The following is a 144,179-nucleotide window of genomic DNA, read 5'->3' as shown; positions in this document are numbered from 1 at the left end:
TCGTCCCTTTGAAGAAGTTTATCTATAATTATAGACCATTATCCCGTAGTAAGCATCCCAACAGCAGTTAATTATGATGGCTATGGCATTTGCTGAAGTTCAGCGAACTAGCCTCGACATCTACACACACACACACACGCGCGCGCGCGCACGCGCCCTCTGTGAAACTGACCGATTTCTTTTATTATCTCTGACCCACTGTGTACATTTGAATACTGTTCCTTACAAATGACACCAGATGACAAAAAGAAAAAGTGTTAGAGCAGCGTACTCCCATGGACAGGGCCAGCTGGATCAGATCACGCCGATTATCATCGACCTAAGGGCAGGGAAACACCACGTTTCTCACCCCAGTGACACTGTGCTGTCTCAGAGTAGCAATTACGCAGATAAATGTGGGAAACAGCGTATAGCGATATCATGAGGAACCGACATCGCCGCTTCTGTTATCTGTTATGAGAAGTGAATATAGGGCTAACAAGAATGTTGGAAATACGGGATGAGAAAAATCATATTAGGCTATCTTCTTAAAATTAGGCCCTTGGCCTTCTTAATGTATCGCATTTATCGAGTAGAAATTCGGTTGATATAGGGTACAGTTTAATACGAATATTCAAAAGAACATCACCTCAATCGTAGTCTGAAAGAAAAAACGTTCAATCCTTTAGTGTCATTTTACAACCACGTTAAGAAGCATTTCGTTTTATAACAGGCAGAAATATTTATTCTGACTGCTAATATTTTTTTTGTGATTTAATAGCGGCCTATCTTGGATGATTCATAATTTAACCTAGCTATATAAACTATCTCTCCTCTCCATCTTTTAATCAAGCACATCTCTCTCGACCTTCAAAGCACATGTCAAATTTACAGGGTTTGGATAGGCAAAATTAACATTGCAATTTCATCGAAAATAAGCAACAAATATGCACGAGTGTCGGAGCACTGAAACCTCTTAGTTTGTATTCTGAAGGGGGGAAAGGATGACCATAACCATTCTGCCAAAGGCCTCAGTTGAACTGGACAGCCAGGCTACATCTTTTTCCAAAATGCATCGTGGAACAGTAGTAAAAGTCTTTACTGACCATGTTTATCTCGTCACATGGCTGATACAAAATACTCATGATGCTGCTTGTCATTTCAAAACTCCAATATAACCTTTACATTAGGGTTCAACTGGCCCTCCACTATCTCGCCTCTCTCTCTCTCTCTCTCACTCTCTCTCTCTCTCTCTCTCTCTCTCTCGTTCCGCTCTTAGACACAGTCGTTTTTCTTCAAGCAATGCATGACGCCATCAAATGCTGCACCAGCAAAAAACTTAAATCCCCTTCATGAATAGTAAAAACAGCTCCTTCTTTATAAATAAAAATGTTATTAGTAGTAGTAGTAGTAGTAGTAGGCTAGTAACAATAATATTACATAAATATAATTTTTACTATGCAGTTAATTTAGTCGTCATTGACCTTTTTTGTTTTGGCTAAATTCCTTAAATAAATGGATTAAATGGCTGGAAGTTGCAGTGGTTAGTTGATAATTAATTGTTAGAAGTGGCTTTATATTTTAATCCTGTGCTTGTCGATTTATTTTCAGGATGCTTAAAAGGATCAAGACAATATGAACACCTTTCATGATGTAAGAGTGATATCCTATTAAAGCACAATTAAAGCTATTATCAATGAGGTCATTTCCACTCCAACTTATTTTTGCAAAACAATATTTATTATTAATGAAAAACACCGTGTAAAAAATAGCACACTCCGAATATACAGTACCAAAGAATGTACATTGTTTATTAGGCTACTGAGAAGTACACGTTGTATAAAAATGCTCGATTTTCACCATTGTGAATTTTCATTACAAAGTACAAATAATAAAATCAATTTGCCAAACTAGAAAACATCTGTGCTTTCACACAAAATATATCATTGTTGTAGACATCTGACAATTTATTTTATAGCCTGTTAAAAATGTTGTCCTGAGACGCCCTATGCAGTGATTACCACAATCACACTGACAACGAAAAGTTCGTGGGGGCGAAAATTAGATTGAACTAAAATGTTAACATAAATATATATTTATATTTCACAGCTTGAATATAGGCACGAACGTGTAAATGTTCACCATTCAGCTGTGTGAAACAAAACAGTACAAAAATAATCCTACCTTAAGGAGTGTATCGCTTTAAAAATGTGACGTTTAGTTAAAAAAAAAAAAAAAATTAACAGCCGCTAGTGCCACTCACAATCCGGTTTGCGTAGCTTTCTTGTAAAGACGTCGGTCCGTGCAAGACTCCCGGTAGTTGGTTTGGGGAGTGCTGAGACGCGAGGGTCGGCGGCAGCACCGGGACCACCGTGGAAGTCCGTGAGGCACAATGCGAGAGCGTAGGGCTTAAAGAGCTCCCGATAATGCTGTCTATGGAAAAGGGTGAGCGGTGAACCGGGGACTTGGCCGCTGTCTGTAAGGGGGAAGAAAGCCCAGGACTAAGGGGAGGATAGAAGCGGGAACGGGTGAGCTCCGTTGTGGTTGGCATGAGGGAAGGCGCGGGGATGAGAGTTCCGGTGTGAGGATGCCGGGACGGGGGCGGCTGATGCTGCTGGAAGGCGAGGAGCGCGGAATGTGCATGATAAGACTGAAGCTGCAGACCGTATCCACAACCGTAAGGGCCGTAGCCGTAGGCAGCGGCCGCGGGGAGAAAGCCTCCGTGCTCGCGGAGAAGTTCAGGTGCCTGCTGGCGCTTAAAGCGTTTCCGGCGGCGTAGAAAGCTCCCGTTATCAAACATGTCGGCGGACTCTGGGTCCAGTGTCCAGTAGTTGCCTTTACCGGGGTTCCCGGGCTCCCGTGGTATCTTGACGAAGCAGTCGTTAAGGGACAGGTTGTGCCGGATAGAGTTCTGCCAAGCTGGGAACTTTTCCCTGTAGTACGGAAATCTGTTACTGATGAAGTCACAGATCTCGCTGAGCGTCAGGCGCTTCTTGGGACTCTGGAGGATTGCCATGGTGATGAGTGCGATGTAGGAGTATGGGGGCTTCACCAGGGTGTTTTTACTTGCTGGCTTGTAGGGGTCCCGTGCAGCGGAGCCATCCACACCAGACGGCGAGCCGCTGAGCAGGATCTCGTCGTGCATCTGAGCTACCTCGTCCACGTAGGAGCGCGTATGACCGTCACCATCATCTCCCTCCCCAACCACGTCGATGTCGGTCTCCTCCGAGAGCACGGACGCATCCGACATCTCGGAGCTCAAAGTCATGGCTCTCTCGGGTCCCTGATGGGCTACGGCGGAAGAGCGCTGGGCGAGCTGAGCCTGCGTGTTACCTGCGCTCTCCAATCGAGGGAACTCATAAGACGCGCCGAGCAGATGCAGAGAGGACGTGCCAGTGTGTCACCAGTGCCATAGGGTTTTAATGGATTACTGTCGGCATGGAATCAAGAGGTTGCCCAGATCCCCACATCCACACGTTTACTCTGTCTGGGGAGACCCTCCTAAAGGCCAGACCAGGATTCCAAAGAGGGCGGACCTTCCCTTGCGCTTTATACCAGCTCGCTGATCACATGACAACAAAGCGTCACCGTTGCTGTTGAAGAGATAAAAAAAAAAAATATCAGTCTTTGAAAATAATCTAAAGAACGGTGAGGTTCTATCTTTGGCGGTCATCGCGCCGCTTAATCCACTGGTTTTGTGGGATATTCCTGGGTCTTCTTTTATAGCCTTTAATGACTCGAAGAAGTAAGAAGCTTAGCGAATTAAGCACATCGTTATGGTAGGACCCTCCCTGCTATTGTTATATATTTATCATAATAGCCTATTAGCCTATAATAGCATATTTAGGTCTGTTCAGGTGCTGAGCATGACGTTTAATGTGGACATGATGGAATTGTAGATGATTTTCAGAAATGCTTCAAAACATCCTCTCGGTTCCATGTCTGCCTCACTACGCATCGCAGTTTGCGTGACACGGGAGTGCACTAGATCATCCGCGAGCCACTGGTAATGGAAAAAAGTCAGCTGTTAACTCGCATCAGTCACGCGGATCACGAAAGAGCATTCTAGCTCGCGAAAAAGCAGGGCACATGCGCATGTGCCCTATCCCGAGAGGCCAACATTGTCATATTCATAATTAATTTTAGCAACTGGTCTGGCAAGAGTCATTTTTAAAAATGTTAAAGAAGTAGGATATTTGTAAGTAAAGGCTACTTGCATATTGGACGCTTCTGTCAGGATTTTACACATTAAGAAAAAAATAAGAAAAAGGGCCTGTGTGTATCATTTGTGACAAAGCGCATCCATAATAATATGCGTCCAACGGGAAAACAGGCCTTAATCGAAACAAGAGTTTAGTACATGACAATAATTAAAGCATTAAAAAGTCCATGAAAAGCTTATGCTGCTTGAAAATACAAAACCAAAAGTAGACTACCCTATCCTTGCACGGCTCATCATAATTAGCCTAAACATAACTAGGATTAAAAATCTTTTTGTATAAAAAAAAACAAAAAATTCAGCTGTAGTGTGTGATATTTTCCCTTTAAAGGGGAGTGTGTCTTTTTGTTTTTACACAGTGAGCCTAAAGCCGAATGTTAGTATTCTCGACAGCTGAATATTAAATAAAGACTATCAAGTGTTTGTTGTGGTTAACAAAACACTTACAAACACTGCATTAAAATATTTAAAGGCGTAATGTTTTCATTCATTTGTTTGTTTGAATAAACAATTATCAAATATAGTAGGCTATATTCACGTCATAAAATCTTAACTTAAATTTAAATTATTATTATTATTAATATTACTGTAATAACCTAATAATATTAGACCTAATAACAATCATAAAATGTTTTAGTAATAATTTAGTAGCCTAGGCCTAAAAAAAAAAAAAAATACAGTCAAGAAGCTCGCTTTAAATTTTTAAAAGAAAAAAAGGAAAAGAAAGAAAGAAAAAAATTGTATATAAAGTTGGCTACTAAAACAACTTGTGGTTAGGAGTGATGAAAACACTTGTCCAAAAGACACACACCGCTGACCCATAGAAACTCGTGTCCCCGACATAAAAAAAGGTATTTTCAAACTCCTCAAAATGAATTATCTTTTCCTTCTTTATTACAGTTTCATGTTGGTTCTGGAGGATGCAATGGGTATAAGGGGTATTTTTGTATGATTGCAAAAACATCTGGTCCGGTTTGATGGCCGTTTTATGGTAACTCATGTGGTCAGGCTTGTGTATTAACATATATTTACTTCAGCCAGCAGTTATTAAGGGCTGTGAGAGTGCCATCTCGCGGCAGTTCAGATCACACTGTATAGCCATTAACCCTTCTTTCCAGGTTTATCTCAATTTTAGCTAAGCTATTCTGTTTTGGTTCCACGGGAAAGCAAAAACTTTCAAAAATTCTGTTATTTTGGCTAACTGATGGAATCAATTGAAATTCATTTAAGGTTAATTCGTTTCATAGGCTAACTCAGTAATATTTATATTTAAATATATATTCAGTATTAAAAACATTTTCATAATCAAAACTTTAATTTAGTCGTTAATTAGTTTAACTTAATCTTCGGGCTAATTAAGTCTTTTTAAATCAGTCTTTAAATAATAGCGTTGGCCCATTTTTTACTTGCTATTTTTTGCTATTTGACTTGTGGAAAAAAGGGTAGGCTGTAGGGACCATAATCATGGTTGTAGCTATAGCTAATATATTTAATTCACACAGTTAGCTAAACGTGATTCGTGCTGCAAAATGAGGAGGAATTATTAGCCTATAGAAAATCGTCAAGTCAAAATGCAATCATAAGCTGTTTAAACTATTTAGTGAAACCAAAACGAAAGTGACTTAACTCTGATATATGCTGTTTGTTTACATCAGAAACTGATCAGAAACAATTTTGGCAGTAGAATACATTTTAACTACCAACCTTAGCTGTTTCATCGTTGCGGCACAATTTAAAAGAAGCACTCTTTAAATTCTGAAGATTGGTCAGAAAGCGCGTGCTGTGCCTGTGCGGCAAAATAAACTTTCAGCAGGACATTAGCCTATATTAATCCTAAAACTAGTAGGCCAATGCAGTTATGAACACTGGTAAAGAATAAATTGTTTAAAAAATAAATCTAGGTTAGTTCTTTAAATAGGTAGCCTATTATTTAAAAATGAACACTTGGTTGGATAGTAGGCTATTGCTATAGGCCATTTTTTGGGGGGGAAGACGGTGATGTCCTGATGATCTGGATTGTGGCTAACACGCACAATCCAGATCATCAGGACATCACAATAACTGACAGTGATGTTCCTATTGGCTGTGGCTTAATTATTCTGCGCGTGCGAGTGAATGAAATCGAGTTTTGAGAACCGGGGCGCCGTGAGACGGGTCAGGGCTTGTGTGTGTGGTTAAACCACATCTAAAGTGTTTCTAAAGTCCCGCAGGGGTGACGCTTTCCGTGCCACAGGGTAGGCTGCCCATGAAAGCACTTCCCTGCCAGGCTGCTCTGGGTGACAAGTCCCGTGAACGCACCGGTAATCAGAATTGTAACAACTAAAACATCTGCAGAGATTCACACGTGCTCTACAATTAATGTCATGCACGGCATAAAACATGTTTAATGTTATAACGTGTGCGTTTCAGAAGTGCTTGCGAGGATTTCTATATGACACAGTAGCCGTCTATACCAATCACATGCAGTCTTTCTCCTGTTGCGTGTTCTAATGTTTCGAGTCGCCTAAAAGTGGAAAATCACTGTGGAACGCTTAGTTACTTTTATAGTTCAGTATTTTCTGGAAGAAAAAAAAATATGTATATATATATATATATTTTATGGAAATTTCGATTAGTCTATACATTGGCAGGATATCAAAAATGGTGCGAGAGCTAAAAAAAAGAAGCTTTTTTTTTTTTTTTTTTAATTATTAGGCTATATTATTATTATTATTATTCTGCATTTAGTTAGGTTTCTGGCTTGTCTTCCAGCTCAGAAAGTTAACAGCTCAGCGATTCTAGCTCGTATAACCACTCGTAATTTACTCTCTGAGGATTTCTGACATGGGCAAATCCAGACTTCATAATTTCATGCAATGTGATTATTTATTCTGATATAAATTCACATTTTCATAGGCTACATTTCTTTATTCAGCTCTTTTTCATATTTTTTTTATCATTTGTTATATGCAGCAGAATACACAATTTTTCTAGGGCTACAAATTGTGTAGGCTTAATATTGTTTCATAGCTGTAAATACTCTTTAATATACGGTTTCCTAGCAGTAGCTGGTCTTACAATTTTAAATACATAGGCTAGCCTACTACTAACATTAATGGTTATAAAAATGCATATTCATTTGAGATTGTATATGGATCTGAGACAAAGTCATCATATATAACTCAACAAAGTTATTAAACATGCTGCCCACCATACTTGAGGGCAGGACTTCAATAACAAGTGTTCAAGTAAAGAACAGATTGGGACGACATCCTTTCTGGTTGATATTGTGTAATTTAAACTCACTTTTATCTTTTATCTTATAACATTACACCAATATCGCACAAAAGGGACCCGACAATGCTGGCCGATTCTATTCTTGGCCCAGAGTTGTGCAGGGCAGGCTGGTTTCTGGATCCAGCCCACTGCGTCGCATTTCAGCCCTGTCGTCACTTCCGTCTTCCTCTCTCGCTTCCATCTTGCTCTCCTCGTGTGTTTGCTGCTAGCGTGCAGGTCAGTGAGGAGCTCTAAAATACTCTATTTCCTGCACAACCACTCCTGGTTCCGAGGCTCAAGGTAAACAAGTACCTCATTAACCAAAAGCGGCTGCTGTTTTGTAAGAATCACCCGCGGAAAGATGGCTGAATTGGTTCGGGTGAGACTCGGCCCTGCCGGGGAGACCCGGGCCTGAGAGCGCGTGAAAATAGCACCGCTGCTAGCGCACTGCAAACAAACTCCACGAGTCTTCGCACGCGACAGATTGATCTAATGCGTTTTACGTTTATATTTACAAACAGAATGCTAATAGCGTTTTTATTTACGACTTTTTCTTCATCGTTTTCGTGTAATAAATTGGCTAACGTTTTTCTTTGTGGACTAGTAACATCTGTTCAATCAGAGTTTTGTGTTGAGAACTTTGAAGAGTTAAATAGCATTGTCGGTCTGGAAGTGTTATTTTGCGGTGTAACAACCACATGACTTTTGCTACTTTAGTTAAGCGGTCGCTCTTTCTCAACAGGCCTTGACAGCAAGCTTCGATCTTTTGCTCTTAACTGTCCGCTGCTCCTAAAAGAAAATAGTCGTCTTCTGATTTAAGTGTGTTTGAAAATGATTAAAGACTTAATTTGGCCGTTTTATGAATGGCTGTGCACGTGTGTGTTGAAGTTTTGTAGGCTAAAGATAAGTTTGTCTGCTGAATTTGTCATTCAGACCGCACCCCGAAACACATTCGTGTTGTAACTTCATTTTGTTCTCCACACTATCATTGACATCCTTCTGTCTTTCAGATGAAAGAAACGATAATGAACCAGGAGAAATTAGCCAAGTTGCAGGCACAAGTCCGCATCGGTGGAAAGGTAAGGGCTGATAACAAAACATACAAACATTAAAACCTTGGTAATGTATATCTAATTAATAAATATCAGGCCAAATAAGAGTGGTTCCTCACATATTGATGCCGTTTTGATAGGGCACCGCTCGCAGAAAGAAGAAGGTGGTCCACAGAACGGCTACTGCCGATGACAAAAAGCTCCAGTTCTCCCTGAAGAAATTGGGAGTAAATAACATCTCTGGCATTGAGGAGGTAAGGATTGGCTCAGCTAAATACAAGTTTACATTTACGAATAAAAAATGAAATCTTTCTATTTTGGTCTTTCAATTGTCATGCTGTTGCTTTGCAGGTCAACATGTTTACAAACCAGGGCACGGTGATCCACTTCAACAATCCCAAAGTGCAGGCCTCACTGGCAGCCAATACCTTCACCATCACAGGCCACGCCGAGACCAAGCAGCTGACAGAGATGCTGCCCTCTATCCTCAACCAGTTGGGCGCTGACAGCCTGACCAGTCTGCGCAGACTCGCAGAGGCCCTGCCTAAACAAGGTGTGTTCTGTTCTCAAAATGGGTCAGATCGCACGAGTCAGACAGAGGCAGTGTGTCATGTTTCTTTGTTTCTTTCATTTTATGCAGATAGCAGCATAGTGAACTAACTAAACCCACAAAGTAGTGTGTGTTGCCAACAGGTGTAAGCGTATTTTTGGGGGAGGGGTGTGTCATTGCTGCTGGTCTGTTCCTAGAGAGTAGGCTATACTTTAAAATAGACTTTTAGTTGGTTATTTATGTATAGACTCAAGCAGGAGTACCACAACTTTTGTCAGGTGAACCCATTTGACCTAAACATTTCTTTGAAGTACCTCTAAAGATTTTAAGCTAACATTTCAATTTAGCAGTTATTATCAGTTCTTTGATGGTTAAAGGGATAGTTCACCTAAAAGTGAAAGAACGGTCATTTACTTGCCCTCATGTCATTCCAAATCTGTAAGACACTTGTTCATCTTCGAAACAAATGAAGACATTTTAAGGAAATCTGACAGATTGACAGTTCACACAACTACAAATTTGATGCTTCAAAAAGTTCATAAAGAATTAGGCTAGTAAAACTAATCCTTATGAATTGAGTGGTTTTGTCTAAAATTCTGAAGAGACTTGATCGCTTTATGATGCATAAATTGAATTTAGGCCTTTTATTCTCTTAAACATTGATCATTAACAGAAGCTCAACAGTACTTGCTTGACGTGCGAGAACCAACCGAGAATTAAATGCGAGAATTAAGCATGCTTGAGCTTCCGTTAACCTTAACTTAAGTGTGCATTGAAGAACTTTTATATGTGAATAAAAGCCTAAATTCAATCTGTTCATCACATAAAGCAATTTGAAGCCTTAAAGTGGTAGTTTCGTAGCTGTCAATGGGGAGAAAGAAATCTCTCAGATTTCATTCAAATATCTTCATCTGTGCTTTGAAGATGAACAAAAGTCTCACGAGTTGGGAACGACATGAGGGCAAGTGATGACAGAATTTTCATTTTTGGGTGAACTATCCATTTAATGGGCAAATCGCGGTCAGGTTTTTTTTGTATTTTAATTTAAATATTTTGAATTAACTCTCAAACCCCAGTTTGGAAAACCTTGGTCTAAAGGAAGACTAAAATACATATTTATCTTGGAAATACAAAATTGGATGATTTCTCTCTCTCTCTCTCTCTCTCTCTCTCTCTCTCTCTCTCTCGTTCTAATGTATGTCTGAAGGCTTTTAATTCTGTTCATTATTAAGTAATATCTTGTTAGGGCTTATGGTTAATCTGAGCTGAAGCATCCCATATCAGATGCATGTTTAGCCATGCTATTATGGAAAGATCTATTTTGACAGTATTATAAACGATCACTGTAAATGCTCCAATCTCCAACTAACAATGTTGTTTAAAATGGTGAATGTTTGGACATTTTACATTTTTCTCCTAATTTTTTCCAGCTGGTGATGGAAAGGCACCGGTAGCTGGTGGAGAGGAAGATGATGACGAAGTTCCAGGTCAGTATGTTGCGCTGAAACTCCCCCCCCTCCCCCCTTTAACCATATCTTAAGTTGCAATGCGCATTAACCATAAGATTGTTTTTTTGTTTTTATTATTCCTTGTGTATTTTAAATGCCTCCTAGTTTGAGCTTCACAATCATTACCATATGGGTTTCTGTGCGTGTGGTAATGTAAGCAAAGCATAGTTGCTTGTGTTGTGGAAATGTCCAAAAAAGGAGGGTTTCAGCAGGTTGTCTAGGCTGTTACATTGTCAACATATACAAGTGTTTAAAATCTCCTCTATTGTTTATGAGCACTGAAAGCTCGGTTTGCTTTTCTTTTTAAAGAGGGGGGCAAACACATACGGTTGCCATTACAATTCCCCAGTTCTCCTTCCTGAGCAAACTCCAGTTAGTAACTCAAGTCTTGCACATGTACAGTATGATTACATCTCCGACACTGCAAAATTAGCTCACCCGTGCGATGACAAAAAGGGTTAACAGCTTGTGCCATTGTGCCCATTACAGAGATTCAACCTTTTCTGTCCCCTCTGAAAACAAAGTCCAGCCTTCTGTTAGTGATTCCCTTTCCGATGCCCTGGAGCAGAAAAGTTGATATTCCATTTATCAGTTTTCATCTCCTAAAAGGCAACCTGCTTTGATCCTCTGCGGTTTCATTTTTACAGCTGTGGACTTTTCAGTCTCCCAGTGCTCGTTTATGTTCTCTATGGAAATTACTTGCACACGTGGGCCCACTCAAGTGAAAGAAAAGCACAGAAATTGCTCTTTCAGATCGCGTCTATAAACACTCGGACAGCGAGTGTTCATAAAGATGAGATTTAAGGGTACGTTTACATGACAACGATGTACTAAAAATAGAAAAGTTTTTCCATTTGAATTTTTTCATAAAAACAAACAAACAAAAAATCGTTTAAAATCGCTGTATAATGCATTCCAGGCCAGTAGTTGTAAAGAAAAGCTATGCACTTATAGACTGAACGCGTAATATGCATGCGCATCATGCATTTTCACAAATTTGTGTTTTTTTGTTTTTTTTTATACAAAGACAATAACAGTTTTAAAAAATGGCCATATTCCACGAATGGCCAAAATGCAGAAGTTTTTAGTTGAAAATGGTGTTGAGTAAACAGCCCCTTTGTCATCAATCTCACATTGATTAAATGTTTCTTCATAAATCCTGTATTACCTATAAATGGTAAAGGGTTAGTTCACCCAAAAATGAAAGTTCTGTCATTAATTACTCACCCTCATGTTGTTCCAAACAAGACTTCGGTGCTAAGTTGGTACTGAAATTTTAAAAATGTGACTCTTTGAGTGGAATCAAACACCTGATTGCCCATTGTGCTCATGCGCTTATCAAATATGTCTGTGATTGGCTATAATGATCAGCGCTTCAAAAACATGTAAATATACATCAATGACGCTCTTCACCGAGCGCTTGCGCAGATGCACACGGGAGCGTTGAAAATAATTTATTTTTGGGTGAATTAACCCTTTGTAAGCCCTTTGAGTTGCCTACAGGTAGACATTATATTGTTTTAATGAATGCACATTTTTTTCTCTTTGCAGATCTTGTGGAGAATTTCGATGAGGCTTCAAAGAATGAGGCAAATTAACATCATGGGAAGGAAAGGCGTGTGAGATCTCTGGTCTCAGCGGAGACTTGTGGGACTTTTTTCCCCTATTCTTTTATAAATGTATTGCATCCCTGAATCTACTATATCTTTTTCGTGCACTGCTGTGGCCCTCATGTGTCCATGCTGAGAGTGTGAGATTGATTGAACCACACAAGTTCATGCACAGTTTTACTGGCATGTGTGTTTGCTTGTGCGGTCCAAGAGGCATCTTTGCCTCCACCTTCCCTGTTACTGAGGCTCACTCATTTGGAGCTTGTCTGAATCAACATCTGGAAATAAACATTTGCTATTGACAAAAAGATTATTAAACACTGTTGTTGCGTTTAATTGGGGATGAGGACACTCCATGCTGTTAACAAACGATTACGATTCTTTAGGGATTGGTACAAAAAAAAACATTACCAAAACTTATGTTAGAAATGCAGTGCACATTTTAAATAATAGTTGTTTTTCAGACATCAATCAGATAAATCCTTTAGTACAAGTAAAAGTTTATTTACAGTTTTGTAGAACAAAATTTGCCATAAAAAGAGGGCAATCCAAAGAGTAAACCTGAACACATTCTTTCTGGGAGCAACGGCAAAAAGTGACAGTTGAATTAGTACTTGGACATCTCTCACTGTAAACTGTTGCTGTAAATCTGTTTTGCACTCTGTTGATTCCAAATTACCTGATTTAGATTCTTCATTTTATGAACCATTCTTAATACCAGTCAAGCTTAATGTGAAACTGCTTCGTTTTCAAGTGCACGTTGCAAACCGGCAAAGATCATTTGCCTAAAACACACATCACATTGACTAAACACAAACACACATATACTGTATAATATATTAAATTCAAAAATCTATTTCTGATGTCAGCAATTGTCATGTGTTTATGGATCAGTACATTTATTTTATGTTCATTCAATGGTGGATTCAAAAATGACAGTTCACTTCATCAGTTGGCAGATATTGAACACCCGTAACACTTAAATATTCACTCCAATTTGTCTTGTACATGCCATGGTTATTCTTTGATACCTTGCAGTAGCTTCAGAAGATGAGCCTCCAAGACCTGTTGGACTGGGAAACATGAAGAATTACAATTACAATGTTTAAACAGTAAGACCAACACAAAACATGACAAGGTTAATGATCTCAGCTTCATCAGATATTCATATTTTAAGAAAGCTAAGCTTTATGGTATTATTTAACACTGATGGGAATCTTGTTAGTGTTACCATTTCTATGGCCCATCGCCACAGCCATGTCCATAGCGTTGAACCCAGAGTCCGACTCCATGGTTGGGTCAGCTCCACTCTCTGTTCAGTGATCAGAAGTCATATTCATTACATTACAGTGAACCAAACCTTTGAAGAAAACTAAACACTGGAATGCATTGGAGTGAAATGAACTGAATTCAAAGTAAGCCTTTTACCTAAGAGGATTTCCACACAGCGAACATGATTACCATGCACTGCATAGAGTAACGGAGCACCACCATTCTGAAAATGCATAAGCACTGCTTTAAGTGCAGATCATTTTTTTGCTTAAACATTGATTCTGACTTCTACACCTCATAACAAGAAGTATATTCACACCATATAACAATACTAGGAAAAACTATTTGACTATCTCACTATTTACCCCCACCCAACAAACCCGTCAAATCCATTTACATTACTGTTAAACTACCAGCATATTTAGCAAAGTATTATATTGCACTACAGTCACCGACACGATTTTCATTTACAGAACTTATATTATTAGATGTCTTCAGAAATCAACAATGTGACCACTTACCCAATCATACTCATTGACGTCAACTCCACAGTCGATAAGCATTCTGACAATATCTGTGTACCCTTTACTGCAGGCCAATGACAATGCACTCTCTCTCCCTTTGGCCAAGAGATGAGGATCTGCACCCTGAAAGCAAAGGATTGTGAGTATCTAAATATTCAGCCATTCAATTTGACTTCTGCTTTGTGTCCCAGGTGGCTCCGACCTACTGAGGCTTTTAGAAAGTATAAAGAATAACAAACTGCTTTGTGAAGGTATATTTGATCACAGTGATCAGTTAAAGATAACTTTGAAGAACTGAAGTAGTGGAAGTTACAGTATTTTGCACTCACACTCTGTAACAGGAACTCCACCACAGCAATCTGTCCATGAGCTGCTGCCCACATCAGTGGGGTGAATCCTTCCTCATCCTGCAGGTTTATCACAGACTCTAATTTAAAGAGAAAAAGGAAGATAATTGTCAGCTCCTCATTTATCACAAGTTTAGACATAATTGACCTAAAAGATAATAATTACACCACTTTTCAAGTTTGGGGTCAGTGTGTATGTATATATATATATATATATATATATATATTCATTCATTAATACATTTATTCAGCAAGGACACATTAAATTAAATAAAAGTGACAGTAAAGACATTTATAATGTTGCAAAAGCTGTCCAAATAAACGCAGTCTTGATGAGCATAATAAACTTTCAAAAACTTACAAACGTTTGAACAATATTTAAGACCAAACTGCACTGTTGCTTCACATCAAATTTACAAACTTGCCTTGTTCTATTCGACTTGCAAGGAACACCATCTCTCCTTGTGCCGCCAACTGATGTATAGACAGTGCTAGAAAAGAGGGAAAAAAGGTGAACATGAAGTTATAGTCATGGTTTTAGCTGGAGGGCCAACGTCCTGCAGAGTTTAGCTCCATCTTGTCCCAATATACCTGCCTGAAAGGTTTTAGTAATCCTTGATTGCCTCGGTTCAGGGGTGTTTATTGGGGTTGGAGCTAAACTCTGCTGGACAGTGGCATTCCTGAAGCAGGATTTGACAACACCGGAGTAGATTGACAAATATCAGTGGATAGTTTTGCCAAATGAAATGAGAAATGAGAAGACTTACAGTGAACAAGCAACGGTGTGGATGAGACCTCGTTCCCACGGTGTTTGTTGGTGAGTGTAGTGGACTGCTTAATGGGAGAGAAGTGTTTGGTGGTCGATGGCGTGTACACATGCCTAACCTGAATACCAGGTGAGGGAGATGTTTGGATATTACATTCCGCTGTAGAGAGAGAAACAGAAACACAACATCTTAAAGACTTCCCTGACAATGATATTCACCAAAAAGGTGGTGATTTTCCTCCATTCATTTGCTTTACCTTTAAATAACACAGAGGCCACCTCCAGATCAGAGTTCACCTGGTCCTGGATGTTTTTACTGTCTTCCTCGTTCAGCGACTTCACGAAGCGTGAGCATACGTTCATGTCAAAGCGATTGGGTAATATAAACTTTATCCCCATGGCGTTCTGTGAGTTGGCATCCTCCACTGAGCCAATGCTGACTGATGGCTCGACCTTGATGCCCGTCACCTCTGGTAATGGGCACAAACCTTCCATCTCCTCCGATGCCATTGTCCACACAGGATCTGTTATATTCCACAGAAGCTACAGATGATCTTGAGCTTGTTCCATAAATAGAATCAAACCCTTATGGTTGGGGGATGATGTCTGCCTCCCATACAGAATAAAGCTTTTGTACCTGGGATATTTAGATAGAGATATGGAAATATGTGAACGATCAACTGCCAGTCGTATGGCAACATTGTAAACGTAACCGCAAAGGCTAACGTTACCGTGTTGGTGACATTAGTGCCACAGTTTGAGTTCATAACAGCAATACTATAAACCCACAACTGACGAATCATCAAGGTTATTATGATGGTATTATAATAACAGATTTCATTGTGGAATTTTAGCCGTGCACGTTTGATCCTGGACAAAAATACATAATACATGCCCGACAAATGAGCGTGCTAAATGTCAGTGTGAACAAAACAAGGTTAGCAACCAGCTAACTACCTTCGCATAAACACTCTGTTAATCAGTAAAGAGGTATTGTTTACTGTACAAATACCTCTTAATTCCAGATTGTACATTCTATCAGTTAAAATACAGACGGGATACGAGAGAGCACACCGGGTTACGTTAGTTCATTGTGCAGCATAGCTTGATTTCTAATGCAGGATTAACGGGCTACGGCTGCTGTCGGATTATTTCAGCAATAAATACAACGAATGTACACGTGTATGGAACATTTTATCGCAAAAGTAAACCTTAGTTTATATTACATAATGTAATCATAAATACCTACCGAGTTTATTAATATCGTGTGTTTCGAAATGACGGGTTGTTCTTGAGGTTGATTGTAAATAAAGTTTTTTCAAAAGCTGAGAGGGTGGAGTCAGGCTGAATCCGAAATCGCTATTCCATACGTTAGTCCACTAATAATGTTCACTTGAAGGAGTGAATGGATAGGAGTCAGTGAATTGTACACTTTCAATGTTGAATGAGTGCACTCAGTAATGGTTTCGGACACCACTGGAGGCGATTTCGGATTCAGCCAGTGTGTTCATCGACATGTTGAAATGCAGAGAATAATACATTGTAATTACATTGTACCTTACCCATGGTCCCATGGTAACCATGTTTGCCAAGTTTCCTCAAATTATTTACAATATTTCATTTTCATTTCATTTCATTTCACCCCTATCTTAGCCTAATAGTATGACCTAGGACTACCTAATATTATACCTAATACTAACACTGTCAGTTTGACAAGTCAGAAAAGAGCTGTGATTATGTCATCAATATAATACACTCCTACATTTTTGATCTCACAGAAGTTGCATGTGACATACGTGAGCAACACTTTACCAACCAATAATCAAGATTAGTTTTACCTTGCAATCATTGTATTGTAAATTAGCCTACAATTATTTGACTTGCATAACCCAAAGTAGCCGTTATAATATAATCTATAGGTAAAATACATTTGAAAAGTAGTATGAAAAAAAAGTTTCCAATGTGACCTTCGTAGAAAGTTTAGGAAACACCTACTGCAGTTACTGTAACAAAATTGTCCAACTTCCAAAACATAAAGCTTATTCACTGTTATGACAAGAATAGGCTCTATAAATTACTTATTTTCTGCTTATACAGATATTTTATTTATTTGTTTGTTTGAATTAAATGAATGTGCTAACATATAGTAATGTGTTTGTTTGGAGTCAAGCAAAGCTTGCATGACATCTTCGGTGATGTTTTTGAGTATGTGTCCTCATGAGCTCTTTTCATTTGTTTATTACAATCTATTTGTGTAATTTTGGAATTAGTGGTCACTGCATGTAATCCTCTATCAAAGCCATTCTCAGAACCGAGTGGAGCGATGCCTAAATATTTATGTAAAATCTGGTCCAAACAACTGAGTGAAAAGGAAAGTAGACTAGAGTCTGGCCCACTGCAAACCACTGAATATCCATAATAACATTTCCATTCTCTGCCTGGGTACAGTTGAAATGTTCAGTGCAATCTGAACAGGCAGCTGCATTTCTCACTGTAGTATAAGGGATGTCACTGCTTGATGGAAGTTGTGATTGGAAAACGTTTATTTTTTGTGAGATGCATGTTTTATTTATTCAGAAATGCTTTGCAGTGTTTTTATTATTTGTCATGCATCAAGAAAACAAATGAACTCCATTGTTTTATCCTCACCATCCAGTGCTTTTGAAGTTTTTCATGATTTCCTATTCCGCTATTGACTGACTCTGCAATCGTGCATTTTCAAGGCTGTAGTTTTTCCGTCTGGTTGCACAATGCCAACCTGATTAGATGGGATATACTCAAACCTGTCAAAGTTCTGCTTTAGCAGCAGGCCCCATTCACTTTTGTGTTCTCACTTGCTCTCTAGTGCCCTGATAGACCCCTCTATGGCTAACCCTAAATCTTTAGCCATACACGGCAACTGAAAATGCTTTTTAAGTCTAATAATCATAGTTCTTCGTCAAAGTACTTTGCAGAAAGTAAATTATTGAATAAAATGCTCTTTCTATTTTTCTGTCTTTTATCATCCTAGATCTAATGTTTAATGTTTCTGTGCATAATTGGAGAATTGAATTGTAAACCATGGCAGAACACTTTGGGTCACATTTTGAAAGAGCAGCGCCCCTCTTTGGTAGTGCTTACCCAGATCCCATACCATTAAAAATAACTGTAACAACTGTGGAAGTGTTCGTGTTGTTGCTAGGCCGATTATTTTTTTATTTTTTTTTTACATTGTAATGGACTTTCTTAGCCAAAGCTTTAAGATAATGTAACACTTTCACTGGCTCTCCTTGAACTTTGAGCTCTCTTTGAGCTTTTCTGGGATTGCTGATCTGAGGGATCTTAATTCAGCAGCTTGCGGTTCTTGCTTGACTTTGACCCCTCGTGTTTCATGGCTTTAACTCTGTTTGTTTTGAGTTGACTGTGAGACTAATTCACACACATGCCTCCAAAGCTCCAAAGTGGAGATTTCCTAACTCCGTGATTAGGGACTTTTCGGGATGAGGCAGCATTTTAAGCTCTTGTTTAGGACTTAGCCAGTTTATGCTCCACTAATCTTTTTTTTTTTTGGCACTAGAAGGCCTGCTTCTGTCAAAACTAAGTTTCATCCCAATTCTTATACTGAATCATAATTTTAATGTTACAAATGATAATCATATAGGCCCTTTTCAGTTACTGAACCACACTCTTGCAAACCTTGTTGTTTTACCACCTTGAAAAAGACAAGGGCAAGTGCAGAGAGGATGCACTTGCCCCATGAAAATAAAAAAGCATAATTATACACATTTGACCTGTTTCTGTAATTACCAAGAACAAAATAATAATGCTGATTGAGCCAATGGATTACAAATTCTTCGGTATTAATGACTTTGGACAAATACGAAAGGGTGAATTTGCATTGTTTGAGTTACAGTACTTAACAGAATAATCAGAACTCTGTTTTGTGTGCTAGGTAGAATTAAAAGTGATTTGAATAAATGGATTAATCCAAGTAAAAAAAAAAAACACAATTGTATAATCTGTTCCAACACAAACACACATAATGCAGTATTTCTTGTAAACCTATGCTGAACTTTTGAGGAGATTAACAGCTAAAAGGTTTGGCTATATATGCACTGACAAAATAAATGGAGTGTGGTTTGAAAATATGCAAAGACTTTGCAGGTGAGCTGCCCATTAAGTGTCATGACCAGGAACAAAAAGCATACTAAAAAATATGAATATCCTGTTGTTTCTGGTGTCTTGCCTATATTTTTTCATCTTGTCATCTTTTGTTTCAATGCATAAATCATTATATATCAGCATATGGAAAAGGCTTTAAGACAAAAATTACATCTTGATAGTAACACCATGCAAATTTAGATTTATTTTTTTATGTGTCACAAAAATTAAAATTTGGTTTTATTTTTTATCTATCAGAGTTTTTACTTTAATAAGAAAAAAATCTTTGGTTTGGTAAATCATAATTTTGACATAAAAAGTCAAAATTATGAGGTAAACAATCATAATTATGGTGTAAAAGCTCAAATTCTGACATTAATAAAATCATTATTACGAGATAAAATAGTTGAAATTATGACATGAGGCAAAAGTATGAGATAAAGTTTTGCTGAGCGTGAAACAGTTAAAGACGGAATGGCTTTCCCTGTGGAAACGCAAGGTGTAAGTCATAAAATGAGATGGATTACACAGCAATACTGGCCCTATTTATTTCAATTGTTTTTGTTGTTGTTTTTACATTTGGTACAACAAAAATGGCATCATATGCTAAAATTACTGTATAAATGAATCAAATAATAATACAAAAATAATGTTAGCAAATGTTTGATATGTGAAAGTGTTACATATTCAAAAAGCAAAAGTGATTTCCTCAAATGACATTTCATGTGTCATCATAATAGAAAATGATCTCTTATTATCATTGATCCAGGGATTTCTTCTTTTTGCAATTCTCCAGTGACCTCAAGTGGAGTTCGGTATAGTTGAAAAGTTTCAAGGAGGTTTTGTGAAATGTAGCTTTGTAAATGTGCTCCCTGCTGTGCCGATGGAGGGCTCCGGCCAGCGAGAGCCAAAGATCGTTACCTGACTGGGCCACCGGGAGTGCAGTTTTGGTTACATGGAATGAGGGGGATCTTGTGTTATTCCCAGACATGCTGTTTTTGCTTTGGAAACACAGAAAACTTTCAAACACACATCTATAGTAAACAACACCCAAAATTGTATTTTAGCATATACAATATAATGTTAAGAAAAAGGTCTGGCTGTGCACTTGCCAGATTGGTCTGATTATTATCATTTTTTTGTTTTTTTACCATAGTAAATTGTCATTTTGTCTTGTATATTGTCAATTGTAAATAAGAACTGATTGACTCACACACCGTTTGTTGGCCAGCTCCCTTCGTCTCGGTGTATTCTGGGATGTGAGAGTGTGTTACACTGTAAAAAATGATATGATCAATAATTTATGACAACATATTACTTTAACTCATCTAAATAAGCTAAAGGTTATGCAAAAGTTATACAAGATTCAACTCATATAAAGTCAGTTCAACACAAATATCCAAAAATGTTTTTTATATATATATATATATTTTTATATACAGTGTAGAGGGGCTGATGGGAGATTGGGGATCCGTCATTCAGGGCTGATGGTGTGACTAAACCCGGAGCCAAAGGAGGCAGCAGTGGGAGAGTTGCCTGATGAATAGGCTGATAACGTGAGACCCTACTGGACACCCTTGCATGTTCTTCCGGTCAATAGGATTTCTCCTTTATTCAGAATTCGTGCTAAAGCTTTTGAGGCCAATCTTTTCTCGGGTCCCCTGCTGTTCTTCACAGCAAGGATGTGGACCATGACGTAATCTCACCTCTCTCATAGAGTGAGGGAGTCAAACAGAAAGACATTGTGACGGAGGGGGGCATGGGTTGTTGATGTTTTTGTTTGTTTGTTTGTTTGTTTGTTTGGTGTCGTTTGTGCATTTGCTAATGAGAGAGATCAGAGGGTTAAAGGCACTTTTTGGGTCACGGCCCAGCTTCAGTCCACAGGAAGGATGGGGGTTAGCTCTGTGGGAGATTTCTTCCCTTCTACCTCATGCAGTGACTGTCCGGTTACATTAATTTTGACTATTAATATCCATGTGAGCCCAAAATCGTATCGCAAATCAGAGTACGGTTCTTGGAAACTGTTTTTTTTTTTTTTTTTCGTTTTTGAAAGAAGTCTCTTATGCTTACCAAGGCTGTATTTACAGTAAAAACAGTAATATTATGAAATATTACAATTTAAAATGTATTTTTTTATTTTAATACATTTTAAAATGTAATTTTTCGTATGATGCAAAGCAGAATTTTCAACTTCATTACTCCAGTCTTCAGTGTCACATGATCCTTCAGAAATCATTCTGATGATTTGATGCTGAAGAATTTTTTTTTTTTTTATCAATTTTTTATTAATTGCTGCTTAACATTTTTGTGGAAACAATACCATTCAAACATTAGTGGTAAGATTAAAAAAGAGGAAAATAATCAATTTATTAATTAAAGATGCATTAAATCAAAAGTGACAGTTATTTCTATTTAATAAATATGAATAAATAGATGTAATAAATGTTAATAAATGTTTTTCGTTTAATTTTCTATTCATCAAAGAATCCTGAAAAAAGTATCACCATTTCCACAAAAATAAAGCAGCACAACTGTTTTCACCATTGATAATTGTAATGTTTCTTGAGCATCAGCATTAGAATGTTTTCTGAAGGATCATGTGACACTGAAGACTGGAGTAATGATGCAGAAAATTCAGCTTTGCATCACAGGAATAAATTACATTTTAAAATTCAAATATAAAACAGGTATTTTAAATTTTAATATTTCACAATCCTGTTTTTACTGTATTTTTGACCAAATAAATGCAGCATGGTGTACATAATCCTGTATTTGCAGCATGGTGTACATAAGAGGTCCTTGTATTTGAATGATTTTTGCATGATTGTATGTACAGTGCTATGCATAAGTTTAGACACCCATGCTAAAGTTGACTAAAAAGAGGAATAAAAAATCATCTTTTTGAAATTGAACTTAATGCCTTAATTTAAAAAATGAGGAAAAATCCAACCTTTAAGGACATCAATTTTCTTTGTGAATGAATAATGTATCGTAAATAAATAAATGTTCTTCCTTAAAATACAGGGTGCATAAGTTTGGACACCCCTATGTTAAATTCCCATAGAGGCAGGCAGATTTTTATTTTTAAAGGCCAGTTACTTCATGGATCCAGGATACTATGCATCCTGATAAAGTTCCCTTGGCCTTTGGAATTAAAATAGCCCCACATCATCACATAGCCTTCACCATACCAAGAGATTGGCATGGTTTTATTTCAGTTAGCCTAATAGCTAGTTTGATTTGCATTGAGAGATGATCTTATGGAAAGTACTCCATGCCAATCTCTAGGTATGGTGAAGGCTATGTGATGATGTGGGGCTATTTTAATTCCAAAGGCCAAGGGAACTTTATCAGGATGCATAGTATCCTAAAATAAAATAATAAAAAAAAATACTTAAAAATAAAAATCTGCCTGCCTCTATGGGAATTTAACATAGGGGTGTCCAAACTTATGCACCCTGTATTTTAAGGAAGAACATTTATTTATTTACGATACATTATTCATTCACAAAGAAAATTGGTGTCCTTAAAGGTTGGATTTTTCCTCATTTTTTAAATTAAGGCATTAAGTTCAATTTCCAAAAGATGATTTTTTATTCCTCTTTTTATTCAACTTTAGCATGGGTGTCTAAACTTATGCATAGCATGTATGTAGTATGTATGTAGTTTTTTTTTTTTTAACTATGTTGTGTTTATGTATGCTGCTACCTTGTAGCCTATGTAACACTTTAATATGTTGTTTATGTATGGCTGCTACCTTGGCCAGGTCTCTCTTGTAAAAGAGATTTTCGAAAAAAAAAAAAATAAAAAAAAAATAAATAATAATAATAATAATAATAATAATAATAATATATATATATATATATATATATATATATATATATATATATATATATATATATATATATATATATATATATATATATATATATATATATATATATATATATATATAAAATAAGTGACTTCTTTCAAACATTAAGAAATTAAAAATTTTCAAAATTTTTGACAGGTAGTCAACCCATAAATTCTCACTAAATTCACTTGCTTTTATCCAAGGTCACATTATATATGTCAACAGTGATTTTGAACAAACATCTCTCTGCAGCTTCAGATAATTCCAAATAACGTCTGACTACGGTTAATTATCTAGGCTTAATTAACTGAGATTTGTGAGATGTTTGTCTGTATTAGTATAGTTCGTTCAAACAAAGCTGTTTGAGTAAATAAATGCAAGAATGGGTTATTAAGACATGATTTGTGGAATAAAATTTCCCCCTTGCTGCGTTATATATTTCAAACAAATTGTGTTGCTTCATCATTATTTATTAAAAAGATTTCCACCCTTCGTTACAATTGTTATATGGGCTAAAAAAGGCTAGGGTCTTCTCGTCTCAAATGGTTCCACTCAGATGCATTGTGTAGTGATGTCCAGAAGGTGGCGATGTAAACTCACATTCTATTCAGTGCCTGCAATCATAACAGGAGGTTAAAGTCCCCTTGCCTGTAGTCAAAAATGTTATCCCTTAAAACTCATCTTTGATCACCAAAATTCCATATTTAAACGTTTTTTTCCTTGAAAAAAAATCTTCATGCCTTAAAATAGCTTGAATGTTACTCTACACCCTTGCCTCGTTTAGTATACGTGGTTCTATAAATATACAAATTAGCCCCGCGTCCACAAAGATCCACTCGTTGAGGATCACATGTTGACATGATTTTGTCAACAGGCAACTTTTGTTGCCTGTTGCCTTGGCTTTTGGCTTGCTTAGTTGGGGACATTTTATATTCAACAGTAGCCTAGCCTATATTGATCTGCCTTACTTCAGGCAGACGATGACGCAAATTTCTTCTAGAAACAAACTTTGTCGTAGGCTATTATTTTCATGTTATCACTGTGAAGCTGCTTTGATACAATCTGTATTGTAAAAAGCGCTATATAAATAAAGGTGACTTGACTTGACTTGACTTGATTGGTTACAAGGTAGTTTGTGACGTCAGAAACACCAGCGATTTCGAACCGCGTTTTTGGTCACTGCAGTTTTAAGGAGAAAATACTCAGCAATGGTGTTGACTTATGAATTTGTACATGGTTTGTCTGAAAGCATATTAAAAACGCCACATAAAAATAAACAACACTATAAGCTTGATTTTCACCACTTTAACTGGAGCAATCTGTTTTAAAATAAATAAAAACAACTTTCAGTAGGCCTACAACAAATAGGCTGACATTTTCTACGACAAATTACTTTTTTGTTATTTTATTCTGTCTTTTTGTTTGCCTTGAAAAAAATCAAGGCATTGAATGAGAATCAAATAGCCTAACAACTGTGACTGACACAGAAATCAACCTGTGGTTCACAGAGAAGCAGAAAAATGAACACGCTTCGGACAGACACAATTGTCCTCCTTTTACTTACTTAGCCTATTTATTTAAGGCATACACATTTGAAGGCTTTTTAATAAATATTAGGGAGCACCACATTGTCCTCCTGTATTTTGACTTATTAATGGTCAAATATTACTCGGTTACAAGTAAAAGTTGTAAAGACCAATTTTTACTTAAAGCTACAATATGATTTTTTTTTTCGCCGCTATGGGTAGCTAACCTCTTACAATAACAAAGGCATAGATTGATGACGCAGTGAATAAGCGGAATCATGGAACTTGTCGTCATGCCGATGGATCTAATAATGTTTATGGGAAATAATGTTTATGGATGAGAGAATACATTCATGTTTTTTAACATGACTGATATGAAGCAGGTCACGATTCCTAATGAGAGACAGATATCAGCGCCACACGCGAGTCCCGTGGATAAAGGAATGAGGACATTTCGTTCTACTGAACTACCCGCAAGTGCTGAATTAATACTCAAACTGGTCAGTTTATAGTTACCAGTTGCCAGTTACTGTGTTACCACAGCGCACTTGGCCTACACTATCATACTAAACTGCATTTGAGTGAGTTGAAAGTTATAATGTTATTCTATGTGTTAGTTTGTTGGCTGTATGAGACTAGCAGTAAGCTAGATCAACATTAGAATAACATACTGATCATATTCTAACATTTCATCATGTTGAGCTGTATAACATTGATTCGTTTTATGTACATTTGCTCACCTGTCTAATAAAGTACATGCAAGAGCGGCGTCTCTGTCAAGTCGAAGTTTGTCACGGACGTGGAGCTCTCGGCATCTCAAAAACGCCACGCTGATATTGATGCTCGTTTTAGTTCTCCTTTTGTCCCAAAGTCTGCTTGCCATGGTCCATAATGTTTGAATGAAACAACAACAGCGTGTGCGTGCCGCTAGACGTAACGCAGTTGTCCACGTCTGTCGCCATGATTACTATGGCAGTACAAGCGGAAACCAGTGATAACACGGATATTATGTCATTGACAGGCGACAAGTGACAAGGGACGGGCACTATTTAAAATTGTGAATTTCTCTGAATTTACAAATTCTTGGAAACATTTAGGATAATGTAAGTACACAATTGAAAGAAATATATAACACTGTGCAAGTGGTTTTTGAATATTTTGATACACAATTCTTACATATTGTACCTTTAATTAATGTTAACAAATGAGACATTATTGTAAAGTGTTACTGTATTTCACTATATTGCTTCTATTTTCAGGATCATTTAACATCTTCCAGCTTGTCACTGATAGACCACTAGGTGGTATTCTACTTGTAAATAGTTGAAGCACACAGACTCTTAACCTCTGCTGGGTTTTTCTGGTAAAATTCTGTCTGTGATCCTTGGACTCAGTCCAGCCTGTTGAAGAACAGACAGGAAGGGTGGGCACACTGATTGACTTCCTCTCCATTTCCTGTTCAATTGCCAGGGGCACTTTAGGTAAACCAATCCCTTGACTTTAGGAGTGACGCTTCTTGACGTGTCCTTTTTTTATCAATACCAACCAGGAAGAGTAGGTGTTAGATGATTTAGGATTTACTTGTGATATCTGTTTCACAAGTGTGTTAACAGGATTTTTGTTATTTAACATAGATCATATCTGGCTTAAACAAAGAGGTTACTTTTAACTGTGGTCTCCATCACTGGCTTGGTCCTAAAAACAGCATGTAGGCTAATAGAAGGGAACAACCTTTATGTTCTTTACCTACTATTTGATGCGTGACACCTTTTTGCTTCACCAATTTTGTGTTTTAAAAGGCATTACAAATGTACATATATCATATGCCATGTGATTGCCAAAACATGTTAATAAGGACAAGGAGCATACTTTTAAAAACATTGTTATTAATACTGTTGGCACATTTACACATGTTTATTCATGAATAATAATGACATACAAAGCCTACTGCGTAAATTTAGTTTGTAGCCTACTATAATTATACAAAATGTGATTGTAACATTGTATCAAAAAATCTTAGGTAAACCAGCCAGAGACAATGTATGGTCCCTAAACACGTGAGTGTTCTGTTGCAATTTTCTCGCGGTCCTATTTGAATGAACGAGTCCTACTATGACAAAGGTTTATCTCTTTATACTGACGTTGCTTGGTTACATTTCAGCAGGGTCCAGTCAAGTGTCCTACTTAATATTCATGAGCCAACCCCTCGTCGTAGTAGGATTAGTTAATGTGCTCTTTGGTGGGCAAGGCCATCATCACACACGGCGGGTGTTGAAGAGTGTGAGCACCGGTGGCGCATCCACAACCGCTCTGTGCCCATTCAAAACATTCGGCACTGTACAAGTGCAAGTCACGCACACGGATGTACCGGCCGTGAAAGCGTTTGAAAGCGTTACCTTGTGCAGTTGAAGATAATACACTCGTATGGAGTGAGGTAAGAGTTCTCGCATGTCTTGTAGTTCAGGTGCGGACGCGTTTACATTAAAGCACAGGGAAGTCGTTTCCCCGCGGCTTTAAAAACAGATCTTCTTTCTTTTTTGCCTTCGAATATTTATGTAAACGTTTTGGAGTTGCTGTGAAGTTTTGTCCGGAAAAAGAAGCGCCAGTGAAAGCTGTCATTGTTTGTAGTCAGTTGACTGGGAACTGGAGCGCACTGTAAAATGCTTTCAGCATTAGGCTATATCAACATCTTTGTTTACATCCATTTAACTTGTCAATAATTTCTGCCATTTTATTTCTAGTTTTTTAATGCGGTGGTTAAAGGTGCAACGAATTTTTCACCACAGGTTGTAACTTTAAGTTTTCAATTGTAGGCTACTTGTTTTTTAGTGTATTTTTTTTTTTTTTTAAATGACCATTTTTAGGCAACAGTGTGTTTGCTATTCATATTACTGCAATAATGACAATAGCGGTAGCAATGACTCTGTTTACATGGACAAAATGTTCTGGTGTTATTATGATTATTGAAACGTCATGTAAATTATCTGATAGACTGCCAATATACTGATTTAGAAATTTAATTAGACAACTGGTATATGTATGTATGTATTAATTTCGTGTAAATTATCGAATAACCACCCTAATTAGACTTTAATTTATCTGTTCATGTCCACACAAAGATTTTTGTGAAAGGTTGATCGAGCACTTTTTTGAAGCAAGTAGACTCAGTAGTTTTTTAAGTAACATTTTACTAAAAAAAATGCAATCTCATAACAGTGGAAACTATTGGGAGATCAAGGGAGGCAGTGGATAACTAACTAGATGGTAACCCTTGTTCTGCAAAACATCTTGTGATATTTAAATGCAATATTCATATCCTGTTTATATTTGGAGCCCTGCAGTGATTCTAACCCAAACCCTACTTAGGCTATATCTCTTGCCCTAACCTTTGGCAGCGTTAAATGTGAATTAGTTGGTACAATATACTAACATAAATTGTGACCCCAAGTATTGTGGCCATGTAGCAAGCAGAGCTGTCATCAAAAGTGTTTTAAGCACTTGATTGTACAATGTTGGGGTTGCAGCCATTATTATGTTTACAGAAATCTCCTTGAGGCTAGTGGATGTAGAGCCAAACTGCAGGACGCAGAGAGAAAAGGGGACAAGGGCATTGTGTCCTGGTAATCAGGAGGAGTGATTTTGACTTCCTCCTTCCCCTGTTGTATCCTGGATGAATGACATGGCCAGAGAGTCCCAGCCCTCACTTTCAGGCCAGAGAAAGAGAAATAGGAGGGTCTGGCATGAAAGGCACTTTGAAGTGCGCTCCTCATCAGTCTTTGTCTCTCTTCTTTGCTCTGTTGAATACTGAGCAAACAGGGGCAACAAAAGAATGCTTCACGGGCCTACAGGGTAGCTAGCGAATATCCCACAAGACTAATGTTAGTCTAGTCACATTTAGGTTGTTTAATAGAAAATCTAATTTTACATGAATTTTCCCAGTTGAGCTGAGTCAAGCTCAGTCAACAGTGTTTGTGTGGCATAATGTTGATTACCATAAATAATTTCATTTGTTGCCTAATTTTCTTAAAAATCGAGGTTATGGTGTGGCACTTACAATGAAAGTGAATTGGACTTCTTGGGATTTTGGGAAGGATTTAAAAGCATAAATGTTAAGCTTGCAGTTTTGTAAAAGCACTTGCATTAAGGCCGGTTTCACAGACAGGGCTTAGATTAAGCCAGGATTTGGCCTTCGTTCAATTAGGGCATTTGAGTAGCTTTTATAAACGTGCCTTGGAAAAAACAACAAAAACATTACTAGTGTGCATCTTGCAAGATGCTTTCAGTTAAAACAGCTCAAACATGCGTTTTAGTCTTGGCTAAAGCCTCGTCTGAAACTGGGGAAAATCTTCTTAAAACTTATCGATATTTTAAAATAGCTTTTTTTATATTTTCAGTTAAATTTTAGTCTAAGTTTTATTAAAAAAAGTTTATTAGTTTCAAAAAAATCTATGTAGCTTTTTTTTTGTTAAAAAAACAGTTTTAGTTAAAGATAACAACACTGTTCTGAACTTGAAAAGTCAGATCTAAAATGCACTCACTGATTCATTCATTGGTGCTGGGAACCAAACTTTTAAAAGTTTTTGTGTACGTTTCACTCCATCACCACTTTAGTTAAATTTTGAAAACCTCATATTTTTCTTTGCCACCATTTCGACCTGATAAGGGTTGTAATTGTGATGGATTCAATGTTACACAGAGTGATACAGAAGACATCTGGCATGTGTCAGTAGACTGCAGGTGGAATCTGAGCACGTCTGGCTGAAGGCAGCTTGATTTCACCCAGAGAAACTGAAGCAGACAAGGGTCACTCAGGGCACCTCCCTCTCTCTCTCTCCCTCTCTCTCTCTCTCTCTCTCTCTCTCTCTCTCTCTCTCTCTCTCTCTCTCTCTCTCTCTCTCTCTCTCTCTCTCTCTCTCTCTCTCTCTCTCTCTCTCTCTCTCTCTCTCTCTCCCTCCCCCTCTCCCTCCCCTTGTCTCTCTCCCCTTGTCTCTCTGTCTGTCTTTCTCTTGCTCACTCACTCTGTTTGTGTTTTGTCTCTCTGCTGTCTTGTTTATTCGGTTTGTCTCTTATTTTTTAGAGATAGATAGTTTCGTGAAATCTATTTCTTGGGTGTGTGTGTGTGTGTGTGTGTGTGTGTGTGTGTATGTTTGTTTTAAAAGCAGTCTGTTTAGCTAGTACTGTAAAGTCGACCTTTAATTCATACTTAGGGTGTGGCAATTATACCATAAAAGCCCTGATAACACTCCAAACCCCTTTAATACCTTCCAGGTAAAACTGAATCTGCCAGTGCATGCTAGAGAGAGATCATGATAATACGGTATCATTGTTTTTCCTACTAAAATGAAGAAAAACACATATGAGTAACTAGTAAGCCTCAAAGACTTCACGAAGCATAATTTTACATAGTGGACTTCAGTGCACCTGTTGGATAACTGCTGTTTAGACACAGAAAAGATATTCATTCACAGCAGTGTTTAAGGCCTGACTGGTTGGGATTGTGTAACAGAAGCTCAGTCTCTATCTAATGGTTGATCAGAGTCGATGAGTCTCTGAGCTTCAGACAAAACCATTGGACAACCATCTCTGTTTCTCTCTTGGCCTTATGATTTCCTTATGTACTCATTCATTATTGAACAAATATACGACATACATTTGGGAAATGTCCACCAGGGATGTTGGTCTCTGTCTAACTATGCAGTATGCATGGTTTCTGTCTCGCAGTGTGTTTGTGTGTGTGTATGCGTTATTGGATCAGTAGGCTGTATTGAGTTACAGGTGACGCCATCGTCCCATGAAAAGTCACCCACTAAGCCAGCGTTTGTGTGAAACAACAAACAGGAATCTTGTTTTTAAATGTCTCACACATACACTTTCCTTTGAGATTCGCACCAAATTATGTGACGCACCAAATTATGTGACGTAGAAAGAACTAATGTCTGAAAATATTGTGACCTTGACCAAACAAAAACCCTACCATTAACTCCCAAAAATAAAGACTGTTGGTAGAAACTAGTAGGGCTTGGTAGCCTCCCTGATGCTATTAGAGGAACATTGTCATAAACAATCTTATTGTTTTGTTTTTTACTTTAGAACTACATCTGTGCATAGAAACACATGAGTCCTAAAACCTGGAAAAGAGTATTTTTGAACTTCCAGTTCTATCTTTACAAAGTCACTGGGTTTTTGAATGAGTTTTTAGTTAAATGCTTGAAATAAGGTCTGTTGTTAGCTAGGGGTGGGACAAAATATCGATAGGGCAATATATCGTTGTACTTCTCAAGAATTGATACGTTGGTGCCAAAAATCTATATTTGAATTAAAAAAATAAGGCGCTCTAAATAGATTTTCCTGCTCCTAGCGTCTTCGTGGCTCCTCGAGGTGGCGCTCAACACCTGAATGAGGGAAACGTGAACATAAGTTAACTAGCCTAAGAAAAACACAATACAAACAGACAAATATCATGATGTATCATCAAAGGATTGTCTAGCAATATATTGATTATCGCAGAATTGCTGTATCGTGATATTATCGGTATCGTGAGCCATGTATCGTATCGCATCGTGAGGTACCCTGTGATGTTAGCACAAAATCAAAAAATGTTGCACTTCTGCTTTTACAGCCTTGTAGTGTTTATACTTGTGTAACTCAAACTTTGCAAATTATTCTAACTCAGATTTTTAAATGAAGATTGAATGAATTGAATGAAACTGATGTTGAAGTCACTAAAGAGATTTTTAAAATATAAAAAATTAAAGGGATATTTAATTGAAAAAAAAAACTCATTCCAAGTTTCATTTTTAACATGTTCACAGCTTACTCAATGGATAAAAGAACAATTTCACCAATTTTAGTTAAAGCACGTTGACGTATCGCCTATCAGCTCGGCTCTCCAACCTGTTGACTGCTAGAGAGAACATGGCAGCAGTGCTCGGGCCGAGAGTGAGCTAGACAGAGAGAGGGCTGCGTTTTGATGGAAGCTGTGTTCTGACATTTGGAGGATCAAAAGATTAAGCCCTCTGTTGTCTGCACAGCCATGTGAACATGTCCCAATTAAAAGGCAAGGTATTTGTTCCCATCCTTCTCTGAGGATTTGGCCTAATTAAAAGAGAAGTCAGGTGACTCAATGAGTCAGCGAAATAAAATCATTGTGATTGTCCTTCTTTTTCATATTTGCTTGATTGTTTATGACTCGCCATAATGGACAGTGCAAGCAATGTCAAATACTCTTCTCTTGGCCTTTTTGTTCCTTGTGTACTTTATTCTCTTTCTCTGTGCCAATGTTCAGTTAAATGCCATGTTTTGTTTTTGTGATGAATAGATGAACTGGTCTCGTGCAGCACTCACATTTGAGGGGCTGTTCTGCTCATTTGTGCTTATTTCTACAGCTGTGTTTGGTTTAAGGTGGCGTTTGTATGTGTGTGTGTCTTTGCTGTGTATTATACATGTTCTTTCTCCTTTCAGGTGCTGCTGCTATAATGGAGCTCAGCAGGGGAGAGGTGCCACTTTATGTGAGTCTGACAGAACAATTTTCATTTTATTCCATATATCTTTCTCTCACCCTCTTATTCTCTGGTTTTCCTGATGTCCTGTTTCTTTCTTTTTAACTTAACTCTTTAAACATTAATTTTACCCTTTCATTCCTTGATTCCTTGTTCTTTCAGGATCTGTCATGTTCTTAGTCTGGGTGCCAAATGACAAAACTCATTTACTAAAGACTTTACCTGTGCGTATGACTGGGCATGAGAGAGAAACTATTCTGCTCATTGTATAGACAGTGTCACTCATAATCATGTTTGCACTATGTTTAAAACATCAGAGAGAACAGGAATGAAAGTTTAACAAATTAGGCTATATGGTACAGTTTAGGCTATGTTGTTCATTACCTTAGTCTAATGAATGTGCCTTTCTATTTTAAAATAAGTACAGCTGTCATGTCTTAAAGGGATGGTTCACCCAAAAATTAACATTCTGTCATCGATGTTCATTATATCAAAAAAAGAAAAGAAAAGTAATATCAATTTTGATATTCCATCATTTACTCACCCTTACCCCTTTAGTAAATTATGTCAGACTGTTCATTTTTGGGTTAACTATCCCTTTAAATGATACCTTTCCCCTGATTAAAAACTCTGGGTGTCCTCCAGTAGCCTTCGTGGCTGAGACCATGAAATCAAAATGGAAGTTTTTTTGGCTTTTAGAATGAATATGTTAGCCTTACTGCTATTTATAAGCTAGCGTGTCCAAAGCAACAACAAAATTTGTTGAAGATATAAGAATTCAAAACTTAATCTCTCACTCCCGCCAATATGGATCAGTGATTTTGATGACATCACGTTGCACTTTAACTTCTCATCAGATGTTCTGTCCAATCAAATGCTTTCTAGAATCGAAAGCGTCCCGCCCCCCACTTTAAAAATAGATACTGATGCTGCGGCTAAAATCTGTCACTTGTTCACACATTTACTATTTTTTACATGGTGAATGGCACATAGTGCACTATATATTATTTAGGGGATAGGGAACAATTCAGACAATATAATTATGCTTTCCATTGGGGCGAATGAAGTCTGATTTCACGTTAGTGTCACGTGAACCGCCAGAGTGCATACACAGTCTGCTCCGGTCCAGAGACATGATAACACAGAGCGGGTCAAATGCGCGAGTCGGCGCAGACCTCAAAACAAATCGGACCCATCTGAATTATGCACAGAATGCTTTATTTCAAAGCGATATGGAGGATATTAGGAGAAGAAACAGTTAGAGATTATAGGAAACTGTGGCTTCATCGAGCTCAACGGCTCTGGCCGTGCTGTGATAAACTAAACGCTATTGGCTTTTTTTTTCAAAGGGGGAGGAGCTCTTTGATATGTCCCGCCCTGTCTTCCTGTTTACTTCAACGCATTGAACAATGCTGCTCGTTTCAAGGCACTTCAGTGGGTCTTTAAGGTTTATTCCCTTCATTAACTTTCTTAGATTATTCCTAAGAAAACATTACACTACTGTAACAGTCTTTTTCCACTAATTATTTACAGCTCCCTCAGCCTGAATTTCCAGTCAAGTTGCTTCAATGACATTTACATTTATGCATTTGGCAACTATACAAAGCCACTTATAGTGCAACCAAGCTGTACGTTTTATCGGTATGTGCATGTTTTGGAATCAAACCCATGACTTTGGCCCATGAAACCATAATCTTTCTTATCTACATGTCTTTTTTTCTATACTACTTTACTGAATCGTTTTAGCTGACACATTTATCCAAACTGACTGGAGCAATGCTGCTGTAAAAAGTAAAAACCTTGATCACTTCTTGCAAGGTTTAAACCTCTAACCTTTTTATTACAAGCCCAAATCATTAATCCCAAGACTACAGGAAAGCTGTTGTGAATTCTGAAGCTTCATCATTTGCTGGCTCAGCTGTAATCACAGTGTGTGGGGTGCAAGAGAGTGTCGCACAATCATTCTCTGTGACATCATTATGAAAGAGGGGCACTATGTGTTAGTTGTGTAAGCTTTTTAAGGTGTGTGTGTGACTGCAATGAGGATAATGTGTTATTGTAAGGGGATATTTTGAGAGTTATAGCAGACTTGCATAGTGTCAACTCTCAAATCCCAGTACGGCGCTGCACACAAACAGTCTCATTCACTCGGAACTAAAAGCAATTAGTGTATGTGAATGTGTGTGTGTGTTAAATGCTTTCAGGTGTTTCTGGCCCCCTGTAGCTAAGTGGTACCTAGTGTTTGAGAGAGTGTGTTTTTTTACTTTCAAAAATATGTGCTCTTTGATCAGCTGGTCATACCGAACAAAGGGGTTGTATATGTTTCAGAAGAACTGATTTGACTGTGAGGAGCAGTGTCCTGTATTTGCTCAATGTATTCGCAGATTGCTTCAGTCAGAGGTCAACCAAACAGATATGGAGTGATGTGATTGATATTTTCAACACACAGTTTTATTTGATGTTTGAACTGAAAGCAAAACTTTAGTAGTTGAATTGCTGCTGTTGAGTTTTTATTAACAGATCAGTTACAAAGTCACTCATGCAGCACCGGCCATAGACAGTATAAATTCTTGTTCACATAAAGATGGATGCAACTTAACAACACAAATGTATGTTTAACACCAAAAATGTGTCTAATGTCGAATTTTGAATCGAGTGCACTACTGTTCAAAAGTTTGGGGTCAGTAGATTTTGAAAATGTGTTTTGAAGTCTTTTCCACTCTCTAAGGCTCCTTTTATTTGATCATAAATCCAGTAAAAACTAGCCTAGAAATCTAGACGCACCCTAGCGGCAGCTAAATGTATTTTGCAGCCAGGGTAGTCTAGCAACTCTCCATTGACTTTCGAGCTGCAAAAACCTAAATTGGGTCAGGCCAATCACGTCATGTATAAAGTAGGCGGGGCAGGCTTAACATAATGACGACAGAGTTGCGACGGTTCGCTGCCACTTGAAAACAAAGAATGGCGGCTGCTGCTGGAGAACAGTCTTTCGAATCGGCTTTGGCCGCGACTCTGGAGGACTTGGAGTTAGGTTTTTCTTTGAGAAAAGAGCATAGATAGAACAGCACTTAAGTCATTCTTAAAAAAAGGAAGATATGTTCGTAGTTTTGCCGGCCAGATATGGCAAAAGTTGAATCTATCAACTAACGTTAGCTCCGCTGTTGGGAAAACGCTCTGGTTGGTTGAAGCGCTGTCCTATTGCGTGCAGAGGGAATTTGAAAGACAGCCGTTTATCCCGCCCCTTGGATTGAGCCGTGTCTATGGTGAGTTGCCAGACCCAACATCTTGATGTAGGTCTGGCTTGCCAGGCTAAGTAAAAACAGTAATATTGTAAAATATTATTATATTAAAATAAAGTAAACAATTTAAATATACTTTACTTAAAAAATATACTATACTATACTATACACTATACTATACTTTTTTTAAGTAGGAAATAAAAACCTTTTAGGAGTGAAAGGGTCTCCACTTTCTGACTATATATTAATACTTAAGACTGTGACAGAATTCATAGAGATACATTGTTTCATTGTAAAATCTAGTTTTTCATGTCAGATTTTTTGCCTTTGTAGTCAAAGTCTGTCGTCCTAAAACCTGGTAGAAAATGAGCATTTTCAAGCCATGGATTCATGGCATGAGCAACTGGTTTTTAGAATAAGGTGGTTAACATTACTTCAAGGGTGTGAGTTAGGAAACTGACAAACATTGTAGTCTATATGGTTTAACTTCTCTGTTGCCATGAAGCGAGTGGGTGTGGACTATTAAATGCAGTCATCATTAACATGTGTGCTCCTTCAGTAGATCTGAGTGTGTTCAGTTTGTGTGTGTGTGTGTGTGTGTGTTAGTGTTTGTGTTTGTGTGTGTGTGTGTGTGTGTGTGTGTGTGTGTGTGTGTGTGTGTGTGTGTGTGTGTGTGTGTGTGTGTGTGTGTGTGTGTGTGTGTGTGTGTGTGTGTGTGTGTGTGTGTGTGTGTGTGTGCTAGCATGGCCCTGTGTGCCAGGGTGTGTCTGGATATTGTCGGCCCGACCCGAGTCTCACCTGGTGTGTGGAGACATGAGAGGAATGTTTAACGAGTCACAGTCAAGGAGAGCACGTTTCAAATCACCTGGTAAAGAAAACAACCCAGAGTGTTTTTCCAACCATATTAGAGCTGTAGCAACTTTTCATAAAGAAGGTTTTTTCCTACTGCATTAGAGCCATAGTAACTTTTCATCGATACTTTGTTTAAATTACATCACTACAGTAGATCTATAATGTCCATGGTTTATTTTTAGACATACTTTGACACTTAAGTTAGCATGTTTTCATTTTTGCTTTTATTTGATTTTGACTAAAATGTTTTATATAAAATATAAGTAAAAAATATAAGTGTTTACAGCTAAATTACATAAGTTTCATTTAAAAGAAAAGCGTTTCATCTTTTCTTGTCTAAACTATGAATACCATATCCCATCCTACTAGAACACACTAGAGTTGGTTTGTCTAAACTGTTAGAATGCAGGGATTATATAAACGTGTCTTCTTGACTAGTTATGAATGATAAGAAGTACTTACTGTATGTTGCGCACAGCAGAGATATGGGGACATGTTTTGTTTCCCAAACATCATTACAGAGATAGTAAAGTCTGGCTCTGTGTGCAGTTTCCTCTGTGAAGTGAGGAGAGCTCTGTTGATGTTTGACTGGAGCAAACCGAATTTAGGAAAATGCCTCTGTGTTTATCTGTCAGTATTTTGCCTGATAACACTGAATAAACTGCAGCTAGGGAACCACAGAGTGCTGATAGTATATGATCAAATAGAGGGAGTTTAGGTTAACCATATTTATTGCTGGGCATTTCAAACTTGTTTAATCAAATCCTTGTTTAATATTGGCCAACCAACATTTAATTCAAATGTTCACTTAATCTTTAATATTTGGCCACTTCTTTACAATAGAATTGTTACAGCCACTGTAATTTCTTGAGCAAGAGTATGTGGACATCAAAACATGCAAACTTTTATATTGATATCGCGATGAACAGTTTGCATATTTAGGAACATATTGATGTATTCTCCTGTGTTAGCGTAGGTTTGTATATGATCTAGGCCTACCTTACAAATCTGATGGAATGGTGCACATTACGTTCCTAGATGAGATGTTATAAGCAAACTCACGGCATATGCAGAGACACTCTCCATGATATAAGTTCGTGTGGAACAGCAATTTACTGTGAACTGAGCCACTCTGAGACGCAACCTACGCTCATGCAAATAATTAAAGTGCATATATATTAAACCTGCAGGGAATATATTTATTTGATTGAATCGCAGCCTGTGTGAATTCACAATAGCACTATGCTATATAGTATGTTATAGATCTTGCAACCTTAGAAAACTGTCTAATGATGCGGTTTATGGATTCTAAACTCACCACTTCCGGTATTTTGCCGGTTAGATATAGGTAATTTGCAATCTAGGATTTTTTTTTAAATCGAGTACTTGAATTTAATCAATGAATTGTGACAGCCCTAATTAGAATGATTTCTGAAGGATCATGTGACACTGAAGACTGGAGTAAGGATGCTGAAAAAAATAAAGCTTTACCAAAGAACAATAAATTACATTTTTAAATACATTATACATATTTCACAATATTACAGTTTTTTTACTGTATTTATAATCAAATAAATGTGCCCTGGTGAGCATGAGACTTTTTCAAAAAACATTAAAAAAAAATCGTACCCCAAACTTTTGAATGTTATAGTGTGAAGACAAGTACATTATGTGCACTGGACAATACTGATAGCAGATGCCAGCAGATGGTAGATGTTTACATCAGGTGAAGTGTTAAGTCATGTGGGTCATTTGCCTGCTGGAATGACTCGCTCAGTTTTGTCATAAAGCATATAGAACTGTGACGCTTCATTCTTGGACGTCTTTGGAAAACTGCAATCTTGTGAGTCATGTGGAGGCCTTGGGGAACTATTTGGACAACCCTCTCACGTGGCACTATGAGTTTGGAAAGATTTCTGTGCACTGTGTTCTTCCTATTCCTGTGTACTGCTTTGGATATCAGTTGGAATCGCATGGAAGGCATTTCCTCAATGAACACACGATACTCTGTTCTGGTTAAATACTTGCCTACTAAACATGGCTATGAAATTTAGCCAACATCATGTAGATGCATTGAACTGCTCAGATAAAAGCAAAATGATTTTTTTTTTTTTTGCTGGTGTCGACCTAAATAAACCTGCCCACTTTTGTATAAACCTTATGTAAGCAGACGTAATAGGAATTTATACTCCCCACGACTGAGTGCTGAGATGTTAATCTTAATCATAATGTCATCAATATCAAACAGTTGCTAGCTGACCAAATGGCACTTATCGATCAGCTCTGACTGCACTTGTGGCAGGCTTTAATTGACTTGTATTTGACAATATTTTTCTAATGTGATGGCCACCAAGTCCAATAAGCTTGTTTATCCAGAAATGTTCAGTTGAACAACTGAGATTTGATCATATTTATCTCTCTATAATATCAAAAATATTATCAGTTGTTTGCCTTATCAGATGATTTAATTTCATATTATTAAATTTGTGAAATCCTTCATACTATTTTTATCCTCCTTTGGATCCCACAAAGATATTCTAAGATATCACATTCTTTGAGATTCCTTCCCTGTTTTGTTTGGACAGGACCAGTATGATCAAAGAAAATCCAACAGGTGATTAACTTAATAAAGACGACATTTCTAGAAATACTTTTTCAGCTCCCTAAGAAGATTATGCTTGGCACAGACTGCATATTTCATAGCAAGTCAGTAAAGCTTGAGCTATTTTGTCAGGTGGCTTGTCTTTTTGAAAACCATCACATATATACTGTATATATGGCAGCGGCTATTTGCATTAAGTGAAAATAGCATATTTTGTTAGTGATAGCTGCTATTCACGCAGTGTAAATAGAATTTATTGCTAAAGTGAAAATAGCAGCATTTTCTTAGCGATATGCACCCACACTAAGTAAAAATAACGAAAGATTCTATTAACACTATGTAAAAATAGCCATATTTTCTTTGCAACAAGTGTAAATAGTAGTTAGATGCTATTTATACTTATAAATAATGGCAGATACTATTGGCACCTCTGTGTTGTTGCACATTAAACGGTATGCAATAACATAGTGTAAATGATTATATTTATTAAAATGATTAAATGGATGCTGCCTTATTGGGACAATAAAGCCCTCCCTACACCTAACCCTAAGTGATAAACACTTTATTAAACACACGTTAGACACTTTATTTCCACTTTTCAAATATTTTTTTTTATTTCCACTTTTCGAACATCTTGATTTTCATTGAAAGTAAATGTCTTTCTGATTGGAGTAGAGCGAGTTCGGTAGAAGACGGATTCGAAATCTGTTTGATTTGCGTCATCATTTTCTGCCATGCGCCTTACCCCTATTGCTACTGTTGGCAATCCAGCGTAATCCTTCCGTAATTTTGTCTGGCCCAACTAGACGTCAGTGGGAGGAGTTGGTGTAAATAGCCTCTGCCAGCAAGGTACTTAGGTACTTGCACTTAGTGTAAATAGACACTCCATATTGAACGGTTGATGTCAATGACATAAATATTTATGGTTAACATGTAAAGGCAAAATAATGTTTATTTGTCAGTTTAACTTAATGTAGGATGTATTCTAGCGTCAAATTACAGCAAAAAATGTGATCTTAAAATATTGTTTCTGTCAGTACTAATTAGGGGTGTGTGATCTCCCCAAAATGTCATATCACGATCTTATAACAAACAATCACAATCCACGATCTGAATGGTCCCAATTTCCCAATTTTGAGATGTATTATCGAGAATATCCAGACTGGAACAATCCTATGGATTTATATTTGCACAAGTTAAAAAAAAACAACAACACAGTATTGCTTTAAACAATCAGTTGTCAAAATAGTCAGTAAACCCTGTGAGTTAAACTTTAAAACACTGGTTAGTCTTCACTGTATGAATTTAAATGTAGATTGATTCTTATTAAAACTACTAAAGTTGTGATTTTGTCTTTTCTTTTAAGACTGCATGATCTAATATAATGACACACATCTGATTTCTTTCCCAACTGTTTATTCACTTAAAGGAGTAGTTCACTTTTAAATGAAAATTCTGTCATCATATACTCACCCTCATGTTGTTTCAAACCTGTATGAATTTCTTTCTTCTGCTGAACAGAAAGGAAGATATTTAGAAGAATATCAGTAACCAGACAGTTTCTGGGTCCCATTGACTTCCATAGTATATTTTTTTCCTACTATGGAAGTCAATGGGACCCAGAAACTGCCTGGTTACTGATATTCTTCTAAATATCTTCCTTTCTGTTCAGCAGAAGAAAGAAATTCATACAGGTTTGAAACAACATGAGGGTGAGTATATGATGACAGAATTTTCATTTAAAAGTGAACTACTCCTTTAAGACATAACTGACATGTAAATACTCACCAAGACGGACATTTTGACACATGTATTTGTGTATATTTGACCGTTTGGGTGTGCGCCTGAAACGCTGAGTATACTTTGCTCGTCCGTGTTCCACTCAGTCTCGCAGCGCACATACAAGAAGCTGAGGGGGATCAGTCTCTTTCTCAGTTTAATGCGCTTTTAATAACTCTTTGAACTCTTAAAGCATGTCCCGCAGTAGACTGCATTTTACAACAGTCATGTGACATGATTTCACTGATTTGGACGTTTTGGAGGGGCAAAAGGACACCGCTTTAAAGGAAAGGAATGGCATGTGGCACAATGATAATTTTATCTGGATTATCAAATTTACATAATCGTTGGAAGCCAAAATTGAAACCGTAACTAAAATTTGCTTCATCGCACAGCACTCCTGCTGTTGAATTGTTCTTCAAGTGTGTCAGCACGCATGAAAGACACATAATTTGGTCAGTCAGCACAGCCATCTAGTTGGCAGTCATTGCTGTATTTTAATAGCCTGACTTCGTCATACTCATATTCTAGGCAGAATGTGAAGAAGAAACTTCCCGACCAAAAAATGTTGTGGGCGGGGTTCGGGCTGGCACCCAGGCTAGTATTTGAACATTATTACGAGGACATAAAAGATCGCAATATCTACGATTTGCTTGAAAAGTAGATTGTGGACATTTCAAGATCGATTATGATATAAAATCATCAGATCGCCCACCCATGTTGATTGATTGAGAGGAACAATCCCTACATAACATCGATCCTGAGAGTTTTTATCATTTATTTAACATAAAATGTATCCATATCACAATCCATAAAACAAACTGTTAGCAAATAGTAGAGTAGGAGAGGAACTATTTCCTTATCTGCAAATCTTAACACACAGAAAAATGCTGAGACACACAAGCGGTCAGTCACAAACAGCATTCGCCCAGTAGACAGCCCACTATACAAGAGTTCAGAGGTCATAGCATGATATTTATTTCACATTAAATAAAAACACTTGCATTGCGCTTGGCACTGCATTGCGCCGGGTGTAAGATTTTGTTTTGTTAAAGCGTGTTATACATTAATTTATTGTATGCATTTTATTTCATTCATATAAATTTATATTGAAAGGTTTTAAGACATTTGATCATATTCTGCAAAGGCTGTTGATAAACAAAACAGACATTTTTATAATTTGGAGTTTAGAATGTTAGAATTATGATCGTAAATTGTTTAATGGATGTACACTTATTATGGTGTATAATAATAACCCATCCCTGTGCCATGTAAATAATACAATACGATTATAATATGCTTTAATCATTAAATGTCACATTTATATTTGTCATTATTTAATGTCAGCTTTACTGACTAGCTGTGAAATAGCATAATCTTCTTAGGGAGCTCAAATAGTATTTCTAGAAATGTCCTCTTTATTAGAGATGATCACCTATGGGATTTTCTTTGATCATGATTTATGGTGTTCCTGTCTGAACAGAACAGGGAAGGAATTATAAGGAGTTGTTTCATTTTAAAAGAAAACATGCAATTGACCGAACCTTCAGTAAATAAGTGACCATTAATATGTTCATGTTAGTTTCAAAGCTTTGGCACATAAAAAATGTGTTTTATTTTGTTAGATATAAATGTAGTTGATCAGATAAGATATTGTAATATGCAATGACATCTGAAAAGAATCAACACTGAATAGCAATGCTCACCTAAACATGCATTTGAACACGAATCCTGTTTGAACATGAGAACCCATACACACCCTTCTCAGATGGCAGTGCTTATGTCATTGGTAAGGGAACAAACACCTGCTGTCCATAGAGACCAGCAGTGTATTAGTAAGGTGTTTTTAAACAGGTGCTAGAGACAATAACATCCTCTCATCGATCCAAGGAGTGACTGCGGTAATTCAGCTTCTACTCTTTTCCTCGTTAATAAGCCAGCATGACAACAAGACTAAACATAGGACAAAATGTGCACTGGCAAACTGCTCTGTTCCATCTGTTGTATACAATATATGACATGTAGTCATGAGGTTGAGTAAATATTGTTGATGTCCATCATTTTCTAAATCAGTATTTTGTCTTGCCAGTAAAAATATCTAAACATCCTTAAAGCAAGCATTTTCTTGAAGCAAAATTTGTAAGATGTGTGCGTGTGAGATTTATTTATTTTAGCTTTTTTTTTTTTACTCAAGTGTTGCAATGCGAAGCAGCTGTTTTTGCACTGATGCCAGACTTTTTATTCATTTCTTATCCGTAATCGTATCTCTTTGTTTGACTCCTTTAGTTTCCAAATAGTACGATAAAATAATCAAGTGCCTTTCTGTTTTTAGTATTTCATTTACTGGATTTTCAAAAAATGGGAATAATTAAAATAGAAATCATTTGATATGAGATTTTAGCCATAATATTTCCAAGTAGAACTAAAACATGGGTCTGTTAGACTAAGTATTTAAGAGTTTTACTGCTATAAAAAGACAGCAGGATTGTGTGGGGGGGGAGAGAGGAACGCTTTGAATCTGTGCGGTTGCGAGACAGAGTGAGGAAAGAAAAGATAGGAGGAGCAGAGAGATGGAGGGAGAGAATCCCATACTAATCATTCATCCCCTTATGAAGTGCAGTGCCTGAGAAAAGAGGAAAGATCTTAACTTTCCCTCATTCCCACACCAAACCTGCGGTGTATCCCTCCTTTCTCCCTCCATCACTATTTCTGCAGGGCCCCTTAAATGACAGGAAGTGAGGGAGACGTCTGGTGAAGGAAGGCAAACAATCATACGGGGGCTTTATGTTGAATGGAGGGAGAAAGAGAAAAGTGCCTTGTCACACATGCCCACGGCGAGACAGAATTTACTGTTAACCTCCCTCCTTTACTGGGTGTTTCTTTGATCCAGGGTCTGTTCAATGAAATTGAAGCGTGGAATTATGAGTAAATGTCTGTGGGCCGTGTGTGTGTGTTGGTAAGTGCGTGTGAATGCCTGCATTGATGATGGATGATTGTGCTTTTGGATATGTTATTTTTCATGTGCTTGTGTTGATATACACAGTTGCTCTGTTTTCTTTCAGTATAACTTTCCATGCTTCTGGTTGTGACTCTTCATTTCTTGCAAGCACACTTGTTCTTTGTTTATTGTAATGTTGATACCATTCTTTATACATGTCAGTAGACAGTATTGCTTATGAACATAACGTGTCCATTTCATAGCATAAAATATTATCAAATATTGTCCATTAGGTCACGTACATTCGAATAGTTATACTGTAAATATCATGAATGTTGTATTTATATACGGTATTTTCAAACATATTTAGTCACACATGAACCATTGATCTGTTAAACATTTGGCCTTTAATATTTGTTAACTTGATAATAATTTAAAAGTTAATATAATTTGAATACATTTTCTCCTCCATGAGATCAGTCAAAACATGGGGTTGTATATTTTGATTGGAGGAGGAAAATGTAACTATTCATAGTTGATATTCACTGAAACAATAGAGCTGAGCTCTATACTAATCAAGATACATGAGCTCATGCTTTTGATAATGAGACCGGCCTCTGATTAATCACCCTAATTACCTTGTCATCAGTTATGACTCCCAATATGAAATAAACAAAAATCTGTTTATTCAAAGCCTCGTGATTCCCATATTTGAACTTTATTCTAAAAACCAATACCAGTTTATTCCACCAATTAGACTTTGTACACACTTCCTAAAGAATTTTAATTCACAAAAAGCAAATGTTTCATAACCAGGCTCAATACCAGCACAGACGGTTCATTTGTCTCTCATAGAGCCAGTCTGACGGTACTGTTGATCTGCAACAGCTGCATCGGAGACAAAAAAGAAGAATTTACATAAACATTCAGTCTCTGTGTAGACTTCAGATATACTTTAAATGAAGAATTACTGTACACACACACGTTGGGTTTTACTGAGACTTTCAGTAGACAATGATTTTTTTTACTGCACAAACCAATGGTATGCAGTGATGTTCTGAAATGAAGAGGCAAAGTTCTCACAGTTTGTTTTTTTAAATAAATCAAATGTAAATTGTTGCCCCAGTTATGAATGAATGAAGTAGGCCTATTTATATAGCGCTTTCATATGTACTACTGCACACCCAAAGCACTTAATCATAACAGGGGATCTCTCATCAACCACCACCATGCTTATGCATTATGCTTAATGTTGTCACATTTTCCTGGTTAAATGTTACTTTACATTATATTAGCATATTTTTACATTTTCAAAGAAAGATCACTCAGATTTATAAGGTGTTTTCCTCATGGGGACCAAAACATGTCCACAAGGATTTCAGATATTGCCATCTTTGTTGGGACATTTTGTCCCCATAACATAGGGTTTTACCAGGAACCAGGAATATATTTATAGTTGTAGTCAAAATTATTCAACCCCCATTGACTTTGAATAAAACTGCAAATCAGGTTTATTGGCAAAATTTACAGACTTTCAGCTGTATTCAGTGAACAAATCAAACAAAAGTAATTGAAATAGCTCAACATAACAAATGTTTCAAGTGGTTTCCCCAAATTCAACTGAAATGCAACTTTTAATGACTTCTGCTGTCTCAAAATTATTCAACCCCCTGAATAGAATCCCTCACAACAGCACACATTTGCAAAACAGGTTTTGTCTCAAGTACACCTGATGCAACTAATCAAGGGCTTCATTTGTTGCACCAGGTGTGCTTGAGCTAGAACACATGAAATATCTGAACTGGCTAGGTTTTTTGAGTGTCACGTTTGATTGCATGTTAGAAATATGGCTAAGTCAAAAGAATGGTCCAAAAAGTTAAGAGAATATATCTTATCCCTTCACAAACAAGGAACATGATACAAAAAGATAGCGAAGGCACTAAATGTTCCTAGAGACACTGTTGGAAGCATAATTTGCAAGTTCAAAGTTAAAGGAACAGTGGTTACACTTCCTGGACGGTGAAGAAAAAGGAAGCTATCAACGGCTGCAACCAGATTTCTGAGAAGGCAGGTTCAGAAAAACCATTGAGTGACTGCAAAAGACCTGCAGCAAGACTTGGTGGCAACAGGCACTGAGGTTTCAGCTTGCACAGTAAGGTGCATACTAATCGCATACCAGAACTCCAAGATGTACACCATTACTGACCCAAAAGCACAAGAAAAGTCGGCTTCAATTTGCTCAAAATCATATAAATAAGCCACAGAAGTTTTAGGATTATTTTCGGTCAATTGTTTTATGTCTGGAGGAAGAAGAATGAAGCAGAATGAGTATTCTTTTCATCTGAAAAGAACACTCTGTCTACAGTTAAGCATGGTGGTGCTCGGTGATGCTCTGGGGCTGCTTTGCATCCACTGGCACTGGAAACCTGCAGCGTATGGAAGGCAGGATGGATTCATTTTTTTATATCAGGAAATCCTGGGAGAAAACAATGCTTTCAGTGAGGAAGCTGAAGCTTGGGCGTCATTGGACCTTTCCAAACAGGACAATGATCACAAGCATACCATAAATTCCACCAAGGCTTGGTTGCAGAAGAAGTCCTGGAAGATTCTACAGGGACCATCAGTAACCTGACTTGAACCCCATAGAAAATCTCTGGTGGGATTTGAAGAAGGCGGTTGCAGCACAGAAAGGCCATTGCACTGGATGAATGGGCTAAGATTCCTCAGAAAATGGTGCCAGAATCTGGTGTCTGGTTATACATCTTGTTTGCAGCAGGTCATGACAGCAAAAGGGTGTACTAAGTACTAAAGATGCTTGCCATAAATGGGTGAATAATTTTGAGACTGCAGGACCCATTACAAGTTGCATTTTCAGTTGAAAATGGGGAAACCACTTGTTTTGACTTGTTAATTGCAAACAGCTGAAAGTGTGTGATTTTTGTCAATAAACCTGATTTGCAATGGGGGTTGAATAATTTTGGTTACAACTGTATAAATACTATCTTTATTATGATTTTACAAATGAGGCTGTTCCCAAAAGGAGATTTTTGTCAGGTTTAGCTCACTTCTGGATAAAAATGTGCCCCCAAAATATGATTAAGTAGGTACACACGAACACACACACACACACACACACACACACACACACACACACACACACACACACACACACACACACACACTTATCCTTAAAATGCAGTATTTATAAGTAGTATAGTGTTTTTTGTTGTTGTTGTTGTTGTTTTACAAACATGTTCAATTAGGCTACTTTTTTTTGCTTTCACAGTTCACTATCTACACAAGTTTGAGGGTTTAGGACAGAAAGCTTCTGTAAAATGCCCAAAAAGGAGTGTTTTTGTTTTGTTTTCTATCTGTTAGGATTGAGCACTTGGAAACTTGGTTTTAAGGCATGCTTTTTTTTTGCTTTAAATTTACATCATGATTTAGCTATGTCATTTGCTGTGGTATAACCAAATTTCTATGCAAACAACTTTCAGTAGGAACTTAATGTTCAGTGAGCAAATGAAAAAGACTGGAGATAGTGGAGAACATTTCATATCCTCCTCTTTCACCTAATGCTGCAAAATGAAATATATTGGAAGTGCAGATTGCCCTTATATGGTATCAATCTACAGTGTGCAACATTAACAAGCTACATACAATAAAAAACAACAACAAGAATCTCTCTCTTGCTGATCTTCTCTCAGTCTCAATCTTTTAGTTTCATTTTCATTTTCATTTTGGCTAACATGACATTTCATTGAATTTTACTGGCATGAAAAATACAGTCCATTTCCAGAGATTTGGCCTTTTAAAATATTTTTTTTTTAAGAATCCATTATGACATGCTGTGTGTAACAGAAAATATAATGTGTGGATGTAATTGTCTCTCTCGCTCTCTCTCTCTCTCTCTCTCTCTCTCTCTCTCTCTCTCTCTCTCTCTCTCTCTCTCTCTCTCTCTCTCTCTCTCTCTCTCTCTCTCTCTCTCAGGGTCAGGTGGAGGTCTTTGTGAAGTTGCAGGTGTCTCCGTGTGTTCAGGAGGAAGCGGACTACTATGTGGTCGTTGTGGGCTCGTCCCTTCACCATGTAACTACAGCTCACAGGGCCGAGGATCACGGCTCACTTAGATTCACTGTGCCTGGTGAGACACTAAATAAGTCACAGGGTGTCATACATAAACTTTTTCGTTGAATGTGTAAAGACCTATTCACACCAACAGCGATAACTACAATGGTAACTTATATATTAGTCAACACCAGCACACAATAACATTCTGTTTAATCTACGCTTGTGCTGCAGTTTTGTCATCTGCCGCTTTCTAATGCTCACATTCTTTAAAGTCGGGTGGATTCTGATTTTATCATTCATCAGCAGGGACAAAATATTCTGGAAATTATCTCATTCCTCTCTGTCTTAGAATGATTATTAAAACTTTATAGTTATTGTTGTAGTTGATGTCCTTGGGGTGAAAGCCTGTAAGAGGATTTCCTGTTGACATGGAAACCAGGATATCACTGGCATGCTTGTTTGTATATGGTGAGGTGTTAAGAATTTGTTTTCTATGGAATACATTTGTTTCTATGGAAACAAAACTTACCCGATGGTTTTAAGTGTCAGTGAAAGTAAAAAGCCAGTGGCTGATTTACAGTTCCAGTGTTGATAGCATCTTCTTTTTGTTTTGCGATGTGACCTGAATCAAGACAGTAACACAAGACAATACTGTGATGTGTAAATATTTAGCCTCTTAGTTTTTAAGAGTCCCCAGAAAGGACTTTCCTTTTTCAGTAGCCTGTAGCCTTTATTTACTATAATGCACCTCCAGATAAACATGTGTAGTGTAGTGTATGAGTTGTCTTACCTAACCTGTCTCCCCTTTTCTCCATCAAGGTCACAATGTTCCAGAGAAAGTATCTGTGGAGGTCTACTGCTTCACGAGGAACAGCGGAAGTCCCATCAGCCCCATCTGCCATTCAGGAGAGCTCTCTCTGGAATACATACAGGATGAGGCACAAGAGGTGGCGAAGCAGCTAATAAACTTTGAACCCTCGACATCCAGCAGCCATCAGGATATCCTAAGGAAATTTTGCCCAGAGAAAAGGATTTCATCTGAGATGAATCATTTAGAACAGCTTGGGACACATTGGATTTGTGATCCAAAGGAGTTATTTCCATTGGAAAGCCTAGCAGAGACAGAACAAGGGCACAATGTTTGTGAGCAGCAGATTTTCAGCCAGAGCAAAGCTTCAGGAACACCAGAGTGTGTTCCAGAGCACAGGCACACAGTGGAACAACACAGTGCTGCTGATGAAAAAATCACACAGGCCTTGGCTAACTTGCACTTTCTGGGATGGGACAGCCTAGCTGGACAGGAGAAGCAAGGTCAGTCACTGTCTCATTCTTATCACTTTAAGAGCTGCTAACCTTTGTTTTATTCCTGACTGCACTAGATTCTGACTGTTATAGTTTTTTTTTTTTTTTACAAATTTCATTTTTTCAAATTCTTCAAACAAATTAGCTTTCAGAACAAAAGAGCACCCTTAAAGCACCATAATCCAGTCTGTGATTATATTCATGTGATTTGTGTTTTGGAAACATAACCACCTTTCTGAAATGTTTAAAGCCTCTTGTGATCTTAGATGTGCCATATTGCCATTTAAGATAATGCTTGAATAGGTTGCATTATCCATTTGTAACTAACAGGTAGAGCTCTGCACAGTGTTTGTTATGGTTCGTTAGTGGAAGATAGGGTTAAATTCAACAGCCCTTTAGTTACAACTGAGTAACTCTAACTAATAGTGTTTTGTATTCACTTAGAAGCTAGACTCATCAAGATGAGTGGGTTTAAGTTCCTGGGCCAATGCTCACTACCACAAATCTGTGCATAATGTAATGTAATATAATATAATACAATACAAATACAATATAATATAAATGATCTTGCCATCAGCATGTTAAATGATTAAACTCATATATTTTTTCGTGTATTGGGGATTTCCAGTTTGAGGAAACTCTATTGCGTCAGAGTTTATCAGGAGGATGAGTGTTAGGAGCATGCTTCTCATGTGACAGACAGCCAATATAAACAAACAGTGATATAAACTTAAATGGTGAACAATGATATGACTAATATTACTGGCCAGATTTCAGAGCACAGTTGCAGCAATGCCGTTTTTGTTAGAATGGATTATTTCATATACATTTTCTATTTCTTTGTATTTAAAAAAAAATTAGTAGGTTTTACATTTTTCATCGATAATCTTTTTGTGTATTCACTTTCTTTGTGTATTTACTTTCTGTTTGGCTTTAATTTGTACATTGCTTTAATAACAGTAGGATAATTCATCTGAGTTAGACACTTAAAACTCCCTGTAAATAAGATTAAATAATTCTGATTGATCCTCACATGCATGTTGGTATATATATATATATATATATAAAAAACCTGTTCACTGCGGAACATTCTGTAATGAAATTAGCTCCATATTTTTGGATTGTATGTTAAAATGTACATTGTTGTGTAAAAAAAAAGAAATATTTAAATACACAATTTAAAATAACTGTTTTCTTTTTGAATATATTTTAAAATGTAATATATCTATATAGATATTTTTTTTTTTTCTGGAGCTCTGTTGGAGTGAGAATTGATAATATGCCCATTCCATCATGGAACATTAACTAATTTCTTGAACAGTGAGAAGGGATAAAGATTTAAAGAATGTCTGTAGTGCACATGGGGCCCCTTACATAACACTAGTGATTGTTTGCGGTAAATTGCACAGCCAAATTAGCGTTAATTTCATTGCTATGGTGTGTCAGCTTCAATTAAAGACAGCACTCTTTAGCAACATTCTCAGTTGCTACTCTCAGCGAAAGTAAAGTAACAGCAATTTATCTCACAAGCATTATTCCATGTTGAATGTATTAAAACAACCTGGACATTTTCATATTGGATATGAATATGTTTATCTAATCCTTTAAATTGATCGGGGATTGATCATTCCCCTGGGATTGTTGTTGGAAGTTTGCTGAGATAAACAGTTTTAGAAAAATTCACTTTGTAGGCTACATTTCACAATGTCCAACAAACAAAACAAACATCAATAGCAATCCTTTATCTTTAACAAATAACTGGTTCGGTTTCTGCAACTTCTTGCAAAATATATAAGTATGTACTTGCAGAAATTGTAAACCAAGATCTATCATAGTGAATGTGGAGGGGGACCTTCGAATATTGTCAAAAAAGTTTGAGAACCACTAAGACGACATTAAACCTGGTATCAGACTACTGCTAATTTACACAGAGCACAAAGCACTGACTATGAAAATGTTTTTGCTATGGAAATGTTGCTTCATCTCACTGACACTTCTCTTTGAACAGTGGTTCAACTACTATACCGTCAATATGAGCAAATAATCATAGACATCTGTTCAGTCAATTACTGTGTGTGTGCGCGCTGTGTTTTACAAACACACCAGTCCGGTTTAGAGTCCCCTCTTTATTTTGTCTGTCAACACCCAGTAACTTGTCCTCAGTTCCACTGAGCAAGAACAAAGAAAATAATCCCACACCTATAAAAGGCTTTATGCGCTTGATTCTTTGTATCGTGAACCTCCTGATTTTCATTCAAATGAAGATTGCTTATTGTGAGTCCATGGTGGAAATCATTCTGAATTTGTGTTTGTTGTGATAACCTGATGAGCAGGTTTTGACTCGGATCTTCACATCTTACTCTTAAATGTTTGTCGCACACACACATGCTGTAGTTTAAGGGCCAGATTGAATTAAATAAGTGAATTTGTGTATTCTACGCTTCAAATCATCCAACAGGCTGATTGGACTCCTCCATGTATCGTGTTTAGCCCTTGGGCCATGTCTTCCTTAGATATTGCAGAGACCATGTGCAAAGTGCTTGCCATACCACATGTTTATGACCAGATGTGGACCGCACAGAGATTAGCTGTCCGTTTGAACTGCAATCGATGTGAGAGTCCACCAGGGTATTATGGTCAATTATTTCTTAGACCAGTGGTTCTCAACCAGGGGTTCGGAGCCCACTAGGGGGCCTCAGGATGACATAAAAGTATTTAAATTAATAAATTATTATTAATTTATTAACATATTCTAACTTTAATCTAAATTATTATTATTAATTTAATATTAATAATAATTAACATTATTATTTTTATTGAAGAACATATTCTGCAATACTGAACATCATTTATGAAATCACAAAATTAATTAATTAATTATTAATTAATTAATTAATGTTAAATTAACATTTTTAACACAATTATATTAGTTCAATAAAAAAGATTGAAAACAATCTGCTTTGTCATAATCACTGTAGAACTGCCAGATCTATCATAGTGAATGTGGAGGGGGGACCTTCAAATATTGTCAAAAAGTTTGAGAACCACTAAGACGACATTAAACCTGTTATCAGACTACTGCTAATTTACACAGAGCACAAAGCACAGATAGGCTTATGTGTGTATCTGAGTGCTAATTCAAATACAGAATTTTTACACTGATCTGCCAACTGGGTTTCTAATTTATAATAATTGGTACAAAATTGTCCCCAAAATTAGGCTACATTTGACAAAACCTCCATCTGGCAGCATCTAGAGATGCCAGGAATTTCATAGGTAAAGTAATGTTTTTTTTTTATTATTCTAGAAATGCAAAAGGCATTTTAGAACTACTGTAGGTTTAGCGTGTAGTAATTAAAATTAGTGTCATACATACAAATAATCGAAATTTGTCTGTGATAATATACTGTGTATTCTTCAATTAAAAACTATATTTATTTGGGGGGGGCGTCAAGTCAAAAAGGTTAAGAACCACAACTGTACAGGGAAATTATACTATACAATGGACTAAATCTGAGTGTAGAATGAAAGAGAATTAGACATGCATACACGTACTACAACTCCTTTTATGCTTGTTCACCTACATGATTTCCAAGTCTGATCACTTATCGTTTTCTGTCTCTTTCAGTTCTTCTTCCCAGGGAAACGCCTCTACATGTGGCCGTACGTTTGGGGTTCCCACACCTCAGTCACTTCCTCCTCCAGGAGTCTGAAGGTCAGAGGATGGTTTCCATAGCCGATGACGAAGGGGAGAGTCCCCTCACACTGGCTCAGAAGCATGGAGACCCAGTGCTCATCAGCGCTCTATCAGAGTGAGTCACTCCGTCCAGCCTGACACAATATACTATAATTAGATTACATCTTAAAAAGATCCATTAATCACTGATGTGTCACCTCAGTCATTGATCCAGTGTACAGTGTGGGCTGAGTTTCATGTGTCCTGTGACTGTGTTATGATCAGTCCCTCGAGTAGCAGTGCATGGAGGCCAGTGTGGATGTGTCAGATATGGACTGACGGCTCTCACCAGCTCCGTATCTGTCCCGTCACCAAATCTATTAGCCTGACTGTCAAACACGGCACACAGATAGATGCACAAAGCAGCATCCAGCTGTTCAGAGAGAAGAGCAGAGAGCCGGATACACTCGCACGGGTGAGTCTGCATTTCCATATGTACACAAATTTCAAGGAAAATCTTTTTTTGCTTCCTGTCTTTTCTTGTAGAGCTATCTAAAGAATGTGGAAAGCTCATGGTTATTGTTTGTAAAAGGAAGGATTTAGACAAACACACAAACAACAGACAGGAACAGATAACTATTTTAACAAATTTTTGAGGATTATTTTCAGGTTATAAAAACTGCTAGGATAAACCTAAACAGTCTGGTTTCAATTTGATTTTCATTATTAATTGTGATCTCTAAAATCCTTGGTCATTTTTTATATCTTGGTTTTATCAAAATGGTTTTCACTAAGTTTAACAGTAAGCATTTCTGATTATTTTCTGCTTTTGCTTTTGAGGAGTTTGTTACCAGTTAAAAGTAAACTGTATTTCTTGCGGCATTAAAAAATAAAGTAAAAAAATTACGGCTGTTTTTGAACCGGTTTCACAAACACTCCCCCCCCAATCTGCCAGTCATTCAGATCAAGGGGCCAAGGGTCAGCTGACTAGCATACACTTATTAGCCCCTGCTGGTAGATGCTGTAACTACACTGTCTGGACCCCAAAATCATATTTCTCTATTGCCTGTTATTCCAAAGAATTCCAAATTGGCTGTCTATTCTGAATAAATAAACTTTATAGTAAAGAACAGTTTTCTGTATGTGCTAGCTAACATGTCTTTTTAAAAATGGCGGGTGCCGGTGTTTCGTATGGCATGCGTTCGACCAATCAACGTACTCCTATTCCTATTGTGGTGGGTTAGACCCTCCTCTGAAGTAGGAACTAATTTAGACCTCACAAAAGGCGTTCCTAAAACTAAAATTGTTCCCAGTTCCTGTAGCATGTTCCTGTGGTGCGAACATGCCAAAAAGCTGGTACATCATCCAGTAGTTATGGGAAATATGAAAACGTACCTCCGGTGCAAAAGGCGGTTATTTTAATTGCACTGCAGGTAAAATAACCCCCTGTTAGAAATACACCTCTCAGCTGTCACCCCTCTCTCTACCCTCCATTTTTCATCGGCCGTCTAGAAATAAACTGCTAAGGGCAGGTTACAGGAGAATGATGTGTGAAAGAGTTTTATGAGCATATTAATGACTCAAGTCATAACTTTGGAAACTTTTATTGCAGTTTACAGTATCATTTACAGGTGCTTTGAGCAGCAGACTGGTATTTCTCATATAACAACTGCAGGCAGGCAGAGCAAGATCACCAGAGAGATTACAAGTGCTGTAAATCATGTTTCTCTAAACTATGTGTAATTGTACATTGTTTAAAAAGTAAATGTACAGTATTGTTCAAAAGGTTTTTTGTTTTTTAGAGAAGAGGCTTAATTTATTTGATCAAAAATAGAGTAATTTTTTAAAAATAAAATAACTGTTTTCTATTATAATGTATTTAAAAAAGGGAATTTTTGCCTGTGAATTTTCAGTATCATAACTCCAGTCTTCAGTGTCACATGATCCTTCAGAAATCATTTTGATATACTGATTTAATGCTCAAGAAACATTCCTTCTTATTATCAATGTTGAAAATAGTTGTGCTGCTTAATATTTTTTTTGTGGAAACTGTTATACATTTTTATTGATTTAAATTAGAAACACTATGCTATTGTAACATTATAAATGTCTTTATTGTCACTTTTGATCAATTTAATACATCGTTTCTGAATAAAAGTATTAATTTATTTTAAAAAAATCTTACTGACCCCAAACTTTTGAATGATAGTGTACATCCAGTCAAAACGAGATGTTTAAAATGCTTTGTTGCTTTTTTTTGGATTTCCATCTAAAACAAGTTCAGATCGTAATTTCATACGTGTATCAACCCATAACAAAATGTGAATTTATGGTCAGACCTGAAGTGTTACAGCTATTTCTTTTCCAATTAAGTCTGAATTATTCACAGTGCATTTTAATCAGAAATCCACATTTTCTTCTTGATCCAAACCGTCATTCCACTGATGTCAAACACAAATGTGATTCTGTATCAACCCTGACACGCGTGTTCCAGGTGGTGCGACTGAGCGACTCGTCTGAGGGCAGTGTGCACACCTCTGATGTATGTGATGCAGGTAAGCCAGAGCTCATTTCAATGCATTTTACCCCAATTCACAGATTTTCTGTCTGTCAAAATTTTTGCCCTTGTTAGCAATAATGAACTCAATCCAACTATTAAGCTAAAATGTTACAGTTTAAAATTTTGACTGATATTTGTGGGTTTCTGGAAATGAGATTATAAGCCGTGTGGTGAGAATTCAAACTCCACAGGATCACAGCTGGCCATAATATTCATATTATTATTTTTCACTTTATTTTACTCCTCCTGTCTTGGGTTTATTTTATGACTAGTTTCTATATTTTGCTCTCGCCAAAGGTCTTATCACGTTTCATCCTGCTGATGTGATAAATTTTCCTCTCTTCTGGCTCTCACCCACCCTCAATCCTCCTTCTGTTATTCCACTTTTTCTTTTTCTGTTTGTCTCTCGTTCCTTTCCCTCTTCTTGACCCCAGTTCCCTCTCTCTCTCTCTCTCTCTCTCTCTCTCTCTCTCTCTCTCTCTCTCTCTCTCTCTCTCTCTCTCTCTCTCTCTCTCTCTCTCTCTCTCTCTCTCTCTCTCTCTCTCTCTCTCTCTCTCTCTCTCTCTCTCTCTCTCTCTCTTACTGTCTGTCACTGTGAGTTAGGTCTGGCAGGGTTGTTGGAGTACATTGGGTGAATTTGGCTCAGTCAGGAGGACATTGTGGTAGAATGTGGGATGAGGAGCACACACACACACACACACACACACACACACACACACACACACACACACACACACACACAGACACACACACACACACACACACAGAGCAGTCTTTGTGAGGGACCTCCGGCTGGTTTCCCAAACATGTCCAGTATGAGGAGACACATTCCTCCTGGGTGGGCTGAGAGACAGAGACACTATATGTTTGGGAGGGGTAAGACAGGATAAAACGAGAGAAATAATCTGCCTACAGTTGGACTAATGAAGAAGAAATGGCATGATGTAAATGCTATAAAGAGATGCATATAGAGATTGCCAGCTTGTGTTGACAGCAGGAGCCTCAGCAGGTTTAGTCTCTGTGACCTTTTGACCTTAATGTGAAGACATTTCTTGTCACTGCTCAACATGGTGATGGGTGTCTCAAGGTTTCAAATCAAGAGTCGTGTTTGTGCTTGTTTTTGCTTCTTTAGCTTGGTTGAGATAGTGTCCATTTATGATTTACTCAAGTTTGGCAATTGTGTAAGCGTGAAAATCAATTTGTATGTTTTATTTGTTGTTTCTGCTCCTCAGATCTGAACAGTCCCCTGAGAATTGAGGACCAAACCCTGGTGGATAGTGTGAGTGGAGTTATTTTTGTGCTTGAGTGTGTATAAATCAATTCCTGGAATCAGAACCACAATAATGGATCACGTAGTCTTCTTTAGACCTGCCATATGTGCTGTTGTGGGGGGTTTCTGTTTGCTAATACCCGTGTTCTTATTTTGTCTCTGTTTTCATTCTTCATAACAGTTGAATTGTGGTGTGCGAGTTTGTTTTTGTTTTCGTGTTTTTCAGGTCTTTGAAGAACAGCTTGTTCTCTGCCTAGATGAAGAGGACGAAGATCTAAACTCGGGTACACACATGCATCCATTCACTTACTGATATGTGTTTTATTACAAATAAATGCTGTTATTTTGATCTTTCTTTTCATCAAAGAATTCTGAAAAATCATGCATCATGGTTTCCACACAAATATTAAACAGTATAATTTTCAACACTGATAATAAGAAATGTTTCTTGAGCAGCAAATCAGCATATTAGATTGATTTCCGAAAGAGATATAACTAATAATAGTTTACTATGTTTTAATGCATTTTTAATTACATAAATGCAGCATTGGTGAGCATAAGATACTTTTTCAAAAACATAAAAAATAATTGTACCGACCCCAAACTTGCCACTTGAAACTTGTAAAGTCAGTGTTTTGTTGCACTGGAGACAGTATTATTTAGTATTTCATAACCATTGATGGGCATGGAATGTCATAAGAGAACCCTCCACAGTAGCAGCAACTCAAATAGTGTTTCACACCGAAGATTAGTTACAATTGGTGTTAGCATGTTGCTAAGCTAACAGTGTGATACTCTAGCGCTCTAGTGATATTAGCGCCGTAATTCACTCCGTCTCACCAAGAAAAAGAACACATTGTGACAGCTGTGAAACGGTACGAAATGCGCAATTTTATGATCGAATCAGAGAAATAAATGCACAAGCGTGGTTTCTCGAGAGAGAAATTGGCACCATCTGTTTGGCTAAAGAAGTCGAAGAAAGAATGAATGGGAAAGTGTTTAATTTAAGAGGATTCTTTGAGGTTAGGGCAATATCATGTTCATTCAAAACAGACGTCATACTCTCAGTGTATTACAAGTACAATTACAAAGTAGCAGGCACTGGCAACTGAACATACTCATTTTCCATCTAAATTAAATAGTGCAGGCCTTCTGTTCAGACTTCATTGATTAGTTTGTCGTTGTTGCTCATGGGGAAAAAGTGCCTTCTGGATTTCAGGTGCTGCTTTTGCTCTTATGGATCTGCTGGCCTTGTTTTAAAATGGCAATCTATTTTTTTTTGTGGTCTTTTAGAGGAACAAAAGGAGATTTATAGCTCAGCTAGGAGGACAGAAGATGGGGCTCTTTTCTTTTGAAACAGCATTGGCCCCTTCATCCGAACCACCCTCTCACACACACATGCACATTCACAGTTTCAACTGTAAAGTGGAGGAAGGAATGTTAACAAGCTTCGATTTTTAAACTTGCACAAAAGCTGACATTTAAAATGATGCTTTAAAATGTAGCCCATCCCACACAACGCGTTCCTCATCCTAATGCAGATGCTCTGACTGATTTCGCCCAGTTACCTTCATGTAGCAAAATGATTCCCAAACAGGCCTATGTGTACCTCAGGGGTTACTTTAGTAGGTTATAGGAGTCTTTGGACAGATTTGGATTTTGTTTGGTTAAGCCTAAAAAAAAGGCTTGTTAATCTAATTTTTTTTCTTTTTAAGGAAAGAAAACTGTGTGTGTGAGCCTTGTCAGTTTTTGAGGAAGAAAGTTGTATTAATTACAAAATAAATAAATATTAAACATTATATTTAAATGATACATTAAATATACATTAAATAAATATTAAATATTAAACATTAAAATGATTAAATATTACAATCATTAAATTGCACCACACAAAAGAGTTTTTTTTTTTTTACCTCAAACTTCTGAATAGTAGTATAGGGTCTTACTCATGGATCTAGGAATATTTATTAATTTATTCAATCATAAAATGCAGTCACATGCACATATGCAACCTATTTCCATCATCTTTTTACTGAACTATTATTCCTCCATTTCTTGTTTTAAACACAAACTCAGTCTCTCACACAGACGGTTAGCCACTAAAAACTCTGGAGGCAGAGGGAGGAGAGAGTTGGGGTTGGAGCCCAGATTTCATGAGAGACTAAAACAGTCACTCTCCACAGAAAAGAGAAGGCCGACTGGAAGCAAACTGTTTTGGAGGGCTCTATTTAAACTGAATAGACAATGCTGCTGTCATAGAAAAGAAGGAATAAGAACACGGACTAGAGGATATAAGAAAAAAGGAATTAAGTCTGACATTTTTGTTTACTCACCTTTACCTATCTGGAGATCTTTCTTCTTAAGGAGGATTTTCTAAAGAGCTGCACACAGACATACGTAATTATTGAGTTGCAGCGCACTCATTGTATCATGTAGAAATCCAAACTTGTGAAATGAAAGTCTTTGTTGGCTTTTAAGACGTTTGGTGGGTTGAATGAGTCTGCTGTTTGGATTACTGGAACACATGTTCCCGCTGAAGGACGGACACATACAGACACTGAGTGGTTCTCTAGCAGAGACTGAATGTCCACCACATGCAGAGAGAAATACATCTCGAGTCTCGACTCAGGCTCACACACACCTGGCTGTAATACTGCATTTTAAAAGTTCCTGGCTGGTGGTGACGTGGTATTTTAACTAGTAGACATTGGCTTTCATGTGTGGTGTTGAGTATTTTAGTGGGGTTGATTTTGTGAGTCGAATTGAGTCTGTGTCGTGTTGAGTTTGTGCTGCGAAATTAGATGCAATATGTTTGTATACTTGGGATTTGTAGGAATGAGTTTGTTGGATTTGAGGTTGATTTGGTCTGTGTGGGTTTAATTATAATTTTTATTACGGTATTTACAATTATAAGTCTATTTTTGTTTTAATAACTTTAGTTTTCGGTAGCAATCAGCTCAGCATTTGGAGTGTTGATTTTTCCAGGAACAGAGAAAAAGAGAGCTTAACGTTACAAGCACAGATTTCCAGGCAAAATGTCAGATGAAAAATTCTGAAAAGCTCCCAGAATTGATTAAGGCAATTTACTTGTACAGCTATTAATAGATTTAAGAACATGTTCTGGATTAGATTGTGGGTCACTACACTTGGATTGTTAATGAAATGAATGAATGTGTGTTGCAACTCAGTTTGGCCCATCCTTGTACAGTTTTTGAGGCGATACATGACTCATTCCTGCCTCTAAGTTGCATTAAAAAAGGTTATTTTGTATCATGAATTTATGAAAAATAATTATGGTGATTTTTGTTTCACAGTGAAATTGCAGTTTGCTATATTTTTTGTTTATAAAGTCTGAGGGGAGGACCGGGACCTCATGGGGTTTTATTAGCGTGTATGGTTAATGATTCCTAAACCTTGGCTGACCTTCCAGATTCCTACAGACACCTTAGTTTGAAAATCCCTCTGTCGTGCTCTCCCAGGTTCAGTTTGAGTCCTGACTCTGCCTGTAACAAAAAAAGTGGGAGTATAGAGTGTCGAGACTAAGCCCACCTTCTCCGACACGCACACAAACACACACAGACTCATCTCCTCAAGGCTTATCTGTGGAATCTGCATTATTTGGAAAGGTGTTCTCAAACTCCTGGGTAACTGCTTGGTGATTTTACTGTTTCGTGTTTCGCAAAACGGGGCAGCTGAGGAAAATTAAAAACATGGACTCTGACTCAGACTCTCCATTTAACTACTCATGGCCATCCTTCCCAAAGATGAGAATCCGGAGACGGACATCAAAAGCAGGTAACTAGAGAGTAAGGGGGGGGTGAGAGAAATACAAATGATGTGTGCATCAGAGACACACATATACAGTGCATGAAGAAAGCACACATACACAACCAGAAGTCTTTGTTTGTCTCTCATGACTTTGAGTTTGTGTGTTTTTGTCTAAGTGATACAATTGTTTTTGGTCTGTGGTGCAGGGCAGCGTTACAGGCTTAATTCAGCCATGAGTCAGAGCTCAAATAGCTGGTACAGCTTCTAGCCAGTGAGATGTTTTTGATGGGGCATTACAGTGGTCATTCCACTGGTGTTGGTCTTTCCTTCCCCCCCTCAAAAATATGTATGTTCATCCTGTGTAGTCAAAGGTATTATCCGAAAAGGGTAAAGGAAAAACTTCACTGCCAGTCACATGACAAATTAAGTGAGTCCACAGCATTCATCATTTGAAAGCAAAACTGCTTCTTTCAGCTTTTGTAAAACAGGTATTGTTTTAGTTTTATAAATGCAGTAGCATTACATCTGCTTTTGAGTTGATGGGGATTCAGCACACATGAGAACTGTTACTGTGTTTCCTGCAGATGTGTGATTCACCAAGTAATCTAAATGAGTAATGTGTGTGTGTGTGTGTGTGTGTGTATGAAGAGGAATGAAACCGAGTTGACGTCAGTATCTGGTTTTTCCGTTGTTGTTGCTGGAATGCCTTCACATGCATCCTTCATGACGGGGTGCCCCTGTAAGTTATTGGAATCTCACTTTTGCTTAAACATATTGTACACACAGTTGATTACATGCCAACATATACACATCTTTCCCTTGAAATGTAATCTTGGTGTGTTTGTTTGACAATGTCGGTGGAAGATTTTGGCATTTAAATGGATATACTTGTGTAAGTTTGTGTTTCTGCACATACCTGTAAAGATCATTACGAATGTGCGTGAAAAAAGACTGAATGTCTGTTTCTTCTATTTTCTTCACACTGCACCACTTTGTCTGCATTGGGACCACAAATTCTGTGTGTGTGCCCAGAAAATTATTTATTTATTCAGATTTAGGATATTTTGATGGAAATCTCAGTTATTATTTATTTAAGCAAATAGCAGATTTGCTTAAGTAATTGCTCTTTTATTTGTGTGTGCGTTTGAATAAAAGTGGCAGCTAAATGAATAAATGTAAATATAGATGAGGCGGTTTGATAAATGATATACAGTACCATATACTATTAAATATACTATATTTGGTCTATTTTAATATTTTAAAATGTAATGTATTATGGCAATGTAATGTAGTGTGTTATGGCAAAGCTGAATTTACAGCATTATTACTCCAATGTCACATGATCTGATTTGCTGCTCAATAAACATTATTATTGTCAGTGTTGAAAATAGTTGAGCTACATAATATTTTTATTATTATTATTATTTCATGATTATTTGATTTGAATAAAAAGTGCAAAAGAACAGCATTTATGTGAAATAGAAATCTTTTGCAATATTTAAATGTCTTTACTGTCACTTTTGATCAATTCTATGCATCCTTGCTGAATAAAAGTACTAATTTCTTTTAAAAAAATCTTCAAGACCCCGAACTTCTGAACGGTAGCGTAGGACTGTAATGAGAAATTTAAAGAAATAAAAATGCACAGGGAAATATAGAGTTAACTGTGCGAAAGGAAAGTAAATGCCTCTTTAAAAAAACGAAACAGAAATTTTAACCGCTGTAAAGAGACCGTGCTGTTGTGCTATTTTCTATTTTACTGGTTTCTTCTGCCATCTTGGCATTTCGATATTGTCAAAACACATGTGCACACACAAGTTTCCAGAGAACAGAGCAGAAGCAGAAGCATGTGAAGTGACAGCTGTTATTTGCATTGTTTTTATTAGCTAACTTTTAAATATCATTGACTCTGCATTTCCATCCAGTTGTATCGACACACATGCATCAGTTTGACAGTGTTTTATTTTTATTTTTTGACAGAGAAGTTGTGTTCATCTCCTGGTTCCTGCCCTCCGTTTCCCCTTCACTCCTCAGGCGCTGCTGCCGTCAGGCTCACGGCCATGCTCAGAGGCTCCACTAAGGTCAGACGCCACACATATCATTGCTCCTACAGATCAGATCGTTCAATATGCCAGATCCACAGACACTCCAAATCCCATCTCCTCCCTTCATTTAGTGCCTATATCTTTTGATTGATCTCTGTGAAAGTCTTGCATATTGTAGCCAGAACTGTAGCCACAACTCTTTTACTTCCACAAAAGTCTATTGATTTTATTTATGAGACATCAGGCTTTGCATTTAAATTCTTAGATCCAGTGATAAAAGAACCATGACTTTGAGTTTGACTATATTAAAGGGATAGTTCACCCAAAAATGAAAATTCTGTCATCATTATTTTGCTTACCTGTTGGATTTTATTTCTTCTGTTCAACACAAAAGAAGATATTTTTAAAAAATATAATGAAAGTCATGTAATGTTTTGGAATCTTTTTGACTTTTGCTGTATGGGCAAAAAAGAAAGTAAGTCGTACAGGGTTTTTTAATAACGTGCTGGTGAGTAAATTATGACAGATTTTTTTATTTTTGTGTGAGCTACCCTTTGAAATTACTATATTGCCATTGTCCTGTTTCATTAAAATATATTTGTTTTCTCTTCTAATGTAGGACAATGACTTCAATATGAAGTGCAATGTTACAGGTGTCACAGAGGACAGTTCTGGGACAGATAGTGGCGTTTGGCGAATGTCAGATACAGGGGTCTTATCACCAGGGACAATAGATATGCCTCCAGCTATTAAAGATGATGACGGGCAGAGAGGACGCCATCCCGGCTCTCGTACTTTCTCTCCCACCTCACCAGCGGGACTAATGCTGGATAGACTCATGCGTGCCACACGACCAGCTGAACTGACCTATAACAGTTCAAGCTCACCGACAGAGTCATGTGACCTAAGGTAAGCATACTAACATTGATGTTTTGGTGTGTCCATCAATTAATTCAGGAGGTATTTAAAAATTTGACCCTTTACTCTATACACCATCCTTTAAAATTACTGTCACTTTTGATCAATTCAATGCGTCTTTGCTGAATAAAAGTATTAATTCCTTTAAAAAAAAAGATTGTACCAACTCCAAACTTATAAATGGTTGTTTTCATCCTCACTATACTTCTTAGTGGCTTGAAGTAGCCAAATCAGACAGATGCCAGCATGGACAGGTTGCGTAACATGAGACAACAACACAGACTACATGCAGGTTCACTTACAGCAAGAACTAACATGATTTGTGCTGACCACGTGTGTTTTGGTCAAGGAATTCCTGGCTGCTAAGAGCATGAACCTGATCTGATAGATTTCAATGTTTGGAAAACATTTTAAGGACATTTTGTTAACTTGTGTACAATAACATACATTTTACTGTATTGGGTCACCTCACCACTTGCTTTCTGGAGCAAAACCTGCTGAGAACTTCTGCAGTAGGTCTGTGAAACCAAACAGGTAAACAAAAAACAAACCCAGGGCAAACTGGGGCTGGGTGATAAAATGATAATTATCACAATATAATTTTTCTCGATAAAAGGATTACAAAATTTAGTTGATAAAATGTTCATGCGGCAAAATCGGAATGAAACACCACTACTCATTTATACTCAAAGAACCACGCCACACACGAACCATTTATCAGCTCGGCTCAAACGGCAGCGCAGCGCGAACCTATAGCAGATGCGTTTACTCGCTGTGGGATATCAAATTGTATTATATTATTAATGTAGACATGTATTAAATGTATTAAAGGATTAATGGAATATAATTATAATATTTTTGTTATTAAGCTACAGCATTTGTATTTATTACTAAATGTAGGCTACTGTTTTTAATACAAATACCATGGAAACCATATAGGAACATTTTACCATTAAAGTGAGGTGCAATATGCGTGGTTTTACCTGTGGTTATCATGATCTAGATGTATGATACTATGGATGACCAATGGTTAAGTCCTAACTCTAAACTAAAACTAAATGTATTTTAAAACTATTTAGTTTATTACAATTTTTATAGATTTTACTGTTTTTGTTAATGGACATAAATCATCCCAACTCAAGCTACTGCTACTGTCAAATGTGCATTTCTAAGAGGCAAAACTGTAATATTATTAATATTGCAGTCTGCACTGCAAACTCTGCTAAAGATACATGTCATCAAAGTCAGGCAACGCAAACCTGTGTCATGATTTGAAACAATATCACCCGTTAGAACATGCAGAAACTAATAAACTAATATTTCTATTAAGATTTTAAGGAAAAAATGAATGCTCTACCTCAGATTTGTGAAATGTTCACCTGTTTTACAAGTGTTTGTCATGTTCTGACAATAAAGAGAAGTTTAAAACCACAATTAACTGCCTGGTTTCTACAACTTTCACTCAGGAGCAAAACTACTAAACTTGCATTTATTGTGAAAATTATTGATATCAACTGATATGAACATTTTTATTGTGATAGTTTTGGGGCCATATCACCCAGCTCTATGGCAAACTGACAAGTTACCTGGCCCTGTTTGCATTTGCCCAATAAAGCAGGAATGTAGTTTTTATGCACAAGTCCAGAATCAATTTGAAAATGTTTCCATTATTCAAAAACTTTGGGCTTGCCGTGAGATATGAGAGTTGTTGTGAGTATTTGTGCCAAACAATATGCAAGTAATGCTAGTCTTACTCATAGTGGTTGTTGAGAATTTTTAGAAGTCCAATCCTCTCTCTAAGCCCGAGTCTGGTGGCCTTGGAAATGGACAGCGAGGAGGATGATGATGATGACATTTTAATGAAGAAGCCCCTCCCCCAGCCACAGCCTGAGCTCAAAAACATCCCAGATGAGCAGATGATGTTTAGTACCATCCCTGTTCTTACCTGCATGCGTTCTCACTCCGCCTCATCTGCCTGTAACCCCACTCCTGCAAAGGTACCATTGCTATTTTCCCTTACATACAGTGAGGCAGACTATACATGACGATCATTACATTTTGAGCACTGAGATCAGCTGTGTGCAAACTGAGTGAAAATATTATTTCTTTTCTCAGGATATTGAGCAAGGCATCCGTCTGCGTTCATATTCCTACACCTCCCCTAAAATCAGCCTGCTGCCTCCACGATTCAGTAGGGATGCCCACCCTCCACCCACCAACCTCAACCAGGGTCAGATCCTCTAACATCTCACCTTCCACCTCTCACATTACCTGCATTAGTTCCCATGACATGCATGTTTTTTCCAGGGTTAGCCTTTCTTAAGGCCCTTTCACACCGGATGCGTAACGAAAAAGCGAATAGTTCGTGTGCGAATAGTTTGCGTCAAAACCATGGTCAAAACCCATCACATGAGCTGCGTAAACACGGTCTCTATCTCTATCTTTGACGATTAGCTTTCTATCCCAAATGTAGTTTAGCCTTCTAGCCAACACAGCACAGGACTATACAACGACGAAAACTATCACACAACATACTCACAGTCGTGATAACCGAGTTGGTTGGCAATGCTACGCCACACAATCATTGTCCTTGTAGTATGCGATTGGCTGAAGCCTTTTCTGTCGCCGCAAAAGTAAAAAAAAAAATCGACATCGAAGCGAAAAAAATAAAAGTTGTTTTTTTGCCGCAGCACATTCGCGTTCGGTGTGGAAGCGCTCATTACACAAACAGCTGATCAAAAAATAAAACCATCGCTTGAATTATTCGTGCTTCAAAATCGCGTCCAGTGGACCTTTAGGGACAGATGACAGGAAGTCAAGTCAAATATAAAAAGAAAAATCAGGATGCATGGGTAGATTTAGTAGATTTGGTTATACTGAGATATTTCTATCACATATCAAATTTGAAGTCATGAAAGCATCTTTTGTTTCTTCTCTTTGCTGGAAACGACTGAGCGTAGTGGTCATAACATCTCTTGTATTTCCTGTCTAGTCTGTTTTAAGCATGATGAGCTTTTAAGGGATGATGGGATTTGTAACTCATTTAAAATATGATTATTTCCTTGGTTTTTATTTTTTATAGCAAGATCGGAAGACTTCTTTATATAGGACTTGTTTGATCCTGCAAGTATAAACAGTACATATTTATCTCAGCACCACAGATTAAAGCATTCACACTTTGCATTGTGGAGTAAATCCAAATCCAGCTGGTTTAAGTGGTTTATAGCCACACTTCAGGGTTTGTGTTCTGTGTAGATTAATTACCGTTTGGATGTAAATGCCTTCAAAGTAAATTATTTTTCATGATGATCAAGTTGGTAATTTTTCGGATTTGCACACACTCCTGATAACCATTTTATAATTTAGTTAAAAGCAATACTCAATGCAGCCATCCAGAAATGACTTTATTTTCTTTAAAGAGCCACAGCTCTGTTATGCTACAAAAGCGCTGCCAGTGTAAAAAAAACACACAAAAAAAACACAGTGCTATTATAGTCATGCTTCTGCTTCGATTATGCTCTGCCTACATATGCAGTGTGAAACAGGCCTATACTTTCTTAATCTGTTTCATATACAGTATTTAGTTATAATCTCCTTGGATTAATTGTTTTATCTCTTTAAAAGGGTGTAACTACAAAATACAGCTTGTGTCTAATGCCCTCAGATGATCTGCATTCATTAACATCCACTGAGTCAGAGATTCTCCCAGTAATTACCAGCTTCTGTGGAAGTTAATGCCCCTGAATGTCATTTGATATCATCATTGAGCCTGTTGTATTCCATTAATCTAAGACAATTTAGTAGATTATTAATGTTTATAGGAAATTTCTGATTTTTCCTTTCTGAATATGCCTTTCTGGTTATAAAATCTGTAAAAGAATTTATGGACACCAAAGTAATAGCTGAATGTACTGTAATAGCATTTACACTTGCTAGAAGCATGTTTGGTAGTCACTAACAAAACTGTAGTGAACAGACACACACTACTAACAAATATACTCAAAACCAAGTTAGCTGGCCATACAGCTTTTTTGGACATCAACCCTGCTGGAAAAAAATTATTTAAGATTGTAACTCTTTTTGTAGAACATGGTAGCTGGTATAAACGGTTCATAAGCTGGTAAACCATCTTGGATCAGAAATCCATCTACTACCAGCTTCAGATGGTCAGGTTGGTTTTTGGAACATTGTGGTTGGTCGTCCAGCCAATGATGAGCTTGGAACCGCTAGAAACCACCTACTGTACCATGTTCCGAAACATTTAGCTGCCAGCTTAAAGGGATAGTTCACCCCAAAAAATGTTTTGCTGGTAATTTACTCACGCTCAGGCCATCCAAGATGTAGGTGACTCTTTTCTTCAGTAGAACAGTAAAGAAGATTTTTAGCTGAAACCGTGGTCCTCTGTGATTCATATAATGGAAGTCAATGGGTGCTGTCACTTTGAGATTCAAAAAAACATATGCAGGCAAAGCTAAATTAATATCCGCATTGAGGTTTTAAGAAGCAATTTAAAAAGCATCTGTCCATGCAAGAAACTGAACATTATTTACAAAATTTTTACCTTGGCAAACGGTCCTGAGCGTGAGCTTCCTGTCACATAATGACATATGCACGGGAGTGACTGCATATGTTTTTTTGAATCTCAAAGTGACGGCAAGCATTGACTTCCATTATATGAATCACAGAGGACCACTTTTTCAGCTTAAAATCTTCTTTACTGTTCTACTAAAGAAAAAAAGTCTCCTACATCTTGGATGGCCTGAGGGTAAGTAAATTAACAGCAAATTTCCATTTTTGGGTGAACTAGTTGGATTTTCTAGCAGGGATGGGCTTGTTTCAACTTTTGGTTTTGAGACACAGAAAAAATGTGTTACTGTTTGATATTACCATGAACAGAGAATAATTTTTTTTGGCCATTTCAGCCATAACATTTCATAACCCTTCCATTCAAAACCAGCACACTATGTATGTGTAGAGTAGTGGCGGGCTGTAGTGAGTGTCATGTCCGCTGTGTCCTGTAGATGGCGCCCTCCCAAGCAGCAGTGGCAGCAGGTCTCTCCTACACGCCCTGTCTCTGTCTAAATCTCTGTCTCTGCTCAACCCTGTTAGTAAGTACAGCCTCGCCTGCTCGCCTTCCAGTTACGCCTGCTTGCCACACGCCACTACTAACAACATAGCACAACATTTCTGCTGCTGAAAGCGCTCTGTCTTTGTGTGGAAGAAAGTGAACAACTGAAAAAAAAAGTGTGTATATGTGTCTGGGTCAGTGTTAATTTATAATATGTACGATAGTATTTATTTATTCATATTTTAATTCGCTTAGATTTTTTTTCAGTTTTCATTTTAGTGTTAGTGATTTAAAATTGTTTTGGTGTTAGTATTAGTTTAAATATATATATATATATATATATATATATATATATATATATATATATATATATATATATATATATATATAATATTTATCTTTCATTTTTTGTTTTAGTAAATTTAGTGCCTCATCTTATACTCATACAAAAACTTATTTTAGTGAATTTTTGTTCGTTTTTTATCTAATATTTACATTTTATTTTATTTCAACTTTATTTCAGTTACTGCAAATTATAGTTAATGGTTTTAGTTAACAATAATTACACTGTTCTCTCTCTCTCTGTGTGTGTGTGTGTGTGTGTGTGTGTGTGTGTATGCGTGAGCTTTCCACTGCTTTATTGGCTTTTCTCGCTGGTTGTGGGAGCCTAATGGCAGTGCGTCTGTCTGCCTTCACCCTCAAGGGGTTTCATCATTATTTGATAAGATGTTGCTGGAAAGGAAGGATGATGTCATCAATCTTCAGTTCAGATGAATGTGTTTATAGAATCAGAGGAGAGGAGGAGAGTTCTTAAAGATATAACGTAAATGATAGAGCCACTATATTTACATCCATATTTTCTTTTCCACAGAACATCGTGCCTGCAGCACATCAGAGCAGCCTCAAGAGAAAAGGTAACGCAGACCTCTAACCACTTGTCATCAGCCCTGATTCCTCTATTAGGTGTTAATCACTAATCTTAGAATAAAACGGTGTTGAGCAGAGCTCTCCAGTGTCCCTGACTACAAGGCTGCCAGGAGACAGAGTGCTTCCTGTTGATTTGAAGGTTGTTGCGCCTGTTTCAGGTGTCAACCTTTTAGAGTTGTTTTTATTTAAAAGAATACAAAAAGATGTATGTAGTTGGTGAGTGAGGTACACTTTCTGCATTAAGAGCCCCTTGTCTGTGGTGTTGGGTCTCATATACAATGATCATCCATATCTGTTATCTTATTTCCATGTGGTATTTTAAATTCCCTATGTCTTTCTCACTATTCTTTTTTTACAGCAAAGCACAATAGTGCCCTCCAGGAGATGGTCCTCACTGCAGAACATGAAATCCAGGGGGAGGAGTTGGATCCAGATCCAACTCCTCCCACCTTACATATACCTAAACCTACCCATCTCCACCCCCTGACCCCTAAACCTGCCCCTAAACCTACCAATCGCCACCCCTTAGATGTGGATCCAACCCCGCCCCCTGGATCTTGTGGACTGCATTGAGGTGCTACTGCCCTCCAGGGGCAGTATGTGTCTGTGCATACATTAAAATGGAAATGCATGTATCTGCTATGTGTATAAAGACTCAGAGTGCTGTACTGTACCTCTATAGGGAGTTAAGGTTTCGTAGGCGCGCTCAGTCAGCTGATGATGAGACCAGTGCAGAGTTGGCCGACTCCCTCCAACACCTCACGCTCTCCGAATTCCTCAAAGAGTATGTCAATACAGATCCCCCCTAGCTACTAAACACCAAGTGCACTCTTGGCATGATCCTTTTAATAACCTAACCAGAATGCACAATCACCCACTGGCATGAAATCACGTCTAATGCTTCTTAACGTTTGTGAGATGACTCCAAATGATGCTGTCACTTCACTGTGTCGACACTAAAATATGTAATAACACTCCTTGTTTGTGAACCTAACCGTGGTCCTCGTCTCACAACTCACCTCCCACCGAGCAAAAGATTTCTAATCAGGAATGTGTGAAATGCATAGAATGTCTGCACTGCTCAGGTGGTATGTCTTCTTTTTGGCACAGAGGGTGATGACTAATTATTAATTTTCCTGTAGCCTGGAAAATAATGAATGACTGAGCCTGAAACTACCTAGCTGCTACATCATGGTCTAAAAAGTAAAATCTGTGTTAACATTAAAACACCCACAGTACAGGCATGTGTCTGTGATTTTAATGCACTCCATGTGATTAATGTGTGTTCCAGGATTGAGGAGGAGGAATGGGACAAATATATCATCCCTTCCAAATCAGAGTCAGAAAAATACAAAGTCAGCCGCACTTTCAGCTTCATAAAGAGCCGGATGTATAGTACCCGCAACAAGAGCAAGGTAAACATACATGCATGTCATATATATATATATATATATATATATATATATATATATATATATATATATATATATATATATATATATATATATATATATATATATGTACACCTACCTTCGATTCAAAAGTATGTTGTCAGTAAGATTTGAATCTTTGAATAGGAAATTAATACGTTTAATCAGCAAGGATGCATTAAATTGATCAAAAGTGACAGGAAAGATATTTGTAATGTTACAAAAGATTTGTAATAATATTTCACAATATTACTGTTTTACTGTATTTAAACAAACAAAAAAAACAAGGATGGTACATTTTTAATATCTTGCATATTTTCATCCTATATATTTACAAATTACAATATGTACAATTTATAATATATAAAAATGTATGTATAAGCATTAGTCATCTAAAAACATCTCTTGACAAATAATGGTAAAGGTCACAGAGAAATATAAATATTAATCATCAATAAATATTATGAGACTTTTTTTAAACCACTACCATCTATGTTCAAACTTTGTTCAACAATATTACTTCATACAGTGTCGGTTTTGTTTGTAAACTGAACAATTTCAGCCTGGTTTTTGCACACAATGTTCCTTTATTAGCCATTAAGGAAGGATGAAAAAGAGAGGGGGGCAAAGACTGATTGTTAAGCCCAAAAACAACTATAGGAGTCACTTTTAATCATTAAACTTTCTTTTGGCTGTAACTGTTTTACCAGCGGCAAACTCTCCCATGGCCTTTTTTGCCACACAAGCATGTCACACTTAAACTAACTTCACAAGCAGAAATAGTGTAGAGATGAGTTTAATGTGCAGTCATCATGGCAGATGGTGATGAGGACTGTGAGTGATCTGATGGCTTTCCTTTGGTTTTTTAAGGGGAAAGGAAAAGAGAGAGAAACCAAAGACAAACAGGTCAATGGACACCAGTTCACAGCAGGATCTGTCCTGGGGTCGACACTTTGTGAGATCTGCAGCAAGCCAGCTTCTGGGAAAGAGGTCTTCCACTGCGCATGTGAGTTCATTTAAGTAGAAACAAATATTTTAAATGATCAAACTGCCATTTTTCTTAATCTTAAAATATGTATTGTGCTTCTGGCAACATGGAGGTTTGTATTGAATCATTCTATCTGTTTTGGAAAATTTCTTGGAAATCTGCCAGTTGATTCAGTAGATGGGTTTCTTTTACATTTTTTAAAGTTTGTTAATTTGCTTTTTCATCCTAGACTGTGCAGTGAGTGTCCATAAGGGCTGTAAGGACTCATCGACGCCATGCCTGAAGGTGGACTGTGCTTGTGTTTGCACATGTTGTTTTTTTCTCTTGAACTACATGCAAGTCTGATGGATTGCCTAAGTTTAATATTTAAACCATGAGACACATTTGCCTATGTTTGGTCAAACACAAAGTGCAGAGGATCTGTAATGAGCCCCATTATTACAATACAGAATACTGGCAATCAGTGTAACATAAGAGGAAATAATGTGAAGTTTTAAAAAAAGCATATTATTAATTTATAAACGTATATTAACTCTCGTTTACAGAAGCCTCAAGACAAATATTCTGTGATGACAGTAAAAAGCAGGACAGCCTCCCTCCCTCAAAGTGAGTTTTACCAGCTTTATAAAGCGAAAACTTATAATATCACCCCCACTATCAATTTATTTAACAGCAAAGTTGTTTTTCATGCATTTACACTTCTGTCTTGGTTTTGCTCTCACCTTTTTTTTCTGTCACATTTAGATTTTATTGTGCGTGAAAGTTCCTCGTCCTCTCAGATACCCGTCTCTGCCTCTCTTCCTGTGATGACATCACAAGACTCTACTCCTCTTCCGTGCCCTCTGTCCAGAAGTGTGCCTGCAGTCACAGAAAGGTCCCACACTCTTACTGTGTAGTAATATTCAACCAAAAACTAGCTAGAGAAATGTATCATGAAGGTTAATGACCCATATGCTGCGATGTGCTCAGTCGTAAATATTACAATTTAAAAATATTATTAAAATATTAACATGTTAAAATGTGAGTTTTGTCCAAATATACCTGCAACATTCTAATTTCAGACATAATATGGAAGTGAATTGACTAATTTTACTTTTAGCGTTCCATTTCCTTAAATATTCAATGTCTGGATGAGCCAAGACGTCATAAGTGCCCAAAGTTTGTGTTTGTTGAAATAAGTGAGAGCGTTTAAGGCTCCTTATAGACATTTGTGAAATTTTCCATCAGGCTTAGTGAGAGCCCAGAAGCAGATAGTGACTCCCCCCCGTGGCGGAACTACATCCAATCAGAGGAGCTCCTCCAAACAATGGAGTCCTCAACATCCACTGATTCATCTCTCATTGAAGGTAAAACAGCTGGACATTTGATGAAATAACTGGTGAAATAGGTCATGTTCCTACTCCAAGCTCAATAGAGTGTCAAGAGACCCTCAAAAACCTCCTATCGACCCCTTCATTTTTATTTTTTTATTCACTCTACCGGCCAGAAGTTTAGAATACATTTTTTTTTTTGAAAGTAGAATCTTTTGCACACTTAGGCTGCATTTATTTGATCAAAAATAAAGTAAGACAGTAATATTGTGAAATGTTATTACAATTTAAAAGAACTGTTTTTAATAATTGTTAAAATGTAATTTATTGCTGTAATGGCAAAGCTGAATTTTCAGCAGCCTTTGATATTCCGTATTGAAAAATCCAATAAAGACATTAATTCCTCAGACACTGTAGATGCCCCCCTACAGAATGAGCTGGTGATGAATGCTATGGATTTAGAGGCGGAGTCATGGAGCCTAGCGGTGGAACCCCAGTTCTGTAAGATGCAGGAAAAACGCATCGTCAAGAGACAGGATGTCATTTACGGTCAGCTGAAAACAGTCTTCCTCATTAAAAACATTTTGTGCAGGCGTGTTCTGTTCATAGCTGTTCATCATTTGAAAGTGTTTTTGTGCTCTTGGTCTTACTCAGAGTTCATGCAAACCGAGCTCCATCACGTGCAGACGCTCATGGTAATGGCGGAGGTCTTCAGGAGGGGAATGCGGGAGGAAGTCGGGCTGGATGCGGACACAATTGGTCGGATTTTCCCTTGCTTAGATGAACTGCTCCTCCTCCACCGTGACTTTCTGTCAGCGATGAGGGAACTACGGCAAAGCTGCGTCCAGCCAAACAGCAACAAGAACTACCTCATCCACCGTGTGGGTGACATTTTCCTGCAACAGGTATATAAATTGTAATAGTCTTCAATGTATTTGTGTGAGTACACAATTCAAGTTGAAAGTTTAATCGGTAACACTTTACAATTAGGTCCCATTAGTTAATGTTAGTTAACGCATTAAATAACATTTACTAATAATGAGCCAATACATTTCTTTACTGTATTAGTCAATAAAAATATAACTGTTCATTGTTAGTTCGTGTTAGCTCTGGACTCAATGAAATGAACAGATACAACTTTTGATTTTAAAAATGTATTAATAAATGTTAAAATTCATGATAACCAATGTAGTTAACAAGCGTTAACAAATTGAGCCTCATTGTAAAGATTACCATTTAATCAAACGGTTTTCCTATTAGGGGCGGAGTTAAGCCTCCTTGGCACATTCATGAGAGAAGCAGCAATGAACAAATCCTTCTTTTGAGTCAAATATTTTCAGTTGAGATTGTACTACAAGCACACTCCAGACACGTTTTGTGAACTATGACATAACTTGCTGCTTAACTACCAGGATACAAATTGTTGGAGAAACTATCTAGCTAGTCACGACTGTTTCCCAAAACCATAGTAACTTTGTTGCACATCCATTGCTTGAACCACGTCGGTTTAACAATAAAACTGCCATTAATTACTTCATGTAGGTGGTGGTAAGTAATAACTTCTAATAATTAATTGGTTTGGGATCAAATTAATGTCAGATTGCTGTAAATGACGAACATGGATTCTGAGGGCTACGTCACTATTTTTTGTTGGATAGCTTTGATTCAGTCATGGTACATCATACTGCTGGGTTCACCCAGGGTACTAGTGCATATTCTCACATGTGACGTTTTTTTTTTTTTTTTCCAAATGGCTTAGCTCTAAAAACATGCAATATGTGTTCTCATTAACAAAATATATATGTTGCAAGCTGATATCATAATTAACCATTTGATGTATCATTGCCATAATCCTTATACTCTATTGATAAGTGAAAAAGCTGTAGAGACGATAAAGACAAATAAATGAACGCGTCGTTAGAGTTATGCAGCTAAACATGGTAACCACTTTAAAAGCGCAAATGCTTATTTCACTTGAACCTTTTCTCATATCCGTAGCTTAGACAGCGTATCCTCACAAGTTACACACAATAGACCGCTTGCTTCTGCATAAACACAATTGCTTAAATGCTGCAGCTTATAGTAAAACACTCTACAAGACTGTTAAACACAATTCTTAGATTGAACTGTTATGATTGCTCATTTAATAATCAAACCATGCAATATGCACAGAGATATGGAGTAGAAGAGTGTGCCGTTATCTTAGATGTTGATTTCAGATGCTTTCTGAAAGCACACTACAGACTGCTAACAACAAACTACCAGTATTTGAATGTTGACTGTTGAGCTGCAGCTCATTGGCTGCTGATCCAACAGCAACCAATCAGCTGCGCTACATAGGTGTAGATGACGATGCGATTGCTACCAAATGAGTTAAGGACCCTATCACCCAACACCATCTAGAGTTTCATGCCAGAATTTGTTAGTTATATTGAATGACAGATATAAATTGTGTGTGTATATATATATATGTGTGTATGTATGTATGTATGTATATATATATATATGTATATATATATAATGTATGTGTGTGTGTGTGTGTATATATATATATATATATATATATATATATATATATACAGTGAGGAAAATAAGTATTTGAACACCCTGCTATTTTGCAAGTTCTCTCACTTGGAAATCATGGAGGGGTCTGAAATTGTCATCGTAGGTGCATGTCTAGTGTGAGAGACATAATCTAAAAAAAAAAATCCAGAAATCTTAATATATGATTTTTTAACTATTTATTTGTATGATACAGCTGCAAATAAGTATTTGAACACCTGTCTATCAGCTAGAATTCTGACCCTCAAAGACCTGTTAGTCTGCCTTTAAAATGTCCACCTCCACTCCATTTATTATCCTTAATTGTTTAGCTGCATAAAGACACCTGTCCACCCCATACAATCAGTAAGAATCCAACTACTAACATGGCCAAGACCAAAGAGCTGTCCAAAGACACTAGAGACAAAATTGTACACCTCCACAAGGCTGGAAAGGGCTACGGGGAAATTGCCAAGCAGCTTGGTGAAAAAAGGTCCTCTGTTGGAGCAATCATTAGAAAATGGAAGAAGCTAAACATGACTGTCAATCTCCCTCGGACTGGGGCTCCATGCAAGATCTCACCTCGTGGGGTCTCAATGATCCTAAGAAAGGTGAGAAATCAGCCCAGAACTACACGGGAGGAGCTGGTCAATGACCTGAAAAGAGCTGGGACCACCGTTTCCAAGGTTACTGTTGGTAATACACTAAGACGTCATGGTTTGAAATCATGCATGGCACGGAAGGTTCCCCTGCTTAAACCAGCACATGTCAAGGCCCGTCTTAAGTTTGCCAATGACCATTTGGATGATCCAGAGGAGTCATGGGAGAAAGTCATGTGGTCAGATGAGACCAAAATAGAACTTTTTGGTCATAATTCCACTAAACGTGTTTGGAGGAAGAAGAATGATGAGTACCATCCCAAGAACACCATCCCTACTGTGAAGCATGGGGGTGGTAGCATCATGCTTTGGGGGTGTTTTTCTGCACATGGGACAGAGCGACTGCACTGTATTAAGGAGAGGATGACCGGGGCCATGTATTGCGAGATTTTGGGGAACAACCTCCTTCCCTCAGTTAGAGCATTGAAGATGGGTCGAGGCTGGGTCTTCCAACATGACAATGACCCGAAGCACACAGCCAGGATAACCAAGGAGTGGCTCTGTAAGAAGCATATCAAGGTTCTGGCGTGGCCTAGCCAGTCTCCAGACCTAAACCCAATAGAGAATCTTTGGAGGGAGCTCAAACTCCGTGTTTCTCAGTGACAGCCCAGAAACCTGACTGATCTAGAGAAGATCTGTGTGGAGGAGTGGGCCAAAATCCCTCCTGCAGTGTGTGCAAACCTGGTGAAAAACTACAGGAAACGTTTGACCTCTGTGATTGCAAACAAAGGCTACTATACCAAATATTAACATTGATTTTCTCAGGTGTTCAAATACTTATTTGCAGCTGTATCATACAAATAAATAGTTAAAAAATCATACATTGTGATTTCTGGATTTTTTTTTTAGATTATGTCTCTCACAGTGGACATGCACCTACGATGACAATTTCAGACCCCTCCATGATTTCTAAGTGGGAGAACTTGCAAAATAGCAGGGTGTTCAAATACTTATTTTCCTCACTGTATATATATATATATATATATATACATATATATATATATATATATATATACATATACATATACATATATATATATATATATATATATATATATATATATATATATATATATATATATATATATATATATATATATGTGTGTGTGTGTGTGTGTTTATATATATATATATATATATATATATATATATATATATATATATATATATATATATATATATATATATATATATATATATATATATATATATATAACATAAGAAGTCATGGGAAACATCATAGGTGTGTGTTTGTTTTCATCATAGTTCTCCCAGGAGAATGCAGAGAAGATGAAGCAGGTGTATGGTGAGTTTTGCAGTCATCACACAGAAGCGGTCAGCTACTTCAAAGAGCTTCAGCAGCAGAACAAGAGATTTCAGCTCTTTATCAAAGTAAGATTCAAATGACACAATGACTAAATCAGTCGCATATTGCTGTATTATGGATGCTTTCGGCAGCACTGAATTTCAGTTAGTCACTCTAATATTTTTGGTTCCACAGCAACAGAGTAGCAACTCATTGGTAAAGAGGCGAGAAATCCCAGAATGCATTTTGTTAGTGACGCAGCGAATAACAAAATACCCTGTCCTCCTGGAGAGAATACTGCAGTACACAGAGGGTATTATTCCTCACCTACACACACACACACACACACACACACACACACACACACACACACAAAATCACAACCAAACATTTGTTTAGACTCAGTTTCTTTTGTTCTTTGTTTCAGAGCACACAGAAGAGCATGCTGACCTGTCTCGTGCGCTAGTCCTGATTCGCGAGCTGATCTCTGCTGTGGACCAGCACGTGAGTCAGTTCGAGCAGAACCAGAAGCTGAGTGAGGTCCTGGGCCGCATGGAGAACAAGTGTACTACCAAACTGAAGAGCGGTTACACCTTCCGCAAGCAGGACATCACCAGCGGCAGGGCTCTGCGGCACCAGGGCTCGCTGCTCTGGAAGACGGCCACAGGAAGACTGAAAGGTGATTGTCCATTGAAACAGTCACAACACATCACGCAGTAGTCAATATGAAAGACATATGAACAGCCATTTGTATTTAATTCTGGCTAAGTAGATGAAATATCTGAAGATATTATTTGATCATCCACAGATGTTCTGGCGTTTTTGCTGTCTGATTCATTGGTGTTCCTTCAAGAGAAAGATCAGAAATACATCTTTGCCGCTGTGGTTGGTTTCTGAGATTACAATGTGTTTTCATCTCTATAAAGCAAATGCTACTGGTCAGGGGTTTGGGTTTGCTAAAAACAATTTCTTGTCATGTTTTTGTAAATAAGTAGTATTGCAAAATATTAATGAAATTTAAAATAACTGTTTTCTATTTTAATTCATTTTAAATGGTTATTTAGGAATTTTCAGCTGCCTTTACTCCAGTCTTCAATGTCACATGATCCTTCAGAAATAATTCTAATATGCTGATTTGGTGTCTAAAATGTTGAAAACAGTGGTGCTGCTTAATATTTTTTTGTGGAAACCATGGTACGTTTTATTTTTTAAGGATTCTTTGATAAATAGAAAGTTCTAAAGAACATTCATTTGAAATAGAAATATTTTGTAACATTGTACATGTCTTTCTTTATGGTTTCTTTTGATCTATTTAATGCATCTTTGTTGAATAAAAGTATTAATTTCTTTTAAAAAAAAAGATCTTAATGACCCCAAACTTTTGAGCAGTAGTGTAACTGTTTGTATTCAGGGAATATATTTGATCATATTCTATATCACACTTCTATTAAGTGTGCATTGAATGACAGTTTGTTTTCGTGTAAAGTTAGATATGTTATCTTACTCACTTGCACTGTTTCTCAGGACCAGAAGCCTCCAGTGATCTCTCTGCAGAAGCTGATCGTGCGGGAGGTGGCCAATGAGGAGAGAGGCATGTTTCTGATCAGCGCATCTTCAGCTGGGCCTGAGATGTATGAAGTGCACGCTGCTTCTAAAGATGAACGCAATGCCTGGATGAGACTCATCAGAGAGGCTGTGGAGAGGTGTGTAGTAATGAGGAGTGCAGTGCTGTTCCCATCACCATAACACCATAAGATGAAACATGTCGTACTTGTGTATATTAAGTCTTCTCCACAAGGACAGCTGAGAGGAAAAAAATCTCTCTTCAGCTTTTGTTGTAGTGTGTGATTTGACTAATTTTAAATTGTATTTGTTTTGCTAAGTTGCCCTGAAGAGGAGGATGAGACCACGAGCGAATCAGAAGAGGAAAAGAGAGTTACCGAAGCAAAGATCCAAAAGATTCACAGGCTTCAAGGTGATACAAGCAACCAGCTATGCTGATGAATCCAAAGACGGTTTATAATAGCTGAAATGTTTAACTTATAATACCTAGATATATCTATCCATTAGCATTGCCATTCATCTTAATTTATCTTACATTACTATGGAATTGCAGGAAAATTACGTTCTGACAAATGCTTATGGCACCTCAAGAATGCACATAATCCCAAACCCTTGACCTACTGTATACTGTCGGTGCACGCACTGATAAATTCATTCCATGCTTTGAGAGCTCTCCAAAAATAATCTGTTACTGGTAAAACGAATGAAATGAAATGCATGTGATTTTTGAATGTTGCTTGCAAAGAAACAATTATTTTGCCAGAATTCAGTTTCTTTCGAATAGCAGTCAATGAGTGGTGTAGTTTCATTTGTGTCAGCTAAAGAACTTTTTTATTTTTAACATGACAACCGACCATTTTCTTCACAGAGTCTCTGTGCGGCCACGATCATCTCATCTGTGCCAATCTGGAGGAGAAGCTCCACATCTACGCCGAGTTGTCAGTCATGGCAGGACAACGCGAGGCAGGTCCAGATCCAAGGCTGCTGGTACGGCCCAGCACTGAAGACATCCCCCAGGCTGGAGTACTGCTCGGCGCTGCTCTTAAAGAGGGTGGGAATCTGCTGAGAGACACACATCAATACATACACTACCATTCAAAAGTTGTGAGGTTAAAACAGTGGGGTCAGAAAGATTTAAAATAATAATAATTTTTTCAGCAACGATGCATCAAACGTGACAGTAAAGACATTTATGATTTACCAAAAGATTTCGATTTCGAATAAATGCTGTTCTTTTGAACTTGTATCAGAATTTCTACAAAAATTCTGTTTTCAACATTGATAATGATCAGAAATGTTGTTTGAGCATCAAATCAGCATATTAGAATGATTTCTGAAGGATCATGTGACGACTGGAGTAATGATGCTGAAAATTCAGTTTTGCCATCACAGTTTTGCCAACAAATTACATTTAATATGAAAGCCTATTCAAATAGAAAACAGTCATTTTCAATTGTAATCACATTTTAAAATATTACTGTATGTTTGATCAAATAAATGCCTTGGTGAGCATAAGACACTTTCAAAAACAAAATATCTTACCATTTAAAAAATTTAGGGCACATGCACATACTCACACCCATAGACTTATAAACACAATATGCTTCACTTTTTCAATAGGTACTTTTTAACCTTACTTTTTAACAATACAAGTTTTTTTTTTTTTCATGTTATTGAACCACAATACACACAACTGCATGCATAGCAATCTTGACAGTTATTAATATCGCGCTGTCGCACTCTCTGTTTATTAGCGGAGAACCTGAGAGCAGCTCTCTCCTCTCACTGTGCTTCTGCTGCCGTCCTGTCTGGTCCAGAAGAACAGACTCAATCTGAGCCCTGCGGTTCCTCCTCGCCTCAGCCTCCTGACAACCAGAGCCCACTGACGGACACCCACCACAGTGAAGAGGAGGAGGAGGAGGAGTGGAGAGGAGAGGAAGGCTTAAAAACCCAGGCCTTTAATCACAGTGCGGACGCTGATCACAATATTCACCTGAAGGTAAATGTGAACTGGATCCTGCTCGTAAATAGCACTTAAACACATTTAAATGGCCATTATTTGCACAAGAGATTACTACTAGAAAATGGATTGTGGTAGTATAATGTCACAGCATGATTGATTACTAATAGAAATATACAAATATAGGTAAGAAATATTTAATATTTTCCAGTATTAGTGATTGAAATTGTGCAGCATAAGAGGTACAGTCACCCTGTTTAAATAATTCACATTCTCCTTCCACTATCACATCTCAATCTTTTGTGTTACTAAGTATTAATGAGCTTGAAATAAGAGGAGTCCATTTTACTGCCTATAGGGTCCCGTTTCATTAAAAATAAAAGCGAAGAATTAGGCTTTCATTTTCTTGGATCTATTTTCTGCTGTCTTGTGGTGCGCTGCACAGTATGTCATGCTGATTAGGTTTTTTTTGTGCTGCTGACATGGGCACAAGCTCATGAAGGGAGATATTTAAATATTTACAAGGTATTTAACTTTTATTGTTAAAAAAGCAAGGGATTCTTTTGTTTTACTGGATTTTAAATATTTAACCATTTATTTTGGACACATACAGGATTTAGATTAGGCCAGGATTTGGCCTTAGTTCAATTAGGACATTTAAGTAGCTTTTATAAATGTGCCTTTAAAAATGACTGGTGTGCATCTTGAGACAAAACAATAGAAGTGACATTTTAAGTTGCTTTCACTAAAAAAAAAAAAAAAAGCAACTCAAACATGTATTTTAGTCTGGGACTAGGCTTAAGCCTTGTCTGTGAAACTGGGGTTGATTTGGGTTTTAAGATTTAGATTGCCATTCATATTTACTTATATTTATATTCAGTTCAGTTATCATAGATTTTGGCCAAATCTGTCCTGTTGCACATAAGCAATTCCTAGAAAAACAGCAAACAAAAACATAGTTTTGTGTCCACCAGGTGGTGCTATAAACTTGATATTGCCATAGACAGGGCATAAATCTTGCCTTAAGAGGGCAGACTTGTTTGTGTTGATTTCAACACAAAAGAGTGTGCTTATTGCAACTCTCTCTTCCCATTTCTATTTCCACATTACAGTCAACTAACATCCAGATGTGCAGATTGTGCAATAATATTAATTCTCACTCGCAAAAAAAAGAAGAAGAAGAAGATTTTAGCCCAACACGATGTTTAATGAATCTAGGAAACTAACATCTAGGCATAACAAACATTTTAACTCCCATTAAGAAATCAGCCTATCACTTTTTGGGAGGTAATCAATACCGATGCCTTAATGTGTCCCCCCACATTACTCATACATCCTTGAGTGAACGCTTTGCCTCACTCATTTATAAACCTACTTGGCTGGGAAGCTGTTTTCTTTAACTCAGGTGACCGCCGCGTGTTTCCTGTGCCGTCTGTTGACTTTGTAGATAAAGAACCAATTGGTGTTTGAGTCAACAGATGCTGAAGTTTTTTAAATCATCTTTAGAAAACAGCTGAAGTAAACACAACGCTTGCAGTTTTTTAAAATATGCTACCGGAAGCAGATGTATGCCAAAAAAATATAAATGAAATGTATTGCACTGTTGTTTGCAATAGAACGGAACATATTGCTATACTGCTCACATCTATGCTGTTATCTTTCGAGTAGTAGACTTGATGTGTCAGATTAAAAAAAGTCTTAGTTTTGGTTTAGAGTTCTTTACTTTTTCTTGCTGATTGTTTGTTGTCTTAATGCAGGTGAGTCAGAGTGTGCAGAGCTTGACTCAGCTGCTGTACAGTCTACAGGTGAGCTCATGTCACACAACCACATACCAACTGAAAGAATAATTATAGTGGACAGGCCTTACGTCAGACACACATAAACACGCGATATGACTCCGTTGTAATAGCTCTGTCCAAGCCTTAAGTTTCATCGCCTGAACATGTTTGACCAACTATGTGGCTTTATCTCTTATTTAACTTACTGTGGTTTGGATATATAATAGGATGTGTTGTAATGCAGGCGATGCTGGATGTAGACACAAGTGACACACCTGTGAAAGGCTCTTAAAAGAGATTGTCCTTCTTTTTACAAAACATTGCCATTTCCTAGCTATTTTAGATATCATTGTCAAAGGGATACATTTGGATGCATTTTTATTGTTTGTTTGTGAGTAGGCAGACATAATAGAGCTGCTCAGTCATGATGTCAATTTGTAGGTTAACCTGGAAGGCTAATTCAAAATGGGTTCCCTCTGGAATACCGAATGGGTTTTTAGAATAACTGTGTTTGATTCATGAGTCAAATAAATCTTTGACATTTTGTTCTACAGCATAATGTACACACATAGTCAGACCTCAAATGTGAATTTGTGTGCTTTAAAAACAGTTGCAAACTGCTACACAAGGACTGCAGCTACTACTTTTCAAATGTTAGGGGTCAGTGTTTTTTTTTTATTAATACTTTTATTCAGCAAATGTGACAGTAAAGACATTATAATTTTACAAAAATATATACAGCAAATACTGTTCTTTTAAACTTTCTATTCATCAAAGAATCCTGAAAAATATCTACAAAAATATTAAGCAGCAATCAGCTTTGCCATCACAGGAATAGATTACATTTTAAAATAGGAAACAGTTCAATTTGAATAATCTTTCACATTATTACTGCCTTTACTGTCTTTTTGATTAAATAAATGCAGCCTTGCTGAGCATAAGATACTTTTTACCCCAATATTACAGTAATGTTTACATGATTGACAAATCAGCCAACCGTTCTTCTCTATAAAGGTCAACAGTTAACTATGTCAACACTTAAAACCACGAGAGAGAAAAAAGTTTAGCTTGATTGAAAATGTAACAGTTTTCAAAGTCAGTTTTCTCTGATCATGAATCTGAACCTGAGCATAGACTTACATTTTTAGCAACATGCATTTGAGTTATGATACTAATTTGTGTTGTAGAACAAAACATGAAAGTAATTCTTCAATGTCTTCAAGTATTGTAAACCACAGACCTTATTTTACTCATAAATCGAAAACTGCTGTGCTAAAAACCCATTTGATATACCAGAGGGAACCAGTGTCTAAAAGTGATCATTTTCCTCAGGTTAAGGACTAAAAACAGCTCTATTTAACAAGTCACTAGAGACAACATGAAACACATATCTCAGATGCAATTTGTGGATGGGGCTCGTGTAAGTTGATTCATATACATCACCATTCAAAAGTTTGGGCAATGTATGATTTTTTTTTAAATGTTTTTAAAATAAGTGTCTAATGCTCACCCAGGCTGAATTTATTTGATCAAAAATACAGTATAAACAGTAATATTGACATTTTACTACAATTTTAAATAACTGTTTTCTATTTTAATATATTTTAAAATATAATTTATTCCTCTTGTGGCAAAGTCTTCAATGTCACATGATCCTTCAGAAATCATTCTGATATACTGATTTAGTGCTTAAGAAACATTACTTATTATTACCAATGTTGGAAATAGTTGTGCTGAATCTGCTTAAAATGTTTGGGAAACAGGGATCATTTTTATTCTATTAATAATTCTATTCTGATAATATTATTTTCCTTAAAAAAATCTTACTGAACCCAAACTTTTGAATGGTAGTGCACTTGTAGCTTAAAGAGCCAAAAAGAAGGACTTTACCTTTTGATGATACAGGTCGGATGAATTGAGGGTTGTTGCCTACCTAGTGATGGTTTAGCCACTACACACTGGTGTTAGCTAATTCTGGAGATAAGAGCCATTGTTAGCAGTGATAAAAGGTGTCTCACCGTTGATCTCCTTTACATTAATACTCTCGCTTTTTGTGACTAGGCCGCAGTCACCATCCAAGACAGTTGCTATGAAGTCCAGAGGCTCCTCCTCCTCCTGTTATCAAACACCTCCTCTCACCCACACTCCCGCCCACTGCCCATCGCTCGCAGCAGCCAGGCCCTGCAGGAGCAGGAGCGCCAGCGGGAGGCGGAGCGGCGTCGGGAGGAGCTGGCGGACGTGGCCCGTCTACGGGGCACGCTGGTACGAGAGCGGCAGCAGTGGGACCGAGAGTGCCAGGTGCGGCAGATTCAGCAGTCGGAGCTGGAGACGTCATTGGAGCAGAGGGAGCTGTTGTGCCACCTAGAGGAGCGGAGGCTGCAGAGCGAACGACAGGAGCTCCATGAGCAGCTGCAGGAGTACCAGCAAAGCCTGGAGAGGCTGCGAGAAGGTCAGAGGAGTGTAGAAAAGGACAAAGAGAAGCTGGAAACTCAGCGGAGGCTGCTGGAGAGTTTGAAGCATGGCTGCCAGAATAACCTGCCCACCATGGTCATACCACTAGATGGACAGCAGACACAGGTAGGATCAGTGAGTGGATGGGAATGTGTCGGACTCAGTGGTGGTCTGTGTGATGTGTAAATTAAAGTCACCATGAAATCAAAACTGAAAATTCTTACCCTTTATGGAATATTGTAGTGTTTTTTATAGAGGTCGACCGATAGTGCATTTTACCGTTAACGATACCAGGGTTGGACCACGCTGGCCAATAACCGATTAATCAACCGATAGTTTGTAAAATGGATACTGAATGAAAACAAAACATAAAATAGTGCTAAACTTTATTACAAAAATTTAAAAACAGTACTGAACCACGATGGACTGTACTTTTTAAATATAAACAATATTAATATATTAATTAAACCTGTTAGTTCATAGTGCATTAACTTATGTTAAGAGATACAGCTTTAAAACATTAATTTCAACATTTACTAATAGATATTTACAATGAACAACACTAACCCTTAGTTAATGTTACAAGTGGAATCTTATTGTAGTGTTACCATTTCATAGAAATCCAATCATGCTGAATGATGACCAGCTTTAAATATCTACACAAAGGCCAGAGCATTGAAATTAAACGCACATATATATTGTATGTTTACTCTCACACTTTACTTGCTTAGAATACTTTATTATCTAATCAAAATAGCAAAATATGTGTTACAGTGGTGATAAAAAAAGAACTGAAATCTTGTGTATGTTTCTGGCTGCAAGCATGAACATATCAGTTTGCTATCTCATGTCTCTAGATTTACATATGCAACGTCCCTGCATATCGAATGCAAAAAAAGCAACCAGCTGGATAAAAACAAATGCAAATAGATGGTAACAATCGTGACATTAAATATTTGGGTTGGGCTTGTATGCGGTTTTGTCACATTGTTTTATAACCGCTTGAGTTACTAATGTTTGCATCCTCTCAGCCTTGACTGCAAACTGCTGTTCTCCATTAATGCTGCATCTAGTCAACAAATGAATTACTTTATAATGATATGAAAACTTCACGCACTATATGCGTTTACCTGTAAAAATGCAAGGTGGAATGACAGAAACTTGAGATTTCCCATTAAATTGAACCTGACAGCTCTGAATATCAGTCAATTTTGTAGGCCACAGTGACTTCGGGGTTGGACAAGAACTTACAAACAAAATACTATGATTCATTTACATATACAATACATATTATTCAAATTAAACAAAAATGTCTTTGTAGCATACCATTAACGGTGATCATTTTTTGACATCTATAGGTTTGAGAAACTGCCTCTAATTATTGCACTTGATTATGATCGCAAATTTAAAAAGTTTAACCATGTTTTTGAAAGAAACTTGTTGTCATTCATATTCTGGTTGGTCAATTTGCACATCTGAGAAGACTCGGCACTTTTTCAGATTTCTCTGGCTTTTGTACAATGATTTGAATTGGCTTAGAATACCACATAGGAGAATCTACTTTAAAACACCTTTATACATTTGTGTTATGCGCATTAATCGAATGTAGTTTAATTTAGAATAATTTGTGAGGAGACTGCAGCTCTCTTGCTTCCTGTGATGGATTGCCACCAGTGCCACTAAGGCAGCTTTGCTTTAGGGCCATTGTAGTTTCTGCCTATTTGCATGTTCTTCGTATATGTTTGTATGTGTTTGAAATATTTCTAAAAGCTGTAGCTGTGAGCTGTGGGAATGTCATAAAAGCCTTCGTGCACAGCTTGAGTCTGGAGACACAGCTGTCTTCTAAATGCTGACATATTTCTTTGCTCCTCCGCTCTTTCCTCCTTTACTCTGTTGCCGAAACACCCAGGTAGTGATGTCAGAGGATAGCACTCCCAAATCCTCTCTCATCTGACTTTGAAGATGGAACAAAACTGTCAGTTATGAATTCAAGGCTGAGAAACTATATTTCCTGTTTTTCTTGATCCCATTTGCTTTCTTTTTTGGTCATGTGAAAAAAAGCACAGACCTTCTTTCTTTCTTTCTTTCTTTCTTTCTTTCTTTCTTTCTTTCTTTCTTTCTTTCTTTCTTTCTTTCTTTCTTTCTTTCTTTCTTTCTTTCTTTCTTTCTTTCTTTCTTTCTTTCTTTCTTTCCCTTAAAAATTTCAGCTGTTTTTGCATTCTTCTTTCTCTCTCTGTACCATTTAAAAAGTTTGGGGTCAGTAAGATATATAACTGTTTTTGAAAGAAGTCTCATATGCTGACCACAGCTATATTTATTTAACCAAAATACAGTAAAAACATGAATATTGTGAAATATGTTTTACAATTTATTGTTTCTATTTCAAGAAATTTAAAATGTAATTTATCCCTCTGATGGAAAAGCTGAATTTTCATCAGCTTTTACGCCAGTCTTCAGTGTCACATGATCAGAAATCCAGAAATCATTCTTATATGGTGATTTGGTGCAAGAAACATTTCTTCTTATTATCAATGTTTAAAATACTTGCTTAATATTTTTGTGGAAACCATGATGCAGTACACATTTTTTTAAACGAATCTCTGACACATTATTTGTTCTATATAAGGCGGGCGTACACTGCACGTTCGGACACTGGGGAGGTCCTGAGTCATTGCACATGTTACGAGTCAGTTAACCTGATAATCGCATCAAAGCTGCTGGTACACGGCATGACTGTACTGCACGGCGAGCTGGTGGCAATCGCTTCTGCGCTGAACACACAGACTGGAGCTTTCAATGTTGCTGCTATAGCTTTGGGTAGAAAAAAGAAAGAAAATAAAAAGACGAGTGTGCAAATGATTTGGTGAAAAGCACAGAACAACACAGCCATTCTTTTCAACAAAAACTACTAGACAGTGTATTTGTGTGTGTGTCAGTGTATGCGCATGCTGTAGGGTTGCAGCCACTGGGCTATAATAATATTCATAGACCTAGCCTATGTGACGTGGTTGTGCATGATTTGGCAATAGGGGACACCCTATACACTGGTCAAAATTGGCCAGACTCCCTGAACTTTTTTAAAATCTGTTTGAAAATTATCGGTAGATTGGGAGGTGCTCATAGTGTGCCCGGCTCGGCTCGTAATTCCTCTCATACAATGCGAGCCGTGACTGTACGAGCATCAACAATTTCCACACGATTCGTACGACTGCAAAAATCGCACCAAATGTGGCTTTCACACCGAAGGAACATTTTGGTAGTTTGTGTAACTATTGGTGGAACTACCTGCTTTTTGGCATTTTCGCACCGCAGGAACTGGGAACAATTTTAGTTTTAGGAATGCTTTTTGTGAGGACTAAATTAGCTCCTACTTCAGAGGAGGGTCTAACCCAGCACAATAGGAACTACCAATAAGTCTTAAGTTAATTGGCCAAATGCATGCCATACGAAACAAGCCGTGTAAACACACAGTTTGCATGTACTCACTCCACGAACATGGAAAACAGTGATGGATGGACCAACGCCAAAATCCATGCACTTAACCTTTACGCTACGGAGTTACTGACGTTGTTGAATGCTGCGCCAAAACAACGACAATGCCGTATGACTTTTGCCACTTCAGAGTTCCTACTGGCAGTGCATTGGGAACATTTAGTTCCCAATTCCGCCCTGATGGCTAGTTCCTAGAACTATTGCGAAAGCCCCTTATTCTCTAGCCCCTGTTTTTCTCTCTCTTTCTCTTTCTGTTTTTGAGATGAACAGTATTTTGGATGATTGGATTAAACCAACTGACCAGACCTCCCAAACACGCCTTGACAAATAAATAAGACTACGGCAAAAACCCAAACTAGGGTTGGGCGGTATTACGGTAATATCGGATACCGCGGGATCTTAAAATAGCACCGGTATCAGTTTCAATACCGTCATTACCGGCACTTATATAGCCTATAATATATATAATTTATTTATTGCCTAAAAAATGCTTATGTGTGGTTGCAGTTTGGCAATATTTCTGGTTCCAACCGAATGAGAAGGGAGAGGCGGTAAATACTGATGAGGCAATTTGTAAATTGTTCCATAAAAAGGTGACCGCGAGAGATGTAAACACCTCTAACCTAATGTCGCATCTCCGAAACTACCACCCACTCACTGCTGCCAGGATGCATTTTGTTCTCGAGTTCATTAAATAAGCGCATTGTTTCGTATTGGTTAAAATATTATAATGTTATTTTTTCCATCTTTCTTGATTATGAAAAGTGAACAGCACAAATAAGATGGGATGCATCGGGAGTCAGACGATTTGACCACTTCAATAAATTTCGTTTTGTAAAAGGCCTCTTTAAAACGAATTTCGTTTTGTATAAATTCTATCTTAATTTTAATAAATTTTTCATCAACCAATTGCCTATATATTTAATATAATCATGACATGATGGGCGATGGCATGCCGCGGTCACTTTAACCGAAACTTGGAGATGGCGATCGTCAATTTCTTTAAACAAAACAATTCAAAACGAAAAGAAATATAGGGTAGCCTACTCTCTGATTAATCCATGATGTGCATTTCTCTCTATGGCGTTCACAGAGATGGCGATCGTCAATTTCTCAAAACGAAAAGACAAAGGCCACTCTGATTATTTAATCCATGATGTGCATTTCTCTCTAGGCGCGTTCATACGGAGATGTGATCATCAATTTCAGCAAACGAAACCATACAAACCGAAAAGAAATAGACTAGCCTACTCTCTGTAATCCATGATGTGCATTTCTCTCTATCGTTCACTATGGAGATGGTGATCGTCAATTTCTTTAAACGAAACAATTCAAAACGAAAAGAAATATAGTCTGATTAATCAATGATGTGCATTTCTCTCTATATGCGCGCTCACTACAGAGATGGCGATCGTCAACTTCCACCTTTACAGAAAAGTTTTATTAAAAATCAAATGGACACGCGTCACCGGATTACAAAGGCACTTCTTGCTTGTTGCACGCACACAGTATTATGTTGAATAATGGTGGGCTCGGGCTCATAATAACAGTTAATGCCGTCGACCGGACTCAGACACAACGTGCACGGCTTGATTTTTTTTTTTTTTTTTTTGCCCGATCTGGCATTCAGTTTCTGAACTGTGTAGGCACAAACCAACAGTTTGGTGACGCCGTCTGAGCCCATTATGTCATCATTTTTAATTAGTCACGGTAATACCGTATACCCCGGTAAAATTGGGAGGGGGTTTGACGGTATCAAAATTCGAATACCGCCCAAGCCTAACCCAAACACAACGAATTTTATAAGGTCTAAAGCCAATGTTGCCTTTTCAGGCAGAGTCAAATCAGGTGTGGCAGTCCACTGAGGAGAAAAACATGTCATTCCTCGACCTCTTGTACACAGGGAGGATTCAGTTGTGGTCAAGTGCCTGTTTCTCACACACAGCTAAGCCTCTGATTCATTACCTGCGAAAATGAGAGTAATTCATGGCTCATCAGTCTTAGGCTGTGTGAGGTGGTCTAAGCTTCAACCTCTTGACTGTGACTAATAAAGTTATTGACTAATAAACAAGCTAATGATTAATTATAATTGCCCCTACCAAGGCAAAATAATTAAAAACAAGTCTTTGTACTTCATTCTGCAGGTCAGGGAAGTGATGTTTCATTTGGGTGTGTGGTTTGTAAAGGACTGTTTAAAAATGATCGGAAAGTGCAAGGGCAAGATGTAGGACAATAGTGTCCATCTGATGGCTAACTTCTCTGTAGAGTCTTCACTACATACAGACACACAGTGTTGGGGAGTAAATAAAACAACTTGACTACATTGGTCAGTATGTGATAGTAGTTCAGCTGTTTTCAAAACACTGTAGTTTTTACAGTAATAAGTTACTTTTTCAACAAGTAGCAGGGTCGTGCTACAAAATGCTGCTTGGCCATAATATTGTTGCACAACTGATAAAGTCTGATGAAGTCTACACAACAATATATTTGGTTTATTCATCACTGACACAGTGTTTGACTCGCTTATACTGAATACATTCTAAATTATGCCGTTTCCTAGTTTTGCTTATACTTTGTTTTATCAGTTGTATTTACTGTAAGACGGCCATTGATTAATTCTTGTTAGAATTATTTTTTTTTCTTTTCATAATCAATTTCCTAAATGCAGAGGTAGAGGCTGATATGCTGTTTTTTTTTTTTTTGTTTTTTTTTTACAGTTTGGGGTCAGTATGATTTTTTTTAAAGAAATGAATACTTTAATTCAGTAAGGATGCATTAAAATCAGCAAAAGTGATAGTAAAGACATTTATAATGTTACAAAAGATTTATATTTCAAATAAATACTTTTGAACTTTTCTTTCAGCGCAGAATCCTGAAACAGGTTCCCACGAAAATATTAAGCAGCACAACCATTTTGAACTAAATCAGCATATTAGAATGGTTTCTGAAGGATCATGTGCCACTGAAGACTGGAGTAATTATGCAAAAAATTCAGCTTTGAAATCACAGGAATAAATTACATGCTAAAATATATTAAAATAGAAAAAGGTTTTTTTTTTTTTGTTTTTTTTTTTTTTTACAATATTTCTGTTTTTACTGTATTTTTGATCAAATAACACACTTCTATCAAAAGCCTAGATAAAAAAAAACATTACCAGATAAAGATGCTTTTTGAAGTCCAGTTGTAAAAGAAAAGAAAAAAACTCCAGCTTTTTGAAGTCTTATGAAAACAGCCAGAATATGAGAGGTAAAATCCTTCACAGCCTGTTATTGCTGTTACGTGGATTCCTCCTCAGAATGAAATCTTGACTTAAATAGCTTGTGAGTGTGTATCTTCCACCATCTTAGCTTTGACCTTTTGGGGAATATATTTCTGTAAGACTCTCCTACACACATGACCTACACACAATAGATCCACTTCAGGTCCAAGTTATTTGTGGTATTATTTGTGGGGGCCGATTAGCATAAAACAGTGATTTTGAGCTTGTGGGTCAATGATTCAGCCTGGCCTTAAATACATATGCAATGCACATATTTAACCAACTGAATGAATGAGGATAAGCTCAGGAAGAGAGGTGAAGAGGTGGATATGATGTCTGATGGCAAAAACATCATCATACTGTAGGCTCTGTTGTCAGTTTTCTGAAGTTAAGCAGCCATTTATAAATGTGATCAAATGAAGTACACAAAAGAAAACTATGGAAACAAAGAAAATCCTTTGGATGACTGATGATGTAATGTGGAAGTAATACAAATTTATATAATTTATGCTAATAAAAGTAAGCTGGAAATTAAAACTAAATTTAATATCATGGCTAACATCTATTTTTTTTTTCTTTAATGTTCCCTGATTACACTATAATTTAATTAAAACATTTAATAAATACACCATATTCTGTAAAGTCCACTTATGTTAGACATGATTTCTTGCAAGATTTTTTTCTCTTTTTAATTATTTGTCTTATATTGTTTTCCACAATCTCACTCATAGAATTAAACAGCTTAAAGGAGTCATGACCTGTAATTTTCACTTTTCCACGAGAAAAAATGTATGTTATGATTGCCTAACGATTATACACTGGCCGGGAAGCCGATATTTAAAAGTGAAGCGTTTGTTTACCCCTGGGTTCGTCAACCAGCCCACGTGCACTCAAATACGTGATGTTAATTTCTGCGCCGACGCAGGATATACCATATATGGACACCGCAGATCTCAATGACCACTGTAAGCTGATAAAAAAAGTAGACTACATCTCCGTTAATGTAATCTACATTAAATAAAGGTAAACCTATGTGGGAGAAACTAGCAACAAACGTTTTAGCTCGTTACTGATGTTAAGGTATGTCTCAGTCAAAATGATTGTCTTTACCATTCAGAGGCATCTTGCTGTGGACGTCCTTCCATCGACTCTACATCTTCCCTTTCCAGCTCAGGTTCAGAGTCTGGCTCGTGCATATAAGGTTGAATTCCGTAGGTCGCGGCCAGGTCGGGTTCATTCACAACTTGCTCCATGATGTCATTTTGGAATGATATGCTGAAGCGTTACCTGCGGTGTCAACCCCCCTCCTTCCTGCCACCAATCAACGCGCCCCTCATTTGCATTATTACAATGACCGTCCACGACAGCCAAAATATCGCATCAGATCTCGCGAGACAATAATGCCTTCAGAAATAAGGGTCAGAGGAGCTCTGTGTTTATTTTTTTTCAACTTTTCTTTTTTAGAAGGGCCTGAAAGACTATAATAGAGCGTGGGTATCCAAGGTAATACTAGGTTATGACTCCTTTAAGTATGCTTACTGCTGTCATCATGACTTGTGAAGTTGTGAAGAGGTGTGAAGTTGTGGGTTATTAACATGTGATCCGATCCTGCAAAATTTCACAGAAAGAGAGGTGCAGGAGTATATACCTTAATTGCGTTGTTTCTAGAGTTGTATTGTGTAGATGATATAGTGATATGTGAGAGATGTGCATCTTTGTCGTGCAGGACGCTGGTCACCATCAGGACGAGCATGGATCCATTTTTGTGAACGAGGCAGCATTTATGTCTCCCTCTCTAAACAACCGGCACATCCACCTTCAACATCATCCACACCATCATCATCAGACTGTCCGCCTGCACTCAGGATCTATAGGATTCTCAGATTCTCCCAGTGCTCAGAACAGTCTCAATTCACTCCTGGCACGATCCAACCCCAGACAGAGCTCTGCTGGAGTGTCCGATGCTCCTGCAGGGCATGAGAGTTGGACCGGAGGAACAATGTACTCGACCCCTCTGAGAAGTCTAACAGAGAACCCAAATGATGGTAATGTTTTTACTGCAATCACTTGTTACTTAGTTGGGGTGGGCAGTATGTCAAGTCTTATGTCACAGTATGAGTATTTTGTAAGTTATTTTTGCTGAACATTCTCCAGCCCAGTATAAAATATCTGCATTTCTTGGTATTAAAAGGTAAAAATAGTAATATTATGAAATATTATTGCAATTTGATATAACTGTTTTCTGTTTTAATATATTTTAAAATGTAATTTATTCCTGTGATGGCAAAGTTGGATCATTACATCATTACTCCAGTCTTCAGTGTCACATGATCCTTCAGAAATCATTAGAAACATTTCTTATTATCAATATTGAACAGAGTTATGATGCTTAGCATTTATTTGAAATAGAAATCTTTTGTGGCATTATAAATGTATTTACTGGTTTCATTAAATTTAATACATTTTCTGAATAAAAGTAAGTTTCTTAAAAAAAAAAAAAAATCTTAATGACCCAAAACTGATCAGATCTGTCTCAATGTAAAAAAGCTTCACATTATGTAACACTTGAGTTAAAAACAAGACTTAAAACAGGGATGCATTATTAATATTTGGATGAATCACATTTAAAGCCATTATAAAATACCTGTTGCAACATGGCACCCGTAAATAACCTACAGTTACATCATGCCTGCACCAGACATTTGGTGTGACACGTCAAACTGTCCACACAGGAAACACCCATCTGCGACTCACTTTAGAGTATGTGCTAGTTTTCTGATTTAAAACCGTGTCACGGATATGCTGCAATATAAATGGTATTGCAGAATATCTAATGATTGACATATTTCTACCATTATATACCTGCCCATTCTGCTAGTTGACAGTTTGGCTTGATTTTCTGCTTTTTTTTTTTTTTTCTCGTCGTTTGTCGGGACGCAGATGCAAAAGAAAGAACTGATTTCATCACATCTACTTGCGAATCATTATTAAAACTTGTGTTGCAGCAGCGAAGGTCGATTCGCTTTCTTTGTGTTGTTAATCTGTTTAATAACAAAGATTCATCCTAGCTCTATCACACCCAGGTACAAACATGCACAGATACACATCTGTCTCAGCGATCAATTGCTCCTCTGTCTATTTACTGTCGGGATGACAGTGGCGTGTGAATCAAGGGCCGCCAGCTACGGGAGACTGATTGGAACATTGATCTAAAAAATCTTTACCGAGTGACCTGTCATCTCACAAGAGCGAGGAGGGGAGAGGAGATATCAGATTCATCTGATATTTACTCATGAGCTGTTCGAGTTGTCTGTTTAACATTACGAATCGTCCCTCTCACACACACAAACACATACACTTCATCTCTGTAATGTCTAAAGGTACACTTGTATACTACAGTAAATAACACATCTTATTTACTTGCTTTAAATGTTGTATCCTGTCATTGCCTCATTAACCCTCTCTCATTATTGACAGAGTGTGCACAAGGGTGCAAGCTAGATTAGGGTCCCACTCCCTAGCTTTATCATCTTTTTCAACATAAATATCCATAGTGTATATTTACCACATTTGTTTACCCAGAATCCCCTGCTTTCTACAAGAAAACTCTATCAGTGTGTGTGTAATTGCATACTGTCTAAGCAGGTACTACATTTGAATTTTAACTTATTTCATGACCATTAAAACAGAATGTCCAATATACAGTAGTATGAATATGGGTATGAGTGAAATTCAATAAAAACTGTCGCGTTGCTTCACTACTATTCACGAATCCTCTCCTGTGGCCTCATGGGATAGTAAAGTGTCCAGCAAATGCTCAGTTCAGAATCTCGGTGGAAGTAGGAAGCCATCCAGGGACTTTTCACCTACTGTTTTTCGAATACTTTGTATTCTATTGGCCTACTGTTTTTCCACAGTCTGTATCGTAGGAAAGTATTTGATTTCGGATGCAGCGTTTGTCAGTCTTGACACCATCTGATGAGTGTTGCACTCAGGTCAGTTTGGCTGGTTGTGCTGGTAGTAGCATTTTTCTCCATTGATGGGCATTTATTCAGGCAAAATGCAGATTTTTACAAGCTATATATATATACTTTTGAAAGAAATGTATAATTTTATTCAGCAAGGATACATTAAATAGTTCCAAAGTGACAAAAGACATTTATAATTAATGTTACAAAAGGTTTATTTTTCAGTGCTGTCCTTTTGAACCTTGTATTCATCAAAAAAATCCTTAAAAAACCATATCAACGTATTAAGCAGCACAACCATTTTCAGCATTGATAATGTTTCTTCAGCATCAAATCAGAATGATTTATGAAGGATCATATGACTAAAGACTGGAGTAATGATGCTGAAAATTCAGCTTTGCTGTGACAAGCAAAAATTACTTAAAAATGATCTTAAAATATATATGAAAAAATATTTAAAATTGTAATAATATTTCACATTAGATACTTTCAAACATTAAAAATACATGTACTGGACACTATATCTGGAGGTTTTGTTGGGGCAACCAAACAAAGACGAAAAAATCCACTAAAGATCTAAAGCAATTGGAAATGCAGTTTGCCCCTGTTGATATGACACCTCAGGTGAATTACATCTTGGGTCACAAAAGATTATGTTGATGACGCATGCACAGGCTTAAACTGAAAAAGAAATTTCCTTATAGTCTACCTTCAAAATTGAACATTTGTTACCTGTCCTTCACATTATCTCTCTATGTACAGTATGAAAGCCTTGATTGAAGTGCCTGTTAAATCAACATGACTATAACACTGCTTTGTTTAACTGTTTATTCAGAGGTCAAGACCACAGCCTTACAATAGTCACTGTTTGACTGGGTCATAGTCCCTGTTGAGAAGCAGGTAATTAAACGTTAGAAGGATTCATCAGTTTCATTTACAACATCACATGAATGTAAATGACATGTGATGGCACTTGAGCTGTACCCCTTGTGTGGGTTAGATTTTTTGAATGCAGCAACATGAATATGAAGGTAATAGTTTGCTCAAAAATGTAAAACTTCCAACCCCTTATTATTTTCTTTGGTGAAACACAAAAGAAGCTTCTGTGCTCCATACGGTACAATGAAAATAGATGGCCTCAAAATTTGGTCTGTTCCTTACACATAGGAAGACCATCAATGAATACGGTCTTAAATTTCAATCTGTTCCTCACACGAAACTTGCAATATAGCAGTGGTTCCCAACCATGTTCACGGAGTACCCCCAAAACTTCACATTTTGCATGTCTCCTTTATCAAACACACCTGATTCAACTCATCAGCTCATTATTATAGACTCTAAGCAAAGCCACGTGAAGGCAAGCCATGCAACCTTAGCCAGATAAAAGCGCAACACTGCGGTACGCAGGGAAGGAAACGAGACCGTTTTTAACTTTGCGCACTTTGTGCTTTAACTTTGCGCACAAGCAGATCCATTTCTTCGCTGGAGAAGCGTTACATTTTTCAACTTGCAAATTCCACCACGTAAATAGCAATCCGCCATGGCGCGGGCGCAACTGGCTTTTAAAGGGAATGGGAGATGAGACTTTATTGCACTTTACGCCCAAAACACACCCATTACTCATTAAGAGAATAGGGACAACCCTCATCAAATGGTCTTCTTTTACTTTTGCTCATTTAATAAATCAACCCATCGTCTAATCTTCAACATGTTTGCTCTTAAACGTTAATTTTGGATTGGTATATTTTTAGAGTTTACACTGAGCAAAAACGCTATTTTATAAGATAGGTCACTGACAATTGCTTGACAGGTATGATTTAGTTTGCTTCAGGTGACTATTAATGACGTAATGACTAATAACATCCGATTTGTCTTCACAGATGTGGGTCAGCTTAGCAATCTCCAAGAATCTTGGTCAGCCGAAGGAACAGGGGTGGGGCTTCCTCAAGCCGACGTCCTGCTTGTCAACCAGCCCTTTGTTACCATGGAGACAGAGAGCAGAGATACTGATGGAGAGGAGAACATTGTGTATCTCTGAACTGAACAAACAAGCTTTAGTTGGTTTTGAAACAAAACATTTGGACTTGGATTTGAGATTTGGATCAGGATATGATCCCACTCTTTATTTGTGTGGGTATTTTTATTCTTTCATTCATCTTAGCACACTTTTGGCCTTCTGTGACATTCTCCAGACTTCATAGCACTTACTTTGGTCCGTGTGTGAGATGGGACTTGTCGAGTGGCTGTGTTTTGCTTTATAGCCTGGAGCCTGCAATGACTGAATCAGGTTAGGCAGTTTCTGCACACGTTTACTCACACATACTGAAGTCCCCTCCCACAATGCTGCACAGTGTAGTTTTCTCCAACTGTTCATGTCAGCTTACATCAGGACACAAAAATACTGACCCTTTCGTTCAGTAGATGGACGATGACTTGGTTTATAAAAGCGTTTCTCTGCATATTATATGAGTCAGGCTTATGTGAGTGTGTGTGTGTTAGCGTAAGGAATCACATTATCTCCTCTTTCAAATTCAATCTCTCACTTTAGGAAATTGGTTTCACATGTATGGATGGAGGGGAATGTGTAAAATGTGTCCTCTTCTGAAACATTTCAGTTATTTGATGCTCACGAGACATTGCCTATAATGTCACATATGCAGTGAACATCTGAAAAGTCTCATCAGCATTCAGATTACACACTGGCATTCACCTTTATCTCTTGATACTTTAGGACAGTGTATTGTCATAGCAGCCTGAAGGCTTTGTTCATGCATTTTGCATGTTGTCAATATTCATTGTTTGTTTTATGTGGATCAACATTTTCATCACTTTTTGTTCATACATAGGCTATATTTTTGTAAATAGCATACATTCAGGCCTGCTGTAATTTCAATCACACTAAAAAAAAATTCGAGCCATGATTATAAAAAAAAGACTACAGATAAGTACTAGGGGGTTAAACTGACAAGAATTCAGTGTGTATTTGCTTTTTTCTAAGGCTTATCGCTGATTTAAAAGCAGGTGCTTTGCTGCGCATGAGAACACTTGCTATCCTTTGTGTTTTGTTTCTTCTAATGCATAGACCCTATTTATTGTTGATATTTTTAAGGAATAATTGTATGTACATAGAGCATGTTTTGTATAATTGTTGTATGTAGACGGGTGTAGTAAATGTTCATACATCAGCTTGTGTATTTTTTCTTGTTTTAAATAATCTTCATCTATTTTTTTTAGCATCCTGAAATCTAATATTTACAATGATGTGTTTATGTACTCAACTTGCTAGATACCAGTTCCAAATAGATATTTTAAATTCTTTGACGGTACATGTGTCATCTATGCATTTTTGAATGCGGGTCTAAATATGTTAACTTTGATTTCATGTTGACTTAAAAATACATACATAATTAAATTGTAACTTCTCATTATAGTCAAGTTTCCCTTTTAAGTAAGAATGCATTAAGGTACAGAATTGCAGTAGTTCTTTAAACATAACTTATCAAGACTGTAATTGCAAATGCAGCAAATGCATTTAGCTGAACAAGTAACGTAAATAAAATGAGCGACCCCAAACCGTAACTCTATAGAACCAACTGATTAATAATCCACAGTTTTTCAGTAGACTGTGAAATATTTATCAGTACAAGACAAAACACATGCTGCTGGGTAGAAAAATGTCATGGAGTCCAAAAGTTTGCCTTTAGGTTACAACTTCTAGAATTTCAAAGAACTGTAGGTCTGACCAAAATAAGGAAAAGGCCTCACTGCAGATATGGCTACATTCAATTACTGTGGTTAAAATTGATAATCATATATCAATATATTGTCATATATTTTCATAATCTCTTATGTTTTATATATTTATGGTGACTATAACAAAACCTCTTTTTTTTCTGTTTATAGCCCTCCCCCTATTATTTAGGGACCTCTAAATGTTATTTGCACACACTAACAAAGTCAATATATAGTGCTGCTGAGTAATGCGTCCATCTGTGGGGACAGTAGCCAACCGTACAAAACGCCTCCCCATGGCACCGTAATGACTTTAGGAGCAGTTCCACTGTAAACCTGTCATCCCAGCAAATAAATAACGGCCATTAACTAGCATCCCACCTATGGCCCCTTTCCTGTGCATACTACTCTACATATTACTCTGACGGGTGTGTTAATCTAGAGACACGAGAGGACATAAACATAATGAATACAGAAAATGGCTACCAGGCGGTCTTTGATTTTGGAGGCCTAGAAATGGAACAAAAAAGTTAAATCTGCTACAAAACACACAGAACGTATTTTTGCATTTTACGGTTTTTCTTATTTTTTTGCTTTGTAAACGTGCTAGACAGACATGTTTGACCATTTTTCTCATCTTTTACAGTGTCTTGCTCATGAGTGCTGCGTTGTAACGCCTTAGAGCTTAAAACGTACCTCAAGAACCTTTCTGTTTTTTTGAGTTTTGTATTTCACTGTTCTGCTTCTTGCATTTTTAAATGCCCCTTTAATTTGATTGTCGTGTTCCAACTGCTTATATTTAAGAGCAATGAAACTTTTCACTGTGTGTATCATTCTGCTTGTCTGTTTATGTGTCCTTCAAGTGGATTCAGAAATATCTTTATTAGCGAACAAGCGGAATCGTATTTAAAAGTTGCCAAATTGTGACATTGGAAGAGGTGGGTCAATTTAAAGGGGTCGTATAATGGTACATGCACTTTTACAAGTTGATTGTACTGAAATGTGTGTTGGCAGTGCCTGTACACAACCATCATAAAATGATAAAAATCCATCAAGTGTTTTTTTTTTTTAATCTTCTTATATGTTTCGCCCCCATCTCAAATCAAGCTGTTCGATTTTGTGACATCACAAAATCGACGCCCCTCCCACGATGGTTGAATGACAGCAGCGTTTCAACACAGACCCGCCCTCGTGAGCGAGCTGTCAATCATAGCACGCGCCGACCCTGTTCATTGTTGATAGCTGGAGCACTGAGTAGAATGGCGTCTAAGCGATTGTGGTTATTTGCTAAGAAGCTGCTCCTGAAAAAAGGATCACTACCAAATATTCGTGTTCCTGCTGCACCTCCAGAAGAACTGAAGTGAGTGTAACGTTTTATTGACCTTTATATTAATCTTTGCAAATTGCTTGCTGCACGCTTCACGATGAATGCGGCTAAGGTTTACACTCAGGGTACATTCCGGCATGTTTTCTATATACACGTTCTCAATATAATTCATAATCTCACGTTTATAATGAACAACGCGTTATGGTTATTGTGTTATTGTGTTACAAACGGTGTCCGCACAGAACAGAGGGGCGGGGTGAGCAAAGCTCATTATCATTTAAAGACACATGCACTGAAACGGCGTGCTGAAAACAGAGCTGTTTTTGACCAGGTAAAATTAGTGTTTTCTTACAATACTAATGAGAATTTTTAATTAAAGTATATTACAAACTTCTAATTTAGACCCTAAAGAATCATATTAGCTTGTACAAAAATGACATTATATGACACCCTTTAAAACATGGTGAAAATACTGACTCATAATAAATATAATATCTACAATGTATATAGGTGAGCAGAAAGTCAGCAGAAGGAATGTGTATATATATAATATAATATAACATAATATAATATAATATATAATTTAAAAAAGTTAAACAAACAAATGAGTTATACTTTGTGGGTGTCCTTTTCCGATGTGTTTTCCTCCCAAATATTTGTGTGGGGTTGAGAAAGGGTTTGGAGAAATAGATATACAGTACATATCATTTTATATTTGTCATGTAACTTTTGGTAACCTGCGTGGGTATCAGTAAATCACACTCTGACCCACATCTGCACACAAAGCTCCCTTCAGCTACAAAGGAAAGCCGCATCCCTGTTTACTAAACACACAGTAATTACATACGCACATTACTGAGCTTTGATGATGGGCAGAGGCCCGCAGCCATCACGCACAATCAAGTGTTTAGTGCTCGTGGACTCTTTCATTTCTTTCTAATCCCTTCATTTCTCCATTCCCTCTTCCTCAGGGAGTGCCAATGCTGTCTTTCATCACTTGACAGAATAAGACAAGTACTTCCCAATTTGTCCTTCTTTAAGCCGTCACGAACACACACACAAGCACGTATGTTATCACCTCATGAGCTCCAGTAATTAGAGGATTCGGTTTGATTGAAGGCCTGTAACTTAAGTCTGCGTGTGGCTGATAGAGCAACATTTTGAAGCCTTTTGTCCCATGTGAACCATGAAGTGTCCCTGTAATTCTGCTGTGGGTGTCAAAACCCGTCATCGGGTCTTTGTAGTGGTGTGTGAGTGGTGTTATATACAGTCATAAAGTAAAGCTGTGAAAGGTGCTTAGGGAGTGGGTTTTAACATGGGTCAGCGGAGCACTTGTGCACACACGCAGATCTTCATCTGCACGGCATGCTGAAGTAGGTATCTTAAAGAGTGTCACTTACGTTAAATCCTCCAATCCCTAAAGCCTCTGAGTCAACAAGACACTTATTCACTGTATCAATTTGAAGGCCTGTATCAGTCAAAATTGTAACAGTGACAGTCCACAAATATTCAGTCAAAGAGAAGCCTCTATTCTGAAGCTGTCAGCACAAATACGCACGCACACATTGAGGTGCATGTATTCTCTTCAAAAACATTTCATGTATTAATATAATTCTGAGGGGATGTCAGTCAAAGAAATACCGGGGAATGTCAGAAAGAGATTAGAGAGAGAGAAAGAAAGAGAAACGGGGCAGTGTACCTGTCAGTTAAGAACTTTTAAATGAGTCTTTAGTGTTGAAGGGTGTGTGCAGCACTTTGAAGTCTTTCTGAATTACAGCCTTTCTCTGCCAGCTTAACAAAGGGATTCTCCAAAAATGTTTAACAGAACATTTACCACACAAATGGAAAACAGACGCAGAAACAATAACTATAATTTAAAACCATAATTTGGTTTATTTGACTTTGTTTATTTGACTTAGGAATTACAATGTGCCAGTGTATATGAAATCCCTTACAAAAAATAAGTACGCTTAAAGGTTATTTTATTAAGTGTACTTGAGTAAAGTTCAAGAGTATAGCCTACTTATAACAATGTACTAGTACTACTTGGGTCTAAATTGGCTCATTTTAGTGTATAAAAGTTTAATATTAAGCATATATCATTCGATAAGCTTATATATCATTAAGCTCGGTCAAAAGATGGAGTACAAGTATAGTGTAATTTTAAATATACATATTTCTGAAAAGTAAATTAATGAATAGTCTTTAATGTCACTTTTGATTTAATTTAATTAATTCATGCCTTAATTTTTTTTTTACCATTCAAATGTCCTATTTGTATAGATGTTTATATACTTTTACTCTTAAAAATCCATTAAAAAATATATAAATGATTACATTTAGATAAAAAAATATATTTATTGTGTGAATTTCAGTTTCTAAAGTAAAACAGCTGTTGCACATTTCCACCAAATAATTCCAACCTTTTTGTCCCTAATAAAGTTTTTTTTATAGTATTTATGATGGATGGATGGATGGATGGATGTTATGCACACAGTGTCTGTAATTGATACCGTTTGGCCTTTGCGGTTAGTGTGGGTGAATACACTCACATATATTCAACCTTTCAACATGTCACCACCGTGGACAATAACAAACACACGCACACCTGTCGTCACTGTGTGTGTGTTACTAATGGCTCACTACACTCCGACTCAGCTGTTCTTGAGAGAGATAAAAGCACAGAGTAATAATGGCTCTGTGTGATAGTGTGTGTGTTAATCTACAGAAGCAGTGTGACCTCAATAAAGTCGTACAGAGTTGAGAGTGTGGTTGTGTGGGTGGGGGTCCTTCACAAAGTAAGTCTGTGTCAGGGGTAAGTGTGTTTATGTGTGTGTGTTGAAAGGATGTTTTAATAATGTCTGTGGTATGGGTTTGTGTGTGTGTGTGTGTGTGTGCATGGACCAGCAGGGCAGCATTATGAAGTCTGCATGATAGAAGATGAAGGTTCATTCTGCAGTTCAGCTGACTACAGTTATTACCATCCCAGTCGACCCACCTGCTCTCTCAGCGGTGAGCTTCTGGGGGCGGCTTTGTTCCCTGAAATTACCCCACTGTGCATGTTTGTGTGCGTCTGCGTGTTGACACCCATCCTATATCACGCCTATTGTGAACAAGTGCATCGTAAGGATCTGTATGCGACTTGTGCTTTGTCTTATAATAAAAGGTTCTTATTTTATTCAGGAAGTCACAAGGGCGGGAGCTAATAGCTGTCCTGATTGGCCTGTCATCAGGACCCATCCCATCTTATTAGAAATCACACTCCTCCATCTGTCTTCATTAGGACCAGAACCCCTCTCTGCCCTATTTCCTCATAAAGATATCCTCATACATCCAGAGAAGTAATGATACCACATTTCATACTTTACCATTGTGTCCTTCCTTGCTCTGCAGTGAATGGCACTAGTGTTCTTGTGGATCAGCCTTGAAATGTTATTTCACACACCATTAAAACAAAAACAAAGAAACAAGTGAATGTTAACAAGTGAAACTTACATTCCCAAAGCATGTCTGAATCTCTCTAGCATTATTAGAATACAAACAAGATCAGAGTAGGAGTAAACTGTAAACACCCGAAGATTGTGTCTATCTGTGTCTTCACAGATATAGGGCCCTATTTTAACAATCATGAAATGCAAATATCAAGCGCAAAACGCAAGTAACTTTGTGGGCGGGTCTTGGCGCTGTTGCTATTATACCGGCGGGATAAATGACTCTTGCGCCCAACACAAATCTAAAATGGGTTGGTCTGAAGTAGCTTCATTATTCATAGGTGTGGTTTGGGCGTAACGTGAAATAAACCAATCAGAGCGTCATCTCACATTCCCTTTAAAGCAGCACTCAGTAGCTTCGGGATTTCTTCGCTGTATTCTCGCTTTTTGCTCGCAGGTTTCTCTCTAGAGCTCCCCCCACAGCTTCGGAATAGATATTTGACAACACTGTTGTAAAAACTCGTTGGTGATTCTCAGACACCAGAGGCTAGTAGATCAACGACATCAAAGCAGATGGGACATTCTTTAAAACGTCTTCTTCATCCAGGTTCGGACAGCGTGAGGGAGCGCAATAATGACAGCATTTTAGCAGATTTATTTTGGCCGTAAATTAATTGTTTACATCGCGAGACTTGATATCACGCGAGACTTCCTGACGCGGCGGCGGCCGGCGGCCCGCCGGCTCAAAGTTGCAAGTGCGTATTTTCCGCTCACGGGCACCAGGGGGGTGGGAAACGACCACCATTCAACCCGAAATAAGTAATATAACCATTCCAATGACTCCGAAGCTGTTCAGTTAAGGTAAAAAAAGTTACTTAGTTCACCTTTAAGAGCAGACGCGCTTTTTCCATAGCGGATTGCTATTATAACGGCGGATTTGCCAGGCGCACGCGAGGAGCGGTTCACAGCCGAGGAGACCGACGTTCTCGTCAGGGACGTTGGGGATGGAGAAACACACCCAAATTAACTTCGGTTAAACAGGCGTATGATAATTTGGGTAAATGTGTAAGCTAGATGTATGCTTTTATAATAAAAACTGTCTATCTATCTATCTATCTATCTATCTATCTATCTATCTATCTATCTATCTATCTATCTATCTATCTATCTATCTATCTATCTATCTATCTATCTATCTATCTATCTATCTATCTATCTATCTATCTATCTATCTATCTATCTATCTATCTATCTATCTATCTATCTATCTATCTATCTATCTATCTATCTATCTATCTATCTATCTATCTATCTATCTATCTATCTATCTATCTATCTATCTATCTATCTATCTATCTATCTATCTATCTATCTATCTATCTATCTATCTATCTATCTATCTATCTATCTATCTATCTATCTATCTATCTATCTATCTATCTATCTATCTATCTATCTATCTATCTATCTATCTATCTATCTATCTATCTATCTATCTATCTATCTATCTATCTATCTATCTATCTATCTATCTATCTATCTATCTATCTATCTATCTATCTATCTATCGATCGTAATAATGTAGGCTATGATTTGCAAAAATGAGAACTGCTGCGTCTGTGTGTAGATGAGAGAATCAAAGTGTATGCGAGTTGTGCACACGCTACATTGATTATGGCCAAGCATGCGCCCTTAAAATAGCATATGAATAACATGCGCAACACGCCACTGACTTTAAACTATTTTTTCCTGGTTAGTGGCGCAATTGTTTCTAAAACCTGCAAATTAGCATGAAGGAACGTTTGCGCCGGAACACGCCTCCTCTTTGCGCTGAACCGCCCCTGGGAGCGCAAGTGTATTTCCTAACTTACCGACGTGCGTCTGTGGAGGGAAAAGTCCGCTTTGCGCGGGTGCAAAATAGGAATGATACATGCGTCGGTGTACAAAGTCAATTGCGCTGGGTGCAAGATAGGGCCCAATGACTCACCAGTCACTTTATTAGGTACATCTTGCTAGTACCGGATCCCCGGACCCCCTTTTGCCTTCAGAACTGCCTTAATTCTTCATGGCATAGATTCAAAAAGGCTCTGATTACATTCCTCAGAGATTTTTGTTCATATTGACATGACAACATCACGCAGTAACTGCAGATTTGTCGGCTGCACATCCGTGAAGCGAATCTCTTGTTCCACCACATCCACATCCCAAAGATGCTCTATTGGATTGAGATCTTGTGACTGTGGAGGCCATTCGAGTACAGTGAACTCATTGTCATGTTCAAGAAACCAGTTCGATGATTTGAGCTTTGTGACATGGTGCGTTATCCTGCTGGAAGTAGCCATCAGAAGATGGGTACACTGCAGAGGTGGAAAGTCCAGGTTCAGAAAGTAAAAGTCCTCCTTGGTATTTTGTTCCAATCACCTGGATTTGCTAATTAGCACAGTTTTTCAGCCAGGAGATACTAGCTAATTAGAACTAATTAGTGAAATCAGGTGGCTAAGTTCATGGGTGGAATAAACATATGGCAGGACTTTTACTTTCTGACCCCTGGACTTTCCACCTCTGGTACACTGTGGTCATAAAGGGATGGACGTGGTCAGCAACAATACTCAGGTAGGCTGTGACATTTAAAACAATACTCAATTGGTACTAATGGGCCCACAATGTGCTAAGAAAATATTACCAACAGCAGCAGCCTGAACCGTTGAAATAAGACAGGATGGATCCATGCTTTCCTGTCGTTTAAAACAAATTCTGACCCTATCTGAATGTTGCAGCAGAAATCAACACTCATCAGACCAGGCAACATTTTTCCATCTTCTATTGTCCAATTTTGTTTAGCTTCTGCTTGACGTGTTGTGCGTTCAGAGATGTACTTCTGCAAGCCTCGGTTGTAACAAGTAGTTATTTGAGTAACTGTTGCCTTTCTATCAGCAACAGTTTGGGGTCAAGTTTTTTAAAAGCTAAATTCATACTTTTATTCAGCAAGGATGCATTAAATTTGATCAAAAGTGACAGCAAAGACATTTATATAATATTACAAAAGATCGTAATCGATTGTAATTGTAGCCCTTTCCTCTCAACATTTTTTTGAGAAAATCGTAGTTAAGAAAGCATCTGATCATAGCGAAGTGGGTATGTTTGCACAAGCTCTGCAATTCACCGTTATCATGTTGGCAAATGAGGCAATTCAAATTCCACTGTTATGAAAGTTTGATTATAAAGTATATTTGAGACTATAGACTATACAGATCTGACTATGTGAGACTAAAAAACTATTCCTACTGCTACAAGTCCATCATCAGTAAACCAACTCATCACTTTTGAACATGTATTTGTGGATACAAACATTCTGTCAGTATTGCCATTAGTCAGTGACTAGCAGCTTTTAAACGAAGTGCCAGTCATTAATGCCCCGCTGTGTGTAACCTCCAAGCAAACGCTTAATATCTCATGAACTCAGTGATCCACAAAGATTGCAGCTGTAATAAAACATTACAGCTCCCCAGCAGACCCACACACCACATCACAGCAGTGTGTAATCCAGGAACTGCAGTTGGATGTCAATAAATTCTCTAGATGTTGAGAATGCCTAATGATGACATGATAATTGTTGCAGACAATTTTATAAACATTTTACATAAAACTGACTGATTAAATCATTAGCACAGAATCAGATACATCTTAACAGTAATCAAATGTTCAGTGCTATTTGTGTATTTGTGTATTGAGAGATGCTCTTTGGACTGGCGTCCATTTTATACAAGAATTCTGGACCTCAAATGACTGAGCAGCGTTACATTAAGAGTGCTTATAAACAACATCACTTATATTCCAACAGCAATCTGGCTTTTCAATATTTGAATCATTCAGCTTGTCTGTTTGTTCCAAATGTCTGTGTATTGTTGGTGGGGATTTTCAGTGAGTCTTTCTACAGGTTCCATTGTTACACCAGTAGGTGGAGACAAGTGACGGTCTTTATGAGTGAGTCATTAAATCATTCATTCAAACGATTCATTCAAAAACACAGATTAAAATTAAACCACCAAAGATTTCAGTGTAAGATTTCAGAGATGCCTTTTACATTTTTTAAATCGTATGCATATCTTTGTGCCAACATTTTGTGAATAGGCCTTCACTCAGCAAAATATGTACAGAGCCTTTGTTAATCCTTTGGCGATTATGAAAGCGTAAAGAATCTGTTAAAACTGGATAAGTTATGTTCCTGCTCATGCCAACTGAAACACTCTTCCAGAACTCTGAATTCCAGCCCACTGTTGGTCAAGGCTGGTGCAGAATAGTAGACAATCCTCTACAAGGGATGTGTACTTTAGATAACAAACTCAACATGATCAGATATGCAGCCCAGGCTTGATTCAAGATCATGCTGAGCACAGCAGGACTGGAGGCTTCTTAATGGAAAGTGGTAAATTAAGTCTCCCTGTAAGACACTGAACACATACACAAGCACTGTGATCTAAGATTACATGCATACAAAATAATTTGCATGCTGAAACATCTCTCTGAATGTTTTGCAAGCGGTAACAATCTTCACATATATATTTTGATTTTAAAATGCCCCTGACAAATGAGCACACATACGTACTCACAAACGGTTTGTAATGCATGATCTGTATTCTAAAGCTAATAGATTAATACCAAATCAATGCATGAAGGGCATGTAACATAATTCACATTAATTCACATCAGGCCTTGGCTCGACTAATGAACAACCCATGAGGAAACATAAATCAGTTAGGCAGATCAATAGGCCTATGTTATAATACATCCATTTCTCTTTCTCTTATGTTCAAGTTCAGCATGATTAATTGGCATGGTAAATGCCATTGGTACATTTGTATTGCTAAGGCACATATAACTCTGTCTTTTTCTCTTCTATCTTTTTCTCACACACACATAGGTAGGCGAGGAGAGCGTGAGTGAGCGATGCGGAATAGTAAACTCATTGATTTCTTTACAACATCCCAAGGCCCAGTAACATAGTAGCACGACTCAAATATACATTAGAGCCAAGTGCTTTTGCAAACAATGTCAAATAAATAAATAAATAATATGAAAATAAATAATACAATAAATGTATGAAAATGTAATCACCTGCCTTGTATACCTGCACAATATTGAGTTCCACAAGTCTGAGTACATATACATTCAAGTCTCTTAAACTCAAATACAGTAAAAACAGTGATAATATTGTAAAATATGATAACAATTTAAAAGAGCTCTTATCTATTTTATATCTATTTTAAAATGTAATTTATTCCTATGATGCCAAAGCTGAAATTTGTGTCACATGATCCTTCAGAAATCATTCCAACATGCTGATTTGGTGCGCAGGAAAAAAAAACATTATTGAAAATGCTGTATAAACGTAACAAGATTAAGGAGATCATTCACCTGGGCCCTGTCACAGCACCACATCAAGGTCCTTTTTAATAGATTTATTAAAGGCTCACAAAGTAAAGCAAGGTTTCTTGTAAACAAAGTGTACAACTTACTGTAGGATGGAAACAAAGACTTCAGGAGGGGGCAATGCCAAAATAACAAACAAGAGTTTAGTCTACCTGGGAGTAACATGAACCCTACCCTCTCAAAGAAAAGAACAAATCAACAACAGAAATGTACACTCACTCCCTATCTAGCCACAAACCAGGAGAAAACAGGGGATCACCAAATAAAATGGCACCCACTTCCCTACAGTTCCCCAAATAATAAAGAAAAACAAACGATCAGGAGAATAACGACTTAAGTGGTAAAACAAAAACAAACGAATAAAGTAACTGTACAATAACAAAGTTGAGTTGTAGACTGGGGCATCTCACAGTAAAGCAACAGTCCTTTAGGGTTAAGCATTTAATAGTGAACAAGCAACTAAGCAACAGTACTTTAGACAAAAAGGGAAAAAATCACTACATTTTCAAAAAGAATCGCTAATGTTTTCCGAAAAGAATCAGAACATTTATTCAAAATGCATTTAAACATTTTATTCAATATGCATTTATATATTTTATTCAAAATGCATCAATACATACAATCAATCAATACAATCACCACATTTTCAAAAAGAATAGCTACGTTTTCAAAAAGAATTGCTACTTTTCCGAAAAGAATACATTTTCAAAAAGAATTGGCACATTTTCAAAAATAATCGATACTTAAAAAAAGAATAGCTACTTTTTCAAAAATAATTGCTACATTTTCTTAAAGAATTGCAACTTTTTTGAAAAGAATCGCTACATTTTCAAAAAAATATGCTACTTTTTCTAAAAGAATTGCTACTTTTTCTAAAGTTTTTCTAAAAGTAGCGATTCTTTTTGAAAATGTAGCGATTCTTTTCTAGAAAGTAGTGATTCTTTTTGAAAATGTGGTGTTTGTATTGATTGATTGTATGTATTGATGCATGTTGAATGAAATGTATAAATGCATATTGAATATAATGTATAAATGCATTCTGAATACAATCACCACATTTTCTAAAAGAATAGCTACGTTTTCAAAAAGAATTGGCACATTTTCAAAAATAATCGATACTTAAAAGAATAGCTACTTTTTCAAAAAGAATCGCTACATTTTATGAAAGAATCGCTACTTTCTCAAAAAGAATCGCTACATTTAAAAAAATAATTGCTACTTTTTCTAAAAGAATTGCTACTTTTTCTAAAAGAATCAGTATATTTATTCAGAATGCATTTATACATTATATTCAATATACATTTATACATTTCTTTCAACTTGCATCAATACATATCAATCAATCAATCAATACAATGACTACATTTTCAAAAAGAATCGCTACTTTTTAGAAAAGAATCGCTACATTTTCAAAAAGAAATGCTAATTTCTCAAAAAAAATTACTACATTTTCTAAAAGAATTGCTACTTTTTCTAAAAGAAATTGCTACCTTTATTCAAAATGCATTTATATATCTATTCAAAATGCATCAATACATACATCAGTACATTTATTCTAAACAATCAATCAATACAATCATCACATTTTCAAAAAGAATCACTACATTTATTCAAAATGCATTTATAAATTTTTCAAAATCCATCAATATATACAATAAATCAATACAACCACTACATTTTCAAAAAGAATCGATTCCCCAAGATAAGGCTACCCCTTCCACTGGCAGCATAGTTCGTACACCACTTACCAGATCAGTCTTCAGGTAGACCCTGCAACACACACACCCTAGTTCGATACTGTGGACCAGAACATCAGTACCACAGAATGTTTCGGGTGAGAATGGCAAACATCAGCTACAATAAGCGATTGTGCTGCACCAGTGTCTCTCTGAATTGAAATAGACTTACTGAGAGAGTCAGCACTAAGGGAAACAGATCCGTTGAAGAGATATGGTTCATACCCAGAACTCTTAGCCGGCATGGAACAGCTTCCCGGGATTGAGCCAGCCTAAGCAAAAGCCACGCTTTTAGATTTTCCAGCAGCATTTTCCAGTTTCCACGCTTTAAAATCAAAGATCAGGTGGCCTGGATCCAGACAGTAGAAACAAACATGTTTGCTACTGGAGCGTTTTGCATCAGCTTTTCAACCCTTTTCTGCCATTTCCCTTGAAACACTAGAAATGTCCTTCTCCGCCTGCTCAGTATTCAAAGATGGTGAAGAAAAAATCTACCTCAGCTTCTCTAAAAGGTGGTACCAGTTTTATGTACTTCACAACATCAAAGTTCGGCTGGGTATTGCTTACTAGGTCCTAGTTAACCGCGCTGGATCGTGATAGTGCACTCTCAAATGGTGAGGAGGGAGCTCTCAAGCGTTGGAGGGGAACAGGTTTCTTTCGCAAAGCCTCAGCTTCTAGTTCAAGCGGAGTTGCACTACTTTAATGTCGTATTCTTGTCTTTTTAGTGTAGATAATAAATTACCTTGAAATAGTGCAAAAGCTTAAATATTTCTTACTCATTTTATGTCATAAGTTTCTTTATTTTAGTGGACTCAGACCTTTGGTTCCCAGTGTATTGTTTTAAAATTCGCAGATTAATAGAATGTAAAAGAGAGCAAGAGATGCTTTGAATAGGCTACATGTACCATGCCAGCATGATGTTTTACAGCAACACAAGGAGAGAAGAGTAGCCTCAGGCTTCCCCACTAGCATTCTGAAGTTGTACATTTGGGTAAACTGCTGAGATAGTTACTTCTCAACATCCCTGAGGAGTCACACAGCATGATCATAAACAGCCACATCACAAAACACTGGAGGAATGATAGACGGAACTGGTGCAGCAGCAACTGAAAATAAACCCACTGATCCAAATACAGCATTTGGTCAACGTTATACTGCAAACTTTAAATAAACCAAGGCCTGTCCTTGAATGTATAAATATAAAATGTCAGCTTTAATGTCAGCTTGCTCATCAGTGAAGAAATAAAATGCAGTTCCAGTTACAAAATAATTATCATGATAAGCATCACAGAACATTACAGCACAGCACATTACCTGCAGTCATATGAGAGCGTCAGAAGAAAGATTTATATTATACAAGTTATAAGAAAAGGAAAGATTTGAAATGTCAGCATGAACTTTGTTAGCATGCCCGCTCATCTGGTCTGATCCAGTGACGCTGAGCGTCAGATTCTGAACTCTAATTCCAACACTCAGAGTCTAGTGCAAGTATTAATTAAAGCAAGTGGTCACAAAACAAAAGTCTTTGTCAAGTGCCTGCCATCTGTCATGCATGTGCGTGTGTTTTACTGTGGAAAGAGCTCAGATGTGTTGGAAGCTCAATAACATTTCTTTATTGCATGAGTCATTGCTTGTGAAGCAAAAACACTTTAAGAGGGAACTTTGGAAAACCCTCACTCTACACACTTTTATCTGCTGTGTATTATCCTTGTTCTTGAGGGTTTCCTACACACACTTGGCTACCAGGGAGTTTTCTGCCAGCATGGTGCCGAATCCTTTGGCAACACGTCTTGTGTTACAGATCATTAAAATTCTGGTAGGAAATGCTGACAATGAATGCTGAGTTGATTTTACATAATGCTAAACCATGTGTATCAATGCTGTGTTCGTTAAGAGTCTGTAATTCAAATGAAATGCTAATGAGAAATGTTGCTTTGATCAATACTGTGTTGTTTGCTGTTTGGTCTCTGATATGTTGGATTTCCAATTTCTGATGTGTATTTGAATGACTAAGAATTAATATCTGTACCTAAAAAAGAGAGAGTATGAATGAATGAATTTGTGTTTGCAGTTCCAAAGCAAGTGCCTCACCTTAACTTTTAAAATATATATATATATATATATTTTTTGGCAATAAACATTTTGCCACAAATACATTTGATCAAGCTTAAAGGTCCCGTTCTATGCCCCTTGTCACAAGATGTAAAATAAGTCTCTGATGTCCCCAGAGTGTGTATGTGAAGTTTGAGCTCAAAATACCCAACAGATCATTTTTTACAGCATGTTTAAATTGACATTTTTTGGGGCTCAGAAAAACGAGCCGTTTCAGTGTGTCCCCTTTAAATGCAAATGAGCTGCTGCTGGACGACACAGGGGGCGGAGCTTCATGAGCTCGTGCTCAGTCTGTCAGGAAAAATTCATCTCACGGAATGATGATAATATCAGAAACTCTCAGTAACGGCGTTCATTTCGAGTCGGACAATAATGCCTACAGAGTCAGAGTGCTGTATAGAGATGAAACAGGTATGGTTTAGTAGTTTAATTACGGTTATTATAACGTATTTGTCATCTGCTTGTAGGCTATGTATCCATTATTTATTAATAGCCTACAAGTCTGCTGTCTGAATGATGATCAAACATGTACTGATGAGTTTAATAAAGTTTATTGTACATCCCACAAAAGATGAAGCGTCAGTTTTACTTCAGAAAATCACCGTAAGAGCTGAGTAAACACAGTAGGCTAAGTTATAAGAAGTGCGCAAGTAGCCAGTAGAGTTGAGGGAGCATTCCTGTGGGCAGAGGTTAGTCAAGAAACGGTTCTGGTGATGTCACTAATGCAGGATGTAGAGGGGTGTAGTCCAATCGAGCCGTTTTTTGTAGTCAACTTCTGTTAAATAAAATATCTCGCTTGGCATTGAACTTTGAGCTTTATAATTTTACAGATATTATTTATGCTCTAACAGCACCATTACACACTAACTAAAGTTTGAAACATGGAATCGCATGCAACGGGACCTTTAACTTGTACTGAACTCAGAATATTCACATGCTATCGGAATTATCGTTAATACGAGTTTCCTAGTTGAAAATTGGACATGAACGCCCTCTCAAGTCGTATTTACCACTGGGAAACTCTGGGATAATTTTGACACCCAAGTTGGGCGTACCATAAAGTTTAAACATGGCGGAGGGGAGAACGATTGCTGCTGTGACTGGTATTCTTTATTAGTTTTTTTGACATCAGCTACAGTACATCGCCTTGACTTTTTGTTAAAATAGTGCATATTTACATATATGAATAATCATTTGAAGCTTGGCCTGTCACGATAACAAATTTTGCTGGACGATAAATTGTCCAAGAAATTATTGCGATAAACGATAATATTGTCGTTTGAGGCCATTTTCATCTAATATAATGATAATGGCATAATAATGCAGGTACACCTTTTCAAAGATCTATAAACTTTTATTTCTTAAGAATATTAAACATTAAAAACGGAAAAACATTTTAAATATCCACAAAAAATGAACAAAACAACCAAAAACAATAAAAGCAATGGACTCTAAATGTCTGTTAACAAAAAAATTCACTTGAATAAATACCGAAAACAATAAATAAAATGGATGTAAACAAAATTGCACTTCAAAAAATATTAAACTATAGGCTCAGACATATAGTGATACATTCCATAACAGGCAAAACTGCTGGTTAGGACCTTTGTAAACAAATAAAAAAAAAAAGCCTCAACAGGATACCACAGCATTTTGCACTGTTCTCCTGTTACTTGTCGACTAAACAAACGCCCGAGTGATTGTGTAATTTACTGTCGGGAAGATGGAGACGTGCTTTATTGCGTGTATATGCTACGCACTGAAAATACTTGGTTAGGATTAGGGGTGAGGAGTGCGTGCGTATTACACGCCATAAAGTGCATATCATATGCACGCAAAAACTATTTTTGGCGTATAAATGGCACGAGAAATAACATTCGTGGTATAGATACGCATTTTCATGAGATCGGGCTCGCTGTCGCGTTTGGCTTTGAAACCAATTCCATCTTTTTCTTTTTTTACCCCTCCAACTCACAACTAGCGTCTTCTCTCTCTCCCGGCAGTCCCGCCGGCGCTTTCCCATACAAAGACCATGTTAATGACAAGCGCCGCGGCGCCGCCTCCCCACACAAAGACTATGCAACTGACAAGAGGGTTTCCTCCTATATGCTAAGGAACCGAGAGTGGTCATCCAGTCTATTTGGTAGAGAGAGAGAGAGAGACGAGGAAAACAAACAAGCATGCAAATGGAATTATTGCGGCCGGAAAAATTATCGAGCTCATTTTTTTTATCGTGCGATTAATTGATTTATTGACTATCGCGACAGGCCTATTTGAAGCGTATTGTATGTTTTATACACAGCGAAAATAGCCTGCATTTGACCGAAAACAGAATCATCAGGGCGCTGATAATCTACAGTGCTGTGAATGTTTATGGTTGTCAATGAATGGGATGCTAAATATCATTTTGGCTTTAAAAAGATTTTCCTAATAAATAGGCAAGAATAAACCTGGTGTCCTCCATGATTCCTGTTCTTTCCAACAACAATGCACTTGAATGCGACAAGCTCATTTCCGATAACACGTGAAGGCAGCATTAGTTTATTTAAAAAATACATTGCAATATCCAATTCATGCAACTACACTACATGTCGGAGTATTTCCAATCCAATTATTGAAAATAATTCAAATCTTCTGTTATTAATTTCTAAATAAATATATTTTAACAAAACTATTTCACTGTTTGTTAATATTTGAAAAACCTTTGTTATCCAAGTCAATGTCATGTAGTGTGATTTCTCAGAAAAAAAAAAACGAATTTTAATGAATTAAGTCATGGTATTTGTAAAACAAAATTATTTTTGCCTGGAGAATATATATTTAAAAAATAATAATAATGAGAAAGTTCACAGATGTACTTAATAAAATTAATTGTATCCTTTTTTGGGGGGGATTTGTCATTGACATAACCCATCAAAGGTCTAATTCCATGGGCGAGTGATCGTGAAAACAATTGGTTACCCTACAAAACTCAGTGTGGCATTATGACAATTTTTCACATCTTTCGTCATTATATGGCTCACGGGTGAAGAGAGCGTATCTGATCACCTCTCCTCCCCTCTTGCTATAACGATGTTCCTTCGTCCACCAATCATTACATGCAGCATCACACCTGTCTATTTCGGACCTTTGCATTCATTAAGAAAAGTGAGAGAGAGAGAGAGAGAGAGAGAGAGAGAGAGAGAGAGAGAGAGTGTCCTCTGCAATTAGAGGGGCCTGTGGCGGCCTGACGGTCACCTACAACAGCTCTAATGAAGGAGCGCTCTTGTGTATTGTTTTCCGAAGGCATTTTGAGTTCATCATACGCTGTCAGCTTAATATGTCATTTGCACTTGAAAATGAACTATAAATTTAAGTGCAGACTTGTTCCTTTTTAAGGTTTCCCTAACTTCTTTTCTAGAACTTCTTGTCATTGACATACACCATTTCTCTCTCTGTCTCCTCCATCTCTCTCTTCAGGTAGCGGGGGGGCTGAGGGTCCTTTTATGAGTCTATAAATCTCCAGGCGCCATGGGCCAGGCAGCCCAGAGCAGTAGATCACCGCCAGCCTGTCACACACATGCGCTTAATGAGCGAATCTCAGCCCGCAGGGAGCACAGGGTGGCACAGGGCCGTTTAGACAGAGGACTGTCAATCACACACACACACACACGGGATGGGTGCAATTATGAGTCCCAGCACAAAGTGAGGACTATGAAGGTTGGATTTAGGTGGTCACACTGGCTTTGACTAGCAATGGATGGTGTGTGCCGATTACAGTGGTAATGTACACCCCGAGATTAGAAGGCAGTTTTTGCCCTGTGTGTTTGGCGACTCTCCATGCTGTCGCTCATTTCAACAGCAGGAACAACTGATATCAGCCAATAGCATGACACTACATTAGTCCTGACAATTCATGCTGTTATACAGTATAAAATCTTTTTTGCATGGACTAACTGATGGTTTTGTGGCGAGGATATAATTGTATGATATACACAATTGACTGTTTTAAAATCATAATATAATTTGATTTTACTTTTCTTGGGTCAACGAACACAGACTTCTCAAAATTGAATTATTGAATAATGACTTCTAGCTGTAGTCCTGTTCAATAGACCCTGTCTGAGGCCATTTAACTCATCATTTCTACTCTTTTAATTAGTTTTGATAGCTTCAATTTGATTTTATTAATCAGTAATTAAATTCAAACAGGTTGTAAAACGGCAATGAACATTCACTGCAGGATGTAACTTTTATTTTACTTGAAAATTTAAGGCAGCAATTAAAATTACGTTTTCAATATCAGTGGGTTGAAATTTGTTATAGCGCAAAGAGGTCCATAAAAAAAGTGGCATGCTGGCTCAGAAATACAGGATTTGAAATCTGTTATCTTTGCTCATGACTTTTTGAGCTTTAAATGACTAAACTAATCTCTCTGAAGCTGCACACTTTACGTCATGACAATGAATGATGGCACGACAAGAACAGTCCCAAACCCTTCTATCTATCAACTATCATGAGCTGTGGCATCAGGGAGGGAAATATTCATGCTCTGGTAGTATATTGAAATATTTCGATGGCACTTTTTGTGGTCATAAACCTGAACCCCTTTGATTACAACAGGCTAATCAGTTGTTATTAAACTAGTTTCTCAAACTAAAGAAAAAGATTTTTCTCGGCAGAAATACCTGTTCATGACCTTGTGAAACGCCAACACACACTCCCACACAAATAGACATCCTCATTCTCAATGTCTCGTTGCCACAAAAGCCTGACCTTTCCTTATTTTTAACATCAGTCCATCTCCTCCCCCCTTTGTGTATTTTCAAGACCATCTCCAATTCATGAGTTAATCTCACATTGTGTTTTGTTGTGGCAGGATAATTCTATCAGTCTTATACATTGTGCGCTCTGCCTTTACCTTCATGCTCCAGTGACTGTTCCATTAGTCAGGGAGGGTGTTGTCTATCTTTCTTCCTCTGAATTTTCCTCACCTCCTTTTGTATTTGAGATTATTTCAAACAGCATTCTCATCCGCATCACACAAAGCTGCATATTTTTTTTTTGTTTGATATCTTCAGTGGAAGTTTTCTTGCAGTCAGATGTGGGGAGAATACTTTAGCCTACTTCATGTTTTACCAATCGGCCAGCCAATCATACAATGTATCAACATTCATTGAAGAATTATATTGAAGAGCCTACTTGTTTCTAACACTGAATATAATATTTTATGAGATGAGCAGAAGTTTTTTTTTTTCCGTCTGATACACTTTCAGCATAAAATGTTGTTTGTTTCTGTCTGTATGTACCATTCACTTTTCCTTGGACTGAAATGTCTTTAGGCATGCGGGATAAATATAATTCTAATACCAGCAATAGTTATAGTAACAGCAATAGTTATGTCATTGAGGAAATATACACAATATTATTTAATTGTTTGTGGACAGTAAGAATAATTTTATGTTTTTAAATGTAATTTTATGTTAAAGAATTTAATCATTCCTTTCAAAGATCATATATATATATATATATATATATATATATATATATATATATATATACAGTAGAGTAAAATAAAATATTTTTGTATTTTTTCTGATTTTTTTTTTACAAACTATATAAAAAGAAAAAAAATCATAAATTATATTTTTATATAAAAAGAGAAAATCTCATATATATATATATATATATATATATATATATATATATATATATATATATATATATATATATATATATATATATATATATATATATTATTACTGTTTTAATTGATTTTTTTCTCTCTTCATATTCAAATTAGATTTTGAAGCCCAGATTTTCAAACTTTTGGACCCCAATGTATATATAAACTCAACTGAACCGAGACGCTGTGAGCTCACCCCTTTACCCCTGTCTAGTCAGAGAGATAAAATCATAAATTCACTCTTTATGAGATCACATTGCCACAGCTGCTCTACGTCTCACACTTAAAGGTAGGGTAGGCAATGTTGGGAGGGCTCGCAAGCTAGCTTTGAAAGCACATAACATTACAATAATACGTACCACCTGACTGTTGCAGATTCATGTTGATAGTGTTGTCATTGAAAGTTTGATGCCATAGAAAGTTTGATTATGTGAAAGCTCCGGGTGGAACATCATGGGTTGCTATCTCGTAATTTCGTTAATTACAACATACAACAAAGCAGCATAAGCCCATTGTTTTGGTTCAGGAGGAGCAGGAGCTCGGTTACTGTCTTTCTACAACTCTGCATAGCCTTAAGAAACATGCTGATGACGTGTGAGATCTGCGCGAGGTAGGACATCCTATCAATGCACTTGGACCGAATGCAATGATTGGACGAACAATTTTTGGGCCTGGGACATCCATAAAAGATATATCTATTTTTGATTGCTATCAGGATGTGAAGAGAGTTTCAACCAGTAAAACAAAAAGACAAACTTCCTACCCTACCTTTAAAAACATTATATCACTGTCCTTTTGTCTGTGGTGCATACATGTATATGATATTCAGTTTTCCTCTTTGCAGAGTATATTCACTTTTTCATATTTCTGGATAGAGAACATTTAGTATTCTTCTAGTGTGTGCGGGTATTCCCTATGTTGTGGGGTCCCATTTTTGGTCCCCATGATGAAAACAGCTTATAAATCATTTTAAATGATGTCTTTTGAAAATGTAAAAAAGTTTTCTGTGATGGTAGGTTTAGGGGTAGGTTAGTGTATGGGGGATAGAATATACAGTCTGCATAGTATAAAAATCATTGTCTATGGAAAGTCCCCATAAAACATTAGAAGCTCAACACATATGTGCGTGTTTGTGTGTGTGTGTGTGTGTGTGTGTGAGAGAGAGAGGAGATGAGTGATGTGAGACAAAAACATTTTCAGAGAATGAGTCAGCTTGGATATATGAGCCTCTGATTTTAAGATAAATCTGTTTTATTTGCTTGGCCCGTTTCTGCTTTTCATTTACACTTTATCGCACCTCTCCACTCACTCCAGTTTACTCACATTTCAGAAGAACCATATCAAAAGACGAGACACATCGGCATAAAATCTGATTGCATTCTGCTTCTCTGTCCTTAGTCAACCTTGACTTTCAGCAGCTACATGTGTGTGTGTGTTTTGTGTGAACCTTATCACTATTCTGTTTTGTCTTATTTTAAGATCTTGCTATCCTGTTAAGTCCCCTTGTGCCACTTTTCTTTTGCTTTTGCTTGATTTCTGTCGTCATATGTGTGAATGTACTAGTTATAAGAAATTGCTCAAAGTGTGTGCAAAAACAAGTGCTATGTCTCTCATTTTTAACCTGGCACATCTGCAGCACATTACAAACTCCAGCGAAAGATCACACGGAAGCAAAGTTTACTCTTCCCGTAATAAACACCTTCTGATGAGATCAGTGAGGGACAAATCTGATAAGTTAAGCCTATTGTCCCTTCTAGGAAAAGAAATAACTTCATGTTTAGATGAAAGAAACTACTTCTCACTTCTCAGTACTGAGCATTTTTATGTACATCTATCAAGATTGAATAAACAAAAATCATATCTACAATCAATCACATTTTTTTCTCTTCAGACCACAATGTGAGCTTAATGTACACTACTAATACTACCCAAATTAATAAATGTTAATTATGTTATACAATTCTAAACATGTTACTATTTGAGGTCAATCCCTGGCCTTTATTAAAGCACCTGCAAATACAATGGTTACTGCAGAGACCATCCTGTCAGCACACTTTCTATTAATAATCATAAGACTATGAGGCCCAACACTACCTTACACATATCTGTCATTGCTGATATTATTAAATGAGTAATAGCCACAAATTAAAATGTCAAGTTCCTCCATATGTGTGTGTTGACGCCAGAACTACAATAAAATAGAATATATTTTTTTACATATACATTTTTGTATTTTCTTGAACACCTTTGCTTGTTTGCATTGAACTGAATTAAGCTGAATAATGACAATAATTGTCTTCTGTTGAGCTACTTATAGCTGAATTGAATGCATTTCATTACTGATGAAACTTCAGATGAATAACAACACTATTGTCTTTAAAGCAGAATTTGAAGTTGTTTTATATCTGAAGTTTGCATCATTGATTGTTATTTTCCTTTCTATTACAGTGAAGCTGCTTTGAAACAATCTGTGTTGTATAAAGCATTAGAATTAAAGGTGACCTTTTGACACACACACACACGGGAGGTATGTTTTCTCAGCGTGTTGTGTTTTAATCAGTGTTCTTGTACTAAACGTAATTAACAGGTACGCAGAGTGAGAAGAGGTTGAAAGGTTAAGATAATAGCGAGCACAGGCTAACAAACACATTCTATCTGTTCTTGACACACACGCACACACACACGTTTGATATGTACACGGCTGGTTTCATTCAATAAAAGGAAAGGTGAGAAGCCAAGTTTGCAGTAAATGTCAAGAAACAAGTGTGTATGTGAGTGCATGTATGCTGATAGGCAGATTATTAGCAAATGTTTCAGCTCTAATTCAAGACGTTAGCATGTTTTAATAAAGAGTGCAGGGGAACGCTTACCATTCATCCATACTGACAACGCCACAGCTTACATATAGTGTCTAAGAGAAAGACCTTGTTCTCATGGGAAGAAACGCATAACCAAGGCTCTAATAAGATCCAAAATGGCCTCATAAAACACAAAGACACACACACTCACACACCCTCTTATTCCACCAACTTTAATGTCTCTGGCCCTTCTACAGTGCCCTTGTGGTGTAGTAAAAACATTCTAGAGTTTCCTAAATGTAATGACCTGCTCTGAATCAGGAGCTTTATACAGATCTCCCGGTCAGCTTGGAAGTTTAGAAGCCAGAGGTGTTGAAAATGTCTGCTAGGCACTTATAGCTCCTGGCCTTTCGTGTTTTTCTCTTTCACCTAAAAGAGAATGGAATGAGTACACAATAAAAATGTTTTGTGGAATTGTGGGTAGGCCTATATCTTACATTGGAATCACAACAACACGTTTGTGGAGAAAAAACCCCCACAGAGAACAAAAGAAAACACATTATTGCTGTTCAGGTTCAATCCCAATCACATGTCCTTGTATTACCTGCTGGTGCTAGCATGCCGAGGGTTAGCTAACAGATGAAGTATGTGCCCTTTAGGCTATCAGGACCGGAATGCACCAGCAAGCTGTAACTAAATCACTCAAGAGCCATCCTTGTTTGTGACATAAAAACCATGCAAGTTATGAAGTCGTTAACAGACACGCATTAGATAAAAGGAAGCCTGACTTTAAAGAATGCTAAGAACCATGCAGGATGCTATCTGCACTATTTTAGTTTTGACAGCTTTGATAATGATCATTTATACAATCATTTTCTGACAGCACCATTTTGTTTTTGCTGTCATATCTTTTCACTTGCTTCATGGGAACAAGACACCATGCTGCAAGTTCCTCGTTCTTGTTAATTAGGAAATAATGTTTCTCAAACCTTTCATTCATCGAAGTTTACTTTCAAGTCAGACTTGACAAGGAAATACCAAAATACAGAAAACTGTGCAGTTTTGTCTCAATATCTTAACTGGGGTCAATAAATTCAATTATTTGGGTAACACTTTACAATAAGATTCAATTTGTTAACATAAGTTAAGGCATTATTATGAACCAACAATGAACAAATTTGCAGCATTTATTAAGCTGATACTATTATTCATTGTTAATTCATGTTGGTCATTTTAATTGTTATTTATTTTAATGTAAATTCATAATTTGTTAAAGGTGCATTCAGTAGTTTGGTGCTATATTTAAAATGTTGTACACATGTTTTTATGAAGTCATCTGAAAGGTGTACGCTCATGAGATGAAGACTGTACTCATAATCGTTTTCTATAAAAAGTGTTTAAATTATATTTTGTATGTCACGGGGATGTCGTCACCCCTATCAATCTGTTTTGCCATGCTGAAATGACATGACCCGCTGTATTACTCAACATTAGAGAAAATCTCCACGCTCATTGGCTGCTGCATTTGTAGATTCGCAGCATAGTGTAGTTTGAACAAAAATTAGATGAAATGGGAGAATTAATCCCTGCATGGCAGAAGAAGCACAAAAGGTCTGAATCCAGAACACAGGAAGTTTTAGAGAGGCTTATGCTGATCCATGTTAACAGGTGGCAGGCTAACACCATTGTGGTATCATGAAGAACAGCAATGCTAAAGGCCACACCACAACAAGAGGATGATCGGCATTTGCCCAGCTTTGGGCCGTCGATGAGCGTTTGTCAGCTCAGTTTTTTGTCGGCTTATTTCCCTATTCCAGCATGTTCAATCGGCAATAAGCAATCTGTGAGACAGCTCACTCTGATTGGCTGTTCAGCGAACCAATGCACGAGCTAAAGAACTACTGAGTGCCCCTTAAACTAATGTTAATTTACACAACTTGAAATGTTAAAACATGTAAAACTGAAGATTAATAAATTCAGCAAAAGTTCATAGTTAGTTCATGATAATGCATTAGCCAATTGAAAATAGTTATTGCAAAGAGTTACCTTTTTTTTTACTCACAATTATTTGACCACTTAACGGAATGGCTTTTGTAAAACTTTTGTCGAATTACTTCATTAATGGCGTTTTGTAAAGCACGTGGGTCAAATTGCACCCAGCTGCTGTTGTCATGGTTTCATATCTTCAATCTCTGGTATATACCGTTTGTCTCTCTAATACCCATGCTGCTGAATGTTAAAAAGACTAAAGGTCCCCACTCAATGAGCACTGGCACTGCTGTATATTCAAATGAGATGGGCCTTATATCAAACCACCCACACACAAACGTACTGTTTTAAACAAAGTTAGAACAATCCGGTGCATGTGTGGGAGTTGAGCTCAGGGAAACGAGACGCAGAATGTCTGATCTATTATTCTACAAAGAAGTGCACGCACATGGGCTCCATATGAAATATTAATGAAACTCTGCACACATCGATTTTTTTTACAGGATCATTTTTTTTCTTCTCTCCTCAAATTATTAATGCAATGGTATGCGTGCATGTGTTTAGGATAGCTAAGACTTTCTCTTGCAACATACATGTTCGTACTCATTCTCATCAACATGTGCTCAGTTTATCTCGTCTTGCATTAGGCAAACATTACCTAAGTGTGATTTCAGGCACATTTTATCATCTGTTGTTCAATGTCAACTGCTTCATTTGCAATTTTACGTTGCCAGGTTTCAAGTTGCTATAGCAACACATGACAGGAAACACATGGTACCTGAAAAAGAAAAGCTCCTCTTCACAGGGATTCAGACATTCCTCTTCATTCAAAGGACTGAGATGAGCCTGACTGTAGGTGCGTGATTGTTTACCTTACCTTGTAAATTTGATTTCCCACCAGCAGTTATAAAAATGCCCATAACGACCAGCACAGCACAAGGCATCCCACTGTAATGGGTTTTGGGAAATAGCACTGTAACTTTTATCACTACTGCATACATCCAAGAAAAGAGAATGCAGACAATACAGCGGCACACCCATTATGCTTCTTCTCTCGTTATCTTAAGATGGTACACTAAGTGTACTTTGTAGGCTAAGCAGTATTTAAGCATACCATGTGTTTTTTGTTGACTATAAAATTAGATACATAAAGCTTTTAAGGCTCATATAGTATGATATATGAGAACATACTCCAGGAGGAACAAAAACACCTCAGATTTTTATATGGCAAAAAAGAAAGATGTAATTCTGATAGCTTGTAATGTAAATCAACGAAAACATTATAACAGTATAGCAGACATAAAAAGTTGTCACTGTTTCTCCCAATAATGTCTTAGTAAGATTATATTTAAATGCTTAGTTTTATGAACTACGTAGTTTTTATTGTGATGGGCAAAATTTTATACGCAATGCAATACAATGATGATTAAGAGATGTACAAATAAATGTTCCTCAAAAGCCTAATTTATCATATACTCATGTGGATAATTAAATAAACTTAAGTTGCTTCAGTCCATTAAGTATTTATCTTGAAATATTACAAACAAAATGTATTATTTTGCTTACTTTATAAAAATCAGTATTCATTTCACAGCAAAAAGACACACTTTTAGAATGATACTAAAAGGCCCTTGCTAATTTGCTAAAAAGGTATAAACTATCAGCCATAGGGCAGAAGGTATGTAGGAAAGTGTGTACAGGTTTTCAGCAAAGTTTAGTTCATGCTGATAATTTAGAGGGCTTATAAATCTTTGTATCAAATATGATAAAATAGGCTTTATAGTGTTATCTATGGCATCCTGTGGTGCTTCATGAGCAAGCTGAAAAAGCAGTGAGCTGCAATGCAACAATCAAAGACTGTTTTTATTTAGGTTTTCCGTGGATAACGTAAGGTACAAAATGCCTGAGGGAGACAGTTAAGATTATTTTTCTATGCGTTATGAATTAACCTCCAGGAGACAGATATAATTATTGTATGACATATTGAAAATACATTCTTTTCACGTTAAGCAAGGACACAACAAATAACATGACATGACAACATCATAGAGGATTACTTCAAATCATAATTCCTAGTCCACAGGTAAAGAGGATTCCACTGAGATCAACACTTTTCTTTTATACATGAACTGTCAGCTGTCAAGTAAATCTTTTATGTCTAGCTTGATCTTCAGCAGTTTGTTTGGTTTAAAGCCAGTCAAAACAAGTTGATGACAGTTTCATTTAATATAAAGCACATTTGCTCAAGTTGGTCTTCTAATATCACAACCTGTCATGGATTTGTTACTGTCACTGTCAGACTTCTGCTTTTGTATAATGTCATAATAATGTCATAAGGACTTTAAAAGAAATCGCAACAGTCAAGTGTACACACACACACACACACACACACACACACACACACACACACACACACACACACACACACACACACACACACACACACACACACACACACACACACACACACACACACACACACACACACACACACACACACACACACACACACAACATAAGACCTGGCAGACAGGGCCCTGAAATTTCCAAAAAAAATAAGGGAGGAGTTCAAGAAGTGTTATTTTGGCTTACAGTCAAGAATTTTCTAAAAACAGTGATTTCAGTCAAGCCACAAAGGTCATCCAAGTTTTGTCCTGGTTACCAAGGAAACATGACATCATGGTCAAGAGAAAGAGAGTTGTTCCATTTGTCTCAGGTTGGATTCAGCTACATCATTCATTCAATCAATATTTTTTTTATTTCATTATCAATATTTCTGGTCTTTTACTTTAAGATCTGTTAAAAGATCTGATAAAACTCAACAATGGTAATACACACAATAATAGCATGTGCAGTAATAATGCAGATAAATGTAAACCTTCAACCATATGAACACCTCCCTAAACCGTTTCAAATTTTTTGGATTTCTTAGTGAGTAATCAGATCAAACTTACTCTAAGCAGTTTAAATTATGTATCAGGATGAACTAACAATGGACAACATAACCTCAAAAGTATGGGTCAGTAATATATATAATAAAAGAATATATATTTGTCAACATGGATTTAATTGTATTCCTTAATACACACACATAGGCTATGTATATACACGTTACTCTTGCATTACTTTTTCTTACCTGGGCTGGGCTGGGCTTGCTAGTTTGTTTTTAACAACAAAAAACAAACACAAATGGGATGTTCATCTAAATTCATAATTTTTTTGCTTATTCCTATGGTTGAAATGGATCATATAAGGTCAGCAGAAAAGACATTGGTTAATAATAAAGTGGAATTAAATACATAAAGTACATTTGTGTTATTTAACATTTAATTATTGCAGGTTTGTATAATAATGCATTTCACTGTTTGTATTCATGTTGAGGTCTAGAACTACAATAACCACCATGTTCACACAGCACACACAACACCTCTGCACCTTTAACAATTTCTGAGCTGTCAGTCAATAAATGAGGAAAAAAGTAACTTGCATTACTTATTTGAAAAAGTAACTCTGTTATTTTGTTGTAAATTTAAAAGTAATGTTACTTTACTAGTTACATGAAAAAAGTAATCTGATTATCTTACTGCACCTTTAATTCATGTTCGTAATATAGTACATTCACTAATGTGTATGCATAAGTGAAATGTTCAATTATATGTAGAATGTTTTTTAAACTCGATTAAAGATAAAATAAATGCTGAAAAAGTATTGTTCATTGTTAGATTATGTTAGCAATAGCTAAAGTTAATGTATAGAACCTTACTCTCAAGGGTTGAACAATCATAAATGGTTAATGCTGTGTTTTGTTTTATTTTTGTTAAGTGATTTGTGGCAGTTTATTGGCTCCACACTCTTTGCTGTTGTTTCCGGGTTTAACAGAAGCTTTTAGTCTCCAATGAAATGTCAAAACTGAATTTGTAACTATAGTTGAATGTAATCAAAGCTAATTAAACATTCATCTATCATAGACTTAACTGTAATCTAGACTAATTAACATTCCCCACTGAGCTGTAGTGTGTTTTCCCTCCCTTTTTCTTTCTCTGGGATTTCAAACCTGTCGACGTTTCTAGCAGCGTTAAATATCCACAGCAAGGCAGTTCTAACTTGGGTCTTCATAACACCTTCACCAACACCCTGATGTTGTTTTCATGAGCACTCATTCATTAAAATCCTCCCTGACTTCACTCTCTTCAACCAATCATCTCAAGCAATCACGAAGTCCCGCAGGTGGCATGTTTATTTAAAATCTAATTTATTTCAACGTGGTCCCATTTTAATCAGGGCCACGCAGGGTGAGATGGGGTTACCAGAGCCTTTATGAGTGTGAGTGTGTGAGTGAGTGAGTGTGAATGTGTGTGTGTTTGAGACCCTCACAGCATGATGGATTACACCTGGCCACAAAGACCTGACAGAGCTCAAGGAAATCTGTTTCTCTATGAAAGATGCTTGGAACAGTAATGTGTTTTTAAGAAAACTCAAACAAAAAGACAAACTGATACTGAATGTGAAGAGAATCTTCCACACCAGCAGCAAATCTGTATTATGAGAAAAAGAAGTGCCATAATATTAGACATGCTTCAGTAAACATTCTCTAGCTGAACACACTTCCACTGTGTTTGAGTGCATGGGTGTGTTGTTATTGACACATTTGACACAGCCTCCTCCTCGAGGGATGTCCTGGATGAAACGATTCAAAAATATATGTTTTATATCAAAATACAAAACAAAAGTTTTCTTTTAAGTACATTTTATAATTAACTTTATAGAATGAATTAGCTTTATTAATAAGGCTAAATTTGTTAACATTAGATATAATGAACTAATAAATAATAACAATTAAATAAGCATTTATTATTCCATGTTAATGCAATTAAAGTAGTATTGTTCATTGATAATTCTTGTTTGTTCATATTAAATTCAACTTGAAATGTTGATATGAACCGATATGAACATTTTGGCAGATACCAATAATTCTTTACATTTGAAAGCCAATAACCGATATATTGACCGATATATAATTTTTGAGAGCCTGATTACAAAAACAAAAGTCTCACCATTAAATCCATGTCCCAAGCACACAATTATAATGATGTTCTCATTATAATTTTATATAGCCTATAGGACACACTTGCGATGCACATGTTGCACTTAACTGTATTTTCCTTTTTTGAAGGGATTCCAATCATAGTTCAAGCAATTAAAAACCATCAAGACGAACAGTGTGCATAGATGGTCTGAAGGAAATAATCGATTATTTATGTTTTAATTTAACAGACAATTTTTTTCTTATTGGGCCGAGAACGATAACATTAAAAATGACCATATATCGGTTGATACTGATATGATGGCCGATATATCGTGCATCTCTAGTGTACTGCATATAGAAATTTACAATTAATAAATGCACAAGTACTGTTTATTGTTGTTTCATGTTACATTAACTCATGTTAAAAAATTGAAACTTATTGTAAAGTGTTACCAAAACAATAACAAGTAACAACAACAACAACAACAGAAGTCTATGGTAAGTCCTAATGCGATAAAGGTCACGTCCAGATTAAACACGGTGTAACAGTGGTCAGTTCAGATTCTGGTGTGCTGACATTTATGCGCAGTAGGCTACATAAGCTTTGACCAATTCTGATAATTAACGCATTCATTTACACTATTAGCTAATACAATATATTAAGGAATTAATACATTATGACACATTTAATTAATAACAATTCATATATTACTTTATCTATTTATCATATAGGCTCTTTATTAGTTGCTGATGCAGTAATAATTATTAATTCATGGTTTAGTTCTTCATGAGTCATACATTAACACGATTATCTGTGCATTATGAATTAATGCATATAGTGCACCTGTATTGTAAAGTGTTACTGTTTAAACAACAAAAAAGCCAATCTAACTGACTCCAACTCTAAGCGTGTGTGTGTGTGTGCGCACTGCCATAGGTCAATGTGTGTGACTTCACTGATCTGCTTTAAAGCTGTTTTTCAACTCATTAACACACATGGTAAATGCATGCACACGCTGTATACGCCCTTGTGGCTTTGTGTGTTTCACATCTGTTGTGGATGAATGTATAGTATTAAACATGAGTTGCCCTTTTGACAGAAATACCTTTAAAGCTATTCAAAGTGCTTTAAAGTGTTAAATATGTTCAACGAGACTAACTTTTTGGCCTTGACTAGCAAACTGGTCTGTTTAAACAGTAATGGGTTTCACACACACCTTACAAAGCAGCCCATTCATAAACAGTCATCCTCTTCTTGATGTGCGTGAGTGTGTGTACATGTACTCTGCTATACCTGTGTGAAGGACAGTTCTCAGGGGAATGCAACTCGGAAAGTTGTCCCAGATCCTAAGCTGGGCCCACAAAGGCCCTATATAACATAATATATGATATAATATACTCATTGGGCTCAGGGGACAGAGACCCTCCCAACATTTTGTCCTGTGAATATGAGCTAAATATCGCACATATTCTGTATAAAAGAATGTAAACTTTATATTTTTGCTGTGATGCTATATGTTGGTAAATGTAATACTTAAAGCTGCAGTCCGTAGTTTTTCCTCTTTGTCGCCATCTCTGTTCAAAATCTGCAATTGCAGTTATTCGCAGAATTATCAACTTTACGTGGGTTGTGCCTCGGCACGACACATCGCGGATGAATCCAATGTTTTGAGGAGAATGTGCGGCTGTCAGTCACCGTGCCGGTGTGGATACTGTCATTCGGAATCACAGATTCTGCTTTTTGGAAGTATCACCAACACAATAATTTTCACTGGAAAATGTCACAAACAAGTAACACACAAACAAGTAACAAACATCCACTTCTGTTCTGACCAACTAAGGGAATGGCATTGCAGTAAATCTCGCTGATTAAATCTAACAATCGCTTATCATATCACGTCAAACCGTACGAATTATACTTTTGTTCTCAAATTGTTAATGTTAACAACAACAGCATTGCGTGACTACATTTAATGCCCTCCCGATATTTATCCTTGTTTTCGCATGGGCCGGTTGCAGTCTCTTTTTTTCTGTAGCCAGTCCGAAGTCTTTTGCGTTTTACAACGGGTTAATCTATAGTTGTCACTGGTGATTGTCGTTTAAACCTTTCTGGATCCGCCATCAGATTGATAAGTTTAATTATATCAAGTGCTGTGAGAAAAGGCTATAAATCTCCACCTCCAACATCCTCACACGCAACATAGCCTACTAGCCGAGACACCTTTAAGTGTACAGATGTGACGTAATGACGCAAAGACATGCTCGAATTTCCCACAGAAATCCACCAGTACCACTGGAATTAAAACATTATTACAAGCTTACCGTTTGGAATCGAGCTAAGGCAAGCAGGTAGTTTTGAACACTGGCTGATTATGTACTTGCTCAAAACCCAAAAAAGTTTTTAACCCAAAAAAGTTATGGACTGCAGCTTTAAGTGCATGCACAAAAGTTTGTGTATGTGGATTATAGCTACTTTCCCGTGAGCTTGTTCTTTCCAAGAATGCAAACATAATTGTGTGAGCTGTTTTTTTTATTTTTTTTATTGGCTCTTTAAATCATGAAAGGGTGTTAAATCTATCCATTAAAATAATCCACCCACTTTTACGCGCTCTCATTTGGTTAAGTCTAAAACCGTCTCCAGCAACCGACCAAAACATGCGAGTAAACACACACACACACACACACACACACACACACACACACAATCTGCAAATCGCTCGAGGCGCTTCAGAACGCTGATATTGATCGGGTGCTGCACATCTGGATACTCTTTCCATAGAGTTTTAAACACTGGGGTTGTGAAGAGGTGACTCAGTAGCTCAGATAATAGCTACGGAGGATACAGTAGCTGCAAAATACATTCACATGCTCCACCAGCTTTAATAATGAATTCCTCTTCGGGTGGGTGTTGTTATGGGATCTAATTTTCAGTAGTTGCTTCAGTGCTGTCATATGTTTTCACAGAATCTGAAATATCAATATACAGCTAATTTTCTTACACTCTTTACAATATGTTTAGTCTTGTTGGCACAGAATCCCTTGCAACACAAATGTAGCATCAGGGCTTTGATTTTTGGAAGAGGTTTGACAGAAAATCGACACACTTCTCACATACGTACTAAATCTGACTAGAATAAAAATTAATCTGCACTGAGACTCTGAATTTCACATGTCCATTTTAAAAATGTGGCAAGCACTTAAAGATAGTTCCTCCCAAAATTCATAATTTTCTCAGCCTCATGTCATTCCAAACTGGTATGACTTTCTTTCATATGCATAACGCAAAAAGTCTATGTGATTATTTTTTTTTTTTATGTCCATTCAATGAAAGTCAATTAACCCATTTGACTTCATTTTATGGAGAAAACAGTTATGTTCTGTCATGATAATATCAAATATAATTGTTATGCAAAATCTCACTTTAATATATGTTTGTTTGCATTTACTCTCTGACCCACATGCGTAATAACACACATTTATCTTTTTGATGATAGGCCGCTTCACTCCATGCACCCTCTGTCATTACAAACACGTCATGCATGCACACAAACACAAATCTCCAAAGAACAGATATGACATTCACACTACCCTGTCAAAACCAGGGCGTATCCCTATGACTAAATTAACCCTATCATGCTAGTCCTGTGGGTCAGTGATGTATCGCTATGGTCAGAGCAGAATGTACCACTCTGGCTTTTGTTTGAACCATCACTATGGCTACAGCATGGTTGTTTGGGGCCATGTGCCATGTATTACATTTCCTTCTCTGACCACAGCCTGTGCATGATAACAGGCACGAACATAATGGCATTAGTCTCTCATTACCTTTCAAATGACAAATGTGCTTAATACTGTACCAATAAAGTAGACGTGTATTTATAGCCTCTGTGAGGAGATTCACATCAGAAAGTGATCAGAAACACAGCTTCCACTTCATAAAATAGGCTTTGTGAATTTAGCAACTGATATAAGCTATATACATCATACATATCAGGAAGGAGTGCAACTCTTACACCCCCAACATCTGCTTTTTTGTTGCCTCAGCAAGAAAAACCTTGGCGTTATCGAACAGCATACAGAATAAAGCTTTAAAGCATCCGTGTGTTTATGTTACTCGCCATGGAGATTACGTTTTTATGAGCCAATCTGCTGCTCAGTAATACGATTCTTCCTTGCCGTCTCTGGAGAGGGTAATTTACGGTTTACGGTGCCCTCAGAAGGGAAAACATAACATAATAAATAACATTACGTAGCTTAAATAACATTAAGTTGCTTAAAGGCACTTCAGTGACATTGAAAGCTAGTGCAATTAAACAACAACTTGGCTTATAACAAAGTTGTAGAAGAATCGTTCTAGGTTTGCAGTTTTGCACTATTTTTGCTGAATTGCATTAGCTTGCAGTGTCAAGTTACAAACTGTTTAATATGTTCTGAAAACAGCTGCACTGGCTTGATCTTGATTAAAAGAAGCGCTAACAGGATAGTTCACCCAAAAATGTACATTTTATCATAATTTACTCTAAACGATTAATAACGTTCCAATGTCGTCTTTCTTTAATTTATATATATAAATAGTGTATCTCAGAGGTGTGCGGTGGAGTTTAAAAATGAGGAGGCAAGTCCTCACATTTAAAAAAAAAAAAATATTCTACAAAAGTCCCTGTTACACTTAATTTTCCTGGTTAAATAAACATTATATTAAAAAAAAAGAGAGACCAAATACATTTTTGTTTTGTATTTTTACACCATGTAATGTTTCATTTATTAAAACCAAGTATAAACTTAATCAAGTTAGTGTTTTTACGTATTTTTTAATTTATACAAAAATAATAACTAAAAGCAGTAACAATTTATACAATATATATATATATTTTTTGTGAACTAATACAATGTTCAGCTTTTTTTTTTAATAGTCAACTTATTTTCAGCAGTCATCAAGCTTGTACATACTGGTCACAGACACAGAAACGAAGATGTAGGCTAATTTCACCAAGCTCACTAAAAACCCCCAAAGGCCATTTTAAGTTTGATTTTGACGTGACATAGTGATATATTCATTCGGTTCACATGACGTCACTGTAGCTTTGCGCCGCCATCTTGACGACCAACGGTCTCAGTAATGCCTGCAATATCAAGAGGGCTTCTATAGAGCTGGTAAGTCCCGCCCCTTCCGCTAACCCCACTGGACCTCTAGGTTGAAAAATCGTCAATGCAAGTGAATGGGAGAAAATAATTATTTTCTGGTCCCGTTTGAATTTTGCCATGAATGTAGTCTGTGAATTTTTTTTGTAATTTTTTGCGTGAAGAATGCTACAATTTAGCGGGTAGAAGTTTGATACGGTTAGACTTTGTGTGAGAGCACTTTGTGGACTACAACTCTTCGCTGCTTTCGACGGGAATCTGAAGAAAGAACAGCCCATTTGGTTTGAATGGTGACATTTGGGTACAAAACACACAGGCATCTCGATCTGTCTCCATAGATTATCGCAGCATTAGCACCGTGATTTGACAAGTGGAGGGAAAATGTGTTATGGGGTGACGTCACAACTGCTAGCCAAAGAATCATACCATATACTGTCAAACTCGTAACATGAAAAATTATATAAAAAATTCACAGACAACATATGTTCACATTCATGGCACAATTCAAACGGGACCAACCAGAAATGAATTATTTTCTCACATTCACTTGCATTGACGATTTTTCAACCTAGAAGTCCACTTGGGGTTTTATGGATGGGCGGGACTTACCAGCTCTATAGCCTACTCTTTGGCATTATGTTGAGCAGTTGGCTGCAGTGTTGCCAGATGTACGATAATTATCGTATTTGTACGATAATTTTGACCTCTGTACGATGTACGATCAATAATGGAAAAAATCTTATAATGTACGATAATTTCAGAACTGTGTGACACTTCAAATGATGGCCATTGTAAACATAGGGTTTCTCATGGATCTAGCTACGTCTACCGGCCGGAAGAACGTGTAGACTAGAGAGAGGGAGCGAGAGACCTTGCATGTGTGTATGCTAGTGTGCCTCACGAAGCGCATGTAAGGACCCAACCAATCACTTGTAAGTCCGAACCGAAGGTATTATATATTATATATATATAATATTTTAAGTCTGCAACTTGTTACTGTATGTGGGAGTTCAAAGCATTTTGTATTGTTAGATTATAATACATTTCCTCTCTCATTTTCCAGGAAGTGGAGCAACTTTTCCATAAGCAAAATTCTGATGCTGACACAGAGTGATGCTGATGGAGTGATAGTACCAGAGATCCACTGTCCCTGTCAGATAATAATCTTACTTTGTTCAGACACATCACCTTTAAATGACTGGGATCTTGATCTTCAGACACCTGATTTATTTTATTTTAATATAAACTAGCAAATATTTTAATTTCCTATAGATTAAAACAAACACAGTTCACAAGTACACAAGAGGGTGCACTTTATTCTTATTAATCTATGCTGATCTTGGATTAGCATACCAACAGAATATGAATGTTAAGGGCATAGTTCACCCAAAAATAAAATTCTCACTTACTTTACTCACCCTCATGCTGTCCCAGATGCATTTTATTTTCTTACTACAGATAAACACGAATTAAGATTGTAAGGAAAGTAATCCATCTCTGCGAGTCCTAAAGACGCTTTAAAAACCGCACACAGTGAGCGTGACGGTAATCCATGCGACCTCAGTGGATGAATCAATGCCTTCTGAAGTCAAACAATAGGCTAGATAAGAAAAATACTAATAATATGACTGTTTTAACCATTAAAAATCAACTGTCTTATGTACATGGGTTACAATACTATACAATGATTTTATGTGCTTTTAAATTATTTTATTTTTTGGTGGTCTGATGTCGTATATTCAAGTGAAATTTATGTGATTCAATGTTGTGACGTTATGTGGATTACATGTGGAAAGCACATTGGTCAACAACTGTTGTTTTTAATTGTGCTATACAAATAAATTGTCATTGTCATTGTCAATTGTTATTGTCTTTACAATACACTTGTATTATGGACTCACAGAGATGGATTATTTCCTTAAATATCTTTGCCTATGTTTATGTGAAGAAGAAAGTCATATACATCTGGGATGGCATGAAGGTGAGTAAATGATGAGAGAATTCTCATGTTTTTGGGTGGACTATCCTTGTACTGCTTGTATCCAGTCACTGCAGTGCTTTGTTACTTGTACTGCAACAGGAACTGCTCAAAGAATCATTGCAACATTTAAAATGTATATGAATTTTAAATATGTATTCTGTATTTGTAATTGTGCATTTTGTATAGCAATGTATACCATGAGAATACTGTGCATTACATGTATATTATGCAGTTAATGTTTTGTGGATTCTGGTCTTTCCGGTCACAACATAATTACATCCAAGACCTTCACTCTGATACTTGTGTATATGCTCTGGTGATAATAAAGAATGTACATTTATTTGAATTCATATTTTCAATTACATTCATTTACCTGGTTGTATAATTCACAATTGAAACGGTTGATGATTGTTAAAATATATTTACAATTTTAAATGTTAGAAGATAGTGTTAATTAAATGAAATAACTAAATACAATTATCAATTTAAAAAAAAAATGGAATATGTATCATCTGACAGCAGGCCATGATTGTAATTTGCATATAGTTTAAATTCCTCTTATTTAAGTGATCATTAATTTTGATGGTGTAAATGTATATCATGCTTACAATGAGTAATGTGATGGCCATGGTTGCCAACCTTGATTACCTGAAGTGAAACTTTCTTGACGGCTGAATATATCACACACGTTTGCTAGTATTCTCTTTAAATTGTAACAGCTCAACCTAATCAGAGCCTAACATCATGAGGAATCACCTAAGGAATCATCATGAATAAACAAATATTCTCTGAAAACATTGGACAAGTATTATATACAGTACTTTAATGTAGGCCTACAATTACACCTGAATAGACTGAATAGATCTCTTGTGCTTCTAAAAGCTTCTGTCGACTAGCAGCAAGTAAATAAAGATCATATAAAAAAACATAACTTAATACCACTAAAAAGAACTGGAAACCTGCGCTTACAGACGCTCAAATCCACACATAAACACACCACTGACGTCTTCACTTCCAGGTCAAGAAGCTGTCACTCAAAAACTCAATAGCCAATGAGAACACACTGCTACTAGCCCCGCCCCCACGAGAGAAATGTGTCAGAACGGCGAACGAAAACTCAGGCAGCGTAAACGAAAACTTCAGAAGCGTATATGAAAACTCTGGATGCGCATTTGTAAGTTCAGATCAGCGATAGAAATATGAGAAATAGTTAGCAAAACATGCAGTGTATTAAAAACGAAGTCAAAAAAATTGCCTGCGATTTATTCTTTTTCAGTTTCAAAGATATTTTTTTTTAGTTTCAATTTATATTTTCTTTAGTTTCTTGAAAAGCTACATTCATTATTATTGGCACAAAAAAAATTCCATACATTAATGGCATCATCTTCATTCAGGCCGATTCGAACGTGCACGAAAAAAAGAGGCTGGATTTATCTCACGAACCAATCATAACCAATAATAGCGCGATGGAGGCATTGCCTCTTCTCATGTGACTTTTCCTCATTCATTCTCAATTACCCCCCCCCCCCCCCATCATCACATGCATTAGGGGGTCTTTAAGTCAAGGCGAGCCTGCCGCTGTAACTTCACCTGTGGGGGTCGCTGTTGGACACACTTTGCTTTGTTTTATTTTTGTAAAATCGATTATTTTCTCATCCAGTTTTTTTTGAGGAGACCCTGCCTCCCTTGCCTCCTCTAATGAAATGCCCCTTTCATTATATGGATAGCCCCTTATCAAGGATGATAAGCAAGCACTTTGCGAGAAACTTAAGAATATTTGAATTATAAATTAATAATTTAAAATGTTTCAAGAAAAGCATGCAGCTGTTTAATAACTGCTGCAAAGGAGACAGTTTCAAGGCCGTTCATAAACCACCACCTCAATCACATCACATATGAAGAGGACCCAGTAGAACCATTGAAGGCCAATTCACCCAAACAAGAACATTCTGTCATTGTTTACTCAACCTTATGTCATATATAACTTCATTTATTCTGTTGAACACAAAAGAAGATATTTCGAAGAATATAAGATACCATTGGCTTCCATTGTATGGACTATAAAAAAATAAAAAACAGACATTTTTTTCATTTTTACAGTGACACACGCGATCGCAGTGATTGATATTTTAGTGTCTATCTAAAACATTATTCGCACTTGCCTACATTATCCTTCTTGCATCCCTTCCACTTACATTAGAGCTGAATTACACTGAAACGTAATTTAAGAGGTTTTATATGTATGTTTTCCTGTGTTATATGTGATGTTTCCTGGGTCGGAAGAGGCCGCGGCGGCGAACCAGAGCATTTCCGGAGAAGTGTTTTTTTAACACCAAGAACGGAATAAAAACAGAATATACATCTACAATGGCATTGGTAAATACAGATAAATGAGTATTAAGCAAGGCACATATCAGTTAAATAAATAGATAATGACAAAAGAAAATTACATATAGGCCTATTTGGAGATAGAAAAAAACAAGAAAAAAAAAACATTCCTCTTCTAAGAGATCAAGGTCTCTTATCATTCCAGCCAATTTCTGGGCCTTTTTACTTTTCATACATTCCAACGATGGAAAGAAATTACAAATAAAGTCTCTTTTAAATACAGAAAAATAAGGTTTCGTCTTCATACATTTGCATTTATGAATGAAAAATTGGCCCAGAATCAACATTACATTAATAAAAAATGCATTTCTTTTCTCATCCAACAGCATTCCAAACATAATATGTTTCCTAGCAAAAGTGGGCAGTGAATGAATCTTTGTCTCCAACCAATAAGACACATTTTCCCAAAAGTATTTGAAAAAACACAAGAAAAAAAGATGATCAGTTGTCTCTGTCAACCTATATATATATTCTGCCTTACTGTTAATTTAACTATGTAAATAATCAGGATAAAAATAAAAGATTATTACATGAATTCAAGTTTGATTGATTACATTAAGAATCGCGAGAACAGCTTTAGATCAGGCATACTCTAACAATGAATTATTTTTTTTCCGAAGTGTTGACAACTTAGTGTTAACTAATAATTGTTGCAAACTACTAACAAAATATTAGTGCATTCCTGCAACTGGGCGTCGTTACTTTACATCCTTATGCATCGCTTTCTGCCAGGACTTTTACATGCTTTTCCCAAATCACGGAAGTGACCTCGACGTCCGGGTTAGTGGTAGCATTAGCCATCAGGCAATTGTTCTTTAAATAAACTCCTGATGTACTTACAAACTTTCCAATGCCTCATTTAATGAGTACAAAACCTATTTGTACTACTGCAGAAGTTTGGTACCATTTTGGGCATTATTACTGGGGTAATCTATGAGATACATCATAGGATCCATTAGCGCCTGCACTAAGCCATTCGGCTGATTTCTCTAAATAAGCTCTAACTTTAATAATGTTCGACCAAGGGAAAAAAGGCTTCTGGAGGGGTGTTTGGCTCGAGGTCATGGTGCAAAGGACCCTAGGTTGATTTTACTCCGAACCATCCCTTTAAGATGGGACTCAACACCACACCCTATGACCACACCCCACACCGGTCTCGCGAGTCAGACGGAAGAGGACCCGGTGAGGTCATGTGACCATTATAAAAGGACTGGAGCATTTGCTCAAATGTAATTTGTCTCTCGGTAGGCGGCCGGAAAAGTAAGCGCGCGACTGTAGTGTTGTGAACAAGTCAAAACCCTTTATTGCTGGAGTGTATATGGTGGATACGTGTATATTTATAAATAGATATCTATATATTTTCTTGTTTTATCATTTTGCTCTTTTTTTTTTATCCCTTTGCCGTGGCATTGTTTTGTTTAGTTTTGTACAGTTTTCATTTTTTTGCACTTTGTGAATATTGCACACCTGTGGATCAAAGACTCACTGTAAATAAACATCACCTTGCAATAGAGTGCACTTTCGAGTTGAGCCATTTTTTCCCTACATCACGGACACCACAAAGCGACTTCTTAACAAACATGATGCGTAAATGACAAAATTTACATTTTTGTTTGAACTAGTTAACCAATCAATTCCAAGTCGTCGAAACAACAAAAACAGTTTTTTTCAATTTGTTTTTGTTTATTTTGTTCAAATCTACAAAAGAAATTCAGCACTACCACCGTGTCATTCTTTTTCTCTTTTTAACTGTCATGTTCACAATGAATTTCATTCTCATTCCTTTTTCTCTATTTGTTCGACACCCAGCTTGTGGTGGGTGGTTCTGAACATCTGTGTGTTGGAACAAAACAAGAGGCAATTTCTGGGTGGATGGTGTTTTCCACAGTCATTTTTGTGAGGTCATCGTAAGACTGCTCGCACCATTAGATTATCTGGAAGATCACATGCAATATCTCTCCACAGTCTATATACATGCTAAAGAAATTCTGGATATAAATCAAATGACAATTTAATGAATTTTTGAGTCATTACTTCTGAGACTAGTAAATGATTCCAAATGCTATAAAAATATTAATGATATAAACATTAACATAATAAAAAATGTATTAGTGTATAAATGATGGAACATCAACTCATACAAATTTACACACAGGGCATAACAGGTCATTGCATTGTAAAATGATTCTGTTAATATTGAGCAAGCACAGTCCTAAGAATATGGATTTAATTATGGTATTATTCTATAACGAGCCATGGCATCATAAAGATACTGTTAATTTATTTCTCCCACTTTATTTTACATTTAAGAACTTCTAAAAAACAGAACGATTAGATAAAAAATTAGACTGGCTGTATTGACTCAATTCGACCACAGTTCACATATATGTAGTTCCAAGCAAAACATACTGAAAAATGCTTTTGTTAATTTTCCAATGATTGCGTGAGCACAGCAGTTATCACAAACAAAACTCATGGGACATGTGCCGTATCTGAACTTCATTAGCAAGGCGAATGAAACTGATGACTGTTGGCGTTTGTGTATATGACAAAACTGAAGATCATCTGGACAGAAAAAAGAGTAATAAAAAAAACAGTTTCTCATCTATCCTTCAAGACACTTGAACCCAAACATTTATAGAAAGAGTGTTCAAGACAAAGGGAAGCTGGAAATGAGACCTATAGCAGGTTCTTTTGTCTCGCGTATAAAGAAGTCAGTGGAGTCAGGAGAGGTTTCATCAGTAGAGCAGTTCAGCTTAATGCATGTGTTTGCTTGAAAGCTCTTTGAAGTCATCCCTAATGTGCTTTTGATAAGTCAGGCATTATGGGTAATTACAGTATACTTCGCTACTTGTTGAGAGAGAGAGAGAGAGAGAGAGAGAGAAAGAAAGAGGGAGGGATAGTGAGAGTAGCAGAAAAGAGAAATAGAGATTCCCCAGAGGTGTATTGTCCTGCTTTCATAGTCTAATTTCTGCAAAACAGCACACACTTTTGTATCATTTGTTAGAACAAAGGAAACAGAGAGAGACAGAGCAACTCAGAAAAAAAAAAAAGAATATTAAAATTTTATTAAAATGAATAAGGGTCTTGATGACCCAAAGCTCATAAGATATTGGAAAAATATAATTATCCATTATTAAACTTGCCGCAGACAGCATACTAAGAGTTTAAGACCATTATCTCATGGACCTTAAAAATTATAATTTTTTAATATCCATAAATCTAGTGCAAACATTTTTTCAGCATCATGAACGAACTGAGGAGCATCATCTAGATGCACGCAGAGTTGCTGGGAATCCAGCACTTAACATTTTCCCTCAAACTTCACTCCAAAAAACATAATTAAGGGTTTCAATAAGAATTATTAAATTATTCTGAATTGTTAACAAATGTAGAGGCTGAAAAAAGTCATAATAAAAGTGCAATCTGTGACTGTTTCTTTCCATTTCCAGAGACTCCAAGGGTGTGTGTGGGGGGATTCCAGTCTCTGTGAGGCTGAACATGTTTAATCTGTAGGATACAGTTCTCTCTTACTCATGCACTGATGGGGGATTTCTTCAGAAGCTTCTCATCAAGCTCACATTTTCCAGGAAGATGAAATGACAACATAAATATAGCAAATACTTTCCTTCCGAGGATTCTTTCCTCAATTGTTCAGATATGTTCCTCACTGCATAATCATATCATCTGAATTTGAAGTCTTCACTACAACATACAACGTCGAAGCATTCTGTGATTACTCAAGAGCACTTAAGTTAGAATGCTTTTAGGAAAATGTCCATAATTCTAAAATGATTTATTTACTCAGTTTTAGGATCTACTTAGGATATCAGTCTGAGGAATTACATAATTAAAAAAATAATCCGACAAAACCTAAAAGGAAGATCTTCAAAACAGCAGAGCTCTTGGTCGCTCTTCTCTTCTTTTCTCCTTTGTCTTACAGATTTTCAGCAACCCTCATCACAAGGGTTGAGAATGAGAGAGGAAAACCCCAGATCCTTCTGAGGATTCCTGCTTCCCTTTGTTCTTATTTTGGATACCAAAGCAAGAAGAAAGTGAGGATGTAATCCCTGAAACACGCTGGTGCTTGACATCAACAAACACACTGTCAGCTTTTCAAAGCCGGGTGTGTGCACTCGTGATTTGCCATGCATAGAGATGGGAGATACGAGTGGAATGTGGAAATGTGGTGGATATGCAATAGAGTGCAAGACACAAACACAAACAAACACATGCATTTTGACAATGACACTCTTTTTCACTTGTAGTCACAGCCTAGACAAGTGCTCATACACCAGTGAATGTCAGACTGCTTTAGTTGTGCACAATCACATACACACATTTGAGAAATGCAGCCTGCATAACATCAACCGTCTAGATGTAGATCTCGTCATGTCACTGCCTGCAACATCAGGTGCATTCTTCAATCATAACGTTGCCAGAGTGCACATGAAAACACAATCAAACCACCCAAGATAAGAAGTTCCCAGAAGGTGAACGGTCCAATGGCACCCTATTGACTTTTGTGTGTGATCACATGTCAAGTGGGGAAAATAAAATCAAAAATCTAAGAAACAAATATGTCGTAGCAAGGTAGCATGCAAGTTTAACTTGGTCAAAACTGGTCATGTACTAGCCTGGTAATACCAGACTCTGCTACTTCGCTTTGCTTCGTAGAGAGAGTCTGGAGTTCCGTAATAGAAAAACGTTTTCTTTACCGCCTGGGGGCGCTAGTCTGAAGCTTAAAATCATTGGTTACCCGTAAGCCAATCACATAACGTTTGGTTATGGCGTGTGTTATGCGCATGCTCAGCTGCATCTAACTTCCACTGTAAACACATGTATGATGCGAAAACAAAAACACTGAGCGAAATACCGGAGTGAACATGGCTGTGAACGACTTTGGCAGATTATGTGAAGTAAATCTACGAATCCACGGTACAATCAGCGTCTACGTCACGGCTCTCAGCCCGCCCTCTGTTCGTTGATTGGCCGGCTGTTTTCAGGCCGGAGGAAAACGGAAAGCTATGACGCGGTCTCAGACTGACTACAGAAGCGAAATGAAATTGAGCGGAAGTACGAAGTCTGACGTAGTCAGGCTAGTCATCTACTACAATCACTAAGTGATAGATGGTCTCAACCAGGGGGTATCAGCAAACTTCCAAGGTGGAATAAAGATGACTTAAAAAGTATTTAAATAAAATTATTAATATATTCAAATAAAATTATAAAAAAACACAAAATCAAGAACAGAATGTTTCTCAATTCCCTAAATGCCTTTTTTAATTTTTTTTTATTAAAGAACATGCTGTTCTTGAAACTTCTGTATTCACAATCACAAGTATTGTGGGTTAATTAAATATATAAATAAAGGTTTGAAAACAAGCAACTTTGTCATAAATACAACAGAAAATATGTCAGCCTGCCCTACACTCTTAAAAAATAAAGGTTCCAAAAGGGGGGTTTGACAACAATGTAATTTTTTAGTTTCCTCAAATAACCTTTTAGTAAAGATTTTAAAAAAAAATTTCTTAGTGAAGAGCACTAACCTGAAGAACCGTTTTCCATTCTAAAGAACCTTTTGTGCAATGGAAAGTTTCC

At 37.1% G+C, this 144,179-nt stretch overlaps 4 protein-coding genes across 9 annotated transcripts; 2 read left to right on the top strand and 2 right to left on the bottom strand.

The window, feature by feature from the left end:
• Positions 1-2,089: 2,089 nt before the first annotated feature.
• Positions 2,090-3,356, bottom strand: foxd1 (forkhead box D1). Its single transcript, XM_081365311.1, has one exon. It carries the CDS (start codon positions 3,245-3,247, stop codon positions 2,219-2,221), a length of 1,029 nt encoding a protein of 342 aa, XP_081221437.1. The 5' UTR covers positions 3,248-3,356; the 3' UTR covers positions 2,090-2,218.
• A 248-nt stretch (positions 3,357-3,604) lies between these two features.
• On the top strand, positions 3,605-12,491 carry btf3 (basic transcription factor 3). Of its 3 annotated transcripts, none has more exons than XM_081365315.1 (6): positions 3,605-3,758; positions 8,464-8,532; positions 8,646-8,759; positions 8,857-9,058; positions 10,486-10,542; positions 12,115-12,491. In XM_081365315.1, the coding sequence occupies exons 1-6, from the start codon at positions 3,756-3,758 to the stop codon at positions 12,159-12,161; spliced, it is 492 nt and encodes a 163-aa protein (XP_081221441.1). In that variant the 5' UTR covers positions 3,605-3,755; the 3' UTR covers positions 12,162-12,491. The 3 variants fall into 3 exon arrangements, with proteins under 3 accessions (XP_081221441.1, XP_081221439.1, XP_081221440.1); XM_081365313.1 differs by lacking the exon at positions 3,605-3,758 and adding an exon at positions 7,204-7,690; XM_081365314.1 differs by lacking the exon at positions 3,605-3,758 and adding an exon at positions 7,630-7,753.
• ankra2 (ankyrin repeat, family A (RFXANK-like), 2) lies at positions 12,485-16,528 on the bottom strand. The gene is made up of 9 exons (XM_081365312.1): positions 16,332-16,528; positions 15,340-15,719; positions 15,084-15,242; positions 14,742-14,807; positions 14,299-14,396; positions 13,967-14,092; positions 13,602-13,668; positions 13,405-13,485; positions 12,485-13,246 (listed from the first exon to the last, which is right to left on the bottom strand). Exons 2-9 carry the CDS (start codon positions 15,590-15,592, stop codon positions 13,191-13,193), a joined length of 906 nt encoding a protein of 301 aa, XP_081221438.1. The 5' UTR covers positions 15,593-15,719; positions 16,332-16,528; the 3' UTR covers positions 12,485-13,190.
• Positions 16,529-26,815: 10,287 nt separating this feature from the next.
• On the top strand, positions 26,816-100,603 carry arhgef28a (Rho guanine nucleotide exchange factor (GEF) 28a). 4 transcript variants are annotated; one of them, XM_081366485.1, is made up of 36 exons: positions 26,816-27,038; positions 32,066-32,112; positions 47,504-47,654; positions 48,401-48,892; positions 52,512-52,695; positions 52,845-53,034; positions 55,054-55,114; positions 56,352-56,398; positions 56,616-56,673; positions 62,138-62,238; positions 62,822-63,111; positions 64,922-65,117; positions 65,236-65,350; positions 68,142-68,228; positions 69,060-69,102; positions 69,798-69,899; positions 70,407-70,530; positions 71,416-71,551; positions 71,763-71,818; positions 72,079-72,139; positions 72,278-72,407; positions 72,761-72,879; positions 73,261-73,392; positions 73,498-73,748; positions 77,310-77,435; positions 77,545-77,662; positions 77,777-78,028; positions 78,158-78,234; positions 78,874-79,052; positions 79,233-79,324; positions 79,781-79,963; positions 80,667-80,911; positions 82,630-82,677; positions 84,712-85,227; positions 93,580-93,898; positions 97,702-100,603. In XM_081366485.1, the coding sequence occupies exons 2-36, from the start codon at positions 32,080-32,082 to the stop codon at positions 97,857-97,859; spliced, it is 5,472 nt and encodes a 1,823-aa protein (XP_081222611.1). In that variant the 5' UTR covers positions 26,816-27,038; positions 32,066-32,079; the 3' UTR covers positions 97,860-100,603. The 4 variants fall into 4 exon arrangements, with proteins under 4 accessions (XP_081222611.1, XP_081222610.1, XP_081222612.1 ...); XM_081366484.1 differs by having other exon boundaries at positions 73,252-73,392; XM_081366486.1 differs by lacking the exon at positions 68,142-68,228 and having other exon boundaries at positions 73,252-73,392.
• Positions 100,604-144,179: the final 43,576 nt, after the last annotated feature.

The sequence above is a fragment of the Scardinius erythrophthalmus genome (genome assembly GCF_964197995.2).
Source record: "Scardinius erythrophthalmus genome assembly, chromosome: 5".
NCBI classification, from domain to species: domain Eukaryota; kingdom Metazoa; phylum Chordata; class Actinopteri; order Cypriniformes; family Leuciscidae; genus Scardinius; species Scardinius erythrophthalmus.
Note: the sequence above shows the minus strand (reverse complement) of the source record. Positions and strands in the feature narration are given on the sequence as shown.

What these genes read in the sequence shown, in the direction of transcription:
- arhgef28a (XM_081366484.1), top strand. Translation starts at nt 32,080, where the DNA reads ATGGAGCTCAGCAGGGGAGAGGTGCCACTTTAT. An exon ending in ACTTAGATTCACTGTGCCTG is followed by an intron (nt 47,655 to 48,400) that starts GTGAGACACTAA and finishes TTCTCCATCAAG; the next exon opens with GTCACAATGTTCCAGAGAAA. An exon ending in AATACTGCAGTACACAGAGG is followed by an intron (nt 77,663 to 77,776) that starts GTATTATTCCTC and finishes TCTTTGTTTCAG; the next exon opens with AGCACACAGAAGAGCATGCT.
- btf3 (XM_081365313.1), top strand. Translation starts at nt 7,538, where the DNA reads ATGCTGGCCGATTCTATTCTTGGCCCAGAGTTGTGCAGGGCAGGCTGG. An exon ending in ACATCTCTGGCATTGAGGAG is followed by an intron (nt 8,760 to 8,856) that starts GTAAGGATTGGC and finishes GTTGCTTTGCAG; the next exon opens with GTCAACATGTTTACAAACCA. An exon ending in AGATGATGACGAAGTTCCAG is followed by an intron (nt 10,543 to 12,114) that starts GTCAGTATGTTG and finishes TTCTCTTTGCAG; the next exon opens with ATCTTGTGGAGAATTTCGAT.
- foxd1 (XM_081365311.1), bottom strand. Translation starts at nt 3,247, where the DNA reads ATGACTTTGAGCTCCGAGATGTCGGATGCGTCCGTGCTCTCGGAGGAG.
- ankra2 (XM_081365312.1), bottom strand. Translation starts at nt 15,592, where the DNA reads ATGGCATCGGAGGAGATGGAAGGTTTGTGCCCATTACCAGAGGTGACG. An exon ending in TGGAGTTCCTGTTACAGAGT is followed by an intron (nt 14,093 to 14,298) that starts GTGAGTGCAAAA and finishes CTTTGCTTTCAG; the next exon opens with GGTGCAGATCCTCATCTCTT. An exon ending in ACGTCAATGAGTATGATTGG is followed by an intron (nt 13,669 to 13,966) that starts GTAAGTGGTCAC and finishes ATGCATTTTCAG; the next exon opens with AATGGTGGTGCTCCGTTACT.